This window comes from Hyperolius riggenbachi, chromosome 1, assembly GCF_040937935.1.
Source record: "Hyperolius riggenbachi isolate aHypRig1 chromosome 1, aHypRig1.pri, whole genome shotgun sequence".
Lineage (NCBI taxonomy): Eukaryota > Metazoa > Chordata > Amphibia > Anura > Hyperoliidae > Hyperolius > Hyperolius riggenbachi.
This window is the reverse complement of record NC_090646.1, coordinates 593855572-593999750: the sequence shown is the minus strand read 5'-3', so window position 1 is coordinate 593999750 and position 144179 is coordinate 593855572. Positions and strand designations below refer to the sequence as shown.

Sequence of the window (144179 nt, the reverse complement as noted above, 5' to 3'; positions counted from 1 at the left end):
TTGCCGAAAGAATGGTTCTCTATAGTAAATAAGGGATTTGCATTGCAAGAACCTAAAAGCTTCTTACAATAGTCTCCTGTATCAGAGGAAGGGAAGGTTATTAGTTGATTCAGCTGTGGGCCTCCTTTTGACTGCAGGGGCTGCTCCCCTCTGGTTATGTCCCATAACTGTGGCTCACTCTGACCACACTCAGGTTTACTGCGACCCCACTGCGAACACAGATTCAGGATGCTAAGTAGATGTTCACAGTTGGGGCAGAGTGGGGTCATAGTGAGCCAAACGGAGGTAAGCGTGAGCCACTTCTGGACATCAGACACCATTCTGGCTCACTCTCACCCTTGGAGCCAAAATTTAAACATGCTTTTGACTAAATATAGCTAGAGCCGGTGGGAGTGGCGGTGTGTAGACGTGGTTGCGCGTCGGAGATCTTTAATGAAGCTCGCAAGTTAGAGGAAATTGGTGTGGGATCATTTCCGACGATATTGGTATTGTAACTTTTTTTATAAGTACAGGTAAATATTTCTGGTTAATAAAGATTAATAAGGACTTTTTTTGTTGTTGCATTTTTATTTTATTTAACTCTTCGTGGACATTGGTAAGGGGTACTCTGTACCCCTATACTAATTTCTCCTATGGGATGGTGGGCATCTGGGGGTCCCCTTCTTAAAGGAGACACACAGATGCCACCATGAGCACCACAAGGGCTTCGTCGCCTCACCTCCTCCTGTGGCAAAGTCTATGTACATGGATAGGGAACTGGCTAATAGACAGAAAAGAGTTGTGGTCAATGGATCATACTCAAAATGGGAGACTGTTAGCAGTGGGTCTGTACTGGGTCCAGTGCTCTTCAATTTATTTATTAATGACCTAGTAGATGCAGTAGTAAGCAATGTTGCTATTTTTGCAGATGATCCAATATTGTGCAGAATCGTCAACTCTCAGGAAGATAGGGACATATTGCAACAGGATCTGGATAGGATGGCTATATGGGCACATACATGACAGATGAAATTCAATGTTGAAAAATGTAAAGTCATGCATTTTGGTCGTACCAATGGTCCAGCACCATACAAAATAAATGGGATACAGTTGTCGACATCAAACTTGGAGGAAAACTTAGGAGTACTCTTCGACAACAAGTTAAATAATCATACTTAATGCCAAGTAGTGTTGGGCGAACAGTGTTCGCCACTGTTCGGCTTCTGCAGAACATCACCCTGTTTGGGTGATGTTCGAGTTCGGCCGAACACCTGATGGTGTTCGGCCTTTTAAGTTCGGGTTCGCCCCGAACTACTGAATGGCCGCCGAACAGGGCCCTGTTCGCCCGAACATGCCGCAATACGGCCCCCCTATGGGGTCGCAGGCATAAGGGGGGAGCATGCCCCGATCGCGGGGGGGGGGGGCGGAAATTCCCCCCACCCCCTCCGCTAGCGCTCCCCCCTCTGCCCGCTTCCCCATAAAAAAAAGTTTAAGGCAAGTTAAATAGTACTTGGTGGCTGGCCTGGCACTGGCAGTGGAGTGAGGAGGAGGAGGAGTCCGAGTAGCAGAGTGACGCGTTGAGGACGGGCAGCGGGCGATTCAGCGGTAGTACCCTTGTGGTACTTCCGCCCTTTCTCTGACCTCACGTCCTCTACGTGATGACGCATACGAGGGTACGCGTGACGCATACCCTCGTATGCAGAGGACGTGAGGTCAGAGAAAGGGCGGAAGTGCCACAAGGGTACTACCGCTGAACCGCCCGCTGCCTTCTTCAAGGATGGGATATCAGAAGTTCCCAATTTGAGATAATCTGCGGTCTTGCAACACTGCAACACACCGAATTTGCATAATCTGAAACCTTTTTGGATAAAGAATGCAATTAAAGCCTGTGTGTAACAAAACCAACTGGAGAATGGATAAAACTTGGTCCAAATATAGTTTGAATAATAAAACTAATATCATGCCAGTATGAAGTAATTAATGGACAGAACTATACAGTGTGGTATAAGGAACCTATTTGAGAACATCCCCTACAACAACAATTAGAAGGGTGTTTGAGAAATGTAATACAAGATTTACCAGTGTATAATATCATTGCAAAGGTACTTTTTGAAAGGTTTCCTAATGTGTAATGCATTTAGAATATTTTACTATACATGAGGAAGCTAACTGTATATCTTTAATATCAAGAGAACATGTTTATTCTGTGCTCCAAAATTCTAAATATTTGGGTGCGTGGCAAGATGGCAGAGTGAAAGGACGTGCAGTTCTGAGCTCCTCCATGCCTGATCCTGATGTAGCCATGCTGCTGTGTGGGTGTGGGTCATACCTATCCAGAAACACTTTGGTTTACACCAAGGTTCCTGGTATGCCCCCAAGACTAAGCGTACCCAGGAAAGCAGCCTAAATACAACTTGCCTGGCGGAGGATCCCTCGCACGTAGTGTTGCTCGGATACCCCTCAATCACGGATCCGCATGCGGCCGTTATTATTGGAGCCGCATCCGGATCAACCCGTGATCGCATCCCGTATTTTTTGCCGCAACCGGATCAACCCGTCTTTCGCCGTGTTACGTATGGCATAAAATCCGCAATGTCGTGTTGAGTCGTGACCCATACTGATTCATGCGTATCGCCATGCCGCCATGCGTAGAAATGTACGTGTCAATCGTATCTGTGCTGAAAATCCGCATGTATGTACGGAACGTACAATGCATCCGTACTCGCTAACTGCGCATGCGCATGCGTATGTTCGGCTCGTACACGTAAAAACGTACGTGTTCCCGTACGTGATATGCAGTGGGCAGGTGTAGAAGTGTCTGGAACTTTGACCAAGGCAGCAAGGTGGTGATCCAGGACTTCCAGAGACCCCCAGACAGACAGGATGGCTCCCAAGATCCCCCCAGAGATCAAGAGACTCATGATTATTGTAAGTAATCAAGATTAACACAATGCATATTGCAGAGTGTTATTGAAAGTGATATATGGTGTACTTATATTGTAATGGTACTGATAACTTTGGGAGTGGCAGGGGCGTAGCAATAGGTGCTTATTGCTGAATGATAGTGATATATGATGCACTTTTATTGTAATGGTACTGTTAATGTTAACTGTGGGGTACAGACTAACCAGCAAGCTCATTGGTGACCCAGAACTCATTGGAGTGTTAACTGTGGGAGTGGCAGGGCCGTAACAATAGGTGATTATTGCAGAGTGGTAGTGATGATGTTATATATGATGCAGTTACAGTGGTGTGAAAAACTATTTGCCCCCTTCCTGATTTCTTATTCTTTTGCATGTTTGTCACACTTAAATGTTTCTTTTAATCAAAAACTGTTAACTATTAGTCAAAGATAACATAATTGAACACAAAATGCAGTTTTAAATGATGGTTTTTATTATTTAGTGAGAAAAAAAACTCCAAATCTACATGGAGCTGTGTGAAAAAGAAATTGCCCCCTGAACCTAATAACTGGTTGGGCCACCCTTAGCAGCAATAACTGCAATCAAGCGTTTGTGATAACTTGCAACGAGTCTTTTACAGCGCTCTGGAGGAATTTTGGCCCACTCATCTTTGCAGAATTGTTGTAATTCAGCTTTATTTGAGGGTTTTCTAGCATGAACCGCCTTTTTAAGGTCATGCCACAACATCTCAATAGGATTCAGGTCAGGACTTTGACTAGGCCACTCCAAAGTCTTCATTTTGTTTTTTTTCAGCCATTCAGAGGTGGATTTGCTGGTGTGTTTTGGGTCATTGTCCTGCTGCAGCACCCAAGATCGCTTCAGCTTGAGTTGACAAACAGATGGCCGGACATTCTCCTTTAGGATTTTTTGGTAGACAGTAGAATTCATGGCTCCATCTATCACAGCAAGCCTATCAGGTCCTGAAGCAGCAAAACAACCCCAGACCATCACACTATCTACCACCACCATATTTTACTGTTGGTATGATGTTCTTTTGCTGAAATGCTGTGTTACTTCTACGCCAGATGTAACGGGACACGCACCTTCCAAAAAGTTCAACTTTTGTCTCATCGGTCCATAAGGTATTTTCCCAAAAGTCTTGGCAATCATTGAGATGTTTTTTAGCAAAATTGAGACGAGCCTTAATGTTCTTTTTGCTGAAAAGTGGTTTGCGCCTTGGATATCTGCCATGCAGGCCGTTTTTGCCCAGTCTCTTTCTTATGGTAGAGTCGTGAACACTGACCTTAATTGAGGCAAGTGAGGCCTGCAGTTCTTTAGATGTTGTCCTGGGGTCTTTTGTGGCCTCTTGGATGAGTTTTCTCTGCACTCTTGGAGTAATATTGGTCGGCCGGCCACTCCTGGGAAGGTTCATCACTGTTCCATGTTTTTGCCATTTGTGGATAATGGCTCTTCACTGTGGTTCGCTGGAGTCCCAAAGCTTTAGAAATGGCTTTATAACCTTTACCAGACTGATAGATCTCAATTACAGTACTTTTGTTCTCATTTGTTCCTGAATTTCTTTGGATCTTGGCATGATGTCTAGCTTTTGAGGTGCTTTTGGTCTACTTCTCTGTGTCAGATAGCTCCTATTTAAGTGATTTCTTGAGTGAAACAGGTGTGGCAGTAATCAGGCCTGGGGGTGACTACAGAAATTGAACTCAGGTGTGATAAACCACAGTTAAGTTATTTTTTAACAAGGGGGGCAATAACTTTTTCACACAGGGCCATGTAGATTTGGAGTTTTTGTTTCACTAAATAATAAAAACCATCATTTAAAACTGCATTTTGTGTTCAATTATGTTATCTTTGACTAATAGTTAACGGTTTTTGATGAGCAGAAACATTTAAGTGTGACAAACATGCAAAAGAATAAGAAATCAGGAAGGGGGCAAATAGTTTTTCACACCACTGTATATTGTAATGGTACCAGCGTCGGACAGGCCCAGCGGACCACCGTCATTAAAGGGCACTAGGGCAAAGAATTGTGAAATTTAAAATATGTGCAAACATATACAAATAGGAAGTACATTTTTTCCACAGTAAAATGAGCCATAAATTACTTTTCTCCTATGTCACTGTCACTTGCGGTAGCCGGTAAGTAGTAGAAATCTGACAGAAGCGACAGGTTTTGGGCTAGTCCATCTCTTCTTCATAGGGGATTCTCAGCAAGGATTTAAACAATGATGATGGCCAGCTTCCCTGTTCGCTACACAGTTTTTTTGGCAGTTGGACAGAGCAACTGACATTCACTAAGTGTTTTAGAAAATAAATAAATCCCCGAGAATCCCCCATGAAGAGATGGACTAGTCCAAAACCTGTCGCTTCTGTCAGATTTCTACGACCTACTGTAAGTGACAGCGACATAGGAGAAAAGTAATTTATGTCTCATTTTACTCTGGAAAAACTGTACTTCTTATTTGTATATGTTTGGACATATTTGACATTTCACAATTTTTCGCCATAGTGCCCCTTTAAGTCCGGTCCTTCTCGCGGCTCGCCTCTCCTCTCACTCTGGCCGCTGCGACTGGGATGATGACAGTGTGTGGAAATGACATTTGGCCAAAGGATGGGGGACCAGAGAAAGTCGGGTGATATCAGTACCAACTAGTGTTGGGCGAACAGTGTTCGCCACTGTTCGGGTTCTGCAGAACATCACCCTGTTCGGGTGATGTTCGAGTTCGGCCGAACACCTGACGGTGCTCGGCCAAACCGTTCGGCCATATGGCCGAACTAAGAGCGCATGGCCGAACGTTCCCCGAACGTTCGGCTAGCGCTGTGATTGGCCGAACGGGTCACGTGGTTCGGACCCGAACGCGCTCTGATTGGCCGAACTGTCACGTGGTTCGGGTAAATAAATACCCGAACCACGTCATATCTCCGCCATTTGTCTGTGGGTTTAGCTTTGGGTAGGCAGGCAGGGTAGTTCGCGCTCCAGCCACGCTAGCCAGGGTCCCCCCCAGTCATTGTGTGTCACTGCTGGGAACAGTAGTACACCGCTCGTTCAGCCACACTATATAGCATTCTGTGTACTGTTCTGTGTCTGCTGGGAACAGTAGTACACCGCTCGTTCAGCCACACTATATAGCATTCTGTGTACTGTTCTGTGTCTGCTGGGAACAGTAGTACACCGCTCGTTCAGCCACACTATATAGCATTCTGTGTACTGTTCTGTGTCTGCTGGGAATAGTGGTACACCGCTCGTTCAGCCACACTATATAGCATTCTGTGTACTGTTCTGTGTCTGCTGGGAATAGTGGTACACCGCTCGTTCAGCCACACTATATAGCATTCTGTGTACTGTTCTGTGTCTGCTGGGAACAGTAGTACACCGCTCGTTCAGCCACACTATATAGCATTCTGTGTACTGTTCTGTGTCTGCTGGGAACAGTAGTACACCGCTCGTTCAGCCACACTATATAGCATTCTGTGTACTGTTCTGTGTCTGCTGGGAACAGTAGTACACCGCTCGTTCAGCCACACTATATAGCATTCTGTGTACTGTTCTGTGTCTGCTGGGAATAGTGGTACACCGCTCGTTCAGCCACACTATATAGCATTCTGTGTACTGTTCTGTGTCTGCTGGGAATAGTGGTACACCGCTCGTTCAGCCACACTATATAGCATTCTGTGTACTGTTCTGTGTCTGCTGGGAACAGTGGTACACCGCTCGTTCAGCCACACTATATAGCATTCTGTGTACTGTTCTGTGTCTGCTGGGAACAGTAGTACACCGCTCGTTCAGCCACACTATATAGCATTCTGTGTACTGTTCTGTGTCTGCTGGGAACAGTAGTACACCGCTCGTTCAGCCACACTATATAGCATTCTGTGTACTGTTCTGTGTCTGCTGGGAATAGTGGTACACCGCTCGTTCAGCCACACTATATAGCATTCTGTGTACTGTTCTGTGTCTGCTGGGAATAGTGGTACACCGCTCGTTCGCCACTGTATAGCATTGTGCTCTGTGTCGCTGCTGGGAATAGTGGTACACCGCTCACCCGTCACTGTATAGCATTGTGCTCTGTGTCACTGCTGGGAATAGTGGTACACCGCTCACCCGTCACTGTATAGCATTGTGCTCTGTGTCGCTGCTGGGAATAGTGGTACACCGCTCACCCGTCACTGTATAGCATTGTGCTCTGTGTCGCTGCTGGGAATAGTGGTACTGTATAGCATTTCTGTACTGCCACTGTACTGCTGCCAGTCAGCGTGTACTGTAAGGATAAGTGAAATGAGGAAGAAATCCGGTGAAAGAGGGAGGGGCAAGGGAAGAGGTGTTTCCCCTGACGGTTCACGTACAGGCCACAGGGGAGCACCCAAGAAAACCCACTCAATACCGCCCATGTTGTCCAGGACAACAACCCTCACAAATCCAAAAGAACAGGACCAGATAATTACTTGGATGACCTCTCAAGCGTCCAGCAGTGGGTTAAGCAGCACCAGCACATCACGCACGAGGTCCGAGTCCTCAGCCAGTTACAAGGAGCCAGTGGGCACAAAGCTGACACAACCGGCAGCGACACCACGCACACAACTGCCAGATAACCAGTCCGATGAATTACCTCAGGACACAATGGGGTATTCGCAGGAGCTATTCCCAGCCCAACAAACTTCCACCTTTCAAAGGTCAATGGAGGAACAGCCAGAAATGTTGTGCCTGGATTCACAACCGTTAACTGTGGGAAATGCACCGCGCACTGAAATACAAGGCGAGTCCGAAGAGGACTCGGAAACCCAAATCCCAGAGCAATTTGGGCAGGAGGGGTTGCAATTGCAGGAGGTCGGCCGACAAGATCTGGAAGACGACGTTGGAGTGTGCTGCGCAGAGGTTGTTGTGGGGAGCTCTACTCCACGGCGGTGGCCCACAATGACATATGACGAGTTTGAGGAAATGGAAGAGGAGGGTATGGACAATGTGGACAGAGACCCAGATTTTGTTTGTGAACGAGAACATCGCCGTCGTAGCAGCAGCACAGATGAGTCTGTTGAAGAACACACTGCTGCACGAGTTCGCCTTGTGCCACAAGGTAGGCGGCGCGCAATTTCAGGCACCACAAGCGTGGAAGTTCAAGTGAGAGGCAAAAGAGGAGCAAACAGAAATCGCCAGCAAGGAGGCAGGTGCTCCAAAGTCTGGGCTTTCTTTGAAGACTGCACTGAGGATGTTACCATGGCGATTTGCAAGGTGTGCAAGACCCGCCTGAGCAGGGGGAAAAATATTAACAACCTCTCCACCACCAGCATGAGCCGTCACATGCTATCCAAACATCCCACTCTTTGGGCAAACGCGTCAGGACAGGGTACCAGAAACAACACTGCCTCCCTTGGGTTCACCAGACCCGCCTCAGCAGCAGCAGTAGCCCAGCCATTGCGTGGTTCACAACATTCACAAACATCAGACGACGCTGACACTGTCACTTTCCGGAGTAGTGCTCTTGAGGTCTCCCAGTGTTCATCAAACACAACAACCAACAGCCCTTCCGTGTGCAGCGCTACGGTTCAGTTGTCTGTGTCGGAGATGTTTGAGCGCAAGAGGAAATTGCCAGCAAATGACCCCCGGGCCGTGGCAGTAACAGTCAGCATAGCCAAGCTTCTGGCCTGCGAAATGCTGCCATATCGATTGGTGGAGACAAACAGCTTCAAGGGCATGATGTCAGTGGCCATCCCACGTTACGTGGTTCCCAGCCGCTACCACTTTGCACGCTCTGCAGTGCCTGAGTTGCATGAGCACGTGGTCAGCAAAATAACCCGAAGCTTGAAGAATGCCGTTGCCTGCAAGGTTCACCTCACCACTGACACCTGGACGAGTGCGTTCGGCCAGGGTCGATACATCTCCCTTACCGCGCACTGGGTGAACCTTGTGGAGCCTGGCAGCGATTCCTCACCTGCTACGGCACGGGTGTTGCCCACGCCACAAACAGCTGCACCGCCGTCCCTCCCACTGGATAACAGCAGCACCTACCTCTCTGACTCCTTCTCCTCCAACGCATCTCAAAGCTGTACCTCATCCGGAAACGCTAACCCAGCAGCAGTAGGATCGTGGAAGCAGTGCAGCACAGCTGTTGGCATGCGTCAGCAAGCGTTGCTGAAGCTAATCTGCCTTGGGGATAAGCAGCACACAGGGGAGGAAATTTGGAGGGGAATAAAGGAACAGACGGATTTGTGGCTGGCACCGCTGGACCTGAAACCGGGCATGGTTGTGTGTGATAATGGGAGTAATCTCATTCGCGCTTTAAGGTTGGCTAAGCTGACACACATCCCTTGCCTGGCGCACGTGATGAACCTAGTAGTTCAGCGGTTCCTGAGGACATACCCAGGCGTGCCCGATCTGCTGTTGAAGGTGCGTCGAGTGTCCAAACATTGTAGAAATTCCAGTACTGCTTCGGGGGCACTCGCCAAGATGCAGGAGCGCTTCAATCTCCCCCACCATCGCTTGCTGTGTGATGTCCCTACGCGCTGGAATTCTACGCTGCACATGCTAGCCCGCTTTTGCGAGCAGAAGAGTGCAGTGGTCCAGTACATGACGGCGCAGTACCGAGGCGCATCCGGCCAGCTGCCAAGCTTCTGTGGATCCGATTGGGCCAACATGTTGGACCTCTGCCAAGTCCTCCAAAATTTTGAGCAATCCACGTTGCTTGTGAGCAGTGACAACTCTTCAGTCAGCATTACCATACCACTGCTGTGTTTACTGAAGAGGTCGATGTTAAAAATCAAGGAAACAGCTGTCATGATGCAACTGGGGGAATCTGAAGGAGAAAACGATCAGCGTGATGGTACCAACATCAGGCCATCCGCCTCAGGGAACGCTGGCCCCAGCAGCTATGACGAAGAAGAGGAGGAGGAACAGCTGGAGTTGGAGCAGGAATTTCATGCCACCACTGACGAGGGCCAGAGCGGTGCACGTTGGACTTCCACAATTCAACGCGAATGGTCAGCAGAAGCAGACCAGGAGGAAGGTGACGACTATGATGCATCACAACAACTATCACAACGCTCACAAGAGGATGATGAGGATTCTGGTAGGACTCTGGCACACATGGCTCAATTCATGCTAGACTGCATTGAACGTGACCCACGCATTGTGCGCATTCTGGACAACACCAATTACTGGGTTTATACCCTTCTGGATCCACGGTACAAACACAATGTTCCAAAACTGCTTGAAGAAAGAGTCAGACAGGTCAAAATGGAAGAATACCAGCAGGCCCTTGTGGAGACTTTAGAGAGGAGATTGACATCCTCCCCCTCCTCTAGCCAGTTGTACGCAGACAGACTGACTTCCGCAAACCCAGGACGACCAGGAGGGCAGCAAACAACGCAAGCCGCAGCTAGTACCCAAAAGGAAATGGTATCGGCAGTGTCCTTGGAGTGGGAAAATTTTCTGACACCCATGCAGCCGCAGCCCACTGAACAGCAAGCGTGCAGATCCACCTCCAACACCGATCGCCTGGAGAAGATGGTCAAGGACTACATGTCAGATGGCGTAGCTGTGTCGAACCATCCATCTGCACCCTTCAACTATTGGGTATCGAAGCTAGACACCTGGCACGAACTGGCAATGTACGCAATAGAGGTGCTGGCTTGCCCGGCAGCCAGCGTTATGTCGGAACGCTGTTTCAGTGCTGCCGGAGGCATCGTCACAGATCGGCGTATCCGCCTCTCTACAGAAAATGCAGACCGTCTGACTCAAATTAAAATGAATCAATCCTGGATTGGAAATGACTACGCAACACTCCAGGACCCCAACCAAGTAACATGACCAATGAACATCTGGGATGGTGTTGCGTTTCCGGGCCCTGTTTATTGAACCCCTCATCTGTATTACATTTATGACTGCATGGCGGCAAAAAGCATTGCTGCTATATCCGCACGCTTTTTGTCCACATGCAAGGCCTGGGTTGTTGTGTCTCACAAAGCGTGGCCTTCTCCTCCTGCGCCTGCTCCTGTTCCATCACGTCTGCTGCTGCTGGGTTAGCGTTGCCGCGTGGTCCCTGTTTATTGAACCACTTATCTTTATTACATTTATGACTGCATGGCGGTACAAAGCATGCTATCCGCACGCTTCTTGCCCTCATGCAAGGCCTGGGTTGTTGTGTCTCACAAAGCGTGGCCTTCTCCTCCTGCGCCTGCTCCTGTTCCATCACGTCTGCTGCTGCTGGGTTAGCGTTGCCGCGTGGTCCCTGTTTATTGAACCACTTATCTTTATTACATTTATGACTGCATGGCGGTACAAAGCATGCTATCCGCACGCTTCTTGCCCTCATGCAAGGCCGGGGTTGTTGTGTCTCACAAAGCGTGGCCTTCTTCTCCTCCTGCGCCACCCTCCTCCTGTTCCATCACGTGTGCTGCTGCTGGGTTAGCGTTACCGGTCCCTTTTCCTGGAACCTCTTATATGTATTACATTTATGACTGCATGCCGACAAAAAACATGTTACCTGTGCAAAGAAAACAGACATTTCCCGCATTTAAAAGACAGTTTTCCCTTTGAAACTTTAAAATCGATTTTCTCAAAAACTATAAGCTCTTTTTGCTAATTTTTTTTCCTCTTGTACCCACTCCCAAGGTGCACATACCCTGTAAATTTGGGGTATGTAGCATGTAAGGAGGCTTTACAAACCACAAAAGTTCGGGTCCCCATTGACTTCCATTATGTTCGGAGTTCGGGTCGAACACCCGAACATCGCGGCCATGTTCGGCCTGTTCGGCCCGAACCCGAACATCTAGATGTTCGCCCAACACTAGTACCAACCAATGCATATTCACTCAAGTTTCAGCGGGGAGTTCACTGGTAATGATCGATAACTGTCATTTTGAACTTGGTGTAATGTATCATGTGTGTCATACCTGGGGCTTTGTACAGCCCACCGTAGGCCTGGAGGTCCCCCGACGTCCTCCTGGCTCCTCTTCGTGTCCCGCAGGCGGCTGCGGTAACCGGCGACACTCGGGCCTAGTGTTGGGATGGTTACTTCCTGTTCTGAGGACGCTGGCCACTAGTACACGACACGTCATAGTGGTTGGCGGCCTGACACTCTGCACGGTTTACAGTTATAAAAACCGCGCACGCCTCAGACCAGGAATGAACCGTCCCGACGACAGTAGTCCCGAGTGTCGTCGGTTTCACGAGTCGACATCAGGACCCAAAGAGAAGCCATGAGGACGCCGGGGGACCTCATGGCCTACGGTGGGCTGTAAGAAGCCCCAGGTAAGTGAAATTTTTTATTTTAAGTTGAATTCGGAATCCCTTTAATACTTTAATATTTCTTTTCCAGAACTTTGGGATTGGAAATTATGACCTCAGCACTGGGCCTGCCAAGCGGGACATAGTCCGCAGGGTCCGGGAGATCCTGCGGACCGAACACCGCAGGGTCATGTCCACCCGGCAGGTCCAGATGCTGTGGTCGGATATGAAAAGGAGGGACCAGGACCTCATCCGCCGGGTCACGGAAGAAATAAGATGTAAGTCAGCAGACTATTAGTTGATGTACGTGTATCTAGGGCTTAATATGCTGCATCTATTTATCCTATAAAAATGTCATGGGCTGTGTGAATAGTAGAGTTGTGTAGTATATACAGTAAAAGGATCAGTAAGGTATTCATTATCAAAGCGCATCACTTTTCCCACATTTTTTTATTGTTATGGACTTATCCCAAAATGGGTTACCTAAATTATTTTTTGTGCTCCTGTGTGGGCATGGGCATAGTGATGATATTTGTGCAGTATTTGCTAATTGTTAGTTTTTGATAACCACTGATGATCGATCACCAGGCTTTTTTAGAAAGATTTGATAGGTGCTATCATCCATCATGACCCTAGATCTTCTCCAGGCCCTATGCAACTGCCTAGGTTTGCCTTGTGGATGATTTGGTTCTGGTGCACAGCCATTTTAAGATCTCGCCAGTTATTCAGTTTTATTGATGCTTATGCTCTTGCTGGGCCACTCAAGGGCATACACAGAGTTGTCTCAAAGCCACTCATTTGATATCTTTGCTGTGTGGATTGATTTGAGACACACCTGTGGCTTCCTACAGCCCCATGGGCACGGATTGCTCTCACGCCACCATCCTCAGTCTTCTCCATCTTCTGTACCGGGTCCCGTTACTTCGGACAGTCGTAGTAAGTCTGTGCAAGTCAAATTTGCCCACTACGTATCTCCCAAAGAGATACGCCAAGAGTGCACTTGTCCTACGTCAGACTTTCCGTGACGTGCCCAAGTAACTGGACCAGGTGCAGGAGACTGAGGATGGCGTGGCGTGGAAGCGATGGAGGAAGCCCCATGTGTGTGTAAATCTTTTAGTTTATTTAATCTCTGGTTTCCCTTTAAAGTGAATTTTTACTGTGACGCCATTACAAAAATATTCATTTTTTTTTTTTTTTTTTTGGCCACATTTAAGGTTCACTTTAAGTAGGGTTTTTTGGAACCTTATTTTAAAAAAAAAATCAAAATAATAGTAGTTTGAGTACAATTATTTTATGTCACACCCATTTTATGACATATTTACTTCCGATTACATTATTTATTTTTTTATATTACAGCTGGAAATGCTCCTCCACCAGCACAGGGCCCACAGCCACGCCGCGCTTGCAGACCCAGCTCCCGCTCCTCCTCTCCAGGGCCGTCTCACCACAGTGAGCGGAGGCGCGCCGCAAGCCTGCAATATGGTAAAAATCTTGCACTGTATAATTAATATATCTCATATATATTAGGTTAACTGAAGTCCAGTTCCATTTCCATTACATGCGGTACGATGTGGCACACCGCCGGTGTCGGAATCCATTGCACTTCAATGGAATAGTTTCAATTGCGTGCAGGTTATGCGGAGCGGTGTAGACTGATCAAATAATCGTCTATATCGCATCACTTCTATAGTGGAACAGGGCCCAAAATGTTATTGTATAAGCTTTACACATGACAGTTTTTTTTTATTTATTTATTTATTTATTTTTTTTACATGTAAAATGTATAATCATTGTATCAATCAGGTTAACCTATTTTCCCCATTCTTTCCACAGTTTCTCTATCCGCTCACCTCCAATTGAGACGCGAAGTCCGGAGGCTGAGGCGAAGGCAGAGGAGGCATGAACGGGCGGTGCCAGCGAGGGACTTCACGATCCTCCAGCAGCAGGTGATGGAGCTGCGGGAGCTGACTGCGAGCCAGCGGGAGGAGATTGCCCAGCTAAGGGGCACCGGCGGCAGGCGTGACTAATTTTTTTTTTTTTTTTTGTTATTTTTTATGTAAATAGTTATATTTTATTTCTGTTTTTGTGGCATCATAAATGCTTTGCAGTATACTTTTGTTGTACCGAGTGGTTATTTCTGTCAATGTTTCTCCTTTTTTTGCAGATTTACTGGCTAATTGATTTACCAATCATTTTTTCAATCATTTTTCCAATCAATTTCGAGTAACTTCTATCAGGAAATTGATCAGAAAAATGATCAAAATCAGATTGGATCTGTCAAAATTTAGGTATCGATTCGATAGATAAATTTTGGCAGATTCAATCTGATTTCGATCATTTTTCTGATCAATTAAAATGATTGAAAAAATGATTGGAAAATTAGTCGACCAGTAAATCTGCAGAAAAAATTATCAATATATTCCCAGCAAAAGGGGACATTTGTGGGGGGATTTAGGCTGGTTTGTAGGCATAAAAATACTTACCCAGCCAGTAGCCAATGCCACTAGGCAGAATTGAGTAAGTGAAAATGCGGCAGAAGGGAGAACTGTGGCACCTTTGAAGGGACCACAGCATGGTTGTAATTCTGCCCAAAAAAATTGAGTAGGAATCTGTGTGTGGGGTGGACCCTGGCGGTGTCCAGCACTAACATAGAATTGAGTAGGAGAAAATGCGGCAGAAGGGAGAACTGTGGCACCTTTGACGGTACCACAGCATGGTTGTAATTCTGCCCCAAAAAATTGAGGAGGAATCTGTGTGTGGGGTGGACCCTGGCGGTGTCCAGCACAAACACAGAATTGATTAGGAGAAAATGCGGCAGAAGGGAAAATTGTGGCACCTTTGACGGTACCACAGCATGGTTGTAATTCTGCCCAAAAAAATTGAGGAGGAATCTGTGTGTGGGGTGGACCCTGGCGGTGTCTAGCACTAACATAGAATTGAGTAGGAGAAAATGCGGCAGAAGGGAGAACTGTGGCACCTTTGACGGGACCACAGCATGGTTGTAATTCTGCCCAAAAAAATTGAGGAGGAATCTGTGTGTGGGGTGGACCCTGGCGGTGTCCAGCACTAACATAGAATTGAGTAGGAGAAAATGCAGAAGAAGGGAGAACTGTGGCACCTTTGACGGGACCACAGCATGGTTGTAATTCTGCCCAAAAAAATTGAGTAATAGAAAATGTTCAGCATTCATTAGCAGCATATGTGAGGCCATTGGACCTGACAGGAGGAACCACGGGCAAAAAATCTGAATATTTTCCGTATACAGGGAAACAAAAAAGTAATAATATCCTTTCAGGTGTGCCACAACACCTGCATAGACTTTATACTGATAACAATAGGATATATGTAGCAAACAACTGAAGAAACTTGAGGAGTTTATATAGAAAAATACAAAATATTTTTATTGAAGACAACAGTTGTGCAAAAATATTTCTAAAAAGTATCTGTCAGGAAACCTTTTCCATAGCAGAGAATGTCAAAAAAAGCATCAGTTGTTGTTAACATCAAGATTAGTGCAGTTGTGCAAAATGAGGCGACAACGTCAACTTGTTTCGGGATAGACCCTTCATCAGGCCTCCACAAATAGAGACAAATCTGTATAGTTAACACATGTTCTTAATAAACATCTGGACGAAATGAAGCCAGGTATAACCACTCATCCAATTTTCAAACCCGGGAACCGCACAAGGCAGGAGCTGGAGAGGAATTCCTCTCCAGCTCCTGCCTTGTGCGGTTCCCGGGTTTGAAAATTGGATGAGTGGTTGAGTGGTTATACCTGGCTTCATTTCGTCCAGATGTTTATTAAGAACATGTGTTAACTATACAGATTTGTCTCTATTTGTGGAGGCGTGATGAAGGGTCTATCCCGAAACAAGTTGACGTTGTCGCCTCATTTTGCACAACTGCACTAATCTTGATGTTAACAACAACTGATGCTTTTTTTGACATTCTCTGCTATGGAAAAGGTTTCCTGACAGATACTTTTTAGAAATATTTTTGCACAACTGTTGTCTTCAATAAAAATATTTTGTATTTTTCCATATAAACTCCTCAAGTTTCTTCAGTTGTTTGCTACATATATCCCATTATTAGTATAAAAAATTTCAAAAGAACCAAGACAATATTAAGAGTTGTTAATGGTAACTATAAGTCTGACACAATTTAAATTCCCAGGCAGGCAGCCACTTCATTTCCCCCTGTCGCCTACAGGAGGGGCCAGGAACTCACCTTCCACCCAAGCCTGGTTCATTTTGAGGAAGGTAAGTTTGTCCACAGAGTCGGTGGACAGCCGAGAGCGCTTCTCCGTGACCACGCCACCAGCCGCGCTAAAGCATCTCTCGGAGAGGACACTCGAAGGGGGGCAGGCCAGGACTTCGAGGGCATACTGGGCAAGCTCTCGCCAGAGCGTCAGTCTCCTGACCCAGTACTCCATGGGCTCCACAGGGCTGTCAGTGTCAAGCCCGCTAAATGACCCCATGTATTCAGAGACCATGCGGGAAAGTCGCTGCTGCTGGTTGGAGGAGGATTCTGTGTCTGGCACCTTTTCTCTGGGCAGCTCCACTGCATATAAGCTTTTTGTAAGGCTTAGCAGGTCTCCAAGGCGGTGGATGCTGCTGCTGGTGGTGGTGGATGCAGGCGCCTGTTGCTGGGATGGCGGAACAGCAACAGTGGGGGTGGTGGAAGGCAGCGGGAACGCTTCTTGCAGTCTTCGCACAAGTGCTTCCTGCAACTCCTTTGTGCGTCTTGCGGTGGCGGATGGCTCCATAAACTGTCCTAGCTTCCCCTTCAGACGTGGGTCCAGGATCAAGGAAATCCAAATGTCCTCCCTTTCCCGCATCTGTCTCACCCGGGGATCCCTGCGAAGATACCGCAACATGTGGGCAGCCATGGGGAAGAGGCGGGCTGTGTCTGCAAAATGTGGCTCGTCGCCCTCCAAGATAATATTGGAAGTCACCTCTTCTTCCTGCGCAGTGTCCTCCTGAAGACGCCAACCCCGCACAACGGAAGCGGCACTCTGCAGCTCCCCCTCATTCTCTATGTTTGGGACCTCCAACTCCTCCCCCACTGCCTGAAGGTCACAGTCCTCCTCCTCCTCCTGCTGTAGCTGCTCCACTTCTAGCTGGCTCACGGCTTCCTCTCCTGCTTCCATCAGATTACACAACGCCCTGTCCAGCATGCAGACCAGGGGCACCCATTCGCAAAGCGATGCCCGATCTCGGCTCACCATCTTAGTTCCCTGCAGGAAGGGACCCAAGACCAGGCACACTTGCTGAATTTGTGACCACTGATCAGCAGAAATCACAGGCAACCTGTTGGAGGCGGAGGTCTGCGTCCGGGGGATCCTTTTATAATTTACATCATAGATGTACTTGTCGACTGCCTCCCTATGCTGAAACAGCCGCTGCAGCATCGCCAGGGTTGAGTTCCATCTAGTGGGTACATCAATGATGAGGCGGTGTGATGGCAGGCCCTTGTCGTGCTGCAGGTCGGCCAGGGTTGCAGCGGCAGTTGCAGATTTTCGGACATGCCTCACCACCTTGCGTGCCGTTTCCAGCAGCTGTTCCATCCCCGGGTAGGTGCGCAGGAAGCGCTGCACCACCAAATTGAGGACGTGGGCCAAGCAGGGGATGTGCTCCAGGTCTCCAAGGCGGACAGCTGCCAGTAGGTTGGAGCCGTTGTCCGACGCCACGTTCCCCACTTTCAGTCCTCTGGGGGTCAGCCAACTCTCCTCCTGCTCCTTGAGGACTTCCAGAATATATTTCCCTGTCAGCTTCTCCTTCCCCAGGCTGACCAATTTTAGGAGTGCTTGGCACTGCTGAGGCTTCATGCTGCTGCTGAGGCAGGCTTGCTTGCAGGGTGTAGAAGGAATGTGATCCAAGGAGCCTGCTGCATCCCCCTTCAACGCACGTGGTGGCACCACTAACTGGCCTGCTGCTGCAGAGTTCTCACCCACTTCCATCAATGTCACCCAGTGGGCAGTAATTGACAGGTAGCGGCCTGTTCCAAATCTGCTGCTCCAGGAATCCATAGTAATGTGAACCCGCTCACCCACAGTGTGTTCGAGTGAACGGGCCACATTTTTTACCACAAAAGCATGCAGTGCCGGGATTGCTGTTCGGGCAAAATAATGCCGGCTGGAGATTTCCCATTCTGGGATTCCAAACTGGAGCAAGGCCCGCATAGCACTCCCTTTATTGACCAGGGAATATGGCAGGAGTTGGGAGCACATGGCTTGGGCCAGCAGGCCATTCAGCTTCCGGATGCGCAAGTTTCTAGGAGGCAGAGGCTTGATGTTACGCCCAAAATTGTCACTTACTAAGGTCTGGCGAAGCCTTGCCGAGGAGTGAGCAGAGGAAGGAGGAGAGGAGAACAATGAGGGCTGGCTGGCCTCACCAGCCTCAATGTCTGTGGCATGAGCTGCCGAGGCCGCACTGGAGAGAGAGGATGTTCTTTGTATGAATTGCCCTTGCCGATGACCATGAGGGAGGGATGATGCTGCTGCTCCTCCTAAATGCTGCACGATGGTTCTTGTGCTCTCACCACCCGCTTTCTGTTCCTGCAGCCTCTTAAAAATGACATAATCATTTCTGTGCTTCGTCTTCAGGTGGGTCTGCAGGGATGAGGTGGTACTCTTTTTCCCACGGCTCAGTACTTTATTGCAGGTGTTGCACACTGCAAACGTCTTGTCTTTTGGAGACACCTCAAAAAAATTCCAGATGGGGGATGTAAGATTCCCCTTCTGGCTTGAAGCGGGTGCGGCAGCTCTGCCTGAGAGTTGCGTGGTGGTGCTGCTGCTTGTGATGGTGGTGCTGGCTGAAGCTGAAGGCTGTGGCTCCTGCCTTCCACGCCCACTTCTGGACCTGCCCGTGCCTGACATGTGGCGATGCCCACGCTGCTGTGACTCGTCCTCCTCTGAGCTGCCTTCAGAGAACTCGTCATCAGGCAAATAAGGTGAATGTTCCTCCTCATCAATAGACAAATCCTCTCCTCCTGACCCAAACACCTCTTCCTCCACACACATAATCACATTCCCCTCCGCCTCCTCATAAGAATGTTCTGCTTGTAGTGCATCATTGTGCACAACAGGAACCATCATGGCATCATCGACTAACACACCCATCAAGACATTTTCACTCGCCGGACTCAACGGCGGAATGGTGTCGTCCTCAGAGGGATTTTCAATGACTGCTGGGGTGGACACAACAGAAAGCGGGGGGCATTGGCTGCTGCTGCTGCTGGCGGTCACAGACGTCTGTGAACTAATGGGCTCTTCATGCACATCAACCTCCGTCATCATCTCCACCACTGCCTCTGAGTGCCTCTCCACATTGGCACCACGGTTGCTGAAAATGGATGCCATTCTCATTGGCAATGGCATATGCTGTGATGATGCTGTTTGACGCCTGGATCCATCCCCTTGTGCTCCTACAGCTGAGCGCACTCTTCCTGCCCATGGAACAGTCCCAGAAGCGGTGGAACTGCCACTCCCTCTCTTCTTGGATCGTCCTTGTGCCCTTCCAGACATTCTTTGATATAACTGACAGTCAGTAAGTAATCACTGGCCAGTGGCTCCCGGCTAGTTAATACAGTACAGTAGTATATTACAGCAGCACAGAAACCTGCGTGCAGTGCCTGCCTGCACAGTAGCACAACAGCAGTCACTAGCAGCACAGACAGTACACTCTGAACTACACTGACTAACTGACAGTCCGTATTCACTGGCTAGCTAATACAGTACAGTAGCATATATAATATATACAGCAGCACAGAAACCTGCGTGCAGTGCCTGCCTGACGCCTGCACAGTAGCACAACAGCAGACAGTGACACTAGCAGCAGCACAGTACACTCTAAACTACACTCACTAACTGACACAGTATAATCACTGGCTAGCTAATGCAGTACAGTACAGAAACCTGTGTGCAGTGCCTGCCTGCACAGTAGCACAACAGCAGACACTAGCAGCACAGTACACTCTGAACTACACTCACTAACTGACAGTGTAATCACTAGCTAACTAAATACAAGTAATATCAGCAATATGAGATCACTGTAATGAGCAAAAACGCTGGGTTTTTACACCAAAATGCCCTTGCTTTGTGACAGAATGGCCTGGAGATACTCTCAGATCACAGTCTCTATGCAAGGACTGAGTTTCTGAAAATGGCCGCTGGTTATATACAGGAGGGGAGGGCATAGCCTCCCCTCCTGTGATTGGTTGCTCTAGCCTGTGTCAGGGGCCTCTGATTGGCCCAGTGACATGTTTTGGGAAAAATCCGCATCACGGCCGCATCACGGCCGTGATTACGGGTCGTGACCCGTATTTTTGTACGCATGCCGTGATCCGGATTTGACGCGATGCCGTGATCCATGCGGATCACGGCATGCGGATCACGGCCTTCGTGATGCGTAAAAACGGCCGTGAATCACGCATACCCGTGATCACGACCATTCGTGATAGCACCACTGCTCGCACGTGGCGCGGCCTATTCCAGTCAAGCACAAGGGAGCTCAAACCATGCCAGCCACTGATGAGGAGGAGAAAGCCTCGGGCTATGAACACTCGGGCTTTGAGCTGCCGAGATCACCTTACAGCAAAAATCTCCAGGACGGGTGGGCCTTATCCGGCAGGACTTAGACCGCATCCGCAAGCAGCTTGTGGACAATGAGCTGTGGATTTCGGCAGTGGAAGATGTGGCCTCGCGACTGGGAATGTGCAGGACTTGCAGCAGGGGGTGCAATATCTGCATCATCCGTTTACTGGAGGACGAGGAGGGGAGATCACCCTCTGAGTTCACTGAGGGCCTCATCAAACAGGTACTCCTGCAGACCATCCTGTCAACCTTCTTCACTGTGGAGCGGGCTCACCATATCCCTTTCCCCCTCTGCGTCCATTTATATTAAAACTTTTACATTTCTGCATCCCAGACGCCATCTTAGCGGAGGCAAGGAAGGTTGGGCCTATAAATCACGGTGGCTCCAAGCTCCTCTTTTTCCCAGATTACACTGCAGAGACGCAACGCTTAAAGAAAATCTGTAATGAAAAAAACTACCCTGGAAGGTACTCACCTCGGGTGAGGGAAGCCTCCGGATCCTAATGAGGCTTCCCCCGTCCTCCTCGGTCCCACAGCGGCGGTAAAAATCCTCCCGGAGCGGCAGCAATGTAAATATTTACCTCCCGGGCTCCAGCGCAGGCGCAGTATCCGCTCTTCTGACGAAGATACTCGAAAATAGCCGATCTCCGTCGGGCTGCTCTACTGCGCAGGCGCAAGTCTCCTGCACCTGCTAAGCAGTGCGTACCCGACGGAGATCGGCTATTTTTGCCTATCTCCGTCAGCCGCAACAGCGCCCCTGCTGGAGCCAGAAAAGGTAAATATTGCACAGGCTGTCGGATTTGTCGCCTGTGCGTTCCGGGGGCTGCAGCAAGACCGCCGTGGCACACAGGAGGACGGGGAAGCCTCGATAGGGTCCAGAGGCTTCCCTCTACTGAGTTGAGTACCTCCCAGGGGAACTTTTTTTCAGTACAGGTTTTCTTTCATGAAATCGTTTGATGGAGTGAGAGCCCAGCTTTGTAGCAAGAATATCAAATATTCCACCATCTTTCCTGCTAAGCTGCGAGTCTAGGATAGGGAAACTGTCAGCTTCTTTATTAATCCTGTGGAGGCGTCTGCCTGGCTTGACGCTGATTTGATTTTTGTGGCCGTATAGTAATGTATTTCTACACTGGGCTTTATGTTTCCACTTGCCTTTTTCGTAAGACTTTTACCATTTACCTCTATTGTTTCCTGATATACTCTGTGGTTCTGGCCTATCCTAACTTGTTGCCTGTGCCCGGGCTATGACTCTCACCTGATTTTGTGTATGAGGCACAAACTACTACAGTGGGTTTCTTTTTCTTTAGGAGTTCATTATCCACCCCCAAGGCACCCTTGCTGGACAGCATGCTGGCTCAGGGCAGTTTGCTGCCAAGGAACAAACTAACACCACTCTATTTCTCCTGGGTTTGGTGCATAGGCGGTTGAGAGACATATCTTGGATATAGCCCACCAAGTTACGTGAACGATTGGCTCCTGATTTATCTGAGCTGTAAGTTGCTTCAGGTTGGGGAAGTAACAGGGAGTGGTAGTGAGAAAAAATGGAGCGGGATTTCTTGATTCAGTGCGCCTTGCTATTTCTGTGGCCCTGCCATGGGTGTCCACAGGTTGTCAGCTCCTCGAGTCATAGTGCCCACTTGGCTAATATCTTCTCTGTGCTGTAGCCATGGCACCTGATGACTAAACTATGTCAATTATTTTTTGGAATGTAAGGGGAATAAATAATAAGAACAAACGCTCCTTGGTTTTTTAACTACCTTAAGCAGCGTCGCCCTCACATGTGTCTGTTGCAGGAAACGCACCTGCAGGGCAGCCCTATGCTTGCGGTGAAAAAAACCAGGGTATTTGCACATTATCACTCTACTTCCTCATCATACTCCTGAGGGGTTTGAATTTTCATAAACAAATCTCTGACGTTTGAGCTGCTGGCTGTAAAGCTGGACCCCTGGCGGCAGGCAGTGGTGCTCAAATACCCCTTTTTAAAATTCGAGTTTGGTCGAATTCGAATAGTAAATTATTCGAGGTCAGTCAAATATTCGAGTCGAATAATTTTTACTATTCGATTCGACCTCGGACTTCGAGCTCACTATTCGAGTCGGTATTCGAGCTCATTATTCGAGCTGACTATTCGAATTGGCCTTAAATAGCTTCCCAACACTTGTTTTGAGGGTGAATGATGCAAGAAACATCTTTTTTTCCAAGTAACAACAGCAAGTGATTATGTGGGGATGTTCCTTTAAAAAAAAAAAAGGTGGAAAGAGAAGTTGTGTCCAGAATTTTGTTCAGTACTGTATATACTTCTTCTTCTTCTTCTTCTTCTTCTTTATCTTCTATATCTTCTTCTTCTTCTATATCTTCTTCTATATCTTCTTCTTCTATATCTTCTTCTATATCTTCTTCTTCTTCTTCTTCTATATTGTCTTCTTCTTCTTCTTCTTCTTCATCTTCTTCATCTTCTTCATCATCATCTTCTTCTTCTTCTTCTTCTTCATCTTCTTCTTCTTCTTCTTCTTCTTCTTCTTCTTCTTCTTCTTCTTCTTCTTCTTCTTCTTCTTCTTCTTCTTCTTCTTCTTCTTCTTCTTCTTCTTCATCTTTTTCATCTTCTTCTTCTTCATCTTCTTCATCTTCTTCATCTTCTTCTTCTTCTTCATCTTCTCCATCTTCTTCTTCTTCTTCATCTTCTTCATCTTCTTCTTCTTCATCTTCTTCATCTTCTTCTTCTTCATCTTCTTCTTCTTCTTCATCATCTTCTTCATCTTCTTCATCTTCTTCTTCTTCTTCTTCATCTTCTTCATCTTCTCCATCTTCTTCTTCTTCATCTTCTTCTTCTTCTTGATCTTCTTCATCTTCTTCATCTTCTTCTTCTTCTTCATCTTCTTCTTCTCCTTCTTCTTCATCTTCTTCTTCTCCTTCTTCTTCTTCTCCTTCTTTTTCTATATCGTCTTCTTCTTCTTCACTTATTTCTCTTTTAAATTTTTTTTTTAAAGAAATGCAGCTATTTTTGAGCGTAACAAATAGCTGGTGGCGCACGCATGTTGGAAGCGCCATTGTATGTGCTCCCTGGCAGTGGAAACACACAGACAGCAGGAGGTAAATTCAGCAGCAGGAGGAGGAGGATGAGTGTGTGGCAGCAGGCAGTCAATGAGGCAGGCAGCGTGACATAATAGCCCTGGTACCTAGCGGTGATACCAGGGCTGTAAATAAACACAGCAGGCAGGAGGTCCCAGACAGCGTTCGTGCAGCCCACATCGTGTCCAATACACAACTGGGACAACACAGTTTTCAACCCGGGCACCTCAGAAAAATTAAAAAAAAATTTTTTAATGGTTTTTTGGTTTTGTTTGTAAAACAAATTACACAGATATATAGCTATTTTTTGACGTAATAGCTGGTGGCAGAGTGGCAGCAGAATGTAATTCTGTGTACCCTGGCAGTGGGAAACACAGACCGACAGCAGCAGCAGCAGGAGGAATGGAGGAGTAATGTGAGCAGCTATTGTTTGACGTAATAGCTGGTGGCAGAGTGGCAGCAGAATGTAATTCTGTGTACCCTGGCAGTGGGAAACACAGACAGACAGCAGCAGCAGGAGGAATGGAGGAGTAGTGTGAGTGTGGCAGCAGGCAGGCAGCGTGACATAATAGCCCTGGTACCTAGCGGCTGATACCAGGGCTGTAAATAAACACAACAGGAGGTCCCAGACAGCGGTCGTGCAGCCCACATCGTGTCCAATACACAACTGGGACAACAGTTTTCAACCCGGGCACCTCTGAAAAATTAAACCTTTTTTTTTTTTATGGTTTTTTGGTTTTGTTTGTAAAACAAATTACACAGATATATAGCTCTTTTTATGACGTAATAGCTGGTGGCAGAGTGGCAGCAGAATGTAATTCTGTGTACCCTGGCAGTGGGAAACACAGACCGACAGCAGCAGCAGCAGGAGGAATGAAGGAGTAATGTGAGCAGCTATTGTTTGACGTAATAGCTGGTGGCAGAGTGGCAGCAGAATGTAATTCTGTGTACCCTGGCAGTGGGAAACACAGACAGACAGCAGCAACAGCAGGAGGAATGGAGGAGTAGTGTGAGTGTGGCAGCAGGCAGGCAGCGTGACATAATAGCCCTGGTACCTAGCGGCTGATACCAGGGCTGTAAATAAACACAACAGGAGGTCCCAGACAGCGGTCGTGCAGCCCACATCGTGTCCAATACACAACTGGGACAACACAGTTTTCAACCCGGGCACCTCTGAAAAATTAAACCTTTTTTTTTTTTATGTTTTTTTGGTTTTGTTTGTAAAACAAATTACACAGATATATAGCTATTTTTTGACGTAATAGCTGGTGGCAGAGTGGCAGCAGAATGTAATTCTGTGTACCCTGGCAGTGGGAAACACAGACCGACAGCAGCAGCAGCAGGAGGAATGGAGGAGTAATGTGAGCAGCTATTGTTTGACGTAATAGCTGGTGGCAGAGTGGCAGCAGAATGTAATTCTGTGTACCCTGGCAGTGGGAAACACAGACAGACAGCAGCAGCAGCAGGAGGAATGGAGGAGTAGTGTGAGTGTGGCAGCAGGCAGGCAGCGTGACATAATAGCCCTGGTACCTAGCGGGTGATACCAGGGCTGTAAATAAACACAACAGGAGGTCCCAGACAGCGGTCGTGCAGCCCACATCGTGTCCAATACACAACTGGGACAACACAGTTTTCAACCCGGGCACCTCTGAAAAATTAAACCTTTTTTTTTTTTATGGTTTTGTAGTTTTGGTTTTACAACCAATTACACAGATATAGCTATTTTTTGACGTAATAGCTGGTGGCAGAGTGGCAGCAGAATGTAATTCTGTGTACCCTGGCAGTGGGAAACACAGACAGACAGCAGCAGCAGCAGGAGTAATGGAGGAGTAGTGTGAGTGTGGCAGCAGGCAGGCAGCGTGACATAATAGCCCTGGTACCTAGCGGGTGATACCAGGGCTGTAAATAAACACAACAGGAGGTCCCAGACAGCGGTCATGCAGCCCACATCGTGTCCAATACACAACTGGGACAACACAGTTTTCAACCCGGGCACCTCAGAAAAATTAAACCTTTTTTTTTTTATGGTTTTTTGGTTTTGTTTGGAAAACCAATTACACAGATATATAGCTATTTTTTGACGTAATAGCTGGTGGCAGAGTGGCAGCAGAATGTAAATCTGTGTACCCTGGCAGTGGGAAACACAGACAGACAGCAGAAGGGCAGTACACAGCAGCCCACTGTAGTTGTAAAATGTGTGGCTGCAGGCGACGTAATAGTCAAAGTGAACCAGGCTGGCTTAGTGAGCAGGAGCCAGGAGGTGGTAAAGGGTGGTAAGGCACATTAACGATGGTTCTAAGTTCCGGCAGCCAGTTCATGTCCCCCTCTCGCCGACAACAGGGGCCAGGAACTCGCCTTCCACCCACGCCTGGTTCATCTTGAGAAACGTCAGTCTGTCCACAGACTTGTGAGACAGACGTGAGCGTTTCTCGGTGACCACGCCACCAGCTGCACTGAAGCAACACTCGGACAGCACGCTGGAAGGGGGGCAGGACAGCACTTCCAGGGCGTACTGCGCCAGCTCGCTCCAGATCTCCAGGCGCTTGACCCAATACTCCATGGGATCAACAGGGGCATCGCTGTCAAGCCCGCTGTAGGACCCCATGTAGTCAGCCACCATGCGGGTCAGGCGCTGGCTGTGACCGGAGGAGGATGCTGCTGCATGCACCTCCTCTCTAGTCACTGCTGCCGGAGCCTCTACAGTCCTGTAGAGCTCGTGGCTGAGAGACAGCAGGTCTGTGGGGCGCTTGCTGCTGGATGCAGGCACCTGCTGCTGCCTCTGTGCTGGCTGGACAGTGGGGGTGGAAGGCTGGGGGAAGGCTTCCTCCAAGCGCTCAACAAGGGCCTGCTGCAAGCTCCTTATTTGTTGCGCTGGGTCTCCTCCTGCAGGCGGCAGGAACTGGCTCAACTTCCCCTTGAGGCGTGGGTCCAACATCATGCTGATCCAGATGTCCTCCCTCTGCTTCATCTGGATCACCCTGGGGTCCCTGCGCAGGCACGTCAGCATGTGCGCTGCCATTGGGAAGAGGCGGGCCACGTCTGCTGGCACATCGACGGCAGTGCTGTCCTCCTCATCCTCCTCCTCTGCCGCCTCATCCTCTCTCCACCCCCGCACCAACTCAGCTGCGCTGTGCTGATCCCCCTCATCAGCAGCAAGGTCAGGGACCTCCACCAAGTCCTCCTCCCCCTCAGAGGTGGACTGTGCAGCTGCTTGCCGCTCCTGCTGGTCCAAGGCTGCCGCTCCCTGTTCCAGCAAAGCATCGAGGGCCCTGTTCAGCAGACAAACCAGGGGCACCCACTCGCAGACCATAGCATGGTCCCTGCTCACCATGTTAGTGGCCTGCAGAAAGGGAGCCAGCACTAAGCACACCTGCTGCATGTGCCTCCAGTCATCATCGGGGACGATGGACGGGATGTTGCTGGTCTTGTCCCTTCTCTGAGCGGCGGAAACAGTGGCCTGGGCAAGGTACTGGTTGACAGCGTGCTTCTGTTCAACCAGACGCTCCAACATCGCCAGGGTGGAGTTCCAGCGAGTCGGAACGTCAAGGATCAGCCGATGGCGTGGCAGCTCCAGCTCCTTTTGCACGTCTTCCAGGCTCGCACAGGCTGCAGCCGAGCGCCGGAAGTGACGCACAACGTTCCTTGCCGTTTCCAGCAGTTCGCCCATCCCCTGGTAGGTGCGCAAGAACTTCTGCACCACCAGGTTCAGCACGTGGGCAAGACAGGGGATGTGGGTCAGGTTTCCCCTGTCTATTGCGGCAACCAGATTGGCCCCATTGTCGGCCACCACCTCTCCGACTCTGAGGCCTATGGGGGTCAGCCAAATCCTCTCCTGCTCCTGGAGTTTGGCCAACACATGGGTTGCCGTCAGCTTGGTCTTCCCAAGGCTGACCAAGTGCAGCAGCGCTTGGCAGTGGCGGGCCTTCACGCTGCTGCTGAGGCGGGGGGTTTGGCCAGGTGTGCCGGAGGATGGCAGAGGATCGGAGGAACCTGCTGCAGTTCCCCCGACCCTGCGGGGTGGCACCACCCACTGTGTTGCTGCTGCTGCTGTGCCCGCTGCTGCTCTCCCATCCTCACCCCCTTCCACCAAGCTGACCCAGTGGACAGTGAAGGACAGGTAGCGGCCTGTCCCGAAGCGGCTGCTCCAGGAGTCCATGGTGACGTGGACCCTTTCACCAACCGCGTGCTCCAGCCCTCGCTCCACATTGGCCATCACAAAGCGGTGCAGTGCAGGAATGGCCTTGCGGGCGAAGAAGTGTCTGCTGGGGAGCTGCCAGTCTGGGGCTGCGCAAGCAAGCAGCGCACGAATGTCGCTCCCCTCCTGCACGAGCGTGTACGGCAGGAGTTGGGAGCACATGGCCCGTGCCAGCAAGCCGTTCAGCTGCCGCACGCAACGGCTGCTGGGAGGCAGAGCCCTAACCACCCCCTGGAAGGACTCGCTCAAAAGGCTCTGGCGTGGCCTTTTGCTGGCACGGGAATCAGCAGACACAGCAGAGGAGGCCACTGAGGACTGGCTGCCAGAACAGGCCTCAGTGTCGGCGGCAGGAGTTGCAGAGGGGGGAGGAGCAGTGCGTTTCTGCACTCCTGCTGGTGCTGCTGGAGGAGCAGGAGGGCGGGTGGCTGCTGTTGCTGCTGCTGCTGCTGCTGCTGCTGCTGAAGGCTGTGCAGTGATGGGTGTGGTGCCACTGCCAGCACCAGATGCCTTCAGCCTCTGGAACTCCTCATGCTGGTGGAAATGTTTCGCAGCAAGGTGGTTGATGAGCGAGCTGGTGCTGAACTTTAAGGGGTCTGCACCTCTGCTCAACTTCCGCTGACAGTGGTTGCAAGTGGCGTACTTGCTGTACACTGTGGGCATGGTGAAAAAGCGCCAGATTGGTGACAAAAACAACCCCCTACGGCATGGAACCGCTGCTGCCTGTCTCCCTGTGGTGGTTGGGGGGGGGCTTGGGTGCGGCTGGTGGTGGTACTGGCAGATGCTGCTGCTGCTGCTGCTGAGCCTGAGACACCAGCAGGCTGGGGGACCTGCCTACTGCTGCCAATGCTTGCAATGATGCGCCTCCTTGCAAGGCCCACAAGCGCATCCTCCTCCTCCTCCTCAGAGCTGCTGATGACGACATCCCCTGGAGCTGGTGGCACCCAGTCTCTGTCTGTCACCGTGTCATCATCATCCTCCCCCTCCTAAAACATGTCCTGCTGGGATGATGACCCCCCAAACTCCTCTCCTGATGCATGGATGGGCTGCTTGACTGTCGCCACAGTCTTGCTGTCCAATCCCTCATCCCCCAAAGTGCCCATCAGCATCTCCTCCTCCAAATCGCCAACAACAGCAGACAATTGACTCATCATGCCTGGGGTCAAAAGAATGCTGAGTGACAGGTCGGCGACTGACAGTGAACTGGCCTCCTCCCCAGGCCCTGCTGGGCGGCTGCTGCGAACAGGGGTGGTGGTGGTGGTGGTGAGGGTGGAGGCCTCGGATGCAGAGCTGATGGCGGGCTGCTCATCCTCCGTCATCAGTTGCACCACAGTGTCTGCATCCTTTTCCTCAATGGGACGTTTCCGACCCGGCTGGAGGAAAATCGGAGCAGGTGCTACACGCTGCTGCTGCTGTGTCTCTGCAGCGTGAGTTGCAGATGCTCCTGCTGGGCGGCGCCCAAGGCGTCCACGGCCAGTGGCTATAGGAGGAATGTTAGCCACTGACGCTGCTGCTGCGGAACTGTGCATGGTGGCGCGGCCGCGCCCGCGGCTTGCCACAATGCTGCTCCCTCTCCTCCTGATTCCCTTGCTGCCCTTCCCCTTGCCCAGACCGCGCTGGCTGCCACTTCCAGACATCTTCGATGTTTTGGGCGTAAACACAAAAGTTTTTTAAAAGGGCGGGTGAAAAGTGGGGTACTTTAATGGAGTGGGTTGGTGGGCGAGGTGACTGAGTGAGTGTCTAGTACAGTAAGTAAGTAGTAACAGAGTCAGTAAGTACAACTAGAAGTTACAATAATCAATCAGTAATCAGAAGGAAATAGAGTGTGTGTACAGTACACAGACAGTGAGTGCACGCACACGCAGGAGCTAGTAGCCTATGAACAGTGACAGTGAGTGTCCTAGTACAGTTACAGTATATAACTATTCAGAAGGAAATAGAGTGTGTGTACACTACAGTTCACAGACAGTGAGTGCACGCACACGCAGGAGCTAGTAGCCTATGAACAGTGTCAGTGAGTGAGTGTACTAGTACAGTTACAGTATATAACTATTCAGAAGGAAATAGAGTGTGTGTACACTACACAGACAGTGAGTGCACGCACACGCAGGAGCTAGTAGCCTATGAACAGTGACAGTGAGTGTCCTAGTACAGTTACAGTATATAACTATTCAGAAGGAAATAGAGTGTGTGTACACTACACAGACAGTGAGTGCACGCACACGCAGGAGCTAGTAGCCTATGAACAGTGACAGTGAGTGTCCTAGTACAGTTACAGTATATAACTATTCAGAAGGAAATAGAGTGTGTGTACAGTACACAGACAGTGAGTGCACGCACACGCAGGAGCTAGTAGCCTATGAACAGTGACAGTGAGTGTCCTAGTACAGTTACAGTATATAACTATTCAGAAGGAAATAGAGTGTGTGTACACTACACAGACAGTGAGTGCACGCACACGCAGGAGCTAGTAGCCTATGAACAGTGACAGTGAGTGTCCTAGTACAGTTACAGTATATAACTATTCAGAAGGAAATAGAGTGTGTGTACAGTACACAGACAGTGAGTGCACGCACATGCAGGAGCTAGTAGCCTATGAACAGTGACAGTGAGTGTCCTAGTACAGTTACAGTATATAACTATTCAGAAGGAAATAGAGTGTGTGTACAGTACACAGACAGTGAGTGCACGCACACGCAGGAGCTAGTAGCCTATGAACAGTGACAGTGAGTGTCCTAGTACAGTTACAGTATATAACTATTCAGAAGGAAATCGAGTGTGTGTACAGTACACAGACAGTGAGTGCACGCACACGCAGGAGCTAGTAGCCTATGAACAGTGACAGTGAGTGTCCTAGTACAGTTACAGTATATACTGTAACTATTCAGAAGGAAATAGAGTGTGTGTACACTACAGTTCACAGACAGTGAGTGCACGCACACGCAGGAGCTAGTAGCCTATGAACAGTGACAGTGAGTGTCCTAGTACAGTTACAGTATATAACTATTCAGAAGGAAATAGAGTGTGTGTACAGTACACAGACAGTGAGTGCACGCACACGCAGGAGCTAGTAGCCTATGAACAGTGACAGTGAGTGTCCTAGTACAGTTACAGTATATAACTATTCAGAAGGAAATAGAGTGTGTGTACACTACACAGACAGTGAGTGCACGCACACGCAGGAGCTAGTAGCCTATGAACAGTGACAGTGAGTGTCCTAGTACAGTTACAGTATATAACTATTCAGAAGGAAATAGAGTGTGTGTACAGTACACAGACAGTGAGTGCACGCACACGCAGGAGCTAGTAGCCTATGAACAGTGACAGTGAGTGTCCTAGTACAGTTACAGTATATAACTATTCAGAAGGAAATAGAGTGTGTGTACACTACAGTTCACAGACAGTGAGTGCACGCACACGCAGGAGCTAGTAGCCTATGAACAGTGTCAGTGAGTGAGTGTCCTAGTACAGTTACAGTATATAACTACAATACAAAATACAATCAATCAGTACTAAAGGACAGCAGAAATACTGGTATAGATGAGAAATAAACAGAGGACAGGAGAGAACAGCTGCCCACACAAGCAAGGCCCTGAGGCCTAAAGCTGTAAGCCTGCAGCAGCTGTCTGAGTCTCTCTCTATGTAACACAAAAGCTACTAACTAAAATACAATGTCTATCTAACTAACAACAATATAGGTGTATATAGGAGGTGTATGTGAGCAAAAACGCTAGGTAAATGACCACAATAAAGCTCTTGCTAAGCCAACGCACAAAGGAGCAGATCTCTCTCTGTGCAAAGTCGGGCAAGGACAGAGAAACGGAACATGGCGGCCGCTATTTATAGGGTAGGGGCTGGCCAGGGTCCCCCTCAGTGATTGGCTGCCGTCAGAGGGCCTGGGAGCCCTCTGATTGGCTCTAAGGACATCAATCTGGGCTATGACGCTATTCGAGCTCGGTATTCGAGCTCGAATAGCGCTGTTAGCTCAAATAGCGCGAATAGTGAATGGGCTATTCGAGTTCACTCGAATAGCCCATTCGAATAGCTCCAGCTATTCGGAGCTCGAATACCGAGCTCGAATAGCTGAAAAAGAGCTCGAATATTCGAGCTACTCGAATATTCGAGCTCTGCTGAGCACCACTGGCGGCAGGTACATTGTTTTACATTCTAAACTCCAACTAGTGGAATATGTTATTGTGAATGTATAGCATCCTCCTCTGGCTGATTCAGCCTTATTACAGGAGCTTATTTATTGGTATCATTGGTCAATTCCCGGTTACTAAAGTGATTCTAGCTGGGGATCTGAATCTTACTATGTATGCAGAAGATAGACAAGCAGTGGACGGACGCGATTACATGACAGATGTGTGAAGGTGGAAGCATGCAGAGACTCCTGGGTTCACGTGTAAGTCTTCCACGTATCGGACCATGTCGAGGATTGATTACTTTTTCTGCTCCCTGGGGGTCCTCCATGTGTCTCATTCGTTGTTGATTGGCTTCCTTGGGCCGTCTCAGACCATGTTCCTCTGAAGCTTACTTTGAACTGACTAAAAAGTATCTTCTCAAACAAAGACACCGAATCTTTGAATAGGGTGAGCACTGTGGCAGTCTCCTAGTATGGTTGGCTAGGAAACAGCAGGCTAAAACTAGCATACCTTGTATCCAAGACTGTAATGGAGTGGAGAGTTCTGATCCTATGGTTATCAATAAGGTCTTCATGGAATATCACCAACTTCTCTACTCCTCTCGAGTGAATTACAATATATCTTAGTTGATGGGGTATCAGTATGGGGTCCTCCTCCTACAGCTGGCAGTGGAGCAAATAACAGCACTAGACAAGGTTACCTCTGACAAGGTTAAGGTGGGTATAGCGAGTCTGCAGTGCAGTAAAACTCTGGTTAAAATTATGAGCTTCTACAAGAGAAGAGAGATCTTTCATAGGTAGGGTGTAGATACCTCCCCTCGAAGAGACTGAATAGAGATATGATGCGGTATAAGCTTACGTATCTTAACTGCAAATGCCCCATTAAATTTGACAAGATATGGTATAGTTGGATTGATTACAGTGATTTGCCTGACGTGCTGGACAGCTCCACAGCTTGAGTTCTGATTAGATGGTTGTGATGGTCGGTCACACTCGACTTGTAGGTGGGCTATGAGGGAACTCTAGCGGCAGTGGTTTGCTGCAAGCAGACGGTTCCTCTTGATGTGTTGGAGGTGCACTGAACCGTGGGGTGGGTAGGAGGGAAGGGACGGGGTGGGTTGTGGGTGGATTTGTTGATGTGATGGTTATGTCTGTTTAAAAACTCAATAAAATCCTACTTAAAAAGAACCTACCTAAATATTCAAGTAGATATTCTCCTAAAGGATTAGTTAGATATTCATACCATTAAGAGACCCCCCCCACCTCCCTTTCAGAGTTTATAGGGGAGGACAATTGTACCATTGAACATCAGAGGGAATTGCTATCTTGTTATGAGATATGTTATGTTATGAGATATGAAATCTTGAATCTTTAGATATGTAGAAAGTGAGGAGCAAAGTGAATTTATCTTGTAATATCTGAAATGATTGTAATTGACCAACTGACCATGCAATATTAAATAATTTATGTACCTCAGGTCTCCCTACATCCAAGATAAAAGATCTAAATCTTAAATATGAACCTGTACAGGGGAATTTTATTGGGAGAATCGTTGGGAGCGAACCTTTTGTGACGTAGATATTCTGACCAAATTTTAAATGTTGTCTGAATTGTAAATTTTTTAGACAAAAACACACAGCTAACAGTTGATAAGTGGTTTGCTGCCTCTATCACCAATTTCAATTCTCCAAAAGAGGAAGCATTACACACCATTGTAAAAACCATAGGGTCTACACTGCTATCTGTGCACTATATTAGACTAGCCGACCCGCGGCGTAGCATACGCCGCATAAGAGAGTAGAGGGCAGGAAGGGGGTATTGGGCACAGCGGCGGGGAGGGGGGTTGGAACCCCCCTCAACTGTGTCCCCCATGTGTGCTCTACCTCCAGCTTAAGCTCAGCAGGAACCCCTCCCCCCTCACCTGGGTCCCTCATGTGCGCTCCCCCTCCTGTCGTCACTTCCTGCAATGCCACGCACTGTATTGGTGTAATTTGCCTTTTTAAAACAGAAGGAAATCTGCAATAATTCAGCTATAAGTGAATATTTGTGGTTACCCACAATGCACTGCTACTAAATATGCAAATTACCCCTTTCCCCCCTTGGTAAGTCAAGCAAGCATCCAGAGCCGCTGGTGTATAGCAAGCATATAGCTTTAAATGTTACACATTTATCAAACCCACATGTACACAGCCTGATTCAGACTTTTGGACCTCATCTGTACTTTGGCAAGGATTGATATGGCTGTATGAGATAGGGCTTGGACCAGTACAACAGAGTAACCAAGCAGCTCAGGGTGACCCAAACCATTCGGAATGTATAGGGGGATAAAAGGGACCAAAAAGACCTCCTATTAAAAAAAGCAAAGCTTGGTGTAATTTGCCTTCCTAAAACAGAAGGAAATATGCAATAATTCAGCTATAAGTAAACATTTGTGACTACCCACAATGCACTGCTACTAAATATGCAAATAATTCCTTTTCACCCTTAGTAAGTCAAGCAAGCATCCAGAACCACTGGTGTATAGCAAGCCTATAGCTTTAAATTTTACACAGCGATATCAAACCCACATGTGACAGCCTGTTTCAGACTTTTGGTCCTCATCTGTACATGGCAAGGATTGATATGGCTGTATGAGATAGGGCTTGGACCAGTACAACAGAGTAACCAAGCAGCTCAGGGTCCACTCGAATGTATAGGGGGATAAAAGGGACCAAAAAGACCTTCTACTAAAATAATCAATCCAACGGACACAGCATGGATGATCTTCGTGTCACTGCCCTGAAGGGTGGCTTCAAAACGTCAAATGATCGATTAATAGCAGAAACAAAATTTATAAATTGGTTCAAGGCTGTGCAGAACGGTTTGAATAAGGACAACAACTTTCTATATTGGTATGAGACTGATGACATTTGAACTTTTCTCAGCCATTATAGCTGAACTTGTGAACTAAGAATTTACGATACCTCTGTGTCAGTCCAACTCCCAGGTATGTGAGCAGGGAGTAAACAAGGATTCTTATCTTGGCTTACAACCTCTAACCCCAGGTCGATGGTCTGTGTGAATTAAGGCATCTTAATGACATGTATTTATGCTTGAAAAAAATATCTGTTTTCCTTTTTGATGTTGCATGTATATAAGCTGTCTGTACCACCAGTTTGCAAACTAACAGGATATAAGCCAGACGAAGGCTGCAAGGCCGAAAGCTTGCTTATTTTATTCATTTTTAGTTAGCCAATAAATGGTATCATCCTGATTTAAAACTTCTTGCTTTTACTGATGGCTAACACGGTACAATACCCTACTGCTACTACTAAAATAATCAAAGCTTGGTGTAATTTGCCTTCTTAAAACAGAAGAAAATCTGCAATAATTCAGCTATAAGTGAACATTTGTGGTTACCACAATGCCCCGCTACTAAATATGCAAATTATTCCTGTTCACCCATGGTAAGTCAAGCATGCATATGCTTAGCTTTAAGTTTTACACAGTCATATCAAACCCACATGCGCCAGCCTATTTCAGGCATTTGGTCCTCATCAGTACATAGCAGGGATTGATAAGGCTTTATGAGATAGGGCTTGGACCAGTACAACAGACTAACCAAGCAGCTCAGGGTGACCCAAACTACTAAGAATGTATAGGAGGATAAAAAAAAAAGAGACCAAAAATCCCTCCTACTAAAAAAAGCAAAGCTTGGTGTAATTTTCCTTCTTAATACAGAAGCAAATCTGCAATAATTCAGCTATAAGTGAACATTTGTGGTTACCCACACTGCACTGCTACTGAATATGCAAATTATCCCTCTTTGCCCTTGGTTTGATATGACACTACTCCTTCTTCTTGCTTGGACGAGCCCCTTCTTCTTGCTTGGACCGGCCCTGGGGGCAGGGCGCTACTTCTTCTTCTTGCTTGAAGGTTGAGGCACTTACTCTATTATATATATAGATAAAAGACATGGCTTATGTACCAATCCGGGCACGGTGAGTGTTAAACAATGGGTGTGGTGGAGGCTCTCCCTGTCTTGAATATCTTCCTGAACTTGTCATTTAAAGTCCTGATGCAAGCTGGCTCTGATTGGCACATAGACTCACATTCAGATACAGTAAACAAGATTTCACGCGTGTTTCACCCCTCCTTTGGAATCCCCTGCCAGATCACATCCATCACTCTCCAACCTTTGATATCTTTAATCATTTCAGCCCATGGGTTGTTTTTTACCTAATGGATGAGAGGAATTTTCACATTTCAGCGCTTCTCCCTTTCATTCCCCAATATCTTTATCACTACTTATCCCATCAAAATTATATATACCTTGTTTTTTTCTCCACCAATTAGGCTTTCTTTGGGTGATACATTGGGCTAAATATTATTATATTCTAAATGCATTTTAATGGGAATAATAAGAAAAAAAATGGAAAACAAATATTATTTCAGTTTTTAGCCATTATAGTTTTAAAATAAAATGTAAAACTGTAGATAAAAGCCAAACATTTTATTTGCCCATTTGTCCCAGTTATTGCAACATTTAAATCCCTAATACAATGTATAGTGATAATATTTTATTTGGAAATAAAGGTGCATTTTTTTCATTTTTTCATCCATTACTAATTACAAGCTCATAATTTAATAATAATATACCTTCTTGACATACTTATGAAAACATTTTTAGTCCCTAAAGTCTGTAGGTGTAATTTTACTCTACGGTCATAAGATGTCCGAAGCATTAGTTCCTACTAGCATATAATAAGTAAGCTAAATGGGAAGTAAAGCGTGCCTGTGTTAATTCGGAAGTGATGCAGGTATCTCATTGATAACGATCACGTGAACCTAGAGAGGAGATTAATGAATGGGAACTTTGTTCCTATTCATTCATCTAACGATCGGCAACAGAAGCGGCGGAAACGAGCGAGCGAGAGGGAGCGCGGCGGCACCACCATTAGAGAATGATCACTGTTTTTGCACAAAAACAGTGATCATTTTCGCCGGACAAGTATGGATTGGCTCAGGGGACTTCATTCCCCTGCCACCAATACCCCCTGTCGCCGGGACCATCGCAATCGCACAGCCCCGCAGACTGCGCGGACATGAGCCTCACATCCCTGCGGCTACAGCAGCACCTGCCGCGGAAGTGAGGCTTACGTTCGTGTGGCTGAAATGGTTAAACATGACCTCAAAACTCACCTTTTCTATCAAGCATACACTTTACTTTAGGCTAGTTCCCCTTTTGTCCTCCAATTTGTACTCCTACTAGATAACCTAAACCTCAATGCCTCTAGGTATGTTTATTGTTTGCTACCCCACCTCTTGTCCCAGCTATTCCTTTAGATTGTAAGCTCACAAGGGCAGGAATTTTTCAGCCTTTTTTGTTTTGGAATTAGTTACACCTTCATATTATTATTCATATTCCTATTAATTTTGTTACTGTAATTGTCAATTCTGAATTTTGTACCGCTTCTGTATTTTGTACCAAATCAGTATTTTGTATATTGGTGTACATCATTGTCAGTATTATTTTGTACCACATTTTTGTTTCTTACTTTGTACAGCGCCACAGAATATGTTGGTGCTTAATAAATCAATAATAATAATTACATGACTTTTATCTAATATAGTATTGCACAGATAGGAGTGTGGACTTTTTGTTTCTACAATTGTGTGTAGTGCTTCCTCTTTTGGAGAATTGAATTGTAAATCTGTTTTCTAATGTAGCATTCAGAGTGAGTATACTGGTTTGAACAGTTTGAAAAAATTATGTTCAGTTATTTCTATTTTCCGTTGAAGAAAGTCAGTTCATGCTTGTGTTGCACCACCTGTTGTGGTGATAATAAGTAGAATTCCCGTGAAATGTTTGAGCCTAACCATACTTTTAAGAGGAACTCCAGTGAACATTTTTACTGTTGACAGGTGATGTAGCTGCTGCATGTTTTTTTGGCAGTTGGAAACAGCTGTAAACAACTATTTCCCACAATGCAGCCAGGTTCACAGACAGGAAACTGCCAAGAGTACGTACTTTTCTTGTTTCTTGTGGGAGGGGTTTCACCACAATATCTGTCATACAGCGCCCCCTGATCTGTTTGTGATAAGGAATCGATTTCTCATGTAAAAGGGGGTATCCGCTACTGATTGGGATAACGTTCAATTCTTGGTCGGAGTTTCTCTTTAACATACAATTTTTTTTTCAAGTCTTCAAGTTTTCCAGAGATCCCACTTTATCGTTGTATGAATGGTTTTTATTTTGAATAAACATTTTTTATATAATATACTAATATAGTTTGGTTTTTCCTCTGACTTTTCTAATCTCATTGGAGTCTAATCTCAGAGCTGACATTGATCATGTTTAGGAGAAAGTTAGCTTACACATTTATACAGCGCTGCGTAATATATTGGCGGTTTATAAATACAATAAATAAATATTCTATCTATCTGCTTCCCTCATTCACCTTCTTCATTGGGTACCACTTAACCAGAGGATGCAGTTTAAACTCTTAACCCTAATCTCAAAAGCATGTAAATGTATTCTCTAATGCAGTATACAGAATGAGTGCACTGGTTTGAACAGCTTGAAAAGTTTATCTTCAGTTATTTTTTTTCTTCCATTGAAGAAAGTCAGTTTATGCTTGTGTTGCACCACCTGTTCTGGGGAAAAGAAGTAGATTTACAGTGAAATGTTTGAGCCTAACCACACTTTAACATACAATTACTGTTTTGTTTTTTTCAAGTCTTTATGTTTTCCAGATTTGCCACTTTATCGTTTAATGAATGGTTTTCAGTTTGAATAAAAATATTCATATATTCATTTGGTTTTTCCTCTGAATTGTCTAATCTCATTGAAGTCTAATCTCAGGTCTGACATCAATCATGTTTAGGAAAGTTAGTTTACACATTTATGCTTATTACTATATATGGCGGTTAATCTCATTTACCTTTCTTCTTACTCTTCCTCTGCTGCTCCTCTCTGTTAAGCTCTTCATTGGCTACCAATTAACCAGAGGATCCAGTTCAAACTCCTTACCCTAATGTAGCGATTCGTGTCAGCACGCAGAGAGAATCTGATTATTGGTGGGCTGCAGACTCACCAATAATGCAGATATACACCGGATTATGAATGATCTGCAGAATCACTAATAATCCAGGTATGTCTAACCTCTGGACACCTATGGTATGTGAGTGTTTGGTGTAACAGTAATACTTTGAGTAAGATTCTCCAGTGGAACTGGAGATCAGAATGCAGAGAGGATTCACCCCAAGCTGAGGGTGAATCCCTGTAAGCCAATGGCTCCCTAGGAGAGGGGCCTTGGCTCGGGTTGCAGGAAGCCCTGCTGCTAATAGAACAACTTGCCCTAAAGGATGAGAGATCCTGGCTCTCTACACCCTAGTGGCGGGCAAAGGTAGTACAGCTACACTGTGCTAGTCCTGAGTGTGACGTTTGTAGGAACAGCACCCTGGAACTAGCATACACAATACTGATATAGGCTCCTAGTCTTGGGCGTGAGGTCCTTGGTCTCTACGCCCTGGAACTAGTCTAGAGTATAACACAAATGATAATACAGTTCCCTAGTCTTGGGCGTGAGGTCCTTGGTCTCTACGCCCTGGAACTAGTCTGGAGTATAACACAAATGATAACACAGTTCCCTAGTCTTGGGTGTGAGGTCCGTAGTCACAACACCCCGGAACTAGTCTAGAACATAACATAGCATTGACACAGTTCCCTAGTCTTGGGTGTGAGGTCCGTAGTCACAACACCCCGGAACTAGTCTACAACATAACATACGAGAGTAATCTAGCTCAGTGTGAATTCCCAGGTCCTCCCGGTTCTAACACACTGTAGGATCTGACTATGGTCTGAATGCTTCCACGTAAGTGTTTGCAATGGCAGACAACCAGCAACTGACAAGCAAGTTCATTATATAGCTGCTGGAGTTTGTCGCCCCGCCCAAGCCACTCAGCCAATCATGAGTCCAGCAGGAATCAGCTGATCCTCCTGATCAGCTGACACTTCCCCTGCTGGTATAAAGGTCCTGACATCTGGGCCGCGCGCGCGTAGGTCTCCATCCATCCATGTGAACTAACAGACCCAACCACACCAACCGCACGCTGCCGCGTACAAACCGCGGCGTTGGACGCGAAAACAGCCGCCTTGCTGTCAGTACCCGCGGCGGCTTTTCCGCATTCCCTCGTGGTGCCAGGCGCAAGTCTCCGCATGCCAGCCACCGTGCCGGATGCGGACTCAGCCGTCCTGCCGTTAGCACACGCGGCGGCTTTTCCGTGTTTCCTCACACCTAACCTATAAAGCTTTCTTTCCCCTCTACATCTCCTCACTAGTTTCCAGATACCAACCCAACTGCAATCTCAGATCTTCACATGATCTTCTTTTGTCCTCCTCTCAAATTATCTTTTCGCCTTCATTTAAACAAGATTTCACACATGCTTCACAGCTCTTTTGGAATGCCATTCTACAACACATCTGTCACTCTCCAAACTTTGATATCTTTAAACGCTCCCTCAAAACTCATTTTTTTGGTCAAGCATACGTTCTACTTTAGGCCATTCCCCTTTGACCTAAGACCAAGTTGCACTCCTACTAGATACCCGAAAAAGTAAAAACACACTGCCTTTAGGTATGATTATTGTATACTACACCACCTCTTGTTCTCCCATTCCTTTAGATTGTAAGCTTGCAAGGGCATGGCTCTATTACCCTTTTGTGTCTTGCTATTGTTATACATTTTCTTCATCGTGTTACTTTTGTCACTGTGATTATCAATTCTGTATTTCCTACCAATTCTGTATTTTGTATATTGTTGTATTCCATTGTCTGTATTATCCTGTACCCCACGTTTGTTTGTTACTTTGTACAGCACCACAGAATATGTTGGCGCTTTATACATCAAAATAATAATAATAATAAAAATAATAACAATAAATAAATATGATTGGTTGTTTGTGGTTTCTCCCAGGTGTGCAGGGGGGATGGGAGACCCCCAGAAGATATCATTCCAGGTAGTAAGGGATATGTATACCATGTTTCATTGAAATCTGTCAAGGCGTTGTCGAGTTATGGCAGCACATACATACACACACAACATCAGATTTTATATAGATTATTAATTGTACTGATTCATTTACAGTGGGATGCGAAAATTTGGGCAACGTTGTTAATCGTCATGATTTTCCTGTATAAATCGTTGGTTGTTATGATAAAAAATGTCAGTTAAATATATCATATAGGAGACACACACAGTGATATTTGAAAAGTGAAATTAAGTTTATTGGATTTACAGAAAGTGTGCAATAATTATTTAAATAAAATTAGGCAGGTGCATAACTTTGAGCACCACAAAAAAGAAATGAAATCAATATTTAGTATATCCTCCTTTTGCAGAAATTACAGCCTCTAAACCCTTACTGTAGGTTCCAACGAGAGTCTGGATTCTGGTTGAAGGTATTTTGGACCATTCCTCTTTACAAAACATCTCTAGTTCATTCAGGTTTGATGGCTTCCGAGCATGGACAGCTCTCTTTAACTCACACCACAGACTTTCAATTATATTCAGGTCTGGGGAATGAGATGGCCATTCCAGAACTTTGTACTTGTTCCTCTGCATGAATGCCTTAGTGGCTTTTGAGCAGTGTTTACAGTTGTTGTCTTGTTGAAAGATCCAGCCTTGGCACAGCTTCTGCTTTGTCACTGATTCCTGGACATTGGTCTCTAGAATCTGCTGATACTGAGTGGAATTCATGCCTCCCTCAACTTTGACAAGGTTCCCAGTCCCTGCACTGGCCACACATCCCCACAGCATGATGGAACCACCACCATACTTTACTGTAGGTAGCAGGTGTTTTTCTTGAAATGCTGTGTTGTTTTTCCTCCATGCATCCCCCTGCTATGCCCAAATAATTAAATTTTAGTTTTAGCAGGCCACAGCACCTTATTCCAAAATGAAGCTGGCTTGTCCAAATGTGCTTCAGCATACCTCTGTTTGTTCTATGGGCTGAGAAAAGCCTTCCTCTGCATACAGCATCTCCTTGTGTAAAGTGCGCCAAATGGTTGAACAATGCACAGTGACTCCATCTGCAGCAAGATGATGTTGTAGGTCTTTGGTGCTGGTCTGTGGGTTGAGTCTGACTGTTCTCACCATTCGTCACTTCTGTCTATCCAAGATTTTTCTTGGTTTGCCACTTTGAGCCTTAACTTGAGCTGAGCCTGTGGTCTTCCATTTCCTCAATATGTTCCTAACTGTGGAAACAGACAGCTGAAATCTCTGAGATAGCTTTCTGTATCCTTCCCCTAAACCATGATGGTGAACAATCTTTGTCTTCAGGTCATTTGAGCGTTGTTTTGAGACCGCCATGTTGCTAGTCTTCAGAGAAATTTAAAAGAAGAGGGAAACTTACAACTGACCCACTTAAATACTCTCTCTTATAATTGGATTCACCTGTGTATGTAGGTCAGGGGTCACTGAGCTTACCAAGCCAATTGGAGTTCCAATAATTAGTTCTTAAAGGTTTTGGAATCAATAAAATTACAACAGTGCCCAAATGTATGCACCTGCCTAATTTTATTTAAACAATTGTTGTGCACTTTCTGTAAATGCAATAAACTTCATTTCACTTCTCAAATAACACTGTGTGTGTCTCCTATATGATATATTTAACTGACATTTTTTATCGTAACAACCAACGATTTATACAGGAAAATCATGACTATTAACATTTCCCAAACTTTCGCACCCAATTGTATTGATTGTATGTAGGATATGAAGTGAAAATTGCATGATGTGTACCAGGCTTTAGAATATATCTACAACAACACAACACAACAAGCTGCATGAGGCTACAAGCTGTTCGAGCCTAGCAGGCAGAAGCGCTCATGTGTGGCTTTTTTTTTTCTAAGTGCAAGGAGGAAAATAAAATCTATCCATGACCACTTCTGCCCACTAGACACTCAGGTGAGTATACTGGCTTTAGCATTTTTGAAAGTTTATGTTCAGTTATTTCTTTCTTCTGTTGAAGAAAGTCAGTTCATGCTTGTGTTGCACCACCTGTTGTAGTGAAAAGAAGCAGAATTCCAGTGAAATGTTTGAGCCTAACCACACTTTAAGATACAATTACTAATTTTTCAATTATTTCTGTTTTCTAGATTTCCCACTTTAGCATTCATGAATGGTTTTCAGTTTGAATAAAAATGTTCATGTACTTGTATGATTTTTTTTCTCTGACTTTTCTGATCTCATTGGAGTCTAATCTCAGATCCAACATCCATCATGTTTAGGAGATAGTTAGCGTACACATTTATGCAGATTATTATATATGGCTGCTCATCTCATTCACTTTTCTTCTCGTTCTTCCTTGCTGCTCTGCTGTAGGTGTGAAGAAAAATGTATTAAAACAAAGAGTGCTTTCAAAAATGGAAGTGTTTATTATTTATTTTCATCAATCAAATAAATGCAGTGAATGAACAAAAGAAATCTAAATCAAATCTTTATTTGTTGTGCCCACTAGAGATGGCCCGAACGGTTTGCTGGTGAATGGTTCCGGGCGAACTTTGGGTGGTTTGCGTTCGCTGGGAAAGGCGAACTTCCCCGGAAGTTCGGGTCGCCCCCATAATGCTCCATTAGGGTCAACTTTGACCCTCTACATCACAGTCAGCAGGCACATTGTAGCCAATCAGGCTACACTCAGTCCTGGAGCCACTCCCCCCCCCGTATATAAGGCAGGGAGCGCCGGCCATTACACTCACTCGTCTGCCTGCAGTAAATAGTGAAGGGACAGCTGCTGCTGCAGACTCTCAGGGAAAGATTAGTTAGGCTCTTGTAGGCTTGTTAACTTGCTCCTTGCTGATTCTTATTGCTAAAGTAGCACACAACAACAGCTCTTTTGAGAGCTAATCTTGCTATTGTGATCTATTTTTTTCTGTGTGTCCCACTGACACTTGTGTAGCATAGAAAGCTTTTGTAATTCATACTGTGTGTGTGTGCCACTGCCAGGCCCAGGCCCAGCACATTCAGTGACTACTGTACCTGTGTGTGTGATAGGCAGCAGCACATTGTAATACCCATTAGTGCATATACCTACTTAGCTGTTGTGTTCAGTGAACCCACATCATCACTGCATATGCCTAGCTGTTGTGTTCAGTGAACCCACCTCATCACTGTATATACCTAACTGTTGTGTTCAGTGAACCCACCCCATCACAGCATATACCTAGCTGTTGTGTTCAGTGAACCCACCTCATCACAGCATATACCTAGCTGTCGTGTTTAGTGAACCCACCTCGTCACAGCATATACCTAGCTGTTGTGTTCAGTGAACTCACCTCATCACAGCATATACCTAGCTGTCATGTTCAGTGAACCCACCTCGTCACAGCATATACCTAGCTGTTGTGTTCAGTGAACCCACCTCATCACTGTATATACCTAACTGTTGTGTTCAGTGAACCCACCTCATCACTGGATATACCTAACTGTTGTGTTCAGTGAACCCACCTCATCACTGTATATACCTAGCTATTGTGTTCAGTGAACCCACCTCATCCCTGTATACACCTAACTGTTGTGTTCAGTGAACCCACCCCATCACTGTATATACCTAGCTATTGTGTTCAGTGAACCCACATCATCCCTGTATACACCTAACTGTTGTGTTCAGTGAACCCACCTCATCACAGCATATACCTAACTGTTGTGTTCAGTGAACCCACCTATCTACGTGAGTGCACGCAGTGTAATATACCACTCCGTGCATACCTGTTAACTGCACCTGTGTGACTGCACATTGTGTTAGTCAAATCAGTGCATACCTTTTACTTCATCCCCCCCCCCCCCCCCCCGATATGGACAAAATGGACAAACCAGGTAGAGGAGGAGGTAGAGGCAGACCCAGAGGAAGGCCACCTGGCAGGTCTGAGCGAGGTCGTGTTGATGTGATTTTGTGCGGCCCTGGCCCAAAGTACACTGATCAGAAGAGGGCACGTCCCATCACCTCCCAAGATTGTCAGGACGTGGTTGACTATTTAACACAGAACACCTCATCTTCTGCAGCCACGAGCGCTACTACAAGCACCACATCCACTGCATTTGACACTTCGTAGGATTTATTTGGTGGTGAAATCACTGATTCACAGCCACTACTGCTATAACAAGATGAAGGTGCTAAGCAAGTTACACCACCTCCTACGCCTGAGTTAGGTGGCGACCCTATGGACGTAATGTGTGAGGAGGGGGATGATGAAGTGCCTGCTGTTGGTGCAGTTTTGGAGGTGTCTCAGGAAAGTGAAGCTGGGCAAGGATGATTATGATGATGACGATTATACGGATGCCACATACAGTATGTTCCCAATAGAAGAGATGAACAGGGGGACAGTTCGGAGGGGGAGTCAGAGAGGAGTAGGAGGAGACGAATTCCTGAAAGAAGCAGGTCCTCAGAAACAGCTGGGGGCAGTGTCCAGGACCATGTATCGCCAGCTATGGACAGCCAGCCAACCTGTCCTTCAACGTCAGCTGCTGATGCCACCATAGTGCCATCACCCCAGGGGGCTCAGCGGTTTGGAAATGTTTTATTGTGTCTGCCTCAGATCGGAGCAATACCATCTGTACTCTCTGCCTCCAACAATTGAGCTGTGGAAAGTCCAACACTTACGTAGGGACAAGTGCCTTACAAAGGCACCTGGAGAAAAGGCACAAACAGCAATGGGAAGAAGACCTGAGCAAAAGCAGCACACAAAAGAAAAGCCACCCTCCTTCTCCTCCTTTAGGTGCAGCATCTTCAGCCGCTTTCTCCCTTGCACCTTCACAACCACCCTCCTCCACTCCACCTCTGCCCTTGAGCGGTTCCTGCTTCTCTGCCCAAAGCAGCCAGGTGTCCGTGAAGGAAATGTTTGAGTGGAAAAAGCCAATTTCTGCCAGTCACCCCCTTGCCCGGCAACTGACACCTGGCGTGGCGGAACTGTTAGCTCTCCAGCTGTTACCATACAAGCTGGTGGACTCTGAGGCTTTCCGTAAATTTGTGGCCATTGGGACACCGCAGTGGAAGATACCAGGCCATAATTATTTTTCTAAAAAGGCGATACCCAAACTGTACCGTGAAGTTGAGAGGCAAGTGGTGTCATCTCTGGCACACAGCGTTGGGTCAAGGGTCCACCTGACCACGGATGCCTGGTTTGCCAAGTACGGTCAGGGCTGCTACATTACGTACACAGCCCATTGGGTCAACCTGGTGAACGATGGCAAGCAGGGAGTACGTGGCTGCGCAGCGGACCAACTTGTGACACCTCCACGGCTTGCAGGCAGGCCTCCTGCCACCTCCTCTCCTTCTCCTCCTGCTACATCCTCTTCACTGTCATACTCCTCCTCCTTGGCTGAGTGGCAGTTCAACTCTAGTGGTGCTGCCATCTCCTCTCCAGCTACACAGCCCCATCTTCCCAGAGCCTACGCTGCATGCCAGGTACGATGGTGTCACGCCACCTTAGACATGTCTTGCCTCAAAGCGGAGAGTCACACTGGACCAGCTCTCCTGGCTGCTCTTAACAAACAGGTGGAGCAATTGCTGACCCCGCACCAGCTGGAGATCGGCAACGTGGTGTGTGACAACGGCAGCAATCTCCTTTCCGCTTTGAATTTGGGAAAGCTAACACAGGTACCCTGAATGGCACATGTGCTGAATCTAGTCATTCAAAGATTTGTGTCAAAATACCCAGGCTTAGAGGACGTCCTGAAGCAGACCAGGAAGTTGTGTGGGCATTTCAGGTGGTCTTACACGGTCATGGCACGCTTTGCGGACATTCAGCGGAGAAACAACTTGCCGGTGAGATGCTTGATATGTGATAGCCCGACTCTGGAATTCGACCCTGCTCATATTCTCTCGCCTGCTAGAACAGGAAAAAGCCGTCACCCAGTATCTGTTCAATTACAGTAGAAGGACACAATCTGGGGAGATGGGGATGTTCTGGCCCCCGAACTGGACACTGATGTGAAATGCATGCCGGCTCATGCGGCCGTTTGAGGAGGTGACCAACCTTGTGAGTCGCAGTGAAGACACCATCAGAGACTTGATGCCCTACGCTTACTTCCTGGCGCGTGCCGTGCGTAGAGTGGTGGATCAAGCTGTGGAGGAGCGTGAAGAGGAACAGTTACAGCAGGAAGAGTCGTGGGAGCAATTTTCATCAGAAGCAGATGTTTCTTCAACACCTGCGGCAGCACAGAGGGGGGAGGAGGAGGAAGAAGAGTTGTGTGGGTAAGAAGAGGAGTCAGACTCGGATGATGAGGAAGGTGTTTCTGTGGAGGAGGAAGAGGCGGCGGCAGAAGAACAACCGCAGCAGGTGTTGCAGGGGGCTTGTGCTATTAAATCCTGTGGTATTGTTCGTGGCTGGGGGGAGAAAGAGGACTTACGTGGCGTCACTGATGAAGAGCAAGAGGAGATGGAGAGTACGTCTGGATCCAACTTTGTGCAGATGGCATCTTTCATGCTGTCCAGCCTGTTGAGGGGCCCCCGTATAAAAAAACTCAAGGGGAATGAGCTGTACTGGGTGGCCATGCTACTAGACCCTCGGTATAGGTACAAAGTGGCGGACATGCTACCAACTCACCTGAAGGCAGAAAGGATGCAGCACATGCAGAACAAGCTGGCAACTATGCCTTACAATGCGTTTAAGGGTGATGTCACAGCACAACGCACTAAAGGTACCACTGCCAGTAATCCTCCTCCGATGTCCATGCAGGCAAGGACAGGACGCTCCAGCGATCTCATGGTGATGTTGGACATGCGGACATTCTTTTGATGCCTTAGCACTTCCGGATCCACCCTCCACCAACGCCTGGACCGGCAGGTAGCCGACTACCTGCCCTTAAGTGTGGCAGTAGACACTGTTGCCATCCAACTTCTATCTTGCCCTGCCGCAAGTGTCCTGTCAGAAAAGACTTTCAGCGCAGCTGGAGGCATTGTCACTGGGAAGAGAAGTCGCCTAAGTCACAAAAGTGTTCAGTACCTCACCTTTATCAAAATGAAGGAGGCATGGATCCTGAATGGCTACTGCCCGCCCCAAGACTAAGTCAGTCCCCACACAGCATCTCTGCCCACAGACCGCTTCACTGCCAGCTCCGCCACCACCAACACTAGGCAGCATGAAGATGGGCAGGAGTCCGGAACAGTGGACTGTCCTGCCTTAAAGTTCTTTTTAAACTTGTGTATGTCTTTTTCCAATAAAATAGACTAAGCTTTTCTGAAGGTGGTGCGGATCTTTTTCTTCATTTGCTACAGTTTGAGTCCCATGGTGTCCGGGACTATTGGATCTGCACACCTGACCATCTGAGATTGATGGAAGCCAAGTAAGTGCGACTCCACACTCAAAATTACTGCTCCGCCACCACCAACAGGGTCCAGGACACCAGGGGGATTCCTGAGTTTTTAAGGCCACTGCTAGCAGCGGCTGCTATAATAATTTTTCTGGGCCGTGTACATGCCTGCCTAATTTTTCTAGCTGCACTGCGGATGGCTGCAACAACAAAACAAAAGGCATGTACATGTGCCAATTCCCTTTTGTGATCATTACCTTGCAGCGGTGAAGGGGCTTGTGTATCACATTGAAGCAATGACCGCCGGCTATATGAGTGTCTCGGGGGTTGGCGCACCAAAGATAATAAGGTTGTTGCTTCATTGTGGTCAGACCAAATTTGATCAGCTGGACACTCACTGTTCAGTCATTCAGCTACCTCAGCCCGGCGAACATATGGGCTGGAAAGCCGTCATCACCTGCACTCTCGTCATGGTGCGCACCAGTCCAGCACGCCCGTCACTACACACTGCATACCTTTCACTGCATCTGTGACTGCACATTGTATTATACCTGGCAGTCAGTGCATACCTTTCACTTGAATGGATGGCAGACTTGCCCTCCATATGATTCTCGTGAAAGGCACATGGTGTAATAACTGCCCGCCATAACAGGTTCTTGTTAAAGGATTTCAAGTTGATTCATTTCACATACACAGCAGGGCCTCGAAAGTCCTCCTGTATTGTTATTTTTGGTCACTACCTTGGGCGTGCATGCCTGCCTGCTGCCCTCCTTGAATGTGTAGTGGTAGCCGTTTCTAAGGCTTCGGACCGGAATCAAACCCTCATTCCCCTTCCATTACCCTTGGTCACAATGGCAGACTTGCCCTCCATAGGATTCTTGTTGTAGGTACTGAACCGCAAGCAGAAAATGAAATTTAAAAAAAAATAGATGTAAGCTTTTACAAAGGTAGAGAAAGAACCATCGAAAGTTGATAAGGCAGTCAGACATTACCTGACATCACTGAGTGAGGAAGAGCAATCTCGCCATGGTGCTCAGTAGTCCAGCACGGCCGTCACTACACAAACAGCTGTTTGTGGTGTGTTACACAGTGAGTTTGGTCTGTCAGTGTTAAGCAGTACACTAATTTTACTACCTGATTGATGTATACACATGCAAGATGTTTTAAAGCACTTTAAGCCTGCAATTTAGCATTTAATGTGATTTCTGCCCATAAAACACTGCTTTGAGTCAAATCCAGATTTTTCCCGGGGACTTTTGGCATGTATCCCACTCCGCCATGCCCCCCTCCAGGTGTTAGACCCCTTGAAACATCTTTTCCATCACTTTTCTGGCCAGCATAAGTGTTTCTAGTTTTCCAAGTTCTCCTCCCCATTGAAGTCTATTGCGGTTCGCGAAAGTTCGCGCGAACCGAACCTTCCGTGGAAGTTCGCGAACCAAAAATCTGAGCTTTGGGCCATCTCTAGTGCTCACCGTTTGCCTTCAAAAACAGCATCAATTCTTCTAGATACACTTGCACACGGTTTTTGAAGGAACTCAGTTCGTAGCTTGTTCCAAAGATTTTGGAGAATTAACCAGAGATGTTCTGTAGATGTAGGCTTCCTCACATCCTTCTATTTCTTCATGTAATCCCAGAAACACTCAATGATGAGATCAGGGCTCTGTGGGGGCCTTACCATCACTCAGTGGCATTCCTACCATAGAGCGCAGGGGGGGCGTTGCGCACCGGGTGACTGACAGCTAGAGGGTGTCGCCACGACCCCCCACAGCAGCAGAGCAGGAGGGGGAAGCAGCGCTAGAAGGAGGGGCAGTGGGGGCAGGGGCGGGGAGGGGGGCCAGAATCCCCCCTCCCTCACCTGGGACCCCTCCTTCTGCCTCTCTCCCCCTCCATACATTACCAACAAGTGCAGCAGGCTCGGTGGCAGGGAGGCATGCAGAGGATTACTCACCACTTCCACGTTCTAAGCGCGGGAGCGCAGCGTCATGTCGTCGCAGATTTCCGCTACAGTAAAATGGCATCTGAAGCCCTGCTCTGGAGACTTTGAATCTGCACTGCAGGGCTTCGGGCGCCATTTTCCCGTAGCCCTGCTCTCAGCGCGGGAGTTTCAGTTGCTGTCTGGCTGCATGTAAGGCTTGGTGGTGTATTCTCCACAGTCAGCATGCAACGCATGAGCTGACGTGGAGGAGGTACACACACTAGCACAAGGAAACAGGCTATCCCTAGTATAGTGGAGGGGAGGACTGACTCCAAAAGGAGATTGTGGCGCACAGGGCCGGTGCAGATCCGACAGCCACAAACAATGCTTTCGCTATAACGTCTCAGCGCAAAGTAGCGCTGAGCGCATAAACCAGAACTGAGGAGATCAGGACAGGTAGACAGAATGAACGCTTGCTAGCTAGCCGCTACTTAGTGACAGCAAGCGTCCACAACAAGACAGACTGGAATGAGGCAGCCAAAGCGTAGCGGCGATGGCGTGCCTCACAAAGACAGGACAGGATAGTCAGGAATTAGCAGGATCAAGACAGATGAACGTAACACAGATAAATATACAAATAGTATGATTTCCTAGCGTATTACAATTACAGCTATCAATGAAACTATTTGTAACGTCTGACTAACATATGTATATATCGGCAATGAACCGATATATGACATAAGCAGGAACACTGACTTAGGACTGGAACGATACAGGGAACAGGACTCAGAAGGATTCGCTATCTCTTCGCAGAGATGAACGCAATCCACAAACGGTAACAGGACAGGATTCAGAAGGATTCGTTATCTCCTCGCAGAGATGAACGCAATCCACAAACAGGACCAGGAACAGGATAACTAGCTCAGCACGGGTGATCAACGTGCTAGAACTGACTAGCTGAACACAGGATATAAACAGTTCGTGTACGTATATATCAGCGTCACTGATGTATCAACGTAACACGAATACAAGGAAAATAATAAACGTGCTGGTATGCATATATATGGGCAATGAACCAATATATGATGCAAAACCAGCAAAGTATCTTTAGAACAAGAAACACGATCGGGGGCTGAAGCGACAGCAAGACAGGCTTAAACTGAAGCTATGAAAACCCGAGGAGTCCTGCAGGAAGCAGATCTTTATACTGAGGTCATCCAATGGGAGCAGACATGCAGATTCCCACACAGGTGAATGATAATCAGTCACAAGCTGACAGCAGGGAAAGGCAGACAAAGCTATACAGCTTGCATGGAAAGAGATCAGAACTACCTGAGCTGCAGCACTACTACTTCCAGCAATACCTGCTGCAGCAGCGATCATGACAGTACCCCCGCCCTTAAAAGCGGATTCCAGACGCTTTTCAAAACTGAAATTCCCAACAAAACAGTCTGACTGATAATTCATGATGACCGGGACAGCCCGGCAAGACCGAATTCCAGAATCAGTCCCCACAAGACTGGACCCATCAGAACCAGAACCTACAGAACCATGCCCATCAGTACTACAAGCCCCAGTGTGACACCCATCAGAACCATGATTTCCAGAAGAAAGCCCTCCGAAACTCCCTGAGCGATACCCACCGCCTTCCAGGAACCGTTCAAAAACGCCAAAGCCTTTGCAATGCCCACCGGGACTGTCTTTACCAACACAAAACCCACTGTTGAACCAGTCCAAGGCACCAGGACACGTTTTCTCAGAGACCTCCCAGAACACCTTGAAGCTCCAAAGAGATCCCCATAGGTCAGAATGCCCCTTAGGCTCACATGGAGAACTATCAAGAACCCCCATGGAACCTAGGGCAATTCCCGAATCAGGGCCACAAGGACAAACATCAAGATCAGGGCTTTCAGGGACCAGAACCATCTCTGGGCATGCAGGCAGACTGGCAACATCAGAACATGTTCCCACTAAGGAAGCATCAGAGCACGCTAACACCTTAGACACACTTGGGCATTCTGGCACACAAAGAACATCTGGGCACACTGGTACAAGAGAAACCTCTGGGCATGTCAAGGAACTGTGAGCCTCAGGGTCAGCCAAGACAGGACCAAAACCAGGACTGGCCAAAAAAAAATCATCATGACTAGACTTCGCAACTACTGGACTTTTACACGAGAATGCAGGATCAGACTTAGATGTCGCTGATTCCCGCAAAGTCAGTAACAAATCAGATTCAGGGGCACTAACAAGACAGGACAAATCTTCTGATGTATGCACTGAACCAGATAGGGACTCCACAACTACCTCTGGACTGGACAGAGACTCATCTAATACACTGGATTGGAGCTCATGAGGCGCTGCAGAACAAGTCAGTATTGCAGCAGCCCCCACTGGACTAGGCAAAACTGAGGAATTCCCTGGACAGGAAGGGGACTCTGGAACCTCTGCCACAGCGGCCAGAGAACCAGAATCTTTCAGGATACAGGGCTGGGTTTCAGGAACACTCATCAGACCGGACTGAAATTCTGAGATTTCTATTATTTTGACCAGAGAATCAGAATTATCCATGTTACAGGGCAAGACTTCTGAAACATTCAGAGGACAGGGCTGGAGTTCCTCGGCTGTTACAACACTGGAGAGGGACTCAACAACATTGGTTAAATCAGACTGTGTACAGGGCAAGGTATCTAACACACTTGCTGACGAGGACAATATTTCAATGGCTTCTGCTTTGCTGAGCAGAAATTCATCAAGTTTTATTAGAGCAGACTGTAATTCCAAAACAGCTGCTAGACAAGTGAATATTACTGCAACACCAACTGAGGTAAGCAGTGCCTCAGACTCCTCTGCTAGAGGGTTTGAAGTATCCAAAGTACTGGGTGAAGCATAAGACTCTGCGACCACAGCTTCACTGGACAGGATCACTGAACAGTCCATATTGCAGGGCAAAACCATGGAAGCACCTGCTGGACAGCATAATGATTCTGTGACCTGAGTTTCATTGGAGAGATCTACTGCACAATTCATGGTACAGGACAAATTTACTGGAACATTTTCTGAACAAGGTAATAATTCTGCGATTTCAGGTTCACATAGCAGATGCTCTGAGCTATTCACGATACAGGGCAAATTTACTGGAACATTTTCTGAACAAGGTAATAATTCTGCGATTTCAGGTTCACATAGCAGATGCTCTGAGCTATTCACGATACAGGGCAAATTTACTGGAACATTTTCTGAACAAGGTAATAATTCTGCGATTTCAGGTTCACATAGCAGATGCTCTGAGCTATTCACAAAACTAGAGCGAGGTGTAGAAACAGGAAGATCAAGACACAATGTTTGCGCATCTGAATCACCATTCATTTGTAAAATTGGAAAATTCAGATGCTGGGGTTCTGAGGTTTCTAGACAGGATTGCTGGGACTCGGAAACTGATGTAGTGCATCTATTGGCATCTGCTGGATCAGACAGGAGTTGAACTTTATTAACACAGGTAATTTCTGCAGAAGTGTTTGCAGAGGCAGGCAAGATTTTTCTGGTGTCTGTTTCACTGAACAAAGACTCATGAGTACTGGCTAGACTGGACTCGGAAGTCAGCAGGACCTCTGGATTCTCTGCTGAGAAATTTGTGCAGGGCAAGGTTAAGAAAGTATCAGTGGCTTCTGTTTTACTGGGAAGTAACACTGAGTTATCCATGGTACAGGGTGGAATTGCAGGAACTTCAATTTCACACAAAAAGAGCTCCGAATCACCTGCTGAATCAGCGAAAGGTGCTGAAGCAGGCGGGTCAGAACGCCATATTTGCGAATTCGGAGTCACATAAAAATCATCCAAAATCAGTTCCCACACATCAATCAAAGGAGCCACACAGTCATACCTACACACACCAGTCTCTATTAGGTTATAGGCTGACTTAATGCATGCATTCAATACCATTTCACTTTTTGCACTGTAAAATTGACAAAATGAACTTGAATCATTCTTCCATTCACAGACCAGGGCTTCCATCTCTCTCCTCTCGAATGGAGGATCCCATGCATACTTAACAGCGAAACATTTAGGCTGATCACAGTTGGCAGATATGATTGTGGCAGGCACATGTATAGGGTTAATTAGCAGGTGATTGGCAGATTCCTTATTCTTAAAGGGAACCAGAGAGGAACGGGCTGAAAAAAAAAGAACAAGCTTTTATACATACCTGGGGCTTCTTCCAGCCCCATAAGCCTGGATCGCTCCCACGCCGCCATCCTCCGCTTCCTGGAACCGCCGTTACCGGGCCCGTCACTTCCGGCGGACGCGGACAATTGTCCACATCACAGGGGCTCCCTCCATACATGTACGCATGCGGCTGCAAAGCAGGCAGCCTCATGCGTACTTGTATAGAAGGAGCTCCGTGTGATGCGGCGAATCGGCCGCGTCCGCCGGCCGACTGGCCGACTAGCGGCAATGACGGGACCCGGTGGCGGCGGATCCAGGCAGCAGAGGACGGCGGCGTGGGAGCGATCCGTGCGTATGGGGCTGGAGGAAGCCCCAGGTATGTATTAAAGCTTCCCCCCAACCTCTCTGGTTCCCTTTAAGAATCTCCAATACCTGTAGCAAGTGTTGAACTGTAGTGTATGCAAACTTCCCTTGGTTCACAAATAAGTTGATTTGTTCAGTACTCTGTAATATCTCCTCATAATCATACTCAGATAATTCTTTTAAACAAAAATCTTTATTTTCCCTAGCCAGTGATGAAAGTTCATTAGTAGTTTCATAAGTCCATTTAACTCCCCTGAAAGACAATTGCATTTCATTATCTGTTAATGGCAGAATCTCATTATAGGTCTCAGTCGCTAAGGATAACGACTCTGCAGATCGGACACGTTTCTTAGAACGTTTGCGTTTTGCCTTAGACCCTGCTGTTTTTGGTGATTTATTCAAGGCTGCAGGAAAATTATCAGTAACACTTTCTGTTTGCTGATCATTTTTGCAAGCAATTGAAGGAGCAGCTGATTGGCCTGCTGCCAGGAGTTCATTAAGAGGAAAAGGCAATGGATCTATGCGCAACCAATTGTGAATTACAAAAGCTATAAATTGCAAAGGACTTTGTCTAAACTGAGTGTGATCTAAGACATCGATTGCCCAATCAAAAAGTTTGCCCTTAAAAAGAGCACAAACGATCCAATCAGACCAGGTAGAAATTGCAGAAGCCCGAAAGTCGGGATTGGCCAGAACTTTAACCAATTCTGATATAAATTTGTCTGTAACTTCAGGACCAAGCTTTTCAAATTTTTTAAAGGAGCCGGACCCCTGACAAACAGTGTCATCATTTCTGGAAATCCCCCCCACAATAGGGATTGGTAATGGGGTTTTCATAATGTAAGGCTTGGTGGTGTATTCTCCACAGTCAGCATGCAACGCATGAGCTGACGTGGAGGAGGTACACACACTAGCACAAGGAAACAGGCTATCCCTAGTCTAGTGGAGGGGAGGACTGACTCCAAAAGGAGATTGTGGCGCACAGGGCCGGTGCAGATCCGACAGCCACAAACAATGCTTTCGCTATAACGTCTCAGCGCAAAGTAGCGCTGAGCGCATAAACCAGAACTGAGGAGATCAGGACAGGTAGACAGAATGAACGCTTGCTAGCTAGCCGCTACTTAGTGACAGCAAGCGTCCACAACAAGACAGACTGGAATGAGGCAGCCAAAGCGTAGCGGCGATGGCGTGCCTCACAAAGACAGGACAGGATAGTCAGGAATTAGCAGGATCAAGACAGATGAACGTAACACAGATAAATATACAAATAGTATGATTTCCTAGCGTATTACAATTACAGCTATCAATGAAACTATTTGTAACGTCTGACTAACATATGTATATATCGGCAATGAACCGATATATGACATAAGCAGGAACACTGACTTAGGACTGGAACGATACAGGGAACAGGACTCAGAAGGATTCGCTATCTCTTCGCAGAGATGAACGCAATCCACAAACGGTAACAGGACAGGATTCAGAAGGATTCGTTATCTCCTCGTAGAGATGAACGCAATCCACAAACAGGACCAGGAACAGGATAAAAAGCTCAGCACGGGTGATCAACGTGCTAGAACTGACTAGCTGAACACAGGATATAAACAGTTCGTGTACGTATATATCAGCGTCACTGATGTATCAACGTAACACGAATACAAGGAAAATAATAAACGTGCTGGTATGCATATATATGGGCAATGAACCAATATATGATGCAAAACCAGCAAAGTATCTTTAGAACAAGAAACACGATCGGGGGCTGAAGCGACAGCAAGACAGGCTAAAACTGAAGCTATGAAAACCCGAGGAGTCCTGCAGGAAGCAGATCTTTATACTGAGGTCATCCAGTGGGAGCAGACATGCAGATTCCCACACAGGTGAATGATAATCAGTCACAAGCTGACAGCAGGGAAAGGCAGACAAAGCTATGCAGCTTGCATGGAAAGAGATCAGAACTACCTGAGCTGCAGCACTACTACTTCCAGCAATACCTGCTGCAGCAGCGATCATGACACTGCAGAGGATCGTGGGAGCTGCGCACCGGACGGAGGTCGGGACAGGAGGTCTGCTGTTGCTTCAGGTGAGTAAATGTTTTTTTTAATTCATATTAGCAGGTGTATCGACTGTTCTGGCCAGGTCTGCTACATGATTGCATCTGTTTTCTGGGCAAATCTGCTGACATGATTGCATGTGTTTTCTGGGCAAATCTGCCGACATGATTGCATGTATTTTCTGGACAAATCTGCCGACATGATTGCATGTATTTTTTCCGGGCAAATCTGCCGACATGATTCCACATATTTTCTGGGCAAAACCGCTGAAATGATTGAACTATTTTCTGGTCAAATCTGCCACATGATTGCACGTATTTTCTAGTCAAATCTGCCGACATAATTGAACGTAATTTCTGGTCAAATCTGCCGACATGATTGAACGTACAGTAATTTCTGGGCAAATCTGCTCACATTACGTGTATTTTCTTGAGAAAACCTACACAATTATGTGACTTTTCTGGGGAAAGACTAACCAAAACTTGGGCCCACTGTCTTTGCGTTGCACTTGTAAAGGGAACCCGAGGTGAGAATAATATTGACGCTGCCATATTTATCTCCTTTTAAGCAATACCAGTTGCCTGGCTGCCGTGCTGGTCCTCTGCCTCTAATTCTTTCAACCATAGACCCTGAACAAGCATGCAGCAGGTCAGGGGTTTCTGACAATATTGTCAGAACTGACAAGATTAGCTGCATTCTTGTTTCTGGTGTAATTCAGTTCACTACTGCAGCCAAATAGATCAGCAGGGCTGGAAATAAATATGGCAGCCTCCATATCACTCTCCTCCCGGGTTCACTTTAAATTACAGTTAGCTCCGCCCTCATCTGATCATAGTCATGCCCAGCCTCTTCGTGTGCTGCAGGTTATAGCCACACCCATTTTTTGTTAGCTACCTATACTGAGGCCAACTTTGGGAAGGGAGCCTACACCTGGCATTACCGCCGTGTCGTGTTTAGCATGCCACAGTCGTTTTTTTTTTATGGCGGGGGGGGGGGTCTCTTTTAATACCCAGCACCAGGTGTCAAATGCCCTACGTACGCCACTGCCATCACTTCCATTCCAGGACTTCTTCTTTATGATGAAGATAGTTCTTAATGATTTTGGCTGTATGTTTGGTGTTGTTGTCCTGCTGCAGAATACATTTGGGGCCAATCATATGTCTCCCTGATGGTATTTCATGATGGATAAGTATCTGCCTGTATGTCTCAGCATTAATCCAGACCAAATATCCAACCACATTTTCAGTAATGCAGCCCCAAATGTTCAAGGAACCTCCAACATGCTTCACTGTTGCCTGCAGACACTCATTTTTCATACCTCTCTCCAGTCCTTCAACTCACAAATTTCCTTCTGCTACAGCCAAATATTTCACATTTTAACTCATCAGTCCAGATCATCTGCTGCCATTTTTGTTTTCCATGTTATGGCTTTTCCATGAAGACCAATTCTGGCCAGGCTTCTCCAGACAATAGATGGGTGTACCTGGGTCCCACTGGTTTTTGACATTTAAGAGCTGATGGCGCTGATGGACACCTTCCAATCTCAAAGAGGTAATAAGCTTTGTGACGGATATTACGGAAAGTCGTGCGCGTAAACGCCAACGATTTTCGTATGGCCCCACACAGTTACTGTCAGCCCTGGGTAGAATAACAAATGCCTTTCTTTGCTCTTCTTCTGAGAGCAATGCAGGAGTACAGCCCTCCCCCACATCCTGTTCAGGTCAGGAAAGAATTCACAAGTGGCCAGACCACCTGGGGAGCAGCCATTTGGTCACACAGCTCATGTTCCACCAAACCAGCTCAAACTGGTTGAACTTCAAATTTCCCTCCAAGCTTATAGCTTCACACAATGGGAACATTTACTTTATTAATAATTCAAGATGGGTTTGGCACAGAAAGACAACAAACACGTTTCCTGATACCCAGAAATCAGTTCTATCACTCACATGATTTATAATTTTCTGGCTATCAGGAATCAAGAGAGAGACCACTTTATCCGACCTGCGTAGAGCAAATTCGACAGACTAGGCGTGTATAGTCTCATTTAATACAGAGTCGCATGCTGCTTATGAATATGGTCTCGGATTTGCGATGCACCCATCTGGGGCGGAATTACACAAATTATTAATAATTGGTACATTCCTTGCTCCAAGTCTGTGGGTGGCAACCTGACTGCCAGGAGGTAACCCTGCCTCAAACACACCTACTTTCCAGGTAGTGACCGCCCCAAAACTCTGGTCAGTAAAAAGCGTTTGCAAGGAACTCCTCCCAGTTCTTCAATTCCCATCTACCAGGAAGGTCTAGACATGTGCTCAAGGAGAACCGGGCGCATGTTGTGTACAAAGACTTTAACCTGAATGCCTACTTTTAAACTGGACTATTTTCTTCATGCTTCAAATGGACTGCTCAGCTAACTAAGTAAGAACTTTCTGATTTTATTCCTTTTATTTTTAAGCTCTGTGTTTTATATGTTAATAGGTGTATATAACTGTATGTAATGCATTTGTGTTATTAAACGTTTAAAAATCGTTTAGCGGTTATGACCTGTTGCTGAATATACACAATCGTACCTATTCTCCTGAACTCGCTACCCTGTGTTTAATAGAAGTATACATTTATAACCCGTATGCGTGAATCCGGCTCAGATAGTCAGATCTGACCCAGATTCCTGCATACTGCTAAGGGTTAATAGAGCGTTCTCCAAGTCCTAGTATAATTACAGTAGCGGGCTGTGTAACTCGCTTGGTGGCAGATCTTTGAATTGTATGTGTGTGGAGTGATTCGGTTGGTATCAGAACGCTCCCTTCGTGAGTCAGTTCATCAAATTGCGAACGCGGGTTACCCTTCGTGATGAACAAATGACTGTGTGAGAGGATTTCTGACGCTGATCGACTGACCCACCCGCAGACCGGCCTAGCGGTCTGTGACAAGCTTGATGTGTCTTTCATCTGCTGCACTAAGTTTCCTTGGCTGGCCACTGTGTCTACAGTGGAAACACCGAAAATAGGAAATCAGAAAAACAGAAATGGGAAAACAGAAGATCAAAAAATGGCATTGGTGGAAATCGGAATTTCTGCAGAATCCACTCCTCATCTAAGGTAATACCATTCATTTATTTTCAATAGCATTTAAAAGTTACTTACTATTTGGGGTGTCTCTCTCCATCCAGTCTAATATTTTAGATGATGGAGGTATACAGGGGAGGTGGAAAAAGAAGTATAAAGAAGAAGAAAAAAGGCTATAGATGAGAAGAAAGAAGTATAAAAAATAAGTTTATTTGTGGGGGTGTTTATATCAAATAATATATTACAATTTACCCGTTGTTCTAAATAGAGAGAGTCGCTTTCCAGAGTTCCCCTAAAAATGTATGGCCTATGTGAGCTGGTATTGCTCAGGGAAAGGAGCTCCATGCTGCTGATCTCTGATTCTCTGGAGAATACAAGTCTGCATAGGGAAATAGCAGGACTTCTCATTGAGCATGTTGCTTGTATGCAGAAGCACTTTTGTAAAATAGCCAGTGAGTTGCAAATATATTCTGGTATGCATGCATGCTTAATGCAAATTGTATGTAGCTTGGAAGTGGGCCAAGAAAAACCAGCATGAAGTGCATATGATTGGCCTAATTCCAAACTGCATACAGCTTGCATTAAATTTGCATTCAACACCAAAGTCTTACAAACAGTTGACAATTTTAAAAGTAACAATCCATGACTTCAGTGAATGCCAGCGGTGGCCACAGGTGATAAGCAGTTCTGTTGAAGTGAATAAAGTCACAGATCACTCCTTTTAAATATGCTGATCTGGTTTAAAATAGTAAAACCATCTTTCTATGTAGGCTTCTCTTTGTGGGTAAGTCAAACTGATAAGTCTCTCTACCAGGGATGTCCAACTCCAGTCCTTGAGGGCGAACACATTCATTCCAGCGCAGGAGACTTGGGCGCAGCAGTGAGTAACTTCAGCACATCAGAACACGGAGCTGAAGTTACTTATAAAACACTATAATTTGACCTCCAGCAATTGCTGGAAGCCAAATTATTTCATTCCCTACCATCCATGACAGCCTGGAGGGGGAATAGTATTTAATATGGCCGGGACTTGTGCAGCAGCAGGATCAGCCATATACCGGCTGTATCCTGCGCCCAAGTCTCCTGCGCTGATTCCTCTCGTACGCCTTGAGGGCCATAGCCATGCCAGTTAGAATGGACAGAGAAATGGAGAAATGTTCTACTTAATAAACCTCACCTTTCCTGATTCAGTCCCATCAATTAGTTTGCCAAAAGAGTTTAAGGAACTCACAAAGGACATCCCGCAAGGAGAAGGAGAATGGAGAAGCACATGGTTAAATGATCAGATGCTTGATTAGAATTGTTCTAGTTGATTTGTCATCAGCCTACAAAAAAAGCAAAAGTAAGAAATGATTAAATGGTCGTGGGTGTCCACAAATTATCCTTCTCGGCAAAGTTTTTCATGGAGAATAGATTGTAACTATTTACCACTAGCGATGGTCAATAAAATACAAAACAGACCCATGTTGTATTCAAATTTATGCAGCTTCGAAATTGACCAATCAAATCCTGAGTGGAATTTTATTGGTCCATTTCAAAAGCTGAATAAATTTGCATAATGAGTTTGCATGGCCCCGATATTTGCATCTTATTGATCATCCCTATTTACCACCAGGGCAGTGCTCTCTGTTCCCCATAATGGAACTCAGTTGTGTAGGTTTATTCTAACAGCAATCTATTACAGGATAACTTTATGCAGTGTTCCAGTATGGATAATTTTAAGTTGCTGCAACATCCTTTTCTGTGGCATACCAAGAAACAGACTGCTGGTACCTCTCCACTCCCTACTGAACTATGTTGTTCATCTCATCCACCTGATGCTGCCCATCTTTGTCATTCAGACCCAGTTCAAACTCTCCATAAGGTGCCACCTCCATACATTTCCTAAAAAATGTCCATATACTATACCACCCTCAACCTATGCTCCTCTTATGAAACCTTCATATCATCTACTTTGGTTACCTTCTCTCACTTTTGCATATACGTAATGTCTCACTTTCTTTGGAACTCCGCCATGCCGCTTCCTAGGTCTTCTCACCTGGGGCCAGACTATAGGCAATTAACTAATTTTTCAGCACTATGCAGTTGAAAAAGTAGGTGAAAAAGCACTTTTAAAATTATTTTGAGCATTTTATTGCTTGCTGGTGTTGCTGGATTTACAATTGTACTATGCAGGAACTACAGTATGTTTGCAGTTATGGTCCTCACTATTGACTGTTTATTACTCTGTACAGCGCCATGGAAGATGTTGTCACTTTATAAATAAAAAATAATAATAGTAAGTTGACTTTCAGCATGCTGTCACTGTGGACGTTATTTCATGACTAGTAACTGGAAAGACCAGGAAGGTGTTACACAAGAGGATGATTGAGAAGTATGTGATGAAAGTTAGGGGGCAGAGCTCAGGGTGTTCCTATTACAGTGACCAGACCAACACTCTACCAATCAGACAGCTTTTAGCTATGGGCCTGCTTCAACAATATAAAAGCTGTTCTAACTTCTCACTGTATTGTGCATTGACCACACAAGTGACAACACTCTGCAGTCACCATGAGCGTTTACTTGCCAATATTTGCTGCAACGTTCGCCTTATTTATGCATCCATGTAAGTATATATCCCTACTTTTATAATAAGGATATGATAAGGTTTACTTTGGAAGTGAGTTAGAAACTGAGGGAAAAAATTCAGACAACCTGATTTATACATAGGGCCTGATTCACAAAGCGGTGATAACTCAGTTATCACACCTAAAAGACTTTAGGCATGATAACCTTTGCACCACACTGGTGAAAAGCCAGTTTAGGCGTGATAAGTTTAGGTGTGATAAGTTTAGGTGTGATAAGTTTAGGCATGCTAAGTTTAGATAAGTGTAGATAGCGTGCAAAGTCCCGCACGCAAAGCAGCGCCATTAAACTCTATGCGAAGTGCACCAGACTTTGCTAGCGCAAAACTTTTGATCAGTTGTGCACTGCGGTGCTAACGCAGTTGGTGCTTACACTTATCATGCCTAAACTTATCACACCTAAACTTATCATGCCTAAACTTATCACACCTAAACTTATCACACCTAAATTTATCATGCCTAAACTGAGTTTAGGCGTGATAAAGGGCTTTTCACCAGGGTGCTAACTGTTAGCACCGCTTTGTGAATCAGGCCCATTGTGTGTTAAAAGGTATGTTTGGTCCATTGATTGTCTCTTATGATGTATTCTAAAAAAAAGTTGATGTCATATTTTAACCATACAGTATGTGATCCTCAGCAGAAATTGAGATTCATCAGTTTTTTTCCTAAAAGATAATTTTTACCTTCTGTTTAAAATAACTTTTCAGCACTCTTCAGCTAATAATGTACCAAAATGTAGATGAAACATTACTGTCAAAATTATTCCAAGTATTTTTCTGTACAGCAAATCATTTTATACAGTATTCCAGTATGAAGAATTTGAAAGAGAATCTGGAGTGAGAATTCACTTCAAGTTTCATAATTTGCTTACTAAAGTAAAGGCTCTGGATAGCATAGACCAGTCATGGGTAAACTCGGCCCTCTAGGAACTACAAGTCCCACAATGCATTTGCCTTTATGAGTCATGACTGTGGCTGTCAGACTCCTGCAATGCATTGTGGGACTTGTAGTTCCTTAACAGCTGGAGGGCCAAGTTCGCCCATGCCTGGCATAGAGCCTTCCTGCAGGGATGATCTATGAGGTTAATCACAAGTAATTACGAGTGATTATTCGTGATTTAAATGAGGATTAATTACAGCAGCTGAGCGGCAGGGATTGGAAGGGCTGTTTACTCATAAATCCGCATTGTCCCCGCGCTCCATATTGGTCCATGCGTCCTAATAGTAGTGTTCCAAGCCTTGCTGCCGTCACTTCCTCCTTCCAGCTTGAAGAAGGAAGTAAAGGCAGCGAGGCTTGGAACACTACTATTAGGACGCATGGACCTATATGGAGCGCGGGGAGGACGGGGATTTATCGGTAAATACTGTAACCCTTCCAATCCCCGCCTATCAGCTGCTGTAATTAATTCTCGTTTGAATCACAAGTAATCACTCATGATTACTCATGATTAAGCTCTGAGATCATCCCTTCCTTCCAGTTCCTCCGTTTGGACCATCATTGCAGCACTGTCCTCCAAGTAGCTATTGGACATTCTTGGACAAGACTTGCACATGCCCAGTAGGGATGTATGAGTCTTCAGAACTACTCTGGGACTAGGGATGGATGGAAAATTTCCGATTCCGCAGAATTCGGATTCCGCTGAATTTCCGATATTCACTATGCCGATTTGCAATTTATGAGGTGTCTTTTTGGATTTCTCTGATTGGCTAAATACTTCTGAGTTGATTCCAAAGTATTAGACCAACCAGAGAATGCAGAATTTTACAGTGGTAATCAGAATAACATAGACATTTTCAGCCAATCACAAGACTCGGGAATACTCAGTAGCTTCTGAGTCTTGTGATTGGTCTAAAATTACTACAGTAATTCACTTTTTACTGAAAAATTCTGCATTCTCTGACTGATCCAATGCTTTTGAGTTCTCCACAAGCACAGTTATTGACTTCGCAAATATGAGTGCAGTCAGTTCACTGGCAGCAGCATCCCGCAGCTCCGGCAGCGGCAAAGCAGGTCTACGGTAAAATGGCGTCCGAAGCCCTGCTCTGAAGACTACGTGTCTGCACTGCAGGGCTTCGGGCATAATTTTCCTGTAGCCCAGCTCTCAGCGCGGGAGTTTTAGTTCATTAAGTCGGGGACGTTGCAGGCTGGCTGCAGAGGATCGTGGGAGCTGAGCGCCGGACGGAGGCCGGGACAGGAGGTCTTCTGCAGATGAGTAAATGTTTTTTTTATTTATTTATTAACATAACAGGTGTATTTTCTGGTTAAATTTACCACATGATTGAAGTGTTTTCTGGTCAAATCTGCCACATGATTGAAGTGTTTTCTGGTCAAATCTGCCACATGATTGAAGTGCTTTCTGGTCAAATCTGCCACATGATTGAAGTGTTTTCTAGTCAAATCTGCCACATGATTGAACGTATTTTCTGGTCAAATCTGCCACATGATTGAACATGTTTTCTGGTCAAATCTGCCACATGATTGAACGTGTTTTCTGGTCAAATCTGCCACATGATTGAACGTGTTTTCTGGTCAAATCTGCCACATGATTGAAGGGTTTTCCGGTCAAATCTGCCACATGATTGAAGTGTTTTCTGGTCAAATCTGCCACATGATTGAAGTGTTTTCTGGTCAAATCTGCCACATGATTGAAGTGTTTTCTGGTCAAATCTGCCACATGATTGAAGTGTTTTCTAGTAAAATCCGCCACATGATTGAGCATTTTTACTGGTCAAATCTGCCACATGATTGAACGTGTTTTCTGGTCAAATCTGCCACATGATTGAGCGTTTTTACTGGTCAAATCTGCCACATGATTGAACGTGTTTTCTGGTCAAATCTGCTCACATTATGTGTATTTTCTTGAGAAAACCTGCGCAATTATGTGAATTTTCTGGGGAAAGGGTAACCAAAACTTGGGCCCATTATCTTTGCGTAATTACAGTTAGCTCCACCCCACCTGGTCATAGCCACACCCATTTTTGAAGCTTTGCGCACTGTGGGTTATCAGTTACCCCAGAAGTTGGTCCAGCACCTGCATAGCACCCCCTCAAAAAAAATCCTGGAGCCACCACTGGATCTGATGGACTACAGGGGGCTGGAAAAAGCCCCAGGTAAGTAATAAAAAAATGTTTCCCAATCATCTCAGCTATACTTTAACGTAACATATTTCTTTTTTAGTGGAATGCAAGTGCCAAACTGCTCCTTTCTTTTTTCCTTTTTTCATATTTCTTTTTATTGTTCCACTTTACAGGCTTTTTATATCTCCTTCTATGTAAATTATTTTCAGATGTGTGCGTGGAAATCATCGGAGGAAAGGAGGTCATACCTCATTCAAGGCCATACATGGCTTTTATAAATACTCAAGGATACACATGTGGTGGTACCTTGATTGATTCGAGCTGGGTGCTGACTGCCGCTCATTGTAGCATGTGAGTATTTGGATTGCTGAGGTTTTTACTACTGAATTTATTATAAAAGTACACAGTGTTATTTAACTTGTAAGTGCCCTTTTCTGCTGAGTCTGTGCCAGTCACAGGTTTTATGTTAGAAGGAATATGGTTGGGATATAATTATTATGGCCAGTGTAACACCCCACTAATGGGAAAGGGTCACCAAGGCACAGTGGAGTAGCTAAGAAGTTGTGGCCCCCAGTGCAAGTTTTACATTGGGCTCCCAAAGCACACTATACCTAACAGCTATAGCAACTTGCTATGATGGTGTCAGTGACTGATGGCATCAAGAGGTCTCCATGAGGCCCACCGAAGATACCCTAAGGCGAAGAATAGTGAACAAAGCAGAAGAGCAAAGTCACTCAGATCCCCTGAGGTGCAAAGTAGTGAATGAAATGGAGGAAAGAAGTAGCTCACCTTTCCAGTACCCACCAGCAATGTACTTTTTTCTAGGAATTCCCATCCTCCATGACTCCAGTGCCATCTCGCTGGTAGAGATGGCCCGAACGGTTCGACCATTAACTTATTCGCGCGAACTTCAGTGGTTCATGTTTGCGTCGAACCGTGAACTATATGCGAGTTTGACCCGCCCCCTATACTACATTATTAACCTCCTTGCCGGTTTTCCCGACCTGAGCTCGGGGTAGAAAAAAGAAGCTATTAGCGGTGATCCCGAGCTCAGGTCGGGGTAGGCATTGCAGAGCTTTACCTTAGGTTTTGGTGTCCCGCGCGCGGGACTTCAGCCTCTCTCACCGTCAGTGTGGGGTCTTTCCCTGGCCGCCGGGATCCCCCATGTCCCCGCTATTCTTCCGGGGACCCGGCAGCCAAGCAGAGCAGCAGAGCGGTGGTGGCAGCGTGACGTCATCGGGGGCGGGGCTAATATGTAAATGAACTTCTCTATATTAGAGAAATGTAGAGAAGTTAGTTGATATGTATATTAGCGCCATCTTGTGGTGAAAGTGCAAACTGCAGTGCTGAAGCCCAGGAAGGTAAATGTTTTATTCTGTTGCACATCTCCCTGCCAGAATGATTTTTTTTTCAGGTTTTAGGGTCTGAAAGAGTGAAAAAAAATTGCACCTCTTTTAGACCCTAAAATTTGGAAAGAATCAGAACGGCAAGGAGGTTAAGGTCAACTTTGACCCTCTACATCACAGTCAACAGACACAGTGTAGCTAATTAAGCTACACTCCCTCCTGGAGCCCCCCCCCCCTTATAAAAGGCAGGCAGCGTCAGTCTTTTCACTCACTCGTGTGGCTGCAGTAATTAGAGAAGGGAGAAGAACCTGCTGTAGACATAGGGAAAGCTTAGTTAGGCTCTTGTTAGGCTTGTTAGCTTTTTCCTTGCTGATACTTATTGCTAAAAAGCACCCCAAAACAGCTGTTTTGAGAGCTAATGTTGTTCTTGTGATCTATTTTGTGTGTGTGTGTGTGTGTGTGTGTGTGTGTGTGTGTGTGTGTGTGTGTGTGTGTGTGTGTGTGTGTGTGTGTGTGTGTGTGTGTGTCACAGACACTTGTTGCATGTACAGCCCTGTCAGTCAGTCGCAGCTGGCCTTTGGCCCCTTGGTGGTAATTCCTACTGTGCCACTGCCAGGCCCAGCACATTCAGTGACTACCTGTGTGTGTGACAGCTGCAAATTTGTAGTACCAATCACTGCATACCTACCTATGCAGTGCACCTACCTACGTAAGCGCACGCAGTGTTATATACCACCAGTCACTGCACCTGTTCACGGTACCTGTGACCTGTTCATGATACCTGTGTGTGTCTGTGACAGCTGCAGATTTGTAATACCAATTAGTGCATACCTACCTGTTCAGTGCACCTACCTACGTGAGCGCACACAGTTTTATATACCACCAGTCACTGCACCTGTTCACGGTACCTGTGTGTGTGACTGCAGCACATTTGTAATATTGGTCACTGCATACCTGTTCACTGCACCTGTGTGACTGCACATTGTACTAGTCAAGTCAGTGCATACCTTTTTCACTTCACCCCCCCCCCCCCCCAATATGGGCAAAACAGGCAGAGACAGGCCACCCGGCAGTACAGTGTTCAGATCAACTCCCAAGATTGTCAGGACGTAGTTGACTATTTAACACAGGACACCTCATCTTCCTCAGCTTTCGCACGGAACCGTGACATACCTTCCTCCTCCTGCTCTGATTCTGGCACCCCACTTAACATTCAGTCGGCCACCACCACCAAAGTGCCATCATCCCAGGGCTCAGTGGTGTGGAATTTCTTTTGCGTGTCTGCCTCAGACGAGAGCAATGCCTCTGTACTCTCTGCCACCAAAAATTGGAAAGACCAAGATCCGCGTAGGGATAACTTCCTTACGAAGGCACATGATGACAAAACACAAATTGCAATGGGATGACCACCTGAGGAAAAGCAGCACACAAAAGTAAAGCCACACACCGCAGTGGAAGATACCAGGCCGCAATTATTTCTCAAAAAAGGTGATACCCAAACTGTACCGTGATGTTGAAACAAGGCAAGTGGTGTCATCTCTGGCACACAGTGTTGGGTCAAGGGTCCATCTGACCACATGGTCTGCAAAGCACAGTCAGGCCTGTCCAAAGAAAGTCAGTCCCCACACACAGCATCTCTGCCTGTACGCCTTGTGACTGCCTGCCCCAAGACTAGGTCTGTCCCCACACAGCATCTCTGCCTGCAGGCCGCTTCACTGCCTTCTCAGCCACCCCCGACAGGGTCCAGGACTCCAGGTGGATTCCTGAATTTTTAAGGCCGCTGCTAGCAGCGGCCACTATAATAATATTTCTGGTGCATGTTCATGCCTGTCTAATTTTTCTGGCTGCACTGCGGCTGCAACAACAACACAAAAGGCATGTACATGTGTCAATTCCCTTTTGTGATCATTACCTTGCAGCTGTGAGGGGGCTTGCGTATCACAATGAAGCAATGACCACCGGCTATATGGGTGCTTTGGGGGGAGGGGGCACACCTAAGATAATAAGGTTGTTGCTTCATTGTGGACAGACCAAATTCGATCAGCTGGTCAGTCACTGTTGTTCTATCATTGAGCTATCACAGCCTTGAAAACCGCCATGGCCTGCAGTCTCGCAAGGTGCGCACAAGTCCAGCAAGGCTGTCACTACACAAATAGCTGGGTGCGGTGTGTTACACAGTGAGTTTGGTGTATCAGTGCGAAGCGGTAGACTTAGTACACTACCTGATTGATGTATACACATGCAAGATGTTTCAAAGCACTTTATGCCTGCTATTTAGCATTGCAATGTGATTTCTGCCCTTAAAACGCTGCTGTGCGTCAAATTCAGATTTTTCCCCGGGACTTTTGGCATGTATCCCACTCCCCCATGCAAAAACTCAGGTGTTATACCCCTTGAAACATCTTTTCCATCACTTTTGTGGCCAACATAAATGTTTGTAGTTTTCACAGTTCGAACACCAAGTTTTGCGGAAGAGTTCGCGTAATAGGTTCGTAAACCTAAAATCGGAGGTTTGAGCCATCTCTGGGGGCTACTTCATACTGGGGAGCTACCTCTGGCTATCTAAACTAGGGGAGGCTCATTACCTAATACTGTAGGGCATCTATTGCTATCTAATCCTGGAGGGAGCGCATTTTTGGCTGACTAAACTTGTGTGTGTGGGGAAGTGGAGACATCATATTTTGGGGTAGCCTCCCTCAACCAAACATTTGCTATGGTCATGATTTCAGGATATGCCCCTGCTCCCCCTGCTCCAGCTGAGATTGCATATGTCCTATTCCTGCCACTCCCCTCATAACTACTTTGGTTAATATAGCTCCCCTCTAATACAATTAAATGTGAAGTGGCAGCATTTATAAGTGACCAGTTGCAGTATTTCAGCTATTACCTGCAGGTGTTCACAATGACTATAATAACCTTTCTAATAGTGTTATAAGGCTTGTGCCTACAGGCACCTTATGTAACAGAAGCAGCTCCTGCAAGGGGACTCTGGGCTTGCCAGGGAGGGGAGCACTCAAGTCGCTCCTTGGCAACAACAAATCTGTAAAGCATCCACATGAATTCTGTGCAGAGTGCCGATCTGCACAGCTGTTCTGTTATCATGCTGCTGAGTAGCAGCATTGAAGCACCACCTCTCTATTCTTTGATTCTATTCTTTGTTACTGCTGGTCAGCTATCCATCACACATGGGCGGCTGTGGCATGGAATCTGATCATTCGAGACTTCAGAGGAGTGAAGCATGCGGAGCACAGCCAGTCGCAAACCGAGGAGGAGGAAGAGCAGAGACAAGTAGAAGAGAAACTCAGGCACTCAACAGCCATGCACACAGGAAAGAAGAGGGACACACCGTCACCGTCAGTCAGAACCAGCAGTGTGCACACAGGGGGCTCGATTCACAAAAGGGTGCTAACTCAGTTAGCACGCCTAAAAGCTTTGGGCGTGCTAACTTGGGTGCTAAGCAGTTGGCACCCCTAAAGCTTTCATTGATCGTGCGCAAAGTTTAGCTATGCCAGTTGTGTGCGAAACACTGCACCGGGTGCGCCCGAAACATCGCACTGTTTGAGGTTTCGGGCGCACCTGGTGCAACGTTTTAGGCGCCCCCGGTACGACGTTTCCATCGCACCCGTTGCAACGTTTTGTGCGCTACGAGCACTTTTAAACTTTGAGCACCCTAAAGGGCTTTAGGCATGCTAAGGGGCTTTTAGGCGTGCTAACTAAGTTAGCACCCTTTTGTGAATCAAGCCCTGGGACAGCCAGTCAGCTGCCAGTCCGGACCAATGATGGAGGGAGGAGGTAATATACTCTGTATGGCCTCTGCCCTTTTGCAATTACTCCTCCTCTCTTTTTTTTTTTTACTAGTACCTTCTGTATTTCTGTTGATCGTGGTGCCCACCTTCTGTATGTTACCCCCATGATCACCCTCTGCGTATCCCCCCTGTGCCCACCTTTTGTGCATCCACCTTTCCCAACCACTGTGCACCCCCCGCATTCCCACCCTCTGTGCGTCCCTCGCATTCCCACCCTCTGCATCCCTCGTGTGCCCACCCTCCCTGTATCCCGACCCTCTGTACGCCCCTCTCCCTCCCACTTCCGTTTCTAAAATTGGATTTCACTCCACTTTGCAACTTGCAAGTGGCTCTACAGAGGAAAAAATAAATTATTAGGGCAAGAAACAACATTTGGGCTTTTAGTAAATTCTTCAGGATTGGGCTGTAACTGTGGATTAACTTTATTATTATTATTATTTTTATAATAACTGGACGCTGTACCTCTCATACTACTGGTATACCAAGTAGTAATGAGCAGAAATTATGCCCTTGCGTAATTACACATCGTAATACGCAATTATGCATCATAATCATAATGTTAAAATTCGGGGGAATAGCATAATTAATTTCATAGTTAGTTGTTATCATTCGTAATTACGCATTGATTTTACGCGTAACTACAAGGACTTTTTTTTTTTTTTAATTTGACTTGTACCCACTATTCTCCTTAAAGGGGTTATTTCACAAATGAGAAAAAAAATAAAAAGTGGTTTATGCATGAACTATTAACCACCCTGGCGTTCTATTAAGATCGCCAGGGTGGCTGCGGGAGGGTTTTTTTTAAATTTAAAAAAAACTATTTCATGCAGCCAACTGAAAGTTGGCTGCATGAAAGCCCACTAGAGGGCGCTCCGGAGGCGTTCTTCCGATCGCCTCCGGCGCCCAGAATAAACAAGGAAGGCCGCAATGAGCGGCCTTCCTTGTTTTGTTTAGATCGTCGCCATAGCGACGAGCGGAGTGACGTCATGGACGTCAGCCGACGTCCTGACGTCAGCCGCCTCCGATCCAGCCCTTAGCGCTGGCCGGAACTTTTTGTTCCGGCTACGCTGGGCTCAGGCGGCTGGGGGGACCCTCTTTCGCCGCTGCTCGCGGCGAATCGCCGCAGAGCGGCGGCGATCGGGCAGCACACGCGGCTGGCAAAGTGCCGGCTGCGTGTGCTGCTCTTTATTTGAACAAAATCGGCCCAGCAGGGCCTGAGCGGCAGCCATCGGCGGTGATGGACGAGCTGAGCTCGTCCATACCGCTAAGATGGTTAAACATCCTTCTAAAATAGTGTAAAAAGTTTTTTTTTTTAAATGAATGGTTTCATCAATACAACATGTAATGTAAACAGTGATGGATGATGTACTGGGAGGATAATCCATTTGTAAGGGGTGTTTTTTTTGTACTTTCTTTTCACAACCTTAATTCCTGCCTAAGTAGTTTTCAGTGGTATAATCCACTGCTAGCAGGAATGGCTGTTATAGCCCTAACAGCTGAGCTCCACCGGTGAAGAGGCTGAGGCTCTAAAGTCGGTCTTCACCAAACAAAACCTATGACGAGCAAGGAATTCTGGGAGGAAGTGACATTTATACTGGAAACCTTCAAAGGAAGCAGACAAGCAGATTGCAAGATAAGAAGACGCAAATCAGTCAGCCTTGCAAACTGACAAAAAGGCCTCTTTTCCCTGGACTGAACTATGCAACCTGCATAGGAAACAAAACAGTCCAGGGAATCAAGGCCAGCAGAGCGGATTTTGAAAGTTGTATTGATGAAACCATTCATATTTTTAAAAAACTTTTTACACTATTTTAGAAAAATGTTTAATAGTTTATGCATCTACCACTTTTTTTTTTTTTTTCCTCATTCGCGAAAGAACCCTTTTAACATATGTAGCAATGTCGGTAGCAATAGCATGTATGGGGGTTTTTGCAATTCACCGCCAAAGTCAGCACAAAATTATGTGTAAATTACACATAATTACGAATGATAATACAAAATTGAATAAAGAATTTGTAATTACGTATATATGCATAATTGCGAAAATGTACATGTAATTTGGCGTAATCGTAATTAATAGGAAATAGATACATAATCACCAAAAGTCCTTTATTGATCTAAATTAACCATAAATACATACTTTTCATTAATGATCCAATGCCACTTTGCCACCACTATCTTCCAGAGCTCCACCAAACGGTGGACCATGCAGGTTGGTATAGCTCAGGCTGCATAGCCTCACGCTGCCGGGCTTGAAAAACTGGCAATACCAGCCTGCATGGATGCCAAGGGGTTAAAAAGGTTTAGGAGGGGCCGGGGGGACTCCATGCTGCCTGTTTTCATCAAATGTATACCTTGTGCATATAGAACTCGGAACTCAGTAAGCAGTACAGTGTACTGCAGCAAATGTCATTTTACCCAGTTTGAAAAATCATTTTTCCTACAGAAATTTTCTCAGAAATGACATGGTCATTTCATATGTTGTTTACCATATTCCTACTAATCTCCCTAGCATTACTGGTAAATTTGGTGACAATAGCATTTATGGGCGAACACTGGCAATCCAGTGCAGGAGACTTGGGCACAGCTGGCGCCACCATAGACCGTAATAGCAATTATGGCTATATCGGCGCACAGTGAGTAACTTTGGCATCGTCAGAAGATGGAGCTGAAGTTACTTTTAAAACACTGTAATTCGGCCTCCAGCAATTGCTGGAAGCCGAATTACATCATTCCCCACCATCCACGTGGACCTGGAGGGGGAATAGTAATTAACATCGCCGGAAACTTGTGCAGCAGCAGGATAAGCCATACCGGCTGTAACCTGCGCCTAGGTCTCCCGGCAGCGAATCCGCTCATACGCTTTATGGGGGCTTTGTTATTAACCATGAAATTTGGTGCTGTTTACTACTGGTGGAACTCGGAATTCCAACAAATGCAGAATTTAGGTGTTCCGACCACCCCTAGTAGCTGGCAGAGCAGGGTAGGCAAGTTCAAGGTCACAGGTAGTGATGGCCCGAAAATTAAATTTTAGGTTTGCGAACTTCGAACGCAAATTTCTGTAAAAGTTTGCGAATTTGGCGAACCACCATAGACTTCAATGTGCAGGTGATTTTTAAAACCTATAGGGACTGTTTCTGGCCACAAAAGTGATGGAAAAGTTGTTTCAAGGAGCCTAAAGGTGCATACACACATCAGACTATAGTCTTTGGAAAATGAAAGATCACAGACCTATCTTACCACCCTTTATGTACCTTTTCAGAGGAAAAGTAGGGATACCAATCTCCCATTGTAAATTTATTATAAACCCCACACCAAGAACCCTACATGTTTCGTTTCATTAAATTATTCATTAATTTAATTTAATGAAACGAAACATGTAGGGTTCTTGGTGTGGGGTTTATAATAAATTTACAATGGGAGATTGGTAGGTCTGTCGTAACGACTAACAACCTTATACCTACCAACCCAATTGTTTTCACGTTGTTCACTATTAGTAGTATTTGTATTCGATCTATTTTAGTAATATGAATTAAAAGTTACGTTTTATCCCTACTTTTCCTCTGAAAAGGTATAAATCGTGAATTGTTACAACTCAGGTGTGTTGTAAATTTCACCCTTCATGTAGTATGGCCTGGTGCACACCAAAAACCGCTAGCAGATCCGCAAAATGCTAGCAGATTTTGAAACGCTTTTTCTTCTTTTTCTGCAGCGTTTCAGCTAGCGTTTTGCGGTTTTGTGTAGCGGTTTTGGTATAGTAGATTTCATGTATTGTTACAGTAAAGCTGTTACTGAACAGCTACTGTAACAAAAACCGCCTGGCAAACCGCTCTGAAGTGCCGTTTTTCAGAGCGGTTTGCGTTTTTCCTATACTTAACATTGAGGCAGAAACGCATCCGCAATCTAAAATCTGCTGCAGCCCGGGAGTATGCGTTTCTGCAAAACGCCTCCCGCTCTGGTGTGCACCAGCCCATTGAAATACATTACCCTAGCGGATCCGCTCCCGCAGGCGGATCGCAAACCGCTGCGGAAACGCTCTGGTGTGCACTAGGCCTATGAGAGCATTTCTACACAGTCTATTCTATGGAGCTGAACTCCTCATCAGATAAAATCTTTGCAAGATGCTGCACACAAACATGATGTACAGACACAAAAGATCAGTATCTGCAAAAGATCTGTTCCTGCCAAAGATCCAGTCCTGCAAATTGCATTCATAGTTTATGAGATCTGCAGATCATCATACACACCTTGTTTAACTGACATTCATCTGCAGATCAGATATACCAGGATGGATTTTCAGATCTGTAGACGATTGTCTGATCTGCAGATGAATGTCAGTTAAACAAGGTGTGTATGATGATCTGCAGATATCATAGACTATGAATGCAATTTGCAGGAACGGATCTTTGGCAGGAACAGATCTTTTGCAGATACTGATTTTTTGTGTTTGTACAGCATCTGTGTGTGCAGCATCTTGCAAAGATTTTTTCTGATGGGGAGTTCAGCTCCATAGAATAGACTGTGTAGGTATGGCTCTCATACTACATGGAACGGGGTAAAATTGGTCTGAGATCTTTCATTTTCCAAAAACTATAGTCTGATGTGTGTATGTACCTTTACACCTGGACGATGGCATGCTGGAGGGAGGTCCATGGCAAAAGTCCCACTAAAAATTATGTGGTTGTTGCAGAGTTGTGGTTTAATCTCTAAAGAGCAGAAATCACAATACATTCCTAAATTTGTGGAATTAAGTGCTTTAAAACATCTGGTGTGCGCACACGGCAATAAGGTAGTGTGTTACGTCTGGTTCACACTGACAGACAAAATGCACCACAAACAACAGCAAAGAGCTTTAGTGATAACGTCAGGTGAGTAAATCAATGTTTTTACTAGTTGACACCTCCAGGACATAAATGTTAGTTCTCTCGGTGGCAGTCTTTTGTAGTGGTATGTAGTGGCCACCATGCTTGTGCGCAAGTTCACTGGGAGTGCAGGTGATCGTAGTTTTCTATCCCCTACGGTCAGCTAGAGGTAGTTCAATGACAGTTAAGTGACCAAAAATCACTAAATCTGCACTAGGCCTTATACAAGGGGCAGTAGTGAATACTAGATGCCAGTAGTGGTGGTGAAGGATTATTGGGTTATGGTCGGTGCACTGCTAGTACCAGCAGACCTGTTTCCAACTGCTAACATGTGTGCTGGACACACAGGATTGCAATATAACAATAGCAAGAAAAAGAAAAACAACCCTCAGAATGGTGGACTAATGTAGCACTAAGCACTGACTGCACCTGTCTGCAACAGCTAAAGTGCACTGTGTGGACACACTGAACATCAATATCACAAGATCAAAACAGAAGGGCTCTGGGGTTATGTAGATGGTGAATTGGTATTGTAGCAGCAAAACAAACTCCAATGGGGACACAGAACACAGGCATATTTAGCCCTTTCCCTATTGGCAGTACACTCTCCCTGATATGCCTAGCACAGAAGCCAAACACAGACTGCAAAACAGCTGCTGTGCTGGCTTTCTGATAGTTGGGGGTTGGTCAAGGTGGGAGGAATAGCTGATTGACTGTCATGCGTCTGCTGACTCTGGGGTGAGGGGTCAAGTTTTGGCTCCATTATAATGTATAGAGGGCGAATCAAACACGCCAAGTGTTTGTCTGAGGGGGCAAATGCGAGAAAGATAATGTCCGCAACACTGGGCAATATATATTATAAATGAGTGTGCTAGGGCCCAAAACAGCAATTTTATAGGGGAAAGAAAAAGAAAGCCCAATGCAACAGCACCACTCAAGAATAAGCAAAAATTTATTGGTACATGATTACAACATTTATATAGGACATTAATTGAATATTCAAATGAATAAAAACACTAAAAACAGACCACATATTCCCATACTGAACAGCTGCAAACAATCCTGCCAAATAAATGACCTATACACTGAAATAGTACATATATATGTATGTGTGTCTTCCTCAATAGTGTGTATATGAACCACTACAAAACATATGTGTATAGATCAGGTCTTGAGTAAAAATATTAGATGAATAAATATACCTTGGTGGGCATCAATAAGAGCCCAACAATGGTTGAACCCGGGTTCAGTAAAGTGCAAAAAGTGAACAGTGTAAAGATGCATACAAAAAACATTAGACCATATGCTGTAAAGTGCAATGCAAACACAAGTGAAATTGACAAACAACGGCTGCAAATAAATAAATAAACAATGTATATGTCTCGGAGCAGCCTATATCTAAAGTGCATGAGAGGAATAGCGCAAGGAAGATACTTAGCCCAAGGAGTAACGGAAATAGACCAGGCAGTGCGGCTGAAGATGGGAAAAGGGGTCCCCTCAGAACATTCCCAGCAGCTCCGCGGGCGTTACCCCGCTTTGAAAGGAGGAGAGGACCTGTGAGGTGTGCAACGCCAGATCGGCGTTTAAATGCGGAAGGAGGGCGGGCAGAAACCCAGGAGCCGTCGTGCGCCAGGCGGAAGTGACGTCACGGAGGCGGAAGCGGTAGAACCAGGAGGCCAGGAAGTGAGTACCACGCTGGAACGCATGAGGGAAAGCCAATAGGTGAGTAATGGTAGTGCACAGAAAAAGCGCACGCAGATACAATAAGATGAGGTGAGAGGAGAGAGAGACACAGTGAGCCCCTATCTATATACCGTCACCCACCTGCAATACATATAAGCATATGAATACATACAATATAATGTACATGCTATAATAATAATAATGATTAGAGTACAATTTTAGGCACAGAAACAACAACATCCTGCCTCCAAAAATCATGTATCTACATATTAGTATCAAATTCTAAAAAGGACCAAACAGTACGCAAAAGGGCATCCAAAAAAGCAAAGTAGCATAATAGCAGAACAAAAGATTGTGAATATTAAATGGATTAAGGGGCCATAGTTCAGAAAAAGGGACAGTCCATATATATTCCATCCTTAAAGGATCCATGTCCAAAATAGACAACATCAAAAAGTCCAAAGTTTCAAGACTCTATTTTAGAAGAGGGCAACATTGTATAAAGAACAATATCAACCAGGGTCCCTCCTGATTCCAGGGAAGTCTGTAAAGGGTCCATGCATCAAAGAAAAGTCCAAACAAAGGTCCATAATAAAAAGGAGTCACAACGAATATATGACAAAGATGAACAGTCTGCACATAAAGACATAATATGTTAGTACAGGTGATATATAATTGACCAAAGTAGAACCCTACAATCACACATTGTGGCTGGCATAAGGGAGATGGGCTTAACCACCCCCCATTTCTATGTATATTGCGCACGCTCAATAATGAGAACAAAAAAAAAAAAAAAACAATGGTTAGAGAGAAGGTCATATCATGTATCACAAAAGGGCCCCCTCTGAAAAAATTACCCCAGAAAGCCCGTCCAATCTATTTCCTCATTGATGCCAGAAGGCACCATACTGTCCAACTGGTATATCCATCTGGCTTCTCGCCTCAAAAGGGACCCTACTATATCCCCTCCTCTCAGACCTAGTTTGACTTGCTCAACACCACACACTCGTAATCCTCCTGGGGAACCCCCATGTTCAACTAGAAAATGGGAGGCCACTGACGTTAACGGTTGATTATTTTCTTGATCTCTTTTGGCCAGTCTGATCTTAGATAGATGTTGCTGGACCCTTGTTTTAAGCATGTTTTTAGTTTGTCCAACATAAATTTTCCCACATGGACAGATTAAAGTATAAATAACTCCCTTACTTCTACAATTAATATAGCCCAATATATTGTAGCATTTGGTACCACTTGCATTACAGATGTCTTGTTTTGGTCGCATGTAACTACATATATTACAGTCTCCACACGGATAGCTGCCTCTCAACGGACCTCTGCATTTCTTTCTTTCTCCAGAAAAGTAGCTTGAACACAATTTATCTTTAAGATTTGGACATTTCTTTGCTGTAATAGAGGCATTTGGCGTAATACATTTAGCAAGTACCGGATCCGAGAGAAGAGCAGGCCATGATTTATTTAAAATGCCATACAACTGTTTCCATTGGTTGTTATAAACAGTACTGAATCTTACCAGTTGTTTGGGAGGTCTAGAAGCTTGGTGTAGAAGTTCCAGTCTATCAGCAGTTTTTGCTCTTTGATATGCTTGTGAGATGACCCGCTTAGGGTAACCCCTTTCTTTGAAGCGAGTGGACAATCCCCGTGCCTGCACAAGAAAATCATCATCATTAGAGCAAATCCGACGTAGTCGTAAAAACTGGCCAGTGGGAATATTATTGCGTAGGGGTTTGGTGTGCGCACTTTGATAGTGTAACAGGGAGTTCACTGAGGTTGGCTTCCGGAATAGATCAGTACTTAGACGTCCATCCGTATCGATTTTAATCTTAATGTCGAGGAATTCAATATCTGTAGATGAAATATGACTTGTCAAATGGATGTTCATAGTGTTATTGTTTAAGACAGCTAAGAATCTATCACAGTCCTCCTTAGATCCTCCCCATAACATGAATATGTCGTCTATAAATCTGTACCAGCCTAGGATGTAGGGCTGGAAATCCTCCATGATGGCACTAAAAACCACCTCCCGCTCCCAGTAACCCAAAAACAAATTTGCTATGGACGGGGCGCATTTTGCGCCCATAGCTACACCACAGATCTGTTTAAAAAATTGCCCATTAAATAGAAAATAATTATGTGCAAGAACAAAGTCAGTCAGATGTAACAACAGTTGCTTCAAGTCTCCTTGTTGATTGCTCTCCATATCAAGGAAATATGACATAGTTCTTATAGCCCAGAGATGTGAAATGTTAGTATATAGAGATTCAACGTCAAAAGACACCAGATAGGTACCTGGAGTTACCGTCAGTCCCTCCAACGTTTTAAGGAGATCAGAGCTGTCTCTCAGATAGGAGTCCAAACTAGTCACATGTTTCTGCAGAAAGAAATCAATAAACTCACAGGAGGGGGCAGTAAGACTTCCAATCCCAGCTACAATCGGTCTACCAGGTGGACAGGTAGCATTCTTATGGATCTTAGGTAACAAGTAGAAAGATGGTATTACAGGATGTTTAACAGATAAAAATTCATATTCCTTCTTAGTAATGGTACCTGCATTCCTAGCCAGGATTAAAACGTCCTCCAAAAGCGCCTTGTAGTAATCTGTTGGATTTCCTGGAAGTTGAACATAATTATTAGCATTTCTCAAAAGTTTATAAGCTTCCTGCAGATACATCTCCTTAGGCCATAGGACAATATTGCCTCCCTTATCCGCCTCCTTAATTAAAAATGAGGCATTATCTGATAATTCTTTAATAGCCTTCTGTTCCTCTATACTTAAATTTTGCCCTTGATTACGGATGATGGGTAGGCGTTCAATTTCCTTCCAGGTAGTTTCAAAGAAAAATTTTACAGCTGGACATGAGCTAAAAGGTATCACATACTTCGATTTGGGTCTAAATTGATAGGGGCGGCTACTCACCAAAGTCTCTTGTTGATTTTCCTGTAACAACCCCATCAAATCCTCAAAGACCTGCCGGTCCAAAGACTCCATTTGGGGGGGAGGAACCTCCATACCTCCCTCAAAATATTTCTTAAATGCAAGCTTTCTGCAAAAGAGGTAAACATCCTTCAATACTTCAAACTTGTCCAGACTTTTTGTTGGTGAAAAAGTGAGCCCTCTACCCAAGACCCTAGATTCAGTCTCTGTCAAAGCATGGTTAGTCAGATTGATTACTTTTAATCCATGTGTTGCTGTTCCCTCAATCTCTTCACCCGTGGGGTTTGGGGGTCTCTTAGATGATTTATTCTTGTGTCTCCTGCCCCCCCTCCTTGTACGCTTTCTGCATCCCCATCGCTGTCTGATAAAAAATCACATGACGAAGCAGTATCACTGGGTAAAGGCACCCTAGGATTATGTCCATTATTAGGGTGAGAGGGAGGTGGTGCTGCCCCATCGGGTCTATTGGGCTTATTAGGTTTAGGATATCTCCTGCGTTTTCTCCCATTGCCTCTATGCCTCCACCTATAGGCTGCTCCACTATCATAATCCTGTCTGTCCCTTATTAATTTTTTCTTTTTACCATCAATAATAAACTTCTCAAAGTTATCCATGTCTACCTTAAGCTGTTTCAAAAATGGCTGGACAACGGTGCTCTTATCAAGGCCATTAATGGAGTTCTCAATATCTTTGAGCTCCATTTTTTTCTTTATAAGTAATTGTTCATCATGTTCAATAAGCATGTCAATGATTATGACTGAACATTTAGCTAGGCCCTCCTCCCAGGTGTTTTTGTAATTGTCTTTTACCTCCCAAGCGGGAAAAATTTGAACTCTTAAACCCCTGGGATATATCCCCTCCTCTTTGTATTGTTTGAGACTATGCACATTCCACCATAATCTAAGGTAGGTTTTATTTGCCTCTTTATATGTTCTGCATATCTGTCTGGCCTCATCAGGAGCACCGCCTCCCCCACCAGGATTGCCTCCAGAAAAAACTGTCTCAAACTTCCTATTCCAACTGTTTTCCATTGCATCAATAAAACCCTCCATGTTGAATTTCAAAAAATGTCCAATGAGGATAGAAATAGTATAGTAAATTGTATATTAAATCACCATACAATTAAATATTGCCAGGTGCTGGACTGAGAGGGTGATAAAAGGTTCTCACCCTTAGTGAACAAACAAGAAAGATAATGTCCGCAACACTGGGCAATATATATTATAAATGAGTGTGCTAGGGCCCAAAACAGCAATTTTATAGGGGAAAGAAAAAGAAAGCCCAATGCAACAGCACCACTCAAGAATAAGCAAAAATTTATTGGTACATGATTACAACATTTATATAGGACATTAATTGAATATTCAAATGAATAAAAACACTAAAAACAGACCACATATTCCCATACTGAACAGCTGCAAACAATCCTGCCAAATAAATGACCTATACACTGAAATAGTACATATATATGTATGTGTGTCTTCCTCAATAGTGTGTATATGAACCACTACAAAACATATGTGTATAGATCAGGTCTTGAGTAAAAATATTAGATGAATAAATATACCTTGGTGGGCATCAATAAGAGCCCAACAATGGTTGAACCCGGGTTCAGTAAAGTGCAAAAAGTGAACAGTGTAAAGATGCATACAAAAAACATTAGACCATATGCTGTAAAGTGCAATGCAAACACAAGTGAAATTGACAAACAACGGCTGCAAATAAATAAATAAACAATGTATATGTCTCGGAGCAGCCTATATCTAAAGTGCATGAGAGGAATAGCGCAAGGAAGATACTTAGCCCAAGGAGTAACGGAAATAGACCAGGCAGTGCGGCTGAAGATGGGAAAAGGGGTCCCCTCAGAACATTCCCAGCAGCTCCGCGGGCGTTACCCCGCTTTGAAAGGAGGAGAGGACCTGTGAGGTGTGCAACGCCAGATCGGCGTTTAAATGCGGAAGGAGGGCGGGCAGAAACCCAGGAGCCGTCGTGCGCCAGGCGGAAGTGACGTCACGGAGGCGGAAGCGGTAGAACCAGGAGGCCAGGAAGTGAGTACCACGCTGGAACGCATGAGGGAAAGCCAATAGGTGAGTAATGGTAGTGCACAGAAAAAGCGCACGCAGATACAATAAGATGAGGTGAGAGGAGAGAGAGACACAGTGAGCCCCTATCTATATACCGTCACCCACCTGCAATACATATAAGCATATGAATACATACAATATAATGTACATGCTATAATAATAATAATGATTAGAGTACAATTTTAGGCACAGAAACAACAACATCCTGCCTCCAAAAATCATGTATCTACATATTAGTATCAAATTCTAAAAAGGACCAAACAGTACGCAAAAGAGCATCCAAAAAAGCAAAGTAGCATAATAGCAGAACAAAAGATTGTGAATATTAAATGGATTAAGGGGCCATAGTTCAGAAAAAGGGACAGTCCATATATATTCCATCCTTAAAGGGTCCATGTCCAAAATAGACAACATCAAAAAGTCCAAAGTTTCAAGACTCTATTTTAGAAGAGGGCAACATTGTATAAAGAACAATATCAACCAGGGTCCCTCCTGATTCCAGGGAAGTCTGTAAAGGGTCCATGCATCAAAGAAAAGTCCAAACAAAGGTCTTATTGATGCCCACCAAGGTATATTTATTCATCTAATATTTTTACTCAAGACCTGATCTATACACATATGTTTTGTAGTGGTTCATATACACACTATTGAGGAAGACACACATACATATATATGTACTATTTCAGTGTATAGGTCATTTATTTGGCAGGATTGTTTGCAGCTGTTCAGTATGGGAATATGTGGTCTGTTTTTAGTGTTTTTATTCATTTGAATATTCAATTAATGTCCTATATAAATGTTGTAATCATGTACCAATACATTTTTGCTTATTCTTGAGTGGTGCTGTTGCATTGGGCTTTCTTTTTCTTTCCCCTATAAAATTGCTGAGGGGGCAAATGCGCAAACTATTTGGTGAGTTTAGGGCACGTGATTGGAAGGTGAGGTCAGGGTCAAGAGATATAGTTACATAGTTAGTTTGGTTCATTTTCCTTCATATTAACATTTTAAAATTAGTAATACACAGGGGGCGGGTCCATGAGGCAAGAAGAGCAGCATAGAAGCCGCATTGGCTGAGCCTGGCACCAGGAAGTAGCTGAGGGAAGGCTGCGGTGAGGGGGGAGGAATCTGACAAACCTCTCTCTTGCTGACACTCGAGTGCTGCACTAATATAGGGACATCACGCCACTGGTTCCTACTGAGCCTGATGCGAAATCGGCCCTGACGGCATGTGTCCTGCTAGGGTGGACGACGTTCACCCTGTAGAAAAAGTAAGTGAACGTCGTTCACCTGCGTTCACGCAGGACTCGATCACTGGTAATACATCAATATAAAGGATGGGAATAAAGTTTAGAGTCAATTTAAACACATTTTTCAGTAGATAAATATATATATTTACATAGAAAGAGGGACAAAGTCCTGAAAGAAGGGCAAATGAGGAGGAAAGAGGGACAGGACTCCCAAAAAGGGACTGTCCCTCCAAAAGAGGGTCAGTTGGGAGCTATGTTTACTGTGTGTGGGGGAGGGGGGCTTGAAAAAAATTGCTATGGGGCCCAGTCATTTCTAGCTACGCCCCTGACTCTAAGAATAACTGATCTCCAGTAAACTCCTATAGACCGACCAATTTGCCTATAACTATTGAAAAGGAGGAGGTAAAATTTATGTTAAAAAGCATACACATTAAAATTTAGGTGCGCGTGTGACCCTATTAGGTCTCACAAATGAAAACTAAAATTGACAGAAATCTTAATGGGTAAAAACCCAGGAATGCAAAGTTGGTATACTAAATCCTTCTTGAACTTTGAAGTTATAAGGATATTTGTGGGACAGGTAGTGATAATGATCGTAATCTGATAATTACAATCACGCATAATTTCACGTAAAATATCTCAATTATGACCACGTGTAATAACGATTTAGAAATTCAATTTATTTCACCAATTTATTTCACATAATCTATTTGTAATTTTGAGTAATGTCATGTAATTTTGCGTAATTTCATGTAATTTTGCGTAATTACATGCTGAATTCAGCAGTTAATAGCAAAAGAAAATTGATTTTAATGCAAAAGGAAAAAAAATTTAAACTCTGAAAAAGAACATTTTTGATAGCAAAAAAAATAAAATAATCTTTCCTTTGAATTTTTGAAAAATGACAGGGTCTTTTGTAGTGTTGATCGAACAACCAGATATTCGGACTCGGGTCGGCTCGGGCGAACATGGTCCAGATTTTTCGGGATATTCTGCCGAACACCGAGCCTAATGGAAGTCAATGGGGACCCGAGCATGCCTGCTTTGCAGGCCTTAAAAACCTTGAAAAATGAGGGAAACTTCTGCAAAATGGGTTGGAAATAGTGGGGAGGGGGGCATTTACACATAGATGTTAGGCTCAGAATAAAAGGAGGGACTCATGTTTGCAGAGCAGAGCACCAATTATACTTGACTGCCAGTAAAACAAATAAAACTCCCCAAAAAACGGCATATGTATATGGGGGAAAATTGCACACTTAATGCCAATGCAGTTTATCGCCATGCATTGATAAATATAATAGAAATGAGATATTCCTGAAAAACAGTCCTAGCAATGGGACCGGCAACGCTAACCCAGCACACAGTATGGAAGAGGAGGTACAGGAGAAGAAGGCCACGCTTTGTGACACAACCCAGGCCTTGCATGAGGACAAAATGCATGCTTAAAGAGACTCTGTAACAAATTGTTTATCTTTATTTCTTCTATGCTATAAGTTCCTATGCCTTTTCTAATGTGGTCTGGCTTACTGCAGCTTTTCCTAATTGCACAGTAGCTGTGTTATCTCTGTTATATGATCTAATCTTCTCTCTATAGTCGGCACAGTCAGGCTGAGGCAGTCAGACTGGAATGTGCAGGGCTGCTTGTGATTAGCTAGAAGCTGTACACACCCCCTGCAGGCTCTGTGTGACTAACACACTCTGCTTAGCTGAGCCTATTAGAAGCTGGTTAGTTTGTTTGTAAACACTGCCTAAAACTGGCAATTACAAGCCAGGTTTGCAGCAGAGAATGGCAGAAACAGCACAGAGGGGACCAGGAGCACATAATGAATAGAATGGTATGCTTTTTATTGTAAGAATTTCAGAGTACAGATTCTCTTTAAAGCGATACATTTTGTCGCCATGCATTGATACATATAATAATTAGAAATGAGATATCTCTGAAAAGCAGTCCTAGCAATGGGACCGGCAATGCTAACCCAGCACGGATGTTTATGGTGCTTGGTCGGGGGGGGGGGGGGGGGTGCTGCGAAGTCGCTTCCAATCCACGATTGATTCATTTTTATTTGTGTCAGACGGTCTGCATTTGCTGTGGAGAGGCGGATACGCCTATCTGTAACGATGCCTCCGGCAGCACTGAAACAACGTTTGGACATAACGCTGGCGGCAGGGCAAACCAGCACCTCTATTGCGTACAGTGCCAGTTCGTGCCAGGTGTCTAGCTTAGAGACCCAATAATTAAAGGGGACTGATGGATCGTTGAACACGGCTATGCCATCTGACATGTAGTCCTTGACCATCCTCTGCAGGCGAGCGGTGTTGGAGGTGGAACTGCACGGATGCTGTTGTGTGGGCTGCTACCTGGGTGTCAGAAAACGTTGCCACACCTGCGACACTGCCGATACCATTCCCTTGTGGGCACTAGCTGCAGCTTGTGTTGTTCTTTGCTCCCCTCCTAGTCCTGGGTTAGCGTAAGTCAGTCTGTTGGACTGGAAGAGGAGGCAAATCTCCTCACCAATTTCTCCACAAGGGCCTTCTGGTATTCTTGCGTTTTTACCTGTCTGACACTTTCTTCAATCAATATTGGAAAATTTTCTTTGTTACGTGGATCTAGAAGGGTATAAACCCAGTAATCCACGTCCGCTAGAATTCGGACAATGCGCGGGTTGCGTTCAATGCAGCCTAACATGAACTGAGCCATGTGTGCCAGAGTCCCAACAAGTTGCTCGTCATCATCATGTTGTGTGCTTGCTGGTGATGCACCATCATGCCCACCTTCTTTCTCGTCTTCTTCTGCCCATTCCCGCTGAATTGTGGAAGTGAAAAGTGCACGGCCATGTCCCTCGGCAGTGGAGGCAACCATGTCCTGCTCCAACTCCAGCTGTTCCTCGTCCTCTTCATCATACAAGGCAGATTGCCTCATGTGGATATCACGCTGTGCGGTGTCCTCTCTCAATTCCTCATCTTCCATCCTGATTGCGTCTTCCTTGATCTTCAACATTGATTTGTTCAGTAAACACAGCAGTGGTATTGTAATGCTGACTAATGAGTTATCACCGCTCACAAGCAACGTGGATTGCTCAAAATTTTGGAGGACTTCACAGAGGTCCAACATGGAGGCCCATTCTGAAACACAGAAGTTTGGCAGCTGACTGGATAAGCCTCGGTACTGCTCCATCTGGTACAGGACTACTGCACTCTTCTGCTCGCAAAGGCGTGCTAACGCTAACGTGTGCAGCGTCGAATTCCAGCGCATGGGGACATCACACACCAATCGATGGTTGGGTAGACTAAATTGCTGCTGCAACTTGGTGAGTGCGGCTGAAGCGGTACTGGATTTGCGAAAATGCTTTGCCACTCGTCGCACCTTCTGCAGAAGACGCACCACGTCTGGGTATGTCCTCAGGAACTGCTGAAACACTAGGTTCATAATGTGGGCCAGGCAAGGGATGTGTCTCAGGTTTGCCAACTGTAACGCGCTAATGAGATTGCTCCCATTATCACACACAACCAGGCCTGGTTCTAGGTCCAGTGGTGCCAGCCACAACTGGGTCTGTTCCTGTATTCCCTCCAAATTTCAGCGCCTGTGTGCTGCTTATCTCCAAGGCAGATCAGCTTTAATAAGGCCTGCTGACACATGGCAACAGCTGTGCTGCACCGCTTCCACGCACCTATAACTGAGTTAGCGCTGCCAGATGAGGTAGTGTTTGGAGAGGCAGTGGAGGAGAAGGAGCCAGAGAGGTAGGTGCTTTCAGCAACTAGTAGGGACGCAGGTCCGGCTATTTGCAGTGTTGGCAAAACCCGCGCCATAGCGGGTGAGGAGGACTCGCTCCCAGGCTCCACAAGGTTCACCTAGTAGGCCGTAAGGGAGATGTGCCGACCCTGGCCAAACGCACTCGTCCACGTGTCAATGGTGAGGTGAACCTTGCAGGCAACTGCATTTTTAAGGCTTCGGGTGATGTTTGCGACCACGTGCTCCTGTAATGCTTGCACGGCACAGCGCGCAAAAGTAGTGGCGGCTGGGAACCACGTAACATGGTATGGCCATCGACATCATGGATTTGAAGCTCTCTGTCTCCACCACTCTATATGGCAGCATTTCGCAGGCCATGAATTTGGCAATGCTGGCTGTTAGTGCTATGGCTTGGGGGTCGTTTGCTGGCAATTTTCCCCTGCGCTCCAACATCTCTGGGACAGACAACTGAACAGTAGGCTCGCACACTGAAGGGCAGTTGGTTGTTGTCGTCCTTGACTGGGAACAGTCAAAAGCACTACTGCTGCGACTGACATCGGGTATTGATGGTTGGCCAACAAGTAATGGCTGGGCTGCTGAGGAGGGTCGGGTGTCCAAAACGGAGGCAGTGTTGCTGGGGGCTGGAAGCGAGCCGGTACCCTGGCCTTGTGTGTCTGCCCACACATTGCAATGTTTGGCTTCCATGTGCCAGCGCATGCTGGACTGGTGGTGGTGAGGTTGTTGACATTTTTCCCCTGCTCAGTGTGGTCCTGCAAACCTTGCAAACCACCTTGGTTACATCCTCCCTGCTGTCTTCAAAAAAAGACCATACTTTGGAAGACCTACTGCTTTGCTGGGGAGTTTGGCGCATGACTGTTTTTTTGCGTCTCACTTGTGCGCTTGTTGTGGTCGATATTCCCTAAATACTTTGTGGCACAACGGAAACAATTGCAGCACTGGGTTCTTCAGATGACTCATCTGTAGTGCTATCCCAAGATTCCCGACGGCGATGGCCTGCTTCCCATGTTGGGTCTGTGACCTCATCGTCCGTAACCTCCTCTTCCATCTCATGTGTGTGCTCTGGAGTAGAACTCCTCAGAACAACCTCTGCACCACAATTCAATCCCATCTCTTCCTCATCTTGGCAGACCTCCTGCAATTCAAATTCCTGCGCACATTGTGAGATTTGGGTGTCTTAGTCCTCGCTTTGCCTTTCAGTAATTGGTACATTTTCAGCATCCACTGCTGGCTGTGAATCCGGGCACAACATTTGTGGCTGTTCCACTTCCACTGACCTTTCACAGATGCAAGGTTTCACATCTAGGGAAGGGGCGGAGAATAGTTCCTGCGAATATCCCATTGTGTCGTGGAAGAATTGTTGTGGCCGTTGTGTGCATGGTGTAGCTGACGGTTGTGTCACATTTTTGGCCACTGGCTCCTTGTAACTAGCATAAGACATCGTGGCTGACAAGGATGGGCTGGTGCTTAAGCCACTGCTGGACGCTTGACAGGTCAACCAATTAAGTACCTGGTCCCGTTCTTGTGGGTTATTGAGGGTTGTTTTTTGACCGTACAAGACGGGCGGTGTTGAGTGGGTTTTCTTTGTTGCGCAAACACGGCCTCTACGTGAACCTCTACGTGTAAGCAAGAGTAAAAATCAATAAACTGTGTTTTTTGAATGGGCACAACTGATCCCAGCTGGCACTGAAAGTACTGTTTTTTGGCAACAATAACCAGAGTAAAAATCAATAAATTGTGTTTTTGGATGGGCACAACTGATCCCAGCTGGCACTGAAAGTACTGTTTTTTGGCAACAATAACCAAAGAGTAAAAATTAATAAACTGTATTTTTTTGGGCACAACTGTTCCCAGCTGGCACTGAAAGTACTGTTTTTTTGGCAACAATAACCAAAGTGTAACGAATGGGGAATTATCTCTGTGGTCAGCGCACAAGATGTGCGCCGACACTACGGAAATCCTCCACAAGCGTTTAAATAACAGAACCCAGCTTTGGTGCAATGCACCTGTAGAGAGGAATTCCCACCAGCAAATGTCACTGTGGAGTGCAGAGGAATAAACCCTCTGCACTGCCAAAGATGCCAGATGGAAATTGTACGAGGTGAAGCAATACAGGGCAAGATAGCCCCTAGAGGGAGAGTGAGCACAGAGACAGAATGTATGTATGTCCACCAATCCAGTCGCCACCCGGCGACAGTTGACATACAACAGCGAAAACCAAACTGAGAAAGCAATCGCAAGAATGGCAATTGCTAATAGAGACACAAGACTAAATAAGACAGAGCGTGGCTGAGTAGGGAAGACACAGCAAAGAACCACAATCTGAACGTCAAATAAAATAACAAACGAACTACCTAAACGCGGTCCCCGCACGATATGCGCAACAGAGACAAGCGCGTTAACTGTACGGTCACCGCACGAAAAGCGCAACAGTGACAAAACGTACCAACCCTAACTAACACATGAACCTGACAATGGCGACAGACAAATAGCGCGAACGCTTGCTAATCGGTTGCCTCCCACCAGACAACAGCAAGCGTTCGTGCTGGACAAGACAGACTAAAGGAGTAACCAGTAGCAACCGCAGCTAAGGTTATACTCCAAGACAGACAAAGGAGATCCACCACCTCTACCGCCAGGGCGAATGCGATCTAGGAACGAGACCAAACGATTTACTGACAGCCGCCGCAGGCGACAGTACAATCACAGGGACCAGACAAAAACAGCACATGAATAAACAGTACAAATATTACAAAGCCTGACTGCACTATAGAGAATGCAAGATGCACTCCACAATAATTAACTACACTAGAATATTCGCAAACAATCAGCAGAGGGGCTGAAACTCAAGGTAAGTCCAGCAGAGCCAAATCTTTATGACCAGCAGGGAATTCTGGGAGGAAATGGTATTTATACTGCTAGCCTTCAAAGGAAGCAGATAAGCAATTTGCATGACAAGTGGATGCTAAATCCCTCAGCAGAACAGCAGCGCTGAAACTTGCAGAATGAAGACAGGTCTCCTTTCCAGGTACCTGCAGCATACAGACCTAAAAAACCTGGTCAAAAAGCTGCCTGCCTGTGCAGACAGAAGAGCAGATCATTGCACAAAGAGTAAAAATCAATAAACTGTGTTTTAGATGGGCACAACTGATCCCAGCTGGCACTGAAAGTACTGTTTTTTGGCAACAATAACCAAAGAGTAAAAATCAATAAACTGTGTTTTTTAGGATGGGCACAACTGATCCCAGCTGGCACTGAAAGTTCTGTTTTTTTTGGCACCAATATAAGCAACAGTACAATTCTATAAAGTGCTTTTTTTGCATGGGCACAACTGATCCCAGCTGGCAAAGTACTGTTTTTTTTGGCACCAATATAAGCAGCAGTACAATGCTATAAAGTGTGTTTTTTGGATGGGCACAACTGATCCCAGCTGGCAAAGTACTGTTTTTTTGGCACCAACATAAGCAACAGTACAATGCTATAAAGTGTGTTTTTTGGATGGGCACAACTGATCCCGGCTGGCACTCAAAGTGGTGAGGCAGGGGCTCTGTGGCTGCTGCTGCTGGCAGTGGTGAGGCTGGGCCTCTATGGCTGCTGCTGGCAGTGGTGAGGCTGGGGCACTGTGGCTGCTGATGCCAGTGGTGAGTCTGGGGCACTGTGGCTGGCCTGGCTGGCGCTAGCTCTGTCTCCCATCCTAGTCCCTACCTACCCCAAGCTAAACCCCAATGCTAATGGTGGAGTGAGAAGCGTGTTCGGGTATTTATATACCCTAACACTTGACCAATCACAGCTATGGTCACAGCCAGCTAGGCTGTATGACTATAGCTGTTGAAAAAGCATCGTCGCCGCTTATTGGCTGCCTCAAAGGCGCCAATAAGCGAGGGGAGGAGACCGAAAAGCGTGGCCAAGCACCATGCGGTGCTCGGCTGGGCTCGAGCCGAACCCGAACACCGCATTATTCGGGGAATAACGAACAGTGGCGAACACTGTTCGATCAACACTAGTCTTTTGTCCAAGACAGGCTTAAACGGTACAGAAAATTTGGGCGCACTGCCATTGGCCGTAATGTTAATTACAGCTATAGTAGCTCACAGTAAGTAACTGGTGCACCGCCAAAAGACGTGTGTGTGCTAAGCTGAAGTCTCAAGGGGCATAAATATACTGTCACTGCTCTGAAAGCTGGTTAAAGACATCAATTTACATGACTTTCCTTTTTCTTTAGTAATTCTTCCACGATAATCGGATTGGGGCTCCACACCCTAAGCAAAGTAAATAAAGATGTCCAGATTTTCAAGGTGTTAAAGTGGCGTAAACATCACTATAATGCACTAACAAATGATAATGATGTCCAGCTTGTACAGGTACGTACACTAATCTCAAACAGGGCAAGACGAATACCGCACAAGTACTCTTCAATACTTCTCCTGAAACTGCCACTGCACTAGGATCTCTGTGTTTGGAGTAAGTAAAGATATCCTTATCTGATTAGAAATCTTGAAGTAAGCATGAACATAACACACAGTTCAGGGCAAAATTTCCCAGGGCTGGTTGCCTCATGTGATGCTTCAGGACAAGCATCTGCTAGCCGGTGTTGTGTCTGATTACGCTGCCTTTGGATTTGCGCTGCACCGCATGCGCAGTAGGAGACTGTGCGGCCACAGTTCCTATTTAATTATGCTGCTGATGGTAAAATACTAAATATCTCTGCTGCTTCACATCCTATACCCCCCAAATTTTTAGGGTAGGGAGGGGACCCCCCGAACTACCTCTATGCCAAATTGCAGCCCCCGAGACGCATTGGTTCCCGAGATAGGTTTCTCTAATCTATCTCCTGAACCAGCGGGGGCTCGGGGGCTGCAATTTGGCATAGAGGTCGTTCGGGGGATCCTCTCCGTACCCTGAAAATTTGGTGAGTGTAGGATGTGTGGAAGCGGAGATATTTATTATTTTACCATCAGCAGTATAATTCACTTCACACTGAGCATGCGTGCTACTCAGTGTGGAAGGGAGCTTCCGGGCAGCGCAATCAGACATTAAACCGGCTCTGGAAAAAAACGCAGATGTGAATCGGGCCTTAGTTCCATCCATGTCTCCCTTCCAAATAGAGTCAAAGGGAAAGGATGTGACACTCATATGAGGCTGGGCCACTGTATAATAAAAGGCAGATTCTTGGGATTAGCTTTGAGTTTGTTGGAGGGTAGGAGGAGACGGCAAACTTGCTCAAACCTGGAGATGGGATTTAGCGCACTAATACATTTTATTGCATTGTCCTCCAAAATAAAAGAAATGTTTGAATATAACTAATATATTTTTATTAAAACTAGTTCCAGGCTAGTGCAGCTAGAGATGAGCGTAATGACGTAATTACGATTTCGCGAAATTTCGCGTAATTAGTGTAATTACGATCATGGCTGTAAGTACATAATTGTAATGAAGAAGGATTTCGCGAAATTTCGCGTAAGCGTAATTTTTCACGTAATTTTCACCTTACAGTGGGTATTACGAAATTAATGCGTATGGCCATGCTCCCAAGCGGAAAAGTTGACGCATGGATCAATGTTAGGTAGCCGCCGACTTTAAGGGTTAATAGCAAAGCCCCCTTAAATGCTAAGAGCCTCAAATTTGGAGAATATATTAAGGAGATCAGGAGGAATAAGAGGAAAATTTTTTTTTTTCAAAAAGACCTTATAGTTTTTGAGAAAATCGATGTTAAAGTTTCAAAGTAAAAATGTATACATTTAAAAACCCGCCGACTTTAACGGTTAATAGCAAAGCCTGCTTAAAGTTTAGGAACACCAAATTCCTAGGGTATATTAAGGGGATCAGTGGGAATAAGAGGAATTTTTTTTTTTTCAAAAAGACCTTATAGTTTTTGAGAAAATCGATTTTTAAGTTTCAAGGGCAAAAATGTCTTTTAAATGCGGAAAATGGCAGGTTTTTTTTGCACAGGTAACAATAGTGTATTATTTTCATAGATTCCCCCAAGTGGGAAGAGTTTTACTTACTTCGTTCTGAGTGTGGGAAATATAAAAAAAAACGACATGGGGTCCCTCCTCCCAGACATCTTTAACCCCTTGTCCCCCATGCAGGCTGGGATAGCCAGAATGCGGAGCACCGGCCGCGTGGGGCTCCGCACCCTGACTATACCAGCCCGCATGGTCCATGGATTGGGGGGTCTCGGAAGGGGAGGGGCAGCCAAGCTTTCCCCTCCCCCTCCGAGCCCTTGTCCATTCCAAGGGCAAGGGGCTCTTCTCCACCTCCGATGGGCGGTGGAGGCCGCGATTTCCTGGGGGGGGGGTTCATGGTGGAATCTGGGAGTCCCCTTTAAAAAGGGGTCCCCCAGATGCCCACCCCCCCTCCCAGGAGAAATGAGTGTAGAGGTACTTGTACCCCTTACCCATTTCCTTTAAGAGTTAAAAGTAAATAAACACACAAACACTTAGAAAAAGTATTTTAATTGAACAAAAAACATAACCACGAAAAAAGTCCTTTAATATTCTTAATTAACCAATAATACTTACCTGTCCCTTTAAATAAATGATCCCTCGCAATATCCTCGGAAATGTTCTATCAGTTACAATGTAACAAAGTTATTACAATGTAACCACTTTGTTACATTGTAACTACGCCGCACCCGACGTCACTCGCCGCTCAGCCGCCGCATACGCGTCCGTGCAGGACGCTAAGTCCCCGCTGGCCCCCGCTGTCCACCCCGCCCACATCTGTCACCCACATGTCACCCACATGTGGGTGATATGTGGTTGACATGTGGGAGAGGCGGGGAGGGCAGTGGAGCCGGCGGGAACTTAGCGTCCTGCACGGAGTCCGGACCCGACAGAGCTCTGAGCTATATAGCTCAGAGGCAGAGCTCTCTAAGCATCTTTGTATTTGGGCTCCAAGGAGCCCCATTGGTTCTTAGCAGACCAATGGGGTTCCTTCAAATCAGAAGGAACCCCATTGGTCTGCTAAGGACCAATGGGGCTCCTTGGAGCCCAAATACAAAGATGCTTAGAGAGCTCTGAGCTATATAGCTCAGAGCTCTGTCGGGTCCGTGCAGCACGGACACGTGTGAGGCGGCTGAGCGGCGAGTGGCGTCGGGTGCGGCGTAGTTACAATGTAACAAAGTTGTTACATTGTAATAACTTTGTTACATTGTAACTTATAGAACATTTCCGAGGATATTGCGAGAGATCATTTATTTAAAGGGACAGGTAAGTATTAATGGTTAATTAAGAATATTAAAGGACTTTTTTCGTGGTTGTGTTTTTTGTTCAATTAAAATACTTTTTCTAAGTGTTTGTGTGTTTATTTACTTTTAACTCTTAAAGGAAATGGGTAAGGGGTACAAGTACCTCTATACTCATTTCTCCTGGGAGGGGGGGGTGGGCATCTGTGGGACCCCTTTTTAAAGGGGACTCCCAGATTCCACCATGAACCCCCCCCCCCCAGGAAATCGCGGCCTCCACCTCCACCGCCCATCAGAGGTGGAGAAGAGCCCCTTGTCCTTGGATTGGACAAGGGCTCGGAGGGGGAGGGGAAAGCTTGGCTGCCCCTCCCCTTCCGAGACCCCCCAATCCATGGACCATGCGGGCTGGTATAGTCAGGGTGCGGAGCCCCACGCGGCCGGTGCTCCTCATTCTGGCTATTCCAGCCTGCATGGGGGACAAGGGGTTAAAGGGGTCTGGGAGGGGGGACCCCACGTCGTTTTTTTTTTTATATTTCCCACACTCAGAATGAAGTAAGTAAAACTCTTCCCACTTGGGGGAATCTATGAAAATAATACACTATTGTTACCTGTGCAAAAAAAACTGACATTTTCCGCATTTAAAAGACATTTTTGCCCTTGAAACTTAAAAATCGAATTTCTCAAAAACTATAAAGTCTTTTTGAAAAAATGTTTTTCCTCTTATTCCCACTGATCCCCTTAATATACCCTGGGAATTTGGTGTTAGTAAACTTTAAGCAGGCTTTGCTATTAACCGTTAAAGTTGGCGGGTTTTTAAATGTATACATTTTTACTTTGAAACTTTAACATCGATTTTCTCAAAAACTATAAGGTCTTTTTGAAAAAAAAAATGTCCTCTTATTCCTCCTGATCTCCTTAATATATTCTCCAAATTTGAGGCTCTTAGCATTTAAGGGGGCTTTGCTATTAACCCTTAAAGTCGTCGGCTTTTTTATATTATACGGAGCGTTACGGTTTAACGCGAAATTACGGTAGCGTTTAATGCGAAATTACGGCATGAACGAAACGCGAAATTACGCGTTGAAAATTACGCTTACGGTATTTTCAATTACGATTTTAATGGCAATTACGCTACCGCAATTTCGCATCGTAATCGCAAATTTCGCATGCGTAATTATAGTAATGCGAAATTACAAAAATTTCGGCTCAACTCTAAGTGCAGCACAGGCACTACTATAATTCCAAAATAGTAGTATGTATACATTGGGACCTGTGCCATTTCTCTGATTTTTCCATAACTGTGATTAGGAGTTATCAGAACGATTTGACTTGTTGCCTGAGCCAGGTCTTTAAAACTTCAAAACTTCTTCTTTCAGCTTTCTGGCAAAGCACAGTTGAGCAATGTTGTGAAGCCTCTGGAACTGCCAACAACATTCAGTGATGTGGAACCTGGGACCATCTGTGAATCGGCAGGGTGGGGCAGAACCAGGAATGAGCCAGGCAGCGATTCAGACAAGCTATTGGAAGTCAGCCTGCCTGTTATAAGTAGACAGAAATGTGCTGCAATGTGGAAACCTCAAGCTCAAGGTATCACCAAAAATATGATGTGCACTCTGGATGCCGCAGAAGGAAAAGATACTTGCAATGTAAGTATAAAATACTTCTGTTTATCTGGGAATATTCCTAAAACTAGCTTTATCAGTATTACAGTAATCTGTTTTTATTTAGTTTGGCTGCATATTCAGGCAAATATATTTCCTTAAGGCAGAATATTAACTCACCATTCATTTTTAGATCTGTTTCATGATAAGACTCGATAGTGGGCAATGTGGGCAGTATCTACAGCTGGGACGAGGTCCACCAGCACTAGAGGCTGAGACTGAAAGGCTCCCTCCAGAGCTCCCAACATCCCCAGATAAAAGAATATGGCAGATGGCTGTCATCATGTGCTCCTAGATAAAATAATTATGTAGCTAGATACACCTGATATACAGGACTTAAGTAGCCCTGTGTCCTCAGATAAAAGAATTAAGGAGGTCAGGCAAGGCCGGATTTATACTTTTTGTCCCACTAGGCCAACTATGTTGTGGCTCCCCTTTTATGTGCAGCTGCACTCCCCCTTTCCATGTGCAGCTCCCTCTTCCAATTTTCAGCCTCCTCTTTCATATGTAGCAACCTCTCTTTCATGTTCAGGTGCCCAAGACCCGGGCTTATGTGACATTTCCAGAAATTCGGCCCTGAGGCCAGGTACTCCCTGGACAGAAGGTATAAGTAACCAAGTATCCCCAGATAGATGATCTAAGTAGACTGGAAACAATGCAGGCCAGAAAGCCTTGGCAAAGACAAACACCACTATTTTGTGGTTATTACTGAGGCAAGAATCCTCAGCACCGGAGCAAGAATCCTCAGCATAGCACACCACACAATCCACTCTACACTATAGAGAGAGTAAGGAGAAGGCACACCACAGACTTCTGCTAAACATCAATATAACAATCCCACTACATGTTTTGGTGGTGGTAAAGGGCACACAACTGAAACCTGGTGTGTGATTGCTCTAGCTATATTTCTGTTTAGCAGAAGCCTGTGGTGTGCTATCTCCTTATTCTTTTTACAGCAAATAATTGGACAGATAGACAAATGACAGTGCTAAAGGCTGCACCTGAAATGAAAACCAACAGAGGCATTGCAGAGCCCCACTGGGGCTAAATACATGCCTTGAATGCAAAACAGATGCAAATTATGTACTAATTCTGTGCACACATTATTTACTAAAGCTAACACCCTCCTTTGGCTAACAATTCATCTGTGAAACGGCTGTTAGGCCTTGCAATTTTCTGTCAGGGGTCTTGGGGAAGAAATAAAGGAGTTGTGTCACGGACGGTTGCAGGGCCGCAGGCGCGTCCTGTAACCGCCCGTGAAGAAAAAGCGATCGCACTCGATTCCCTGCATCGATTGCGCTTCAAATCGATACAATCTGGGTTGAGTGTGTAGGGGGAGCTGAAGTCCTTTTCTTAGCAGAGAGAGCACCATCCTAAAGGCTGGATGGCTCTTTTGATATGCTAATGAGCCTGGGCCCAGAGAGCCCCTGGCTTCAAGCTGTGCGGATGGCCCATCCATCAGGTATAAGGTGACACCTAGCTGATCTCATGTAGATGTTAATTAACCAAGGGGTGATCAGGATGCCTAGGTGCAGCCAGGCAGGCTACAAATCTCCGGGAGGTCTTGACACCTTGCTCACTGGTAAAGATCAAAGGGAAGTTAGCAGCTAGAACACATCCTGAATAAACCTGAGTCTCATAGCATAATCCATAACTTCCCAGATCTGTCATATTTCTGGGGTTCCTGAGATGGCAGCTTCGCCAAACGTGGGGGAAGTGTAGCATGAGCCCCGGTGCTGGTTCTGAGGAAGTTTTAGAACATTCTGAGGTAAGGACTGCCAGTTAGGCAGTTTGAAAATGCCCTGATGATACCACAGGGGTCCCACCCCTCATGTCTGGTATCAGGGCGCTGGGTAAATCTGCCCTGACCTGTACGGTTCGGTGAGATAGAGCCCATATATGGGTAGATATGATTTCTAGCCCCCAGGATAAGGGGAGGGCTTATCTCATCTTCTAAGGGGTTGTATGGCTCCCCGCCCTCACTCCCTTCTACTGAAGCAGGGGCATAAGAATGGCAGAGGACCCAAACTCAGTGTCCTCCACACTGAAACATCTTGAACTCATCAGATGCCAGCTTGAGGATATGCTGGCATCCACCTGGTCTGAACTCTGAACTCAAATTGAAACCCAGAACTCTGTTTTCCCACAAAAAGGACATCTTTCCAGGAACTAAGTATTTTTCTCCCTTTTATTTTTCATACTGGCTATTACTGTCTTAATAATTGTGATTTTAATAATTGTCTGTATATATTAATTATTTATATTGCGTGAATAAACGACTTTCTCCAAGTCATTCACTGTCTGCTACCCTGCTTATCAGCACACACACAGAACTGATCCCGGGTCTCTGAAGATACGCTACTGTTTGTTTGTTGTTGGCTAGACAAAATACCGTGTGTTTAACCATTTTATTCGCAGGACTAGTCAGTCAGTTAGTGGGCTCCACGGTCCCATGGTAACCGCGGTGGTGGCAGTTTACTCTGAACCAGTAGGTGACGTTGTAATTACCCGTGTCTCACAGGCTCCCTTCTGAGTTGTCTGCGGCTAATTCTTAACGGTTCCTGCGCATTGACTGCGACCAGAGTTCGCACGATCTGTGCGCTGGCACCGTTTAGAAGGCTAAGTGCGGTCAGCCACTAGGGCTCCTGTGACAGTGTTAGGCAGCGGTTGGGACCTGTGTTGTGCTGAAAGTATCTGCGATAGCGCTAGCGCTATCGAGAAACGAACTAATTCGTTGGTGTAGCTGGAAGGCAATATATTTTTTATATATACAGAGAGACTGTGTAGCCAGTACCCCTCCCCAAAAGTTTTATTTTATTTGGCGTGGAAATGTCCGGGAACTACAAGAAAATGTGCCTGGCGGACCTGCAAAATCTTTGCCAAGAGAGAGGCATTGATGTCGGCCGCAAGAAACAAGGGGACCTGGTAACGGAATTGTTTCAATGGGATACCCAGCAACTGCAGGAGCTGGATGTGTCTGCTGAGGTAGACGCTGACCCATCTGACTCAAGGCAAGGGGAACCAGAGACTGAGACTCCTGACCGTACAGAGGTTGTGCATCCTGAGGGCCCTGCATCAACAGTTACGCAGGAGAATGTCAGTGTGGACCCCAATCCCAGAGTTTCTGAAAGTACTCGCCTGGAACCGGCCAGTACTGGACTGTCCGTTTGTACTGATCCGCTAATGCAGCAGGCATTACAAAAGCTGATGGACACTGACCTGGACAAGTACCTGCAGTACATGCGTGAAGAGCGCCAAATGCGGGAGGAACGGGAGCGGCAAGCTGCTGCTGCTGCTGCTGCTGAACGCCACGCGGAGAGGGATGCCGCTGAGCGAGAACGGGAGCGCCAACGACAGCATGAGCTAAACATGGCAAAAGTGCAACAGGCCAGCCGGAGTTCACCGCCCAGTCTCCCTGCTGAAGGAGCTGCACCACCCGTAAGTGCAAAATTTAAATTTGCTAATATTGAAAAAGACACAGACATTGACTTGTTTTTGCGGTCTTTTGAAAAAGCATGCCGTCAGTATCGTCTGTCCCAAGACCAGTGGGCCAGACATCTGACATCTTTGCTGCGCTACAAAGCGCTTGATGCCTTCGCAGAATTGCCTGCGGAGAAGGATAATGATTATGCTGCTATAAAAGACGCTATCATTACTAAGTACCAGCTGACGCCAGAAGCCTATCGGAAAAAGTTCAGGGCCTGGCAGAAAAAGCCTTCTGATTTGTACCGAGATGTGGCCAGCAGCTTGCTCACCACACTCCGCCAGTGGACACTAGGCCTCACCAAAGGGTCTTATGATGTCCTGGAGGACTTGATAGTCCTGGAACAATTTCTGAACATTTGCCCTGCTGATGTACGCCAGTTTGTGCTAGAACGCAGGCCGGCTTCAGCAACTGTCGCTGCAGACCTTGCTGAGACTTTTGCAACTACCCGGGTGGCTGATACCCGCAGAACTGTCCCATCCAGCTGGAGAGGAGGTCAGCCCAATACCTCGGCAGACCCTCCTGCCCCTGTGAGCCGTCCGCCACAGAGGCCACCCAGCGCAGCTGCTGCACCCAGGCCTGCAGCGCCTGGAGTAGTCACATGTCACTACTGCCGCCAGCCCGGACACATGAAATTCGACTGTCCGGAGCGGAGACAGACACCACCAGCACCTGGATCATCTGCATCACCTGCACCTCACCCACAGCAGAGGCAGCCCGCCAGCGAACCACAGCCTGGATCATCAGATTTTGTCCTGTTTGCCCGCGGAAAGGAAATCCGCGACCGAACCGACCAGCAGCAACTTGTTAGAGTGAACGGCAAAGTTGTCACCGGATTTCGAGACACCGGAGCTGACATCACGTTAGTTCACTCACATCTTGTGCCAAAGGAGAGCATCAGCTCCAGCCGATCCCTTGCCCTTACTGGAGTAGAGGGCACCCTTTTTCACATAGCCCACGCGACAGTGAAGCTGGATTGGGGAGTGGGAGGAATCCAAGAAAGGGTTGTTGGGGTTATGAAGGATCTCCCAGTCCCTGTGTTGCTGGGGACTGATTTGGGCAAGCTTGTGTCCTACTATGAACCTGCCACGACCGCCTTGTCGCTCACGGAAGGAGACGGACTCTCCACCCACCACCAGGTACTTTATACACTTGGGGGAGCACCAGGGGGAGGTGGGTTGAATGTGCCCAGTTCAAGGGTACCAGGTTCAATAGTGCCTGCTTCCAAGGCACCTGAGTTTGATGTACAGACTGTCTGTTGTGATGATGCTGTAACTGTACCTGAGTTTACTGTACAACCTGTCTGTAATGAAAAAAATGTCTATACCTGTCAATGTCATTACTGCATGCAATGATGATTTGAGTAATGTCCGTCTGTGCCATTCTGACAGTGTACCTGTGCTAGCAGTACTGCGCAGCTGCACTGCTCAGAACCCGAGCTCAGAACAGGTGGAGGGGGTTCCGGCCTCCTCCCCCTCCTCTGACCGCAGGGATGAGACCTTTCAGCCGCTGCCCTCGTGTGACATGAGCCAGTTGGCTGAAACTGACAGCGCCGTATTCTCAGCCGCACTACAAAGTGACCCAAGCCTGGAGGTGCTCAGGCAGCAAGCCGCTGAGCCCCTCGCAGACGGGGCCACTTTCAAGGTGTACTGGGAAGGTGGGAGACTGTACAGTGAGTCTGTACAGCCCCCTACAGGTAGATCCCACGCGAATACCAAATGGCTTGTGGTCCCGAGTGCGTTCAGGGGACATGTGCTGAAATCCGCACATGGTAATCCTCTGACAGGGCACTCAGGGGTCCGCAAGACACTTGCCGGTATTCGGAAACAGTTTTATTGGCCCCGGATGAACAGGGATGTAGCAAACTACTGCAGAGCATGTGCCGTCTGTCAGGAGCTGGGAAGGTCCAGGGATCCCCGCGGGGTTCCCTTAGGTCCACAGCCACTTAGCAGGGGAACCCTGCGTGGGCTGGCTGTTGACCTAACCAACCCACTGCCCGTTGTCAGCAGTCCCGGCAGACACCACGTCCGACTGCAGTGGCGCAAACGCCCTGTCCAGAATGGTCCATGTCGGGTCAACTCTGAGGGTAGCAGACCGCGCCCAGTCCAGGGGAACCGAGCCACAGGCTCCAATAGGTTTTCCCGCCGCACCGGCAACCCGAGACCCGTCAGCCAGGTTGGCCGACACGCAGCGGGCAGCCGACCCCAGAACGCCAACGGGGAACTAGATCAGATCTCGCAGGCTAGCGGCAACGACACACATCTTGCTGATGAATGTCTATCTGCCTTCTCCCCAGGGAGGGCTGTCACGGACGGTTGCAGGGCCGCAGGCGCGTCCTGTAACCGCCCGTGAAGAAAAAGCGATCGCACTCGATTCCCTGCATCGATTGCGCTTCAAATCGATACAATCTGGGTTGAGTGTGTAGGGGGAGCTGAAGTCCTTTTCTTAGCAGAGAGAGCACCATCCTAAAGGCTGGATGGCTCTTTTGATATGCTAATGAGCCTGGGCCCAGAGAGCCCCTGGCTTCAAGCTGTGCGGATGGCCCATCCATCAGGTATAAGGTGACACCTAGCTGATCTCATGTAGATGTTAATTAACCAAGGGGTGATCAGGATGCCTAGGTGCAGCCAGGCAGGCTACAAATCTCCGGGAGGTCTTGACACCTTGCTCACTGGTAAAGATCAAAGGGAAGTTAGCAGCTAGAACACATCCTGAATAAACCGGGGTGTCATCACGGCAGAGGTCGGTTCCACTCTTAAAGTGGAGAATCCAACCACACCCACTTTTTATGCCCTGCCTAAGGTGCATAAGAACCTCGCTAGACCACCGGGACGACCCATCGTCTCCGGCAATGGGTCACTAACTGAACGGATAAGTGTTTATGTGGATAAACATCTACAGCCACATGTTCATCGACTACCCTCATATGTTCGTGATACCCTGCACCTTCTAGGCATTCTTGAGGGTTTGCAGTTACCGGCCGGGTGTTGTCTGGTGACCCTGGACGTGGAGGCCCTCTACTCCAGCATCCCACAGGAGAGGGGTGTTGAGGTTGTGGGTAAATTTCTCTCTGAAATGGATGTGGGTGAGATCCCCCACAACCTGTTCATTCTTGATCTTTTGACATTTATTTTACAGAACAATGTGTTCATGTTTGATGGCGTCCACTACCTCCAGGTGCAGGGGGCCGCGATGGGGACCACCTGCGCCCCCTCATTGGCGAACCTGTACCTGGGGGATTGGGAACGCCATCTTTTTGGCAGTGATGCCCTCGTCGTGTACCTGTGCCACATTGTGGCGTGGCACAGGTACATAGACGATGTGCTTATGTTTTGGACGGGTGGCGTGGAGCTACTGAATGAATTTGTAGCCATTTTGAATGACAATAACTGGAATTTGAAATTTACCATGGAATACAATGAACACTCTGTGGCCTTTTTGGATCTCATGATTAGTGTCGGGTCGGATGGATTCCTGTCAACCAATCTGTATCGCAAACCTACAGCGACCAATGCATACCTTCATGCCGATAGTGCACATCCTATCCATACGATTCGTGGGATTCCCATGGGTCAATACTTGAGGGCACGCCGGAATTGCAGCGATGAAATCACTTTTGAGAAGGAAGCTAAGTTATTACGTTCTCGCTTTAGAGAAAGAGGCTACAAGGATCGTTGGCTAAAAAAAGCCTACAAACGGGCGAAGATGTCGGATCGTACGACTCTCCTTACTAAAAAAGACAAAGACACTCTAAGCAGTAACAATACACGTTTAATAACCCGATACAGCGATCAAAACAGTGAGGTTGACAGGATACTCCGCCGACACTGGCATGTGTTGACAAATGACAGAGTGGTAAGGGACTTTGTATCACCGGTCCCTCAGGTGACTTTTAAACGCAGTAGAACTCTGCAAAATCATGTCACATCCAGCCATTTCTGGGGGAAAAATGGCCCCCAGAAACATTGTATTGTCACGGGGACCTATAGTTGTGGTGGGTGCGTTTACTGTCGCTATTTACAGATAGGTAAGAATATCACTCTGCCCAATGGACGTCAATGGAATTTAAAACACTTTGTTAATTGCAACACCGTGGGGGTTGTTTACCTGATGTACTGCAAATGCGGCAGTTTTTATGTCGGCAAAACATCGAGAGCCTTTAAGGAAAGAATTAAAAATCATGTGGGGGATGTCGCAAATTGCAACTTTAAATCCCCCATTTCCAGACACGTCCATTTGGAGCATAGAGGTGATCCCAGCTTTATTAGATTCATAGGTCTGGACAGGGTCCATGTCCACCCTAGAGGTGGTGACATTGACAGAGCCCTTCTACAACTAGAGTCCCGTTGGATTTTTGATCTTAAAGCCACTGAACCGAAGGGTTTAAATGACAGCATTAACTACCGGGTATTTCTGCCGGTTTAGGGTCGTAGGACTGAGTCCTGGTCCTTCTCCTCTCTTTTCCCCCTCCCCTCCTTCTCCCTCTTTTGTCCCCCCTCTTCCTCCCCCTCCCCTCTCCTTTCCTGTTTCCCTTCCTCCCCTTGTTCCTTTCTTCCTCCCCCTGTCCTCCCCTTGGCCTGTTTGGGTTTTTCCCGTGCATGCATCGGGGACACGCGCTGGGGTGCCCCCCCCTTTCCCCCCCCCTCCTTTTCTCCCCCTCCCCCTCTCCCTTTCCTCCCTCCCCCTTTCCTGTCCCTTGTCCCACACCTCTCCTCCCCCCCTGCTGCTCACTTCTCTCCTCCCACAGGTGGCTCTTTGTTTTTGCGGGTCAATTATCATACGCGGGTGCGATTATACCCACTTGTGTATTATTCTATATTAGTATTTGGGGCGGGTCTCTCTCCACCTCTTCCTTTTTTATTTATTTTTGATTTATAAGTATGTATACATATACATGTGTCTGTTGAATATGTGCCCCGTGTCTTGATGCCCGGCGCCCCAAATTTCTTGGACTGGGACGTCCGGGCTCACGACTACGGGTCGCGTGTTCTCATTTACATCTACAGGGGCCTTGCTCCCTGCATTTGCTCCTTGTTTGTTTTTTATTTTTTATACTTTTCACATATATATATGTTTGTTGCTTTTCACTTATATATATATATATATTTTTGTTTATTATCTTCTTTATATAATGCATTGATGGTTATTTGCCGGGTGCGCCTGTGGGGTCCGCCCTGCCCTCTGCCCGGCCTGCCCGTCCTCCCCATTGGATGTTTTCCAGGTGTGTCATTTGATGGGCGCCGGTCGGCGCCCGCCTGTGACGCATTGCTGGAGCGCATCCGCGCTCCACATGGGGGCCGCCCATACGCCGGCCGGTTGGTGGGCGTGTGGCGGGGACGCGCACGGCTCTGGGCGGGCGGTGGGGCGGGCCGCACGGGTGCATTCGGTATTAATGGACGCCGTCATGGCGTCCATACTATTACCACGCTGTTTGCCTTTGATAAGGCCGCAAGATGCGGCGAAACATGTCAGGCTTTTCCTGACAGCGCGGATGTTCTCCTCCATCCCTCCTCCATTTGACATTTGCTGGTTCTTCTGGTCCCACGGACATCCAGCCTCTTGGCTTTGGGGCAACTGCATGGCCACACAAAGAAACTTTGCTGGCACGCACACTGGCTCCGGATTTCACCATTTCAGTGTGGTAACTATATGAGAACTGCTTTTTACGCTCACAGGTGGCTGGAAGATTTCATGTGCCCTGCGAGTGGGTGATTTTGTGTTTCTGTCATTCCCTGAGTCTACTTTGGGAAAAGACTTTTGTCTTGTGTCCCATTGTTACATGCCCTGCGATTGGGGGACTGTTTTGCTTGCATGTGCTCATCGCTTGCCATCTAACCACACTGCATGCTACCAATGTGCTTGTTGCCATTTTTACTTCCAGCTTACAAGCTTGCTTGTGCCCTTGCTGTGGATGCTGCCTTTAAACTCGCTTATTTGTGCTTGTTACCAACCTCAGGAACATTAATCAGAAGCTGTGCTTATACTGACTGCTCTGTATTGCCTTTTATCTACTGGACTTTCACCTTGGCGGCCCTCTCAGCTGCTCACTACAGTGGGACCACCACCAAGCTTTTGTTGAGTGTATTCCAACATGGGGGACTGCAGCCCCTAACTCATTTTTGAAGGGTTTGTGAGGAGAATTTTATGGGGTATTTGTGGGGGTTTTTGTATTTTTGTCATTTGTATATTTGTAATGTGTTTGCTCATTTTTGATACATGTTATTAAAAGGTTTTTCATCCTTCTCATGCACCCAAGAGCCAATTCTCTTTTCTTTGGTATTTTACATCCTGAATAAACCTGAGTCTCATAGCATAATCCATAACTTCCCAGATCTGTCATATTTCTGGGGTTCCTGAGATGGCAGCTTCGCCAAACGTGGGGGAAGTGTAGCATGAGCCCCGGTGCTGGTTCTGAGGAAGTTTCAGAACATTCTGAGGTAAGGACTGCCAGTTAGGCAGTTTGAAAATGCCCTGATGATACCACAGGGGTCCCACCCCTCATGTCTGGTATCAGGGCGCTGGGTAAATCTGCCCTGACCTGTACGGTTCGGTGAGATAGAGCCCATATATGGGTAGATATGATTTCTAGCCCCCAGGATAAGGGGAGGGCTCATCTCATCTTCTAAGGGGGTGTATGGCTCCCCGCCCTCACTCCCTCCTACTGAAGCAGGGGCATAAGAATGGCAGAGGACCCAAACTCAGTGTCCTCCACACTGAAACATCTTGAACTCATCAGATGCCAGCTTGAGGATATGCTGGCATCCACCTGGTCTGAACTCTGAACTCAAATTGAAACCCAGAACTCTGTTTTCCCACAAAAAGGACATCTTTCCAGGAACTAAGTATTTTTCTCCCTTTTATTTTTCATACTGGCTATTACTGTCTTAATAATTGTGATTTTAATAATTGTCTGTATATATTAATTATTTATATTGCGTGAATAAACGACTTTCTCCAAGTCATTCACTGTCCGCTACCCTGCTTATCAGCACACACACAGAACTGATCCCGGGTCTCTGAAGATACGCTACTGTTTGTTTGTTGTTGGCTAGACAGAATACCGTGTGTTTAACCGTTTTATTCGCAGGACTAGTCAGTCAGTTAGTGGGCTCCACGGTCCCATGGTAACCGCGGTGGTGGCAGTTTACTCTGAACCAGTAGGTGACGTTGTAATTACCCGTGTCTCACAGGCTCCCTTCTGAGTTGTCTGCGGCTAATTCTTAACGGTTCCTGCGCATTGACTGCGACCAGAGTTCGCACGATCTGTGCGCTGGCACCGTTTAGAAGGCTAAGTGCGGTCAGCCACTAGGGCTCCTGTGACAAGTTGTATGCAGTACTTTTGCTGGCTGGTGCCCGGATATCTGTTTGCCTTGTTTTGCTATAAAGAATAGAAGCCTTGCTGAGAATCCCCTATGAAGAGATGGACTAGTCCAAAACTTGTCACTTCTGTCAGATTTCTACTACCTACTGTAAGTGACTGCATTATAAGGGAAAAGTCATGTATGGCTCATTTTACTCTGGAAAAAATGTACTTCTTATTTGCATATGTTTGCACATATTTTTAATTTTACCGTTTTTTGCTGTAGTGCCCCTTTAAAGCACACCTGAACTGAAAGAGATATGGAGGCTGTCATATTTTTTTCCATTTAAACAATGCAGATAAAGTGGTGATCGTAACTGCCAATAATTTCCATCATTACGTTCATAGTCATAATTATGAATAGAAATTAAAATGACATTACAATTACTGGTCGTAATTACTTCCACAGTTGATGTGCATGTATAAATACATACATACATACATACATGCATATTATTATTATTATTATTATTTAGTATTTATATAGCGCCGACATATTACGCAGCGCTGTACAGTGTATATATATATCTTGTCACTAACTGTCCCTCAAAGGAGCTCACAATCTAATCCCTACCATTGCCATATGTCTATATTATGTAGTGTAAGTACAGTAGTCTAGGGCCAATTTTTTTAGGGGGAGCCAATTAACTTATCCGTATGTTTTTGGAATGTGGGAGGAAACTGGAGTGCCCGGAAGAAACCCACGCAGACACGGAGAGAACATACAAACTCTTTGCAGATAGTGCCCTGGCTGGGATTCGAACCAGGAACCCAGCGCTGCAAGGCGAGAGAGCTAACCACTACACCATTATTGTTGCCTCTGAAGAAGCAGATTCATCTGTGAAACGGCTGTTAGTCCTTGCAATTTTCTGTCAAGGATCTTGGGGAAGAAATAAAGGAGTTGTATGCAGTACTTTTGCTGGCTGGTGCCCGGATATCTGTTTGCCTTGTTTTGCTACAATTGAATCTGGTTGATCCGGAGGCACGGCCTTCAACTCCTGCTACCCCCTTGGGGCTGCCTATCAGGGCATCTAGTGCCACCCTACGTGCTCTTCTTTTTATTGATTCTTTTATTCTTTATAAAGATATTCCTGAAAAAGGATTTAAAGGGATACTGTAGGGGGGGTCGGGGGAAAATGAGCTGAACTTACCCGGGGCTTCTAATGGTCCCCCGCAGACATCCTATGTTGGCGCAGCCACTCACCGATGCTCCGGCCCCGCCTCCAGTTCACTTCTGGAATTTCTGACTTTAAAGTCAGAAAACCACTGCGCCTGCACGCCCGTGTCCTCGCTCACGCTGATGTCACCAGGAGTGTACTGCGCAGACACAGACCATACTGGGCCTGCGCTGTGTGCTCTTGATGACATCAGCGGGATCGAGGACACGGCAACGCAGGCGCAGTGGTTTTCAGACTTTAAAGTCTGAAATTCCAGAAGTGAACCGGAGGCGGGGCCGGAGCATCGGTGAGTGGCTGCGCCAACACAGGATGTCTGCGGCAGAACGTTAGAAGCCCCGGGTAAGTTCAACTCATTTTCCCCTGACCCCCCTACAGTATCCCTTTAAACAATGATGCTGGCGAGATACCCTGCTCCCTACACAGTTTTTTAGCAGTTGGACAGAGTAACTGCCATTCACTAAGTGCTTTTGTAAATAAATATATCCCTGAGAACCCCCTATAAAGAGATGGACTAGTCCAAAACCTGTCACTTCTGTCAGATTTCTACTACCTACTGTAAGGCCTGGTTCACATTAGCGTTCGCTGTCCGGATTCGCCTGATCGGGTCCGGACCGTATACTGTACAAACGGAACGTACGTTCCACATAGCAATGCAAAGTCTATGCGGACGTTCACATGCGTCCGTTCCGTACAGAACAGAGCCGGATCGGATCCGGACTCCGAACACTTTTCCAACATGCGCTATTTTTCGTGTCCGGATCATCCGGCCCACGCACCCGGACCGGAGCCTGACTGCACCATCCGGAAATAGAAACCAATGGGAAACGGAAAGCACAGAACACACTGGCTACAAACACCTGACGTTCTACCCCACTTCCTATGCGTATTCTAGCGGCCATTTTGGATGGGGACACATGGGCCAAGCATTTCTGGAGTGGAGCAGCAGTGACTAACGTGCTGGAGCTGTTTGGCAGTATGTCGGAGGTGGAGGTGAGGCCTAAACAGCGGAGGACCTGATTCTACAGGTGCACCTTCTGCTGACCTCCCAGACCCCAACAATTATATAGTTTTATTTATAACTTTTACTAAACGGATCCGGATCGCAGCCGTATACATACCTGATGCTACCGGACCGAATCCGGATCGGATCCGGATCCGGTCCGGATCCAATCCGGTCATCTAGTCCGTTTGGCACAGAAACGCAAGAGTGAATGGGGCCTAAGTGACAGCAACATAAGGGAAAAGTCATTTATGGCTCATTTTACTCTGAAAAAATTTTTACTTCTTATTTGTATATGTTTGCACATATTTTAAATTTTACGTTTTTTCGCCATAGTGCCCCTTTAAGACCTCTTTATGTTGTTTTAGTTTATAAATCATGTATGTTGGTCATTGCCTTTTTGTTGTGGGAGCCTTTTACTTTATACTGTATTAATTACCATTTAACCAGAAAACATATCGCTGCAAACAAACATATGGCCAACAATTAGTACAACCATCAATATAGATTTGATTTTTCTTCCCTTTTCTCTTTTTTTTTGCCTAAGGGTGATTCTGGAGGACCTCTGATTTGCCAGGGGCAGCTCCGAGGAGTTGTTTCTTTTGGCCCAAAATATTGTGGAAATCCTGTGGAACCGGCAGTATATGCTTTCCTCAATGAAGATAACGTCAACTGGATTAAAAGAGGAATGGAAAATAAATGAAAATGAGCAGCTTTTGCCAATTGTTTGCTTTCATTGCTTGCTTGTGCGTTTATTTGCTACCAGAAACACAATGTAATCAGCTTTCTAGGAAGAGGAGAAGGAAAAAGAGTTAGATTGCAGCAACAATTAAATACATAAATACATAAAAAAAAAAAACCTCCTAGTAGGTGAGGCTACTTTTCAGGACCATCTTCTTTTTAATACAACTGCAATTTTGTGCCTTGCCTTTTCTAGCTTACTGTGCAAAGGAATAAAGGACTTCATTCATTTTAGTCACCTTGTGCCTGTACTTGTTTTTTCTATTATTTTTACAGGAAAATAAGTAATCATTTAGTAAGCAAAAGATTTATCATGCCAGTAGTCCACAGCACAGATGGGCATCCATCAGTGATGATTGTAACCAAGCTAATTACGATTATGCTAAATGTTCACAATGACAGCAATACGTAATTATAAATTGTTAATTCAATTGATTGTAATTTTGCATTAATTTTTGGGTAATTTTTGAGTAATTTTGTGCCGACTTTGACAGTAAATAGCAAAGCTATTGTCACCAAAATTGCTACCTATGTTAAAGGGAATAATGGGTACAAGGGAAAAAAATTATTTTCTAAAAAAAACATATAGTCTTTGAGAAAATCGATTTAAAATATGCAAAGAAAAATGTTTTTTAAACTTGGAAAAACGACAGTTTAAATACCATTTTTCTTTGCATTTTTAAAATCGATTTTCTCAAAAACTACGACTTAATGAAAAATTATTTTTTGACTCAATATTCTCCTAAAATTGCTACATAAATGAAATTGATGTATGTTGCAGAACAGAGTAAAGCAGACACATTGATATGTAACCTCTAGTCCTGTGCCCTGCTGCTTTTTATTACCCAAGGCCATGGCCTTTGTGGCCTTCCCAGAAATCTGGTCCTGAACATAATAGTGGCACTTGCAAATGTGTATTTACATGGATGCATACATTGTATACGCCATGGGTGACTCCTCCTTCAAACCACTAGGGGGTGCAGTGCTGCTGTGTCCATCATCTCTCTCTTCCTCCTCCTTGTGCCTGCAGAAAACACAAGAGTGGTGGTGCAATGCTAGGAATGCACAAAGGCTGCATACTGTAAAACACTGTTCTTTACAGGGGGAACTCCGCAGCTCTCTGTTCAGCTTCTGTGCAGAGTGACAGACAGAGGCACACATACTGCTGGCTGTGCTGCAGTCTCCTGTGTGTCTCTGCCTGGACTTCAGACAAACAAAAAATAAAAATAATATAACAAGTGTGATCTTCACACCCATAACAAGTGTAGCCACAAAAACACCTGATCTGAAGTATAGCTGAAAGAATGTGATTAAGTGGTCGCTCTTGGTAAACACCGTTTGGCACCAGCATTCAAATGACTGCACTTAGCAGCTTGACATTCACACATCTGCAGCAGATATCAATGTGGATCATAGATGTCTTCAAGCAATTAAGGAAATGTATTCACTTCAATCAGAAATCCAAGGTGCATATTGTCAGCATTCTTCATTACATCAGCAAAGCAACAATATGAATATAATTTCAGATTCGGGTGCTACATTGCAATCATAAGTCAACAGTATAGGCTTGATTCACAAAAGAGTGCTAACTGTTAGCACGGACGTTTTCGCGTGAATTTTCGCATTGCGCGCGATTGCGAATTTTCGCGTGAAACGATAACGTTTTTGCGCGCAAACGCAAATTTTACCGCGAAATCGATATTCTTTTCGCACGAAAAATTTGCGTTTTCGCGCGAAGCCGTTATCGTTTAGCGCGAAAATTCAATATCGTTTATCGTTTAGCGCGCAATGCGAAAATTCGCGAGAAAACGGCCGTGCTAACAGTTAGCACTCTTTTGTGAATCAAGCCCAATGAGACTGACCTAGGTTCAGCCTTAGGAAAACTGATCTAGACTACATGAAACAAAGAGAAACTACAGAAAAAGTAGGTCAGCTAAGTTAAGATGGAAAGAGAGACAATGAGAAATCTAGGAGTTTCAGTTATATACAAAAAAACTTGAATGGGTTGTGCTTGTCAATCACAGTAGGAACTTTCTATTGGCTTCCATGAGCCTGTTATTGACAGGACACAATGCACAGCCGCAAAGACTCCAGACCAAAGTGGTAGCTTTCGGTGACTTATACTCTGGGTTACAGGAATTGTGTTTTGAAATTGGTTTATTTATACTTTGCCAGTCCCAGAGCCTGTTTGTCTGTACATTTAAGCAGATAAAGCTCAATGGCCTTCCCCAAATCAGGATGTACCACTAAAATGATCAGAATCACTAGAATGTGTTGTACGACAAAAGTCAAACAATGACACAGGAACTCACTTTCCAGGAGGTCCTTATGCCCAGACTCAATGAGTAGATCAAGGATCAACTCTACACCCATTTTCTGCGGTATCCTGTTGTACGGGTTTACCACATCAATAGTTGCGAGCTGATCTCCTTCATGCCATTCCAAGCTTTCTACCTGCTGAATCATAGTATCCTTCAAATATGAAGGGATTTGCATGAAGCGAGGTCTAAGAACATGGTCCAGGTACTTGGAAAGGGACTCGGTGACCAAGCCCCTTCTGGAGATGATGGGTCTGCCCGGGGCACCCATCAGGTATGCAGCAAAGCATTTGTGAAGCCACAACACGCACAACCTTGAGGTGGATGGGCTACAACAGCAGTAGAACCCCCCGGGTACCACTCATCTCCACTACAAATAGGAAAAAGAGAGTACAATTTGCACAAGCTCACCAAAATTGGACAGTTGAAGACTGGAAAAATGTTGCCTGGTCTGATGAGTCTTGATAGAGTCACAATAAACAGAATGAGAACATGGATCCATCATGCCTTGTTCCCACTGTGCAGGCTGGTGGTGTAATGGTGTGGGGGATATTTTCTTGGCACACTTTAGGCCCCTTAGTGCCAATTGTGCATCGTTTACATGCCACGGGCTACCTGAGCATTGTTTCTGACCATGTCCATCCCTTCATGACCACCATGTACTCATCCTCTGATGGCTACTTTCAGTCGGATAATGCACCATGTCACAAATTGTGCATCGTTTAAATGCCACGGGCTACCTGAGCATTGTTTCTGACCATGTCCATCACTTCATGACCACCAGGTACCCATCCTCGGATGGCTACTTCCAGCAGGATAATGCACCATGTCATAAAGCTCAAATCATTTCAAATTGGCTACTTGAACATGACAATGAGTTCACTGTACTAAAATGGCCCCCACAGTCACCTGATCTGAACCCAATAGAGCATCTTTGCGATGTGATGGAATGGGAGCTTCGTGCCCTAGATGTGCATCCCACAAATCTCCATCAACTGCAAGATGCTATCATATCAATATGGGCCAACATTTCTAAAGAATGCTTTCAGTTTCAGCACCTTGCTGAATCAATGCCACATAGAATTAAGGCAGTTCTGAAGACGAAAGGTGGTCAAACACCGTATTAGTATAATCCTTTAGGTGAGTGTACATCACCATCCTGACGTGCAGCACACCTATAAAGAGAAATAGCCCAACAATATTGTTTCATGCTAAATGCGCATCCTCATGGACCAAACTCCATGGCAGGGAGAAAGCTCACCGCCATGTGAAACCTCACGGCATATATGCTGTTTAGCCTCTTCCTGGGTCAACCCACTGTCCAATCCCGACGCCTCTCACCTGGACGTCCGTGCGCGCTCCATCTTGGAGCGCAATACGTCATGTCCGCTTACATCTCCCGCTTGTTATGCCAAAAAGCACAAAACGCCACAGGATGTCACATAGTGCATTACCTTGGCAACGCGTCGTTACTACACTGCATCCCCAGAGCTTACAGAAGCATTCTCCAGCGTAGGGGATTTTCATACACGGGAGCTTAAAAAAAAGGGCAGGGGGACCCAAAAGTGAGAAGATCAGAGCACAATTAAACTGTCAATGAGACATAGAGAGCAAAGAAGTGCATACCATAGAGAGAAAGAGAACCCAAGACGCCAAGTGGTCAGCCCAGAATATGGCAACAAAGTAGCCCATTAAGAGAAGAAGCACGAAAATATACAAAGTGTAGCAAAACTTTTTACAAACCCATCTATCATAATATTAATTCAAAGAGACAACATCAGTATATATGTAAAGGGACATACACCCTAATACTTCTCCAAGAAGACACTAAGGTCATTTCGATCACTGAACTCCAAGGGTCCTATAGCATTCGTACAACTAATCAATAACGCTTCCCTCTGTGAGAGGGTTCTTCTATCCATGTTTCCACCTCATCTATGAGTTTTAACTAGTTCCAGGCCCACCACTTTAAGGACATCAGCATCCCCATGGTGAACCTCTCTCACGTGACTAGAGATTGAGGTGTCTGGGGGGTTGGGGCCCTGGGCCGCCTCTTAGTCAAATAGCAATCAGGCTGTGTGATGTCTGGGGTGGGAGGGATGAAGGGAGGCACTTTGGTGTCTCAGCCTTGGGTGCTGGAGGACCTTATCCCGGCTCTGGTCTGTGTGCTCTAACATCTTGTCAGCATACAGGAATTGATTCTGAAAAAAGCTGAGCAACTGAAAGCTTATTCTTTTTCTTTTAATTTAGCCAATAGTTGGTATCATCCTGATTCAAAACTTCATGTGGTACTTATTGTATCAAATGGAAATGTATCTATTCTGCTGTTATTTTTTTTAACCATCCATGAACTATGTACAGTAGTTTTGTACTTGTATAGTGATTTTCCTGTAACTACACATAAACCATGAAAGTATTTATGGTCCCCACTATTATAAAACTAATGTTGTCTTCCAGCATTCAGTCACTGTGGACATTATTTCATAATAATTCTCTTACAATTGAAACATTTGCATAGCACTTTTCTCCTGTCGGACTCAAAGCGCTCAAAAGCTAGGGTGAACTCCTTACCGTATAGGCACTGAGCCTAGCCAGGATTCAAAACCTGGTCTCCCATGTCAAAGGCAGAGCCCTTAACCAGTACACTATCCAGCCACTGCTATTTCATACCAGCAGCTGGAAAGACCAGGTAGGTATTACACAACAGGATATTAAACGAGAAATGTGTGATGGAAGATAGAGGTGTGAGCTGCTACAGTGACCAGAGCCAAACCCTGCCCATCAGACTATTACAGATTTAATCTAAATAAACTTGCGATAAAAATATTAAAGCTGCTTTGGAGTCTGACTTTTTTGTGCAGTGACCATTCAAGTGACAACACTCTGCAGCCACCATGAGGATCTTTTTGCTACTATTTGTTGCGACATTCATCTTATTCATTCATACATGTAAGTACATTTTTCATGTCTGCTTTTTATAATAAGGGTAATTTTAGCAGTGAGTTGCAAAATGAGAGGAAAAACACTCAGATAAGCTCATTCATTTTGTTATTGGCACTGTAATTTAAAAGATAGGTTAGGACCATGGATTCAGACTGACGCCATATTCTAACAAGTTGATGCCATATTCTACCCATAACATCTTTTCATCTTTTTGCCTTATCACTAAGTGAGATTCATCAGTCCACACTACGGCTTTCTAGTCTTCAGCTGTACAGGTTTGGTAAGCCTGTGCCCACTGCAGCCTGAGCTTTCTGGTCTTGGTTGGCAGATGTGGGACCCAATATTGCTCAAAGGTGTGGTGTGGAGCATTCTGGGAAGCTTTTCTGCTCGCCACAGATTGAGTGGTTATCTGAGTTAGGGCTGGTGCACACCGAGCGGGTGTTTTGGCGTTTTTGCAGCTGCTTGCGGCTGCAGATACGCTTGGTCAATGTATCTCAATGGGGTGGTTCACACCAGAGCGGGAGGCGTTTTGCTGAAAACGCATACTCCCGGGGTGAGGCATTTTTTGGATTGCACAGGCGTTTCTGCCTCCAATGTAAAGTATAGAAAAAACGCAAACCGCTCTGAAAAACGGCAGTTCAGAGCGGTTTTGCAGGCGTTTTTGTTACAGAAGCTGTTCAGTAATATGTGAAATCTACTACACCAAAAACGCTTCCCAAAACCGCAAAATGCTAGGTGAAACGCTACAGAAAAATAAGAAAAAGCGTTTCAAAATCTGCTAGCATTTTGCGGATCTGCTAGCGGGTTTTGGTGTGCACCGGGCCTTACAGCATTTTTTCTGCCTGCTTAACCCCCCTGGCGGTATAAAAAATTCCGCCAGGAGGGAGCGCAGCAGTTTTTTTTTTAATTTATTTTTTCTTATATCACATGATAGCCGCTGCTCAGCGGCATCCCCCCGCCCGCTTCGATCGCCTTCGGCGATCTCCGATCAGGAAATCCCGTTCAAAGAACGGGATTTCCTGGAGGGCTTCCCCCGTTGCCATGGCAACGAGGCGGGATGACGTCACCGATGTCACCGACGTCGGGATGTCATTGGGAGTCCCGAACCACCCCTCAGCGCTGCCTGGCACTGATTGGCCAGGCAGCGCACGGGGTCTGGGGGGGGCGCGCGGCGCGATGGATAGCGGCGATCGAGTGCGGGGCGGCGGTGATCGGTGTGCTGACGCAGCTAGCACTTTACTCCAGCAAAAAAAACCAAATCGGCCCAGCAGGACCAGAGAAAACCTCCTGCGCGGCTTACCCCAAACTACGTTCCAGTCTGGCCATTCACTTCTGACATGTCCTATCAACAAGTCATTTTCACCCAGAGAACAATCTTCACACCACTCTGACTAAATTCTAGAGACTTTTTCTTGAGAATTCTAGGAGATCAGAGGTTACTTAAAGAGAATCAATAAAAAAAAAAAAAAAAAACATCCCCTGGGGAGGAAATCTCAGGATCCTAATGAGGTTTCCCGTACTCTTCCCCTTCCGGAATCCAGCACTGGCATACCTCAGACAGCAGCAATGTAAATATTCATCTTCCGCACTCCTGAGTAGCGTTGATCGAACACCCAGATATTCGGGCTCGGGTCAGCTCGGCCAAACATGGTCAAGATGTTTGGGATATTCGGCCGAACACCGAGCCTAATGGAAGTCAATGGGGACCCGAGCATGCCTGCTTTGCAGGCCTGAAAAAGCTTGAAAATTGAGGGAAACTTCTGCAAAATGGGTTGGAAATAGTGTGGGGGGGGGGGGCATTTACACATAGATTTTAGGCTCAGAATAAAAGCAGGGACTCATGTTTGCAGAGCAGTGCGCATATTATACTTGACTGCCAATTAAACAAACAAAACTACCCCAAAAAAGGCATACGTGTATGGGGAAAAACTGCACACTTATGGCCAATGCAGTTTATCGCCATGCATTGATAAATATAACAGAAATGAGATATTCCTGAAAAGCAGTCCTAGCAATGGGACCGGCAACGCTAACCCAGCACACAGTATGGAAGAGGAGGTACATGAGAAGAAGGCCACGCTTTGTGACACAACCCAGGCCTTGCATGATGACAAAATGCATGCTTAAAACAATGCATTTTGTCGCCATGCATTGATAAATATAATAGAAATGAGATATCCCTGAAAAGCAGTGTGTTTTTTTGATGGGCACAACTGATCCCAGCTGGCACTGAAAGTGTGAGGCAGGGGCTCTGTGGCTGCTGCTGGCAGTGGTGAGGTTGGGGCACTGTGGCCAGGGCCAGATTTCTGCAAACGCCACAAAGGTCACGGCCTAGGGCGGAACAAAATCAGAAGGATAAAAGGGCGGCAGGACCTGAGAGAGATAAGAGGCTGCATGTCAAAATAAATCATTTCTCCTGCTCCAAAGCGCCCCGGCTTTGCTGCACACACACAGTCAGAATTCCAGAGCTCCGTGTATTTTCCTTACTTCGTGGTGTGCGATGAGACAGTGCTATCTACTGAACATAAACGCTTCAGTTTATTGCCAGGGGTGAGAGAAACATGGATCACAATGTAGACAATTTCTGATCCAGTAAAAGTAAACATTTTAACAGAATTATTTCCACTTTACAACTCAAGCTGGGCTAAACAATGTATTGCTGGTCAGTCAGACTCTGTTAATGACTTGAGCCATTCCTTCTCCTCTCTCCCCCTGGATTGTAAATCTTAAACAGATAAGGGTTTTTTTTCCTTAGAGAGATTTATGGCAGCCCCTTCTAAGCTAAATCTTAACCCCTTGCTGGCTCATTTTAAAGGCAGCAGTAGTCTAGTATGAGATAGACAACTTCTCTATAATTATAATTGCAAATGTACTGTTGTATACTTTTGTATTGTTACATTCTGTTTTGTATACCAAAAGTAATAACATACACTAAAAATTAATAAAATATATATTTGTACCGTGTTGGCAAACAGTAAAAAAACACCTGTGAAAGAATCAGTACAATAAATACTATAAAATAAATGCAACAGATCTGTGATTACAGAAGAGCAGAGAGGGAGATGAACGCCGCTCTGCTACTTCATGCCTGGTACACACCATGCAATTTCCCATCCATTATTTCTGACAGGTCCAATCTGATTTCTGATCATTTTTCTAATCGACTTTGTATAAGTGATCGGAAAATCGATTCAACCCATCTATCTGGTGCGTACCAGGCATTAGGGACTCACTGCTCTAACAGGAAAAACAATCATTCATCATTTTTCAGAGAGAAAACATTCATAGGTATCCTGCAAACAAGTGATCGTTAAGGCTCATACACATATCAGACTATAGTCTTTGGAAAAAGAAAGATCACAGTCCAATCTTACCACCCTTCATGTAGTATGAGAGTCATACCTTCACAGTCTTTTCTATGGAGCTGAACTCCCCATCAGAAAAAATCTTTGCAAGATTCTGCACACACAGATGCTGTACAGACACAAAAGATCAGTATCTGCAAAAGATCTGTTCCTGCAAATTGCATTCATAGTCTATGAGATCTGCAGATCATCATACACACCTTGTTTAACTGACATTCATCTGCAGATCTGAAAATCCATCCTGGTGGATCGGATCTGCAGATGAATGTCTGTTAAACAAGGTGTGTATGATGATCTGCAGATATCATAGACTATGAATGCATTTTGCAGGAACAGATCTTTTGCAGATACTGATCTTTTGAATGTGCACAGCATCTTTGTGTGCAGCATCTTGCAAAGATTGCTGTCTGATGGGGAGTTCAGCTCCATAGAATAGACTGTGTAGGTATGGCTCTCATACTACATGGAAGGGGGTAAAATTGGTCTGTGATCTTTCATTTTCCTAAAGGCTCATACACACATCAGACCACAGTCTTTGGAAAATGAAAGATCACAGACCAATTTTACCCCCTTCCATGGAGTCCGAGAGCCATACCTACACAGTCTATTCTATGGAGCTGAACTCCCCATCAGATAAAAATCTTTGCAAGATGCTGAACACGTTCAAAAGATCAATATCTGCAAAAGATCTGTTCCTGCAAAAGATCCGTTCCTGCAAAATGCATTCATAGTCTATGATATCTGCAGATCCTCATACACACCTTGTTTAACAGACAATTATCTGCAGATCAGACAATCATCTGAAGATCCATCCTGGTGGATCTGATCTGCAGATGAATGTTTGTTAAACAAGGTGTGTATGAGGATCTGCAGATATCAGATTATGAATGCATTTTGCAGAAACGGATCTTTTGCAGGAACAGATCTTTTGCAGATACTGATCTGTTGCATGTGTACAGCATCTTTGTGTGCAGCAACTTGCAAAGATTTCTATCTGATGGGGAGTGCAGCTCCATAGAATAGACTGTGTAGGTATGGCTCTCATACTACATGGAAGGGGGTAAGATTTCTGTCTGATGGGGAGTGCAGCTCCATAGAATAGACTGTGTAGGTATGGCTCTCATACTACATGGAAGGGGGTAAGATCTCTGTCTGATGGGGAGTGCAGCTCCATAGAATAGACTTTGTAGGTATGGCCCTCATACTACATGGAAGGGGGTAAAATTGGTCTGTGATCCTTCATTTTCCAAAGACTATGGTCTGATGTGTGTATGCACCCTGAGTGTGTGTGTGTGTGTGGGGGGGGGGGGGGCGGTTGGTGGTACCGGGCCTAGGGCACTGGGAAGTCCAAATCCGGCCCTGACTGTGGCTGCTGCTGGCAGTGGTTGTGAGGCTGGGGCACTGTGGCTGGTCTGGCTGGCACCTAACCGCTAGCTCTGTCTCCTACTCCTACCTACCCAAGCTAAACCCCAATGCGAATGGCGGAGCCAGCCGCGCGTTCGGGTATTTATATACCTGAACACGTGACCCGCTCAGCCAATCACAGCTATGGTCACAGCCAGCTAGACTGTATGACCATAGCTGTGGAAAAAGCATCGTCGCCGCTTATTGGCTGCCTCAAAGGCGGCAATAAGCGAGGGGAGGAGACCAAACAGCGCGGCCGAGCACTATGCGGTGCTCGGCTGGGCTCAACCTGAACCCGAACACCGCAATATTCGGGGAATAATGAACAGTGTCGAGCACTGTTCAATCAACACTGCTCCTGAGCAGGTGCAGTATCGGCTTTCCAATGGGCTCCGACAAAAATAGTCAAGTCCAATTTGGTCCGCTCTGTTGCGCAGTTGCCTGTGAAGTAGAGCAGATCTGTTTGGGCTCTCTTTCTGCTGTAGCCCATCGGAAAGCCAAACACAAACATTTCAGATGCTACTGCGCCTGTGCCACGGCCAACATGTTTGTCAGATTATTTTTCAGGGACTGCCAGCGCTGGATCCCGGAATAAGTATCCCTCAGGAGCTGGTTGTTTTATATTTGTTACAGATTACCTTTAAATACTCACATCAGCTCACCTTTCAGTGACAGTCATGCCAAGGTAAAGTTTACTAAGACCACATTTTTTCCTCATTCTCTTGTTTTTTGTGAACAATTAACCCCCTTGGTGGTTCGCAGTTTCTGAGGCTACGTCCGCCGGGAGGTTTTTTGTCTCAAAATTTTTTTTTAAACACCTTAGCTAGCATTTCGCTAGCTATGCATATGTCCAAAGTTGCGCCAGTCGCTCCCCCCCCCCCCCCATGCCCGCCAATCGCCACCGGCTATACGTAACTTGCCACGATACCACAAAAAGCACAGTTTCCCCATCGGCTTCCGCCGGTGCTATGGTGACGATCTGAGATGACGTCATCGATGTCATGATGTCATCCGCAATCCCAATCGCCATCATCGCGAAGCCTGGAGCCGATTGGGCAGCTGTGCCAGTGTAGGAACGCTGGGGGGTACGTATACCGGAAGCTATTGCGGGCAAACGTGGGGGACCGGAGCAACTTTGAGCATACGCTTAGCTAGCAAACTGCTAGATAAAGCGTATGGCACCATATAAAAGAAAAATCGTCCTGGGGCCATGTGATTCTCCGCGGCGGCTACCCTGTGTGTAGTATGGGGTTACCGCCAAGGAGGTTAATGAAGCTCTAAGTGCTCATTCACACTAAGGGCGTTTTTGCCCTTTTTTCAAGCGCAGGCGATTTTCAAAATTGCTCTAAAAACGCTTGTGCAATGATTTCCTACGAGAGAGTTCACATCTGAGCGATTTGTTTCCGATCTGCTCAGCAAAGCGCTGCATGGACTATTTTCGGGACGATTCCGCCTCAATGGAAGGTATAGGAAAAAGGAAAAACGCCCACAAAATCGTTTTTCTGCATCGGTTGTGTTCACGTTTTTAAAAATAAATACATTGCATTTATTCTTTTCCGCGTCAAAGAGATCACTTCCTGACTTGCGTCAGGGAGTGAATTAAAAAAACGTTCTGAAAGCGCTATCAAAAATACACCGCCCACACAAGCGCCGGGAATAAAAAAAAATGTCAAAAACGACCAACGCGAACACTAACACGAGCGGAACGCAATGTGAACGAGCCATAAACCTGTATCTGCACTAGCTAATAAACAGGGCTGCAGGTTTTCATAATAAAGTACTTAGGGTGTATTCACTAAACGGTGATAAGCAGAATAACATGCATAAAATGTTATCACACGATGAGTAGAGCAGAATGCAATATATTATATGCAATACAATAAACTCTACTTATCATGCACAAAACTTTACTAACTTTATTCTGCTTACTGCAGTTTAGTGATACACCCCTACGTGAGACTGAATCCTTAATCTGATTCTTGAGTAATGGTGCAAATGACAAAAACTGGTATTAAGGTGGCCATACACTGGTCGATGTGCCATTAGATCGACCAGCTGACAGATCCCTATCTGATCGAATCTGATCAGAGAGGGATCGTATGGCTGCCTTTACTGCAAACAGATTGTGAATCGATTTCAGCCTGAAACCGATTCACCATCTGCTGAGCTGCTCCTGCCGCCTGTCCCCCCCCCCCCCCCCCGTATACATTACCTGAGGCTGGCTCCCGGGCATCTTCTCCGCATTGCACGGCTCTGTTCCGGCTCCATTACGGCGCTTCCTGTGTTACTCCGTGACCAGGAAGTTCAAATAGAGCGCCCTCTATTTGAACTTCCTGGTCACTGCAGTGACACAGGAAGCGCCGGGATGGATGGAGCCGGAACAGAGCCGTGCAGCGCGGAGAAGACGCCCGGGAGCCAGCCTCAGGTAATGTATACTTGATCGGATCGGCCGCCGCTAGCGACGCGCACTTTACCCGTGGGCGATCGAGGGTAATTTCCCGCACGGCGCGATCGACGGACCGATCCGATTTCGGGAGGAAATCGGATCGGCGGCTGCGTTTACCGCGAACGATTGGCAGCAGATTCGATCCCAGGATCGAATCTGCTGTCGAAACGGCCGCGAATCGAGCCAGTGTATGGCCTGCTTAAAGGTATCTACCCATTAAAAAGACAGCCACAGCGAGTGGCCCATAATCCATTTATGGGAAGTAAGTAAATGTTGCTCAAATTACATCTATCATTAAAAATTGTAAAATACATACAGTACATACAATTGTACATTTCTCCTAGAGTAAAATGTCCTTACAGCAGGTAGAGGAAATCTGACAGGTTTTGGACTAGTCCAACTCTTCGTAGGGGACTCTCAGTTATTTCTTTATTTACAAATGCACTTTCTGAACAGCAGTTGATCAGCCCAACTGCAAAAATAGTGTGAAAATTAGAAGGGAAGTTGACTGACATCTTTGCATAGATTCTAGACCAGTTATTTAAAGAATAAATTAAACACTGAGTCCCCCGTGAGGACTTGGACCAGTCTAGCATCTGTCAAATATCACATTTTTACTGCCGATTGTAAGTAACAACAACATAGGAGAAAATTAATTTCTAGTGCATTTTACGGCAGGAGAAATGTACAGATACTGTACATATGCGTTTTAAAGTTTACAATATTTCACAACAGTTGTCCTTTAATAGAAGGTGGGCTGCTGCATTTAAAATGTGCAGAGATGTATAATTTCCACAACTGTATCTAATGTCATTTGCTAATGTTTTGTTAATTCTTCAATTTGTTTGAAAAATATATTTTTAAATAGGTGTGTGTGTATATATATATATATATATATATATATATATATGTATATATATATATATATATATATATCCTATACAATAAAATCCCTGTGTCGCTGCATCCAGTTGTCCGTGTCCCTGTTTTTTGCTACTGCGCATGTGCGCAGTAACGGACAGCTGGACGGGACCAGGGAGCGAGGCGGGCGAGCGAGGTGGGCGTGTGAGCAAGGTAGGCGAGGCGGGCGGGTGCTGGCGCGCGTGAGGCGGTTGCGTGCGCGGCGGGCGTGTGCATGCGCACTGGCGGCGGCGACAGAAAAAAGACCTAGAGCCCGTTTTTAAACGGGCTTGGGTCTACTAGTATATATATATATATATATTAATACCTTCAGGACCAAGCTACCCTTTACAGTTTTCATGTTTTAACTGGAGTTTAATTATCTTTGCCTGTTTTTAGTTCATTCAAACAAATGCTGTATTTTATTTTATAGTCTTTAATTTTAGTATTTTCAGAGCAGGGTTAAAATTTGGATTTTAAATGAAATTGTAAGTAAAAAAAAAAAAGCGCAAAGTTAAACTTACTTGGGACCAGGGTAATATGCACTAGACAGGAAGTACACTGGGATTCCATTCGGTCCACGCATGCATGCCACGCCGCACTACGCTTCGTCGTTCATATTCACTGTGTCACCATAGAATTGCATTACTGCATTATCTGTCCAGTAGGCATGGATCATGCGGTAACGCACTGTTGACTTTGCAATGGCATAGTGTTGCATCAATTATGACATTCATTGCCTTAGCAGCCTCTTGCGGCAAAAAAGCTTACCGCAGCGCCATGGTGTAAAAGGTTTAACAGGGTCTTCAAGGAGAAAGAATGCTAAGAAAAACAAATGGAGTACTTTTTGAAATTGTTAGGCAGAAATGTGTAATATCTTGAATTGAAGCATAAAAATATGAGAAACGGGGGGAGCAGGCATGTGTGGTGAGATGTCCTGATGCTCACCGCTCCATAAACCCGTTCTCCATTCTGCCCCTCCACTGCCTGTAAATGCCCCTTTTACTCTCTTTTGGAGTCGGCAGAGTTGGGCATCACTGCACTTGCGCAGGCCTGGCTGCGTGCATCCTACAGCGCGTAACCGAGGTCAGAAGCGCTCTGCCCATGGGCATCTCCCTTGTACATCTCCTCACTAGTTTCCAGATACCAACCCAACCGCAATCTTAGATCTGCACATGAGCTTCTTTTATCCTCTTCTAGAATTACCTCCTCACATTCACGTATACAAGACTTCTCACGTGCCTCACCCGCCTCTGGAATGCCCTTCCAGCACATCCATCACCAGGGCCGCCATCAGAAATTTTGGGGCCCCTCACACATCATCAGGCCTGGGCCCCCTCCCCCCTCCCTGGGCCCACCCACTGGTTGCTGTGTATAAGTATAGGTGGTGCCCCAGTATAGGTAGCTAGATATAGGTGGTTCCAGCCCCAGTATAGGTAGCCAGGTATAGGTGGTGGCCCAGTATAGGTAGCCTGTACCCCAATATAGAAAGTCCGCTGTAGCCGGCTCACTCATCTGCTCCCCACATTCAAGCGCTTATATCACTCTTCTCTCAGTGCTGGAACACGGTGTGCTGGTTAGTGAGCCACAGGCCCGCAGCCAGCACATGCGGCCCTTCCAGTGCTTTGGGGAGGGGTGGCAGGGCCCCCAGAAGCCCTGGGCCCCTCACTGCAGTGTCAGTTGTCCCCCCCTGATGGCTGCCCTGTCCATCACTCACACACCTTTGCGATCTTTAAACGCTCCCTCAAAACTCACCTTTTCCAACAAGAGTATGCTCTAACTTAGACCATTCACCTTTCGACCTCACGTCTAGTTTTACTCCTTACTAAATAACCTAACCATGCACTGCCTGTATGTATACTGTATACTCCCCCACCTCTTGTTTCCCCCCAATACTTTAGATTGTAAGCTTGCAAGGGCAGGGCTCTCTCACCCTTTTGTGCCTTGGAATTTTATTTATTTAATAGCTTGCTCTCTGTTATACATTTTATTCATCATGTTACGTCTAGCATTGTAATCACCAGTTCTGTTCTTGTACCAGTGGACACCGTATTTGATGTATATCATTGTCTGTATCATTCTCTATCCCTGAATTGCTGAGAGGGTAAATTACATACAAACCTGCACGCAGGGGTTCTAGACTTCTTGCTGCCTTAGGCAAACTTGTGAGGAGGATGAGCAAACTTGTGAGGATGCGCTCCCCGCGATTTGGAATGATCACACTCATCATGACTCCAGCCAGGCTCCACAGACACCCAGACCCAGCCAGCTTACCTCACTCACTGACTCCTGAGTCCCCCCACACACACAGGCCTGTCACCCCTTGCTGCTGCTGCCTGGACTACTGGGGACTCATCATAACCACAGGCTCGATAGACACCCAACCAAACCACCTCACTCACTGACTACCGAGTCCCCACAGGCCTGGCTGTTGTCACTCTCACAGTCACTCTCCCTTTAGGCTCCATTCTGATTCTCCCTGCTGCTGTGATGCTGCAAGCATTATGATTGATGGACAGCACAGTCAGCAGCACAGCAGACTCAGTTAGTCCCCTAGTCCTGGCGGTGGCTCATCACTGCAGGCCAGTAATGTGGGCCTGGCGAGTGGGCTGCTGATTCCCTAGCTGGTGATAGGCACAGGACATCATCATGTGCAGCAGGGTAGGGTCAGGGGGTGCCGTGGTGCCCAAGTGGTTGTGTCCAAGCGGGCGGGGCTAAGGCGGGCAGCAGCAGGCCAGGTGCAGTCTTCACTTCCTGTTTCTGCCTGTCGCTGTCCCCCCACTACCAACGCCTGAGGAAGCAGCGTCACTCCACGTCATGGGCGGCCCGCCCCTTTCTACACGAATATACACATAGAGCCTGTTATGAACCTCATTCTGATCATTTCCAATATCAAAGCTAAATACAGAGCCATTATTCTATTTTTCTTTTTGCCTTATACATACCTCCCAACTTTTTGAGATGAGAAAGAGGGACACTTAAGCCACACCCCTAATCACGACCCATCACACCCCTACTCACGCATACCATAAAGATTGTGTAAGAAAAATATGTTGTTTTATAATTCAAACCACACTGGTCCTTTTTTATCCGGGTTCATTTTCTTTCATATTAACATTTTAAAATGAGTAATATATCAATTTAAAGGATGGGAATAAAGTTTAGAGTCAATGAAACACACTTTTTTAGTAGAGAAATGCATATATTTACATAGGAAGAGGGACAAAGTCCTGAAAGAGGGACAAATGAGGAGGAAAGAGGGATAGAGGGACAGGGCTCTCAAAGAGGGACTGTCCCTCCGAAAAAGGGACAGTGGGGAGCTATCCCTTATATACTTACCTTATCCTCGCTATCTTAATTTTCAAGAGTTTCTGTCTATTAGCAGAGAGGCTGCCACCTGCTGCACATTACTTGTTTTATATATTTTATTCTATTTGATTCTATGTTTCAGATGTGTGCATGGAAATCATTGGAGGAAGGGAGGCCACACCTCATTCAAGGCCACACATGGCATGTATAACAACTGGAAACAAACTGTGTGATGGTGCCTTGATTGATAGCAGCTGGGTGCTGACTGCAGCTCATTGTACTATGTGAGTATTAAGATTATCAATATTTTTACTACACTTGGGGGGTTGATTTATAAAAGTGTGCAGAATTACACTGCCCTGTTCAGCAGAGGATATGCCAGCCACACTTATTTTAAAGCTACATATCTTTAATTCAGGAGTCTTAACTGTTATGGAAGAGTGGGAGAAGAAGGAGGAGGTAGAGTAGAGGGAGGAAGCAGTGCAGATTAGGTGTAAGCTAGCAGGATTCCATACCTCCCAACATTTGACCTTCAGAAAGCGGGACACTTAGGCCACACCGCTGGCCACACCCCCAACCCCCAGTCACGCCCACCAAAACGTTTTAAATATTTTTAATTAATAAGTAATATTAATTACTCCCGAAAGGGGAGGCGCGTGAGGGTGCCAGTGGGTGGGGAGGAGGGTGAGGGTGGCCATGTGTGGGCAGAGAGGGGAAAAAATGATCGAGGCACCAGCCCAGGGATGCGTGTGCTGCATGGATGGCCGCTGCCATTAAGTTTCTCCCTCCCTCCCTCCCTCCTAATGTGCCCCCCAGTGTCCCAACGCCCCCCCCCCCCCCCCGCCCCCCGGCTGCAGAGTAAAAAATGTGCAGCAGAGTGGGCTGTAAATCTTACCATTGCCTCTCCGTTCGTACCGGGATCTCATCTGGTTTTCTCGGCTTCCTACTTCCTGTGACGTCACAGGAAGTAGGAAGCCGGGAAGACCAGATGAGATCCCGTTGCGGAGAGGCAATGATAAGATTTACAGCCCGCTCCGTTGCGCATTTTTTACTCTGCAGGCAGAGTGGGGGCACTGGGGGCACATTAGGAGGGAGGGAGAAACTTAACCTTCCTGGCGGTAAGCCGCGCAGGAGGTTTTCTCAGGCCCTACTGGGCCGATTTACTTAATTTTTTTTTTTGCTGGAGGCAGCTAGCACTTTGCTAGCTGCGTCAGCACACCGATCGTCGCCGCCCCGCGCTCGATCGCCACTATCCGTCGCGCCGCGCGGTCCCCCCCCCCCAGACCCCGTGCGCTTCCTGGCCAATCAGTGCCAGGCAGCGCCGAGGGGTGGATCGGGACTCCCAATGACGTCACGACGTCGCTGACGTCAGTGACGTCATCCCGCCCTGTCGCCATGGCGACGGGGGAAGCCCTCCAGGACATCCCGTTCTTTGAATGGGATTTCCTGATCGGAGATCGCCGAAGGCGATCGAAGCGGGCGGGGGGATGCCGCTGAGCAGCGGCTATCATGTAGCGAGCCCTATGCTCGCTACATGATTTAAAATAAAACAAAAAAAACTGCTGCGCTGCCTCCTGGCGGAAATAATTAAACCGCCAGGAGGGTTAATGGCGGTGGCCATCCATGCTGCATACGGTCTCCTCTCCGTGACAAATGCACTCTGCCCAGTGACAGCGTGAGGGAGGGCGCAAAACGGAACTGCCACAGCGAAATCGTGGCACTTGGACCCTATGGGATTCTGTGCAGAAAGAAAGGCATTTGCTGCTGTCAGAGCGCCCCAGCATCTCACACAGGCTTCAGTCATTGTAGGGATCAATCAAAGCCTGCCTTGTCTCCTGAGCTCTCCTTTTCACTCAGACAGCTATACAGTTCCCTGGTGTATAGTGACCCACCTTTGATTATAAACAGGGGTGCAGCTAAGGTTTTTGTGGCCCCAAGCATTGTCTAAGTTGTGGCCCTAAGTGGGTGTAGTTCTGCTGGTGGGAAAATGGGCATGGTCATGATATATGGGTGGAGCCAACTGCATTATGCTAACATGTCAATATGGACAAAATAGAGAAAATAAATCTCTGAAGAATGTTATGATAAATTAAGTTACTCAGTACTAGGAAGATGTACCTAGTAAGTGACTAGCAAAGTACAGATAGTCCCTGGTTAACAAATGAGATAGGGACTGTAGGTCTGTTCTTTTAGGTAGGTATTAGAGATAAGCACACAGTGCAGCTAGTCTACTATCAGTACAAGCACAGAGTAACAGCTTATACTCAGTATCAGGTAGCAGAGATCAGCACACACTGAAGCTATTTTACTAGGCATCACGTAAAGATGCATACACACACATACAATTTTGATTGACCAATCACTTACCAATTTTTCCACCTTCATGTAGTACGAGGGCCAACAGATTTTGCATATTATAAACGAACAGAGCTCTTACACTACATGAAAGCAGTCAAATTGGATGTGTGTGCCTAGCATTACAGTTTATACTGTACATACTGGAGATAGCAGAGATCATTGAACACACAATGCTGCTGGTTTACTATCAATAAAAGGCAGAGTAACAGTTTATAATGTACATATACTGAGGGTAGAAATGAATGCACTACAGTGAGTTTAGTATCAGTACAGGCACATAGTAACAGCTAATACAGTACAAACTGGAGGTAGCAGAGATCAGCACACACTGCAGCTAATTTACTATCAGTACAGGTACAGAGTAACAACTTATACTGTACATACTGGAGGTAGCAGAGATCAGCACACACTGCAGCTTGTTTACTATCAGTGCAGGCACATAGTAACAGCTTATACTGTACATACTGGAGGCAGCAGAGATCAGCACACCCTGCAGCTAGTTTACTATCAGTAAAGGGACATAACAAAAGCTTATACTGTACACACTAGGGCCAGCAAAGATCAGCACACACTGCAGCTAGTTTACTACCAGAAAAAGGAACATAACAGCTTATATTGTACATACTGGAGATAGCAGAGAGATTAGCACACACTGCAGCTAGTTTACTATCAGTACAGGTACAGAGTAACAGCTTATACTGTACATACTGGAGGTAGCAGAGATCAGCACACACCGCAGCTAGTTTGCTATCAGTAAAGGGACATAACAACAGCTTATACTGTACATACTAGGGCCAGCAAAGATCACACTGCAGCTAGTTTACTATCAGAAAAAGGAAAATAACAGCTTATATTGTACATACTAGGGCCAGCGAAGATCACACACAAAGATCGCAGCTAGTTTACTATCAGAAAAAGGAAAATAACAGCTTATATTGTACATACTGGAGGTAGCAAAGATCAGCACACACAGCAGCTAGTTTACTATCAGTAAAGACACAGAGAACAGCTTACTCCAATAATTTGAGAAAGGCACTACACTGGCTTCAAACTTTTGTTTGTTTATTGAGCAAAAGACACATACATGTTACGGGTCACCTGACCCTTCCTTGAGGAAGTTTGAAGCCAGTGGAGTGCCTTTCTCGAATTATTGGAGTCTACAGTTTGCAGGAGTGGTGGACCTGCTGGGAAAGAGCACCGGCTCTAGCTACCTTAACTAGGTGAGCACTAACTGAACCCCAGGGAAACGATTGTAACAGAGAACAGCTTATACTGGACATACTGGGGGCAGCAAAGATCAGCACACACAGCAGCTAGTTTACTATCAGTAAAGGGACATAACATCAGCTTATACTGTATATACTAGGGCCAGCAAAGATCAGCACACACTGCAGCTAGTTTACTACCAGAAAAAGGAACATAACAGCTTATATTGTACATACTGGAGGTAGCAGAGATCAGCACACACTGCAGCTGGTTTACTATCAGTGCAGGCACAGAGTAACAGCTTATACTGTACATACTGGGGGCAGCAGAGATCAGCACACACTGCAGCTAGTTTGCTATCAGTAAAGGGACATAACAACAGCTTATACTGTACATACTAGGGCCAGCAACGATCAGCACATACTGCAGCTAGTTTACTATGAGAAAAGGGCATAACAGCTTATGTTGTACATACTGGAGGTAGCAAAGATCAGCACACACAGCAGCTAGTTTACTATCAGTAAAGGCACAGAGAACAGCTTATACTGGACATACTGGGGGCAGCAGAGATCAGCACACACTGCAGCTAGTTTACTATCAGTACAGGTACAGAGTAACAGCTTATACTGTACATACTGGAGGTAGCAGAGATCAGCACACACAGCAGCTAATTTCTATCAGTTAAGGGACAGAACAACAGCTTATACTGTACATACTGGAGGTAGCAGTCAGACTGTGGCATCTACCCCATTTCCGGCCCTGGAGGATTGGCAAAGGGCATTGAGAAGGATTTGGGGAATGGTTAAGAGGAATTTGGGGAAAGCCTTCCAGACTCAGAAGAAACAGGCGGATAAGAGACGGTCTGTAGAGTAGAAGTTTTCCCCAAGGGACATGGTGTGGGTATCTACTCGGCATTTACGTTTGAAACAACCGTCACCTAAGCTGAGACCCAGATTTGTAGGGCCATACCCAGTGTCCAGAAAGATTAAGGCCTCTTGCACACTGCAAGCGATTCAGATTCAGATTCCGCTTTTTAATCAGTTTTTACATCCGATTCAGATTCTGATTTGCAGTTTGCTCCCTGCACACTGCAAATCGGAATCTGAATCTGATGTAAAAACTGATTAAAAAGCGGAATCTGAATCGGAATTGCATGCAGTGTGCAAGAGGCCTTATGACGTCACTTATGCGATTGATCTCCCAGCCAGCATGAGAGGTGTGAGATCATTCCATGTTTCTCTGTTGAAGCCTGCTATGCATGTGGATTCCTCTCCCCCCCCCCCCCCCCCCCCTGTGATGGTTGACGACCAACCTGAGTATGAGATCGAGAAGATTTTGGATTCTCAGTTAGTGCAAAATTCTGTACAGTATCTGGTCCACTGGAAGGGGTATGGTCTGGAGGAGAGAACTTGGGTGCCGGATTGTCGCATGCATGCTGAGGAATTAAAGAAAGAGTTCCATGACTTACACCCTGAGAAGCCGGGTAGGAAATGTCCGGGGTCCACTCCTCAGGGGGGGGGGGGGGGGGGGGTTACTGTAATGAATAGCGGAGATGCCGCCGCATGGGCAAGCGGCATGGCGGCTATCTTCGCGTTCCAGCCGGCGGCTGCTGCCGCGCAGCAACATGCTGCTGGTTCGCCTGGTCCTTCTAGTGCACACAGATTGAGAGCTACGCGCGCGCGCCAGGCGACAGGACCTTTATGCTAGTAGAAGGGGAGTCAGCTGATAATGCCGATCAGCTGACTCCAGCTATGCTCCGGATTGGCTGAGTGACTGGGGCGGCGCTGTGGAGCGCTCTGGGTATATATAGGACTTGCCTGTCAGTTGCAAGTTGTCTGCTGTTGCGAATGCTTATGTGTGAGCACTCAGACCCTAGTCAGATCTTACAGTGTGTTAGAACCAGCCAGAGCTGGGAATTCACACTTAGTCAGATTCCGTTGATAGTCTTAAAGCACTATTGTATTGTGAGACTTGTATACCATTCTGTAGACTAGTTACCAGGTGTTGAAACCAAGGACTTCACACCTAAGACTAGGAGATTGCTACATTGCTACTGTTTATGTGTTAGACTAGTTCCCAGGTGTTGAAACCAAGGACTTCACACCTAGATTAGGATTGTTATATATGACTGTTACCTGTTATGATCTCTGGCTTTCCTGACCACTCTCCTGCTTACTGATTCGGTACTTCCGCCTATCTGATAAACTGTTGCCGACATTGCCTGTACCCGGATACCGAATCAGTCTTCCGTCTCTGTACCTTATCTGTCCGTATGTTGCCGACTTTGCTTGTCTGACCTTATTGGCTGTCATCTCACCCTTGGGTGATCAGCCTTACTGTACTGTCTGTGACACTTGCTCTTCAGGTGTTCATTAGCTGCAAGCACAGGCTTATGGTCACCTGCTCCTCAGGAGACCATCTTGCAGCACAGTCAGTGGTCTCTACCCCTCAGGGGTCCAATGGCTGCAGTACAGTCTGATTCCCTGCCCCTCAGGGAATCCTCGGCTGCAGTTCAATCATAATCACTCATTCCACCAGTTATCACTCTTGCAGCCCAGCCAGTGGTCCCTACTCCTCAGGTGTCCACTGGCTGCAGTACGATCTGAATTCCCTGCTCCTCAGGGAATTATTGGCTGCAGTACAGTCTGTATTTCCTTCTCCTCAGGAGATCATCTTGCAGCACAGTCAGTGGGACCCTGCCCCTCAGGGGTCCACTGGCTGCACTGCAGTCTGATTCCCTGCTCCTCAGGGAATCCTTGGCTGCAGTAGTGTCTGTATCTCCTGCTTCTCGGGAGATAACTTCTCTGATTACTTTTGCACCAAACACAATACCACATTGGGTGTCCTTTGTCTAGCTATACTAGTATTATTGGTGATTCTGCAGATGACCACATAATCAGGTATAGCATCTGTATTATTGGTGATACTGCAGACCACCAATAATCAGAAAAAATCTGTGTTGCTGACACCGATCGTTACACTACCGTAATTAAAATCCACACATTTTATTTGCCCATTTGTCCCGGTTATTGCAACGTTAAAATTATATCCCTAGTATAATGTATGGTGACAATATTTCATTTAGAAATAAAGGTGCATATTTTCAGTTTTACATCCATCACTAATTTTGAGCCCTGTAATGATCAGTAGTGATCAGCTCTTTCAGCACAATAGTCAGTATACTTTATTCAGATGTGTAATACAAGTGATTTGGTGCACAGTAATACTCAGTAGCACTAGAGAGTAGTAGGCCCCAGTGGCAAGGGCCCACTAGTAGGGGGTAGGGGACCACTAGAGGGAGAGTGGTCAGATAGGCGAGGTCAGCAACAGATCAGATTGGCAGAAGTACAGAATCGTTGGACAGAATCAGCGTAAGTATTCAGGCAGTAGTCGGCAACAGATCAGATTGGCAGAACTACAGAATCGTTTAGACCAGGCATGGGCAAACTTGGCCCTCCAGCTGTTAAGGAACTACAAGTCCCACAATGCATTGCAGGAGTCTGACAGCCACAATCATGACTCATAAAGGCAAAGGCATTGTGGGACTTGTAGTTCCGTAACAGCTGGAGGGCCGAGTTTGCCCATGCCTGGTTTAGACAGAAGGCGAGTCAAGAACAGGCAAAGAGTCACAACAAATAATCAATACAATAGAAATCTCCTAATCTAGTGTGAAGTCCCCGGGGTCCTGTCGGATCAAAGCACACACGGATCTGACTAAAGCAGCCCATACACTCAGCCGATTTTCTGGCCGATCGATCGATCGCGATCGATCGATCGATCGATCGATCGCAAATCGGTTGGCCAATCGACCGATCGACGGCCGATTTCGATCGATTTCGATGGATTTCCATCGAACTAGCAGGGTGGAAAATTTAGGTCGATCTGATGAGATTGCTTATCAGTTTGCATTGGCCTTAATGGAAATCTGATGGCAAAAAAATGCCATCAGATCGAATTTCAACAGATTTCAAACTGAAATCTATTGGAATTCTATCCTGGTAAAAAATGTTCTAAAAACGCATCAGATAGATCATCAGATGCATTTCTTATCTGTCTGCTGCCAATCTGACGAGTGTATGGGCACCTTTAGGTCTGAGAGCTTTCACTGCGAAGTTTCAGCAACAATAGACAACGAACCACTGACAATCCCAGCCTTAAAGAGACACTGAAGCGGAAAAAAAATTATGATATTATGATTTGTATGTGTAGTACAGCTAAGAAATAAAACATTAAGATCAGATACATCAGTCTAATTGTTTCCAGTACAGGAAGAGTTAAGAAACTCCAGCTGTTTTCTCTATACAAAAAAAGCCATTAATCTCTACGGCTTTCAAAGTCATGGAGAGGGCTGTTATCTGACTTTTATTATCTCAACTGTAAGTAAACAAATGTCTTTTTCTCTGCCAGAGGAGAGGTCATTAGTTCACAGACTGCTCTGAAAGAATAATTTTGAATGCTGAGTGTTGTGTAATCTGCGTATATTGTAGAATGATGCAATGTTAGAAAAAACACTATATACCTGAAAATAAAAATATGAGAATATTTTCTTTGCTGCTAATCTTCTAGTAATTATTCATAGTACACAACCAATTCATTATATCATATTTTTTTTTTTTTGCTTCAGTGTCTCTTTAAGTACAGACCAGCAATTCCAAATGTCCCGCCCAAAGCAGCTCAACCAATCAGCAATGAGATACAGCGATCTGATGTCAGCTGACCGACAGGTCAGCTGACCCGCCTCCTGAGCGCATAAAGGTCCTGACGCTCCGTTTGCGATTGTGCTGACCTGAGCTGATGTGACGCTGAAAGACCTGTCCTGCTGAAACCTGCGCGAGATGCCTGAGAAGACACGGCAGCAGCCGCGGTGACGTCAGATGCGGAAGCGGCGGTCGCTCCGCTTCCCGCTGCAGAGGTAACCGCACTATTCCTTACAAGCCCATTATTTAATAATAAGATGCCCTCTTGACATAGATATTATTTTTTTCCCCTATAGTCAGTAGGTGTATTTTACTATTTGGCCACAAGATGTCCCCGCTAAGCAAAATTCTATGTAGCGTACAATTACGCTACATAGGATACAATGTATTGTTACATCGGAAGCCTCCGATCACAGCGGCGGCGGGGAGATTATGAATGGAAACATTGTTTCCATTCATAAATTTAACGATCGGGCAGCGGAAACCAGCGGAAATGACGGCGGGAGATAGCGCGGCGGCTCCATTTACAGAATAAACACTGTTTTTGAACAAAAACAGTGTTTATTCTCGGCAGACATGCTCGTATTGGCACAGGGGACTTTTGTCCCCTGCAGCCAATCCTCCCTGCTAGCAGCATCAGCGCAATTGTGGGCGTCTGCCCGCAGGATCGCCTGCAGACCCCCCAAACTGCAGGGACGTGACTAACGCATCCCTGCAGCTCTAGCAGCTGCCGCTGCGGACGTAAAGCTCACGTCCGTGCGGCTAAAATGGTTAAATACTTACCGTCTCTCTTGTTCCCCGCCGTCAGCCACCGCTCTTCTCCAATAGATGCGGGTGTCCAGAAGACTCTCCTGACCTCTAACCCGGACATACTGTGCCGCGCATGCACATTATGCCCGTTCTTCACCGCATCTGCCGGCGCATAATTTCGGCAGAAGCAAGTTCACTCCCCTGGCTCCTCCTTCATAGCATCTTGCACTCCACGGAAGGAGGAGCCAGGGTAGTAAACTTGCTTCTGCCGAAATTATGCACCGTCAGAAGCGGTAAAGAATGGACATACTGCGCAGTATGTCCAGGTTAGAGGTCAGGACAGTCTTCTGGACACCCGCATCTATTGGAGAAGAGTGGCGACGGACGGCGGGGAACAAGAGAGGCGGTAAGTATCTAATTTTCCCTCCCTAGACACTGCACCTTTCATTTTTTCAGTTGTGGTCTCCTTTAATAATAATAATGAATAATCCCTATGACAGATCCCTCATATGGTGTGAGGATGCATGTACCTTGTATTCCTATGGCTTATATGTTCAATATATGTGTTATTTTGCATTATGTTAAAACTTTTAATAAACATTTTTTGAAACAGAAGAATGTAAATTAGGGTGAGGTAAGATTTTACAGTAGGCAGATATTGACTAAATAATTTGCACGTGAATAATGTAGAAATAATGAATTTAATAAGTTGTGCACAGTAAGTTAAAACTGATTCTTACTGGATTTTACTTTACATCTGGAGAAAAATCTTCTAAAGGCATTTACATCAATTTACTTTTCAGTGATATATCCACAACAATCAAATTGGGGGCCCACTCGCTAAAAGCAGAAGACCAATATGTACAGAATTTCAAGGTCTTAAAGTGGCTTAAACATTGCTATAATGCAAATACACTTGACAATGACATCCAACTTGTACAGGTACGTACACTTATAAATATACTGCTGGCCTTCTTGTAGGTCTAACTGAAAAAGAAAAATGCAATTATTGAATGGATATTAAGAGGTTTTGAATCAGGATGATACAATTTCTTGGCTAAGGGCCTGTCTCCATTCGTTAGTTTTTCTGTGCGTCAGTTTTTCTGCGTCAGTTGTCTGACAGTTTTGCATTGCTGTCATCCCTGGTGCATCCCTGACCATTCACTGTTTATACTCCTTTTTTATTGCCTGAAGAAGCAGGTTATTCCGGTTGTCGGAGTATCTAATACATTTATGTCATTTCGAAACTGTCAAAGTTTATGTGTCTGCTTTAACCTCTTGAGGACCGTGGTGTTAAACCTCCCTAGTGACCAGGCCATTTTTCCCTAATTGGGCCACTGCAGCTTTAATGAGAGTCTGAAGCCATATTAAAAATGGCTTTTAAGCTTATATTCAGCAGGGGCATGTTTGCCCCTGCTAAAACGCCGCTATCCTGCGGCATAACGAGGGGTCTTTACCCCTCAAATCCCCCCTGCTACCTCCGGGGAGCGCTTCCGTGTGAGGCAGGGCTATGAGCTGCAGCCCTGCCTCACACGCGTCTATCAGCGCCGGATCTCCGCTTCTCCCCCGCCCCTCTCAGTCTGCCTCCGTTGAGAGGGGCGGGGGAGAGGCGGAGATCCGCCGCTGACAGACGTGTGTGAGGCAGGGCTGCAGCTCATAGCCCTGCCTCACATGGAAGCGCACAGGGGCAGCAAAATCCACGACCAAGAAAGTCGTGGATTTTGCAGGGGGGATTTGGGGGCAAAGACCCCTTGTTATGCCGCGGGATAGCAGCTTTTTAGCAGGGGCAAACATGCCCCTGCTGTATATAAGATAAAAAACCATTTTTAATCTGGCTTCAGACTCTCTTTAAGGCCTCACTGCAGGGCTGTACAACTCAGCACACAAGTGATTCCCCCCCACCCCCTCCCTTTTCTCCCCACCAACAGAGCTTTCTGTTAGTGTGGTCAGATCGCCCTCAGGATTGTTATTTATTTTTTAGAAATATTTATTTTATTATTTTTTATTAAATTTCCTTATTTTTTTTTTATTAATTTAATATCCCTCCCTTCCCACGTCAGCCTATTGCAGTGATCGGCTGTGATAGGCTTCAGCCTCCAGCTAAAGTAGCTCACCCTGCCACCACTAGTTACACTACCCCCACTAGCTACACTAACCACTGCTGTTCCCCAAATACACTAACCTACCCTGTTACCACTAGTTACAGTGTTACACCAACCTCCACTAGATACTCTAACCACTGCTGTCCCCTAAGTACACTAACCCACTTTGCCACCATTAGCTACACTAATCCCTGAGGCAACTGCAGAGTGCAGTGGAAGCCCTCACCTGACCCAGCTAATGCTCTTCAGTCCTCCATCTCTGTCTTCATTTCTAGACGGCGCTCCAAGTCCTTGGTCTTGTGTCCCCTCTGGCTCACTCCAGCCATTGCAGGTGCCCTCTTACTGCATGATGTGGCAGCACCCAGGTGCCCTTGGCACGCAGTGGGGTGAGCACCAGCACTAGCTGAAGCAGGAGGACTTGGAGCGTCGGCTGGAGACAGAGGACGATTGGAGAGCACCACCTGGATCAGGTGAGGGCTTTGTTGGTCAAACACATTTGGACATTGGGGCCATAAGACACACTGACACTGGCAGAAAAAGTCCATCTTATGGCCCAAAAATATAGTATATTGGTTTGACTTGTTGTCTGAGCCTTTAACTCTTCAACACTTCTTTCAGCTTTTTGGTAAAGCAAAATTAAACGAAGCCGTAAAGCCTCTGGAATTGCCAACAACATTCTGTGATGTTGAACCTGGGACCATTTGTGAAGTAGCAGGGTGGGGCAGAACCTCTAATGATGATGTCTACCGCCCACCAGACAAGCTAATGGAAGTCAGTCTGCCTGCTATAAGTAGAGAGCAATGTGTTGCAATGTGGTATCCTTATGCCATCACTAAAAATATGATGTGCACTCTATACGCCAATGGAGGAAAAGGTGATTGCAGGGTAAGTATAGAATACTTTTCAGTTTCTCTTGGAATGTTCCTAAAGCAACAACAGTTGCACATTATCATGTTAAAATTCACCTGAAATGAGAGGAATTCTCTGAAGTCTCTAAAAAAATTATTTTTATTTAATAAATATGTTTAACCTTCCTGGCGGTAAGCCCGAGCTGAGCTCGGGCTATGCCGCGCAGGAAGATATCTCAGTCCCTGGTGGGGCGATTTTCTTCATTTAAAATGCTGTAAGCGCAGCTAGCACTTTGCTAGCCGCGCGTACAGCTTGATCGCCGCCGCTCTGCGGCGATCGCCCGCACGCAGCGGCGCAACAGGGCCCCCCCCCCCCCCTGCCAGAGCCCTGCGCTGCCCGGACCAATGAGTTCCGGGCAGCGCTATGGGCTGGATCGGAGGCGTCTGACGTCAGGACGTCGGCTGACGTCCATGACGTCATTCCGATCGTCGCCATGGCGACAGGAGAAGCCAAACAGGGGAAAGCGTTATATACGCGTTCCCCTGTTTGCTATTGATGCCGGCGACGATCGCACTAGAGGGACACATGCGCCCTCTAGTGGTGTTTCATGTAGCTACCACTCTGGTAGCTTTACATGAAACAAAAAAAAAAAAAATTTAAAAAAAAAGGATTTTTGCCTTTTTGGCAAAAACAACTAACCGCCAGGAGGGTTAATACCTTAGCCCTAACTAAACCGCCGCATCCCCGCGGCTGTAAGCGATCTAAATCCCCCCTAACTCCCCCCTCCCTCTCCCCTGCAAAATCCACGACTTTCTTGGTCGTGGATTTTGCTGCCCTCTACTCTTCTGTTTGAGGCAGAGCTATGAGCTGCAGCCCTGCCTCACACACGTCTGTCAGCGGCGGATCTCCGCCTCTCAGCGAACGAAGACAGAGAGGGGCGGGGGAGAGGCGGAGATCCACCGCTGACCAGACGCGTGTGAGGCAGGGCTGCAGCTCATAGCCCTGCCTCACTCGGAAGCGCTGCCCGGATTGCCCCCCGGGGAGTTTGGGGGCATTTAGATAGTTTACAGCGGCGCGAATGCGGCGGTTTAGTAAGGGCTAAGGTATTAAACATATTTATTAAATAACAATACTTTTTTTAGAAACTTCAGAGTCTCTTTAAGCACTACACGTTGCCTGGGTGTCCTGCTGATCCTCTGTCTCTAATACTTTTAGCCATAGACCCTGAACAAGCATGCAGCAGATCAGATGTTTGTGAATTAAGTTTGACTGGATTACAGTAGCTGTATGCTTGTTTCAGGTGTGTGATTCAGACACTGCTGATGCCAAAGAGATCAGCAGGACTGCCAGGCAACTGGTATTGTCTAAAAGAAAATACATAGGCACAGGGCCGGGCCGAGGCAGAGGCTGGAGAGGCTCCAGCCTCAGGGCCCAGTGTTGGAGGGGGTGAACAATTCATTCAGCTGTCATTCCCAATTGTGTTTGAAGCAGAAAGAAATAAGAAAAGGGGACACATGACAGTGACTGCAAGCCAGATAACTAGAGATTAAGGTGTTGGGGAGGTTGGGGGCCCTGGGGCACCTATTAGTCTAATAGCAATCAGTGTGTGAAGGCTGGGGTGGGAGGGATGGGGGGGCGCACTTCGCTGTCTCAGCCTTGGGTGCTGAAGGACCTTGTCCCGGCTCTGCATAGGCAGCCACCATATCCCTCTCACTTCAGGTGTAACCTGCCCACCATCTATTTCCTCTAAACAGAACAATAACTCACCATTTGATATCCAGATCCTTAGAAACAGTGAAAGGACTACAAACATGGCTAATTGCTTATGAACCAGACTAAGGTAACCATACATTATTCAACTTTCCATTGAGTGATTAACAATCAACTTTAACGGGCAATCAAATACAGTGTGGTTGATTGAAAGTCAATTGACTAGTGAGAGATCCTAAGTGATTCTCCTTGACTATTGATCTGAACGATGTTGTGCCTTCATGCTCTAAAACCAAGTATTGATTCTGTGTCGATCTAAATCATGTGAACAGTATCCGATTCCTTGTCCTGTCTGACCGAGTAAATTGGTCGATTCATCCAGATATCAGCTTATTTACATCGATCGAGCAGAAGGGAACATAACTGATTCTCCCTTGATCTGATAAAATGATGGAATAAATTGGTCGATCAGAAAAATCGGCCGCACCCAGATCAGGCAACAGAATTAACCACTTCACTACTGTGCGCAGGCACAGTAGCGGCTCTTCGTTCAGGCTAGATGAAAATAGCCGAACCTGATCATATCGCTCTACTGCGCAGGCGCAAAAGGACTAGATCGGGTTTAGCTATTTCCGCTTTAACCTGAAGGAAGAGGGGCTACTGCGCCTGCGCAGGATCGCGGTAGGTAAATATTTAAATGGGATAAATGGGGACCCAGACAAGCTAACGGAGGGACAGAGGAGGACGGGAAAGCCTTGTTAGGATCCAGAGGCTTTTTTTAATTTACAGATCCCCTTTAAAGAGACTCTAAAGCCTCCGAAAATAACCCTTTTTTTAGCAAGTCTTGTTAAGCATTAACGGTTTAGCTGAAACGCCGCTATCCCGCGGCAAAACGAAGCTTTAATCACCTCAAAATGCCTGGGGCAAATTGCTGGGTTCCTTCCTGTTGGAGGCAGTGCTTTGAGCTGCAGCTCTGCCTCTATTCACGTCTATCTCCCGCGGATCTCGGCCTCCTCCCACCCCTCTCAGTCTTCTTTCACTGAGAGGGGCGGGAGGAGGCGGAGATCCATGGAGATTGCGGCGTTTCAGCTAACCCATTAATGTTTTACAGGACTGGCTAAAAAAAAAGTGTAATTTTAGGAGGCTTCAGAGTCTCTTTAATACTGTTTGAACAACAAACTTTTCAAAGCAGATGAGCATAAGGCCAAAAATCGTTACAATCGCTAATACTTTTTTGATTTTTCTTTTTCTCTTCTTTTCTTTGGCCTAAGGGAGACTCTGGAGGACCTCTGATATGTCAGGGGGAGTTCCGAGGAATTGTTTCTTTTGGCCCAAAAGCATGTGCAATTCCCAGCAGACCAGATGTTTATGCCTTCCTTACCGAAGATCACGTCACCTGGATTAAAAAACAAATAGAAAAGAAAACAGAATGATCATTTTATGACAATTGTTTGCCTTTTTTTATCATTTAATTTCTACCAGTTATAAAATGCAATCAGCTTCATAGCAACAGGAGGAGGAAAAAAAAAACAGATCACAGATCACAGCTCTAATTACAAAAAGTAGATAAATAATTAAAAATTAAAGAAGACCTCCTATTGGGTGTCAGGGACAAGTGAATTTTCTGCACCACCTAGTTTTCAATATAACTGCCATTGCCATTGCGTGCCTTGCTTTGTCTAACATGATTAAATTGTGCAAAGGAATAAAGTCTTACTTTCATTTTAGTCCCCTTGTGGTTGTTTTTTACTTTTCTTTTAGGAAAACAGGGGGGTAACTACAAATCATGGGGGCCCCAGCAAAACTTTGAAGGGCCCCTTAATGTTCTCTACCCTTTCTTTGCCTCTTCTTGGTGGCCACCAGGATCTTCCCACTCACCCATAATATGTAGTCACACAAACACCTGATATGGAATATCAGAGTAAGGGAAGGTTATTAGTTGCCCACACAATGGCGGACACCCCCGGGCCCCCTGCAGTTACGGGTGTTGCTCCCCCTAGTTACACCCCTACAGAAAATAATCATTCAAGTGAAAGATTGATGAGGCCAGTAATGCAGTTCATTCCAGCAGGGGAGTATCTGTGTAATATAGACCCTATGGCAAACACTGAAATTGCGCCTTCACCACACCCAGATCAGAGCCCCATTCCCCTCTAAAAACAGCATCCTTTGTCAAATACATGTGTTACAGTTGCCAGTTGCCAGTGTTTTTTTGGCTCAGGATATTGCTGAGTAGCTATGTTCCCCAGGTAACCAAATTAATCTGATCGGAGATCTGAGTGACTGGGAGGCATAGGGGCAGGTATGGCGCCCATGGTGCTGTGGCACCCATGGCATGATCCATACCTGCACCCCTCTAGGTACGCCTCTACATTCCAGGACTCTGCACATTCAAATTTACAATTTAGGTGGTCACACCAAGCAAAAGAACCTCTCCAGTAGGTCCACACAATAGCAAAGCACTGGGTTGTGGGCCTACATGTTTCAAGGCGGGAAATGTCATGGGGTGGTGTGTAGGTAGGGGGCTGTGTTGTTAAATGGGTGGATGTACAGTACAGACCAAAAGTTTGGACACAACTTCTCATTCAAAGAGTTTTCTTTATTTTCATGACTATGAACATTGTAGATTCACACTGAAGGTATTCAAACTATGAATTAACACATGTGGAAGTATAGTACATAACCAAAAAGTGTGCAACAACTGAAAATATGTCATATTCTAGGTTCTTCAAAATAGCCACCATTTCTTGCCTTATAAATGGGGTTGGTACCATCAGTTGTGTTGTAGAGAAGTCAGGTGGATACACAGCTGATAGTCCTACTGAATAGACTGTTAGAATTTGTGTTATGGCAAGAAAAAAGCAGCTAAGTAAAGAAAAACGAGTGGCCATCATTACTTTAAGAAACGAAGGTCAGTCAGTCAGAAAAATTGGGAAAACTTTGAAAGTGTCCCCAAGTGCAGTCTCAAAAACCATCAAACGCTACAAAGAAACTGGCTCACATGCGGACTGCCCCAGGAAAGGAAAACCAAGAGTCACCTCTGCTGCGGAGGATAAGTTAATCCGAGTCATCAGCCTCAGAAATCGCAGGTTAACAGCAGCTCAGATTAGAGACCAGGTCAATGCCACACAGAGTTCTAGCAGCAGACACATCTCTAGAACAACTGTTAAGAGGCGACTGTGTGAATCAGGCCTTCATGGTAGAATATCTGCTAGGAAACCACTGGTAAGGACAGGCAACAAGCAGAAGAGACTTGTTTGGGCTAAAGAACACAAGGAATGGACATTAGACCAGTTGAAATCTGTGCTTTGGTCTGATGAGTCCAAATTTGAGATTTTTGGTTCCAACCACTGTGTCTTTGTGCAATGCAAAAAAGGTGAACGGATGGTCTCTACATGCCAGGTTCCCACCGTGAAGCATGGAGGAGGAGGTGTGATGGTGTGGAGGTGCTTTGCTGGTGACACTGTTGGGGATTTATTCAAAATTGAAGGCATACTGAACCAGCATGGCTACCACAGCATCTTGCAGCGGCATGCTATTCCATCCGGTTTGCGTTTAGTTGGACCATCCTTTATTTTTCAACAGGACAATGACTCCAAACAACTCTCCAGGCTGTGTAAGGGCTATTTGACCAGGAAGGAGAGCGATGGGGTGCTGCACAAGATGACCTGGCCTCCACAGTCATCAGACCTGAACCCAATCGAGATGGTTTGGGGTGAGCTGGACCGCAGACTGAAGGCAAAAGGGCCAACAAGTGCTAAGCATCTCTGGGATCTCCTTCAAGACTGTTGGAAGACCATTTCAGGTGACTACC

General features: G+C 46.0%; 2 protein-coding genes across 3 annotated transcripts; both read left to right on the top strand.

Annotated features, from left to right (window-relative positions):
* The first annotated feature begins 47104 nt into the window (after nt 1-47104).
* LOC137541401 (granzyme A-like) lies at nt 47105-109970 on the top strand. Its single transcript, XM_068262713.1, has 5 exons — nt 47105-47231; nt 65879-66020; nt 91621-91759; nt 95961-96230; nt 109815-109970. Exons 1-5 carry the CDS (start codon nt 47105-47107, stop codon nt 109968-109970), a joined length of 834 nt encoding a protein of 277 aa, XP_068118814.1.
* Nucleotides 109971-115188: 5218 nt separating this feature from the next.
* LOC137558509 (granzyme A-like) lies at nt 115189-142043 on the top strand. Of its 2 annotated transcripts, none has more exons than XM_068271747.1 (5): nt 115189-115275; nt 126836-126977; nt 136508-136646; nt 138425-138691; nt 141637-142043. In XM_068271747.1, the coding sequence occupies exons 1-5, from the start codon at nt 115221-115223 to the stop codon at nt 141796-141798; spliced, it is 765 nt and encodes a 254-aa protein (XP_068127848.1). In that variant the 5' UTR covers nt 115189-115220; the 3' UTR covers nt 141799-142043. The 2 variants fall into 2 exon arrangements, with proteins under 2 accessions (XP_068127848.1, XP_068127849.1); XM_068271748.1 differs by having other exon boundaries at nt 141641-141720.
* The last annotated feature ends 2136 nt before the right edge of the window (nt 142044-144179 follow it).

Bases quoted from the DNA above. Each gene is read 5' to 3' on its own strand.
- LOC137558509 (XM_068271747.1), top strand. From the start codon at position 115,221: ATGAGGATCTTTTTGCTACTATTTGTTGCGACATTCATCTTATTCATT. The intron at 115,276-126,835 runs GTAAGTACATTT...TCTATGTTTCAG, and splicing joins CATCTTATTCATTCATACAT to ATGTGTGCATGGAAATCATT. The intron at 138,692-141,636 runs GTAAGTATAGAA...CTTTGGCCTAAG, and splicing joins GAGGAAAAGGTGATTGCAGG to GGAGACTCTGGAGGACCTCT.
- LOC137541401 (XM_068262713.1), top strand. From the start codon at position 47,105: ATGCGGCCGTTTGAGGAGGTGACCAACCTTGTGAGTCGCAGTGAAGAC. The intron at 66,021-91,620 runs GTGAGTATTTGG...CTTTTTCTTTAG, and splicing joins ACTGCCGCTCATTGTAGCAT to TAATTCTTCCACGATAATCG. The intron at 91,760-95,960 runs GTACGTACACTA...TTCTTCTTTCAG, and splicing joins ATGATGTCCAGCTTGTACAG to CTTTCTGGCAAAGCACAGTT.